The following is a 144,179-nucleotide window of genomic DNA, read 5'->3' on the forward strand; positions in this document are numbered from 1 at the left end:
TGCTTTTCCAAAAGTCTTGAAGCAGTTTCCACATATGCTGAGCACTTGTTGGCTGCTTTTCCTTCCAACTCATCCCAAACCATCTCAATTGGGTTGAGGTCAGGAGATTGTGGAGGCCAGGTCACGTGATGTAGCTCTCCATCACTCTCCTTCTCAGTTAAATAGCACTTACACAGCCTGGAGGTGAGTTGGGTCATTGTCCTGCTGAAAAACAAATGAAAGTCCCAGTAAGCATAAACCAGATAGGATGGCGTATTGCTGAAGAATGCTGTGGTAGCCATGTTGGTTAATTGTTCTTTGAATTCTAAATAAATCCCCGACAGTGTCACCAGCGTAGCACCCCCCACATCATCACATCATCACACCACCTCCATGCTTCACGGTGGGAACCACACATGCAGAGATCATCCGTTCACCTACTCTGCATCTCACAAAGACATGGCGGTTGGAACCAAAAATGTCCAATTTGGACTCGTCAGACCAAAGGACAGATTTCCACCGGTCTAATGTTCATTGCTGGTGTTTCTTGGCTCAAGCAAGTCTCTTCTTCTTATTGGTGTCCTTTAGTAGTGGTGTCTTTGCAGCAATTTGACCATGAAGGCCTGATTCACACAGTCTCCTCTGAACAGTTGATGTTGAGATGTGTATGTTACTTGAACCCTGAAGCATTTATTTGGGCTGCAATTTCTGAGGCTGGTAACTCTAATGAACCTATCCAAATCAAATCAAATCAAATTTTATTTGTCACATACACATGGTTAGCAGATGTTAATGCAAGTGTAGCGAAATGCTTGTGCTTCTAGTTCCGACAATGCAGTAATAACCAACGAGTAATCTAGCTAACAATTCCAAACTACTAGCTTATACACACAAGTGTAAAGGGATAAAGAATATGTAGTTCCCTCTGCATCAGTGGTAACTCTGGTTCTTCCTTTCCTGTGGCGGTCCTCGTGATAGCCAGTTTCATCAAAGCGCTTGATGGTTGTTGCGACTGCACTTGAAGAAACTTTCAAAGTTCTTGAAATGTTCCGGATTGACTGACCTTCATGTCTTAAAGTAATGGACTGTCATTCATGTTTGCTTATTTGAGCTGTTCTTGCCATAACATGGATTTAATCTTTTACCAAATAGGGCTATCTTCTGTGTACCACCGCTACATTGTCACAACACAACTGATGGACTCAAATGCATGAAGAAGGCAGAGTTCCTCTGTCCAGTGTCTGTGTACTTCTGCCCATCTTAATCTTTTATTTATATTGGCCAGTATGAGATATGGATTTTTCTATTGCAACTCTGCCTAGAAGGCCAGCATCCCAGAGACGCCTCTTCACTGTTGACGTTGAGACTGGTGTTTTGCGCATACTATTTAATGAAGCTGACAGTTGAGGACTGTCAGACACTCTAATGTACTTGTCCTCTTGCTCAGTTGTGCACCGGGGCCAACCACTCCTCTTTCTATTCTGCTTATAGCTGTTCTGTGAAGGAAGTAGTACACAGCGTCGTACAAGATCTTCAGTTTCTTGGCAATTTCTCGCATGCAATAGCCTTCATTTCTCAGAACAAGAATAGACTGACAAGTTTCAGAAGAAAGTTCTTTGTTTCTGGCCATTTTGAGCCTGTAATCTAACACACAAATGTTGATGCTCTAGATACTCAACTAGTCTAAAGAATGCCAGTTTTATTGCTTCTTTAATCAGAACAACAGTTTTCAGCTGTGCTAACATAATTTCAAAAGGACTTTCTAATGATCAATTAGCCTTTTATAGTGATAAACTTGGATTAGCTAACGTTGCGCAACGTGCCATTGGAACACAGGAGTGATGGTTGCTGATAAAAAATGTGCCATTTCCAGCTACAATAGTCATATACAACATTATAAATGTCTACACTATATTTCTGATCAATTTGATGTTATTTTAATGGACATTTCTAAGTGACCCTAATCTTTTGAACGGTAGTGTATATTTACATAAAAATATATGTGGGGGATTGGAAATGATGCAGACAATTAGATTGTGGCTTCTATATATCTATCTGCAATATTAAAGCTGATCTACCCTCTAAAAAGACCAAGAAAATGTAATTTAGCAGACACTCTCTTATCCAGAGCGACATACAGTTAGTGCATTCATCTTAAGATCGCTAGGTGGGACAACCACGTACAGTGCATTAGGAAAGTATTCAGACCCCTTCCCCTTTTCCACATTTTGTTACGTTACAGCGTTATTCAAAAATGGATTGAATAAAAAAAATCCTCATCAATCTACACACAAAACAGGTTTATAAAAATGTATAAAAATAAAAAATAAAAATATTTGCGTAGGTATTCAGACCCTTTGCTATGAGACTCTAAATAGAGCTCAGGTGAATCCTGTTTCCATTGATCATCTTTGAGATGTTTCTACAACTTGATTGGAGTCCACTTGTGTTAAATTCAATTGATTGGACATGATTTGGAAAGGCACACACCTGTCTATACAAGGTCCCACAGTTTAAAGTGCATGTCAGAGAGAAAAAAAACAAGCCATGAGGTAGAAGGAATTGTCCGTAGAGCTCAGAGACAGGATTGTGTGGCGACACAGATCTAGTGAAGGGTACCAAAAAACTTCTGCAGCATTGAAGGTCACCAAGAACACAGTGGCCTTCATCATTCTTAAATGGAAGAAGTTTGGAACCACCAAGACTCTTCCCAGAATTGGCCACCCGGGCCAAACTGAGCAATCGGGGGAGAAGGGCCTTGGTCAGGGAGGTGACCAAAAACATGATGGTCACTCTCACAGAGCTCCAGAGTTCCTCTGTGGAGAAGGACAACCATCTCTGCAGCACTCCACCAATCAGGCCTTTGTGGTAGAGTGGCCAGACGGAAGGCACTCCTCAGTAAAAGGCACATGACAGCCCGCTTGGAATTTGCAGAAAGTCACCAATAGACTCTCTGACCATGAGGAACAAGATTCTCTGGTCTGATGAAACCAAGACTGAACTCTTTGGCCTGAATGCCAAGCATCAAGTCTGGAGGAAACCTGGCAACATCCCTACAGTGAAGCATGGTGGTGCCAGCATCATGATGTGGGAATGTTTTTCAGCGGCAGGGACTGGGAGACTAGTCAGGATCGAAGGAAAGATGAACAGAGCAAAGTACAGATGTCCTTGAAGACAACCTACTCCAGAGTGCTCAGGACCTCAGACTGGGGTGAAGGTTTACCTTCCATTAGGACAACGGCCCTAAGCACACAGCCAAGACAACACAGGAGTGGCTTCGGAACAAGTCTATAAATGTTCTTGAGTGGCCCAGCCAGAGCCCGGACTTGAACCCATCGGACATCTCTGGAGAGACCTAAAAATAGCTGTGCAGCGACGCTCCCTATCCAATTTGACAGAGCTTGAGAGGATCTGCAGAGAATAATAGGAGAAACTCCCCAAATGCAGGTGTGCCAAGTTTGTAGTGTCATACCAAAGAAGACTCAAGGCTGTAATCACTGCCAAAGGTGCTTCAACAAAGTACTGAGTAAAGGATCTGAATACTTTTTTAAATGTGATATTTCATTTTTGTTAAACCTGTTTTTGCTTTGTCATTATGATGTATCGTGTGTAGATTGATGGGGGTGATTTAATCCGTTTTAGAATAAGGCTGTAACGTAACAAAGTGTTACAAAGTCAAGGAAGGGGTCTGAATACTTTCTGAATGCACTGTATCACGGTCTTAGTAAGTACATTTTCCTCGAAGTAGCTATCAGTAAAGTCAGTGTTAGGGAAAAAAAGTAAAGTGCGAATGTTACAGTAGTTCAAGAAAGAAAGGGGTATTATTTTATTTTTTCAATAGAGTACCTCAAATAAATGTTTACATCATAACATCATATGTCCATTAAACAGTAGGTGGCATGAATTAACCTTGACTTCATCCAATGTCATCAGAAGTATGGCACAGGTCATTCTATTCTTTTAAGAATTAACTGGAACCCCTCTGGAGTCATTCCATGGTGCCTACAGTAACTGCATCACAGAAACAACATGAGGATGTGACTCAGATAATGGGACACTAAAACAGTACAGTTTCCACCAGAAAAAAAATATATGATTACAGTGCAGTGGAGAGGATAGGGAGGTTTCATTTCCATCTCAGTTTGGCAGTATCACAATGTCATGTTCTTCCTATAGCAGCACACATTGCCTGTCTCACGTAACGTACCCGTTATGGGTATTTAATGGTCCCTAGTCCACACCCTGGGCCTGTGTTTATCATTGTGTAATGACCGAATGACTTCACAGGCAGTTAATCTGAACAGATATAGTAACATTGGACAGCTATTCTGAACAGATACGGTAACATTGGACAGCTAATCTGAACAGATACGGTAACATTGGACAGCTAATTTGAACAGATATGGTAACGTTGAACAGCTAATCTGAACAGATACGGTAACGTTGAACAGCTAATCTGAACAGATACAGTAACATTGGACAGCTAATCTGAACAGATATAGTAACATTGGACAGCTATTCTGAACAGATACGGTAACATTGGACAGCTAATCTGAACAGATACGGTAACATTGGACAGCTAATTTGAACAGATATGGTAATGTTGAACAGCTAATTTGAACAGATACGGTAACGTTGGACAGCTAATCTGAACAGATACAGTAACATTGGACAGCTAATCTGAACAGATACGGTAACGTTGGACAGCTAATCTGAACAGATACGGTAACGTTGGACAGCTAATCTGAACAGATACGGTAACGTTGGACAGCTAATCTGAACAGATACGGTAACATTGGACAGCTAATCTGAACAGATACGGTAACATTGGACAGCTAATCTGAACAGATACGGTAACATTGGACAGCTAATCTGAACAGATACGGTAACGTTGGACAGCTAATCTGAACAGATACGGTAACGTTGGACAGCTAATCTGAACAGATACGGTAACATTGAACAGCTAATCTGAACAGATACGGTAACATTGGACAGCTAATCTGAACAGATACGGTAACATTGGACAGCTAATCTGAACAGATACGGTAACATTGGACAGCTAATCTGAACAGATACGGTAACATTGGACAGCTAATCTGAACAGATACGGTAACATTGGACAGCTAATCTGAACAGATATGGTAACATTGGACTGGAACTAAAGACATCCACATCCAGCAAGCTCCCCCCAGTGAATATTTGTAACCCACTGGCACACACTGGTTGAAGCAGCGTTTCCACATCATTTCAATTTCAACCAACGTGGAGAAAACAAAGAATTGACGTCTGTGCCCAATGTGAAGTTATTCTTGGCAAAAGCACCAATCAGAGGCAGGAAAAGCTCTGCGTTTGAATGAACATCCTCTCTGACCACTCCTATTACTTTGCTCTGTGTGCGGGGATCATTAACCTTGAATGTTGTCAACCCAGTTACTATTGGAGTTCCCTGGAGGATAGTAAAACGGACCAAGGTGTACAATCTGTAGCATTTACCAGATGTGTGTCTGTCTGTTCCACATCTAAATGGAAATGAGCAGTAGCCTACAGCAGAACCCGATATCAGTGGAATAACATAACTACTGAAAGTAGGCTAGTTTGTATAAGAATGTAAAATGACATAATTTATTTAAGTTTAAGTTCAATTTTATTTCACATATGAATAGGATACACATGGTGTACACAGTCCAATGACATTCTTACTTGCAGGTCCCCTCTCGATAATGCCACAACAATAAGAAATAATAAAAAGTTTAGTGTTCAAATAAAGCTCACGGAAAATAATAAAACATTAGCATAAATATAAGGCACTGAACAATTTGCAGTACATTATTTACACCAGGGTTGGTGTTTAATTCAATTTAGATGTCATTCAATTCAGGCAGTACACAAATGTTCTAATTATTTTCAATTAGGAAAGATATGAATTTGAATTGGAGTTTGGTTAATTTTCTGAATTGACAGGAATTTAAATGGAATTGACCCCTACCTTTATTTACATGTGTGTTAGGGGAAGGGGGATTCGGAGGTCAAAGTGTTTAAATTGTGCAGTATTTTTAAGTAATAATCTTATCATAGGTTTCTTCCTCATAGACCCATCAGTATTACTGCAAGGGACAAGGAACCATTTGATCATGTTAAGATATCATGATCCTAACCCCCCTGACAGACACACAAACACAGGTTGGAGAGATTGGAGGTGGTTAAAGAGGTTAATATTAAGTGTTTCACCTAAATCTATTTACTTCTCTTACATAAGTGGTCAGGGTGGACCCTACCACAGTACCAGTCTTAAGTTTGGACACCTACTTATTCAAGGGTTTTTCTTTATTTGTACTATTTTCTACATTGTAAAATAATAGTGAAGACATCAAAACTATGAAATAATACATGGAATCAAAAAAGTGTTAAACATATATTTTTTTATCCCTTATTCTCCCTAATTTCGTAGTATTTAATTGGTAGTTACAGTCCTGTCCCATCGCTGCAACTCCCGTACAGACTCGGGAGAGGCTAAGGTCGAGAGCCTTGCGTTCTCCGAAACACGACCCAGCCAAGCCGCACTGCTTCTTGACACAATGCCCGTTTAACCTGGAAGCCAGGTGTCAGAGAAAACGTTATACACCTGGCGACCGTGACAGCATGCATGCGCACGGACCACCACAGGAGTCGCTACAGCGCGATTGGACAAGAACATTCCGGCCGGCCAAACCCTTCCCTAATCCGGACAACGCTGGGCCAATTCTGCGCTGCCCCATGGGTCTCCCGGTCGCGGCCGGTTATGACAGAGCCTGGACTTGAACCAGGATCTATAGTGGCTCAGTTAGCACTGCGATTAATATATTTTATTTGATAGATTCTTCAAAGTAGCCACCCTTTGCCTTGATAACAGTTTTGCACACTCTTGGCATTCTCTCAACCAGCTTTACCTGGAATGTTTTTCCAACAGTTTTGAAGGAGTTCCCACATACGCTGAGCACTTGTTGGCTGCTTTTCCTTTCCTCTGCGGTCCAACTCATCCCAAACCATCTCAATTGGGTTGAGGTTGGGTAATTGTGGAGGCCAGGTCATCTGATGCAGCCCTCCATCACTCTCCTTCTTGGTCAAATGGCGCTTACACAGCTTGGAGGTGTGTTGGGTCATTGTCCTGTTGAAGGACAAATGATAGTCCCACTAAGCACAAACCAGATAGGATGGCGTATCGCTACATGCTGTGGTAGCCATGCTAGTTAAGTGTGCTTTGAATTCTAAATAAATCACCAATAGTATCACCAGCGTAGCACCCCCACAGCATCACACTTCATCGTCCATGCTTCATAGTGGGAACCACACATGTGGAGATCATCCACTCACCTACTCTGTGTCTCACAAAGACACGGTGGTTGGAACCAAAAATCTCAAATTTGGACTCATCAGACAAAGGACAGATTTCCACCTGTCTAATGTCCATTGCTCATGTTTCTTGGCCCAAGCAAGTCTAAACTTTTTGGTGTCCTTTAGTAGTGGTTTCTTTGCAGCAATTCGACCATGAAGGCCTGATTCACGAAGACTCCTCTGAACAGCTGATGTTGAGATATGTTACTTGAACTCTGTGAAGCATTTATTTGCCCTGCCATTTCTGAGGCTGGTAACTCTAATGAACTTATCCTCTGCAGCAAGGTAACTCTGGGTCTTCCTTTCCGGGGGCAGTCCTCATGTGTACTAGTTTCATCATAGCACTTTATGTTTTTGCGACTGCACAATTTTCCAGATTGACTGACCTTCATGTCTTAAAGTAATGATGGAATGTCGTTTCTCTTTGCATATTTGAGCTGTTCTTGCGATAATAAGAACTTGGTCTTTTACCAAATAGGGCTATCTTCTGTATACCACCCCTACCTTGTCACAACACAGGTGATTGGCTCAAACGCATTAAGTAGGAAATACATTTCATAAATGAAGTTAACAAGGCACACATGTTAATTGAAATGCATTCCAGGTGACTACCTCATGAAGCCGGTTGAGAGAATGCCAACAGTGTGCAAAGCTGTCATCAAGGCAAAGGGTGGCTACTTTGAAGAATCTGAAATATGAAGAATGAATAATCTCCATATGTGTTATTTCAGAGTTTTGATGTCTTCACTATTATTTTACATTGTAGAGGTATGTCCAAACTCTTGACTGGTACTGTGCATACCCCGGTTCTCAAAGTCACAGTCATAGCTTGTCATGTTCCTCAACACCAGAAAATGTGGCAATATTCAATCAGTTATATCAGACAGTGATCTGTAAACAAACAGGTTAAAAATGTATAAAACATGTATAATAAAGGGTCATTATAAATGTATTCTGCACTACATTGTTTGTGTGACGGTGAAAAGCCTTGATTATTCTATATTTGCTGAATCAATAAAACATTGATCACAAAAAAAGCAAGCTCCTGCTCCTCCTTTGTCTCGATCCTTGTGATTGCAGTAAATTTGCTCGCTGAGACCAACTCTTCCCTGGCATATCAAACATTACTGTGAAGGGAGTGGTGAGAAGAGAAACCTCACCTAGTATTATCACTACTCCCGATGATCTGTCTCCAAGAATCGTTGGTGTTTTCCAACGGGTAAAAGTCTTAACGATTCAATACTTTAACTTATATGAATGTTTCTAGTCTGCCATTGGAGATGTCCTGGTGCACCAAGATAATACATTCAGCATATATGCCTCTGATCTGTTTGATGGCAGTATCTTCCTGTCCCGTGCCATGTGAAGGGCCCAATAGCTTCTACTTCCATTGTGTGTTTAACCTCTGAGGTCATCACATTGTGTTGGTCTCCTGTTTTGATGTTTGCCCTCGACGGCACGAACAATGTTGTTTTTGTTGTCCCATCTATCGTTTGTGGCAGAGTTCCTCTCATCAGACTGTTTGGCTCTCATATAGAGGTCATCAACATTTGATTACTCTGGCTGGATGAACATGGGGGTTTGGTGATACTGTGGAGCTCTGACTGGGTCCTGTGCCCTATATCCCTTGTCCTGTGGCTTCACTTTTTCCTTAATGTAAAGTGCACATAAAAGATCCCAGAAATGTTCCATACACACAAAAAGCTTATTTCTCTAAAATGTTGTGCACAAATGAGATAATCCATCTACCTGACAGGTGTGGCATAACAAGAAGGTGATTAAACAGCATGGCCATTACACAGGTGCACCTTGTGCTAGGAACAATAAAAGGTCTCTCTAAAATGTGCAGTTTTGTCACACAACACAATGCCACAGATGTCTCAAGTTTTTAGGGAGCATGCTATTGGCATGCTGACTGCAGGAATGTCCTCCAGATCTGTTGCCAGGGAATTTAATGTTCATTTCTCTACCATAAGCTGCCTCAAACATCATTTTAGAGCATTTGGCAGTACAAGCCTCACAACAGCAAACTACGTGTAACCACGCCAGCCCAGGACCTCCACATTCAGCTTCTTTACCTGTTTTCGCTTTGTCCGTATGGGGTATTGTGTGTAGATTGATGAAAAACATTAATTTAAGCAATTTTAGAATAAAGCTGTAACATAACAATATGTGGAAAAAGTCAATGGGTCTGAATACTTTCCCAATGCACTGTATCTGTATGTTAAATTGGACATTCACTGGATTAAACAGGTTATTTCCACGTAACCTTGGAGAGTTGAAGTTTAACTATCTGGAAGGTTGAGGAGGAAAACAACACCCCCAATACCACACATAAACAGGCACCAACCCAATCTCCATATTCCCAGTGCTGAGTGAATTTGAGCCCTTATCTGTGACCGCAGCGAGTTATCATGTTCCCTCCCTTTCTACTTCTCATCGGTTACTGGTGTGGGGTCAGAACCCACTGTGGCAGATGGGCAGCAACTCTGCTGAGCATAGTAATTGTGTTGTTAATTTGGCAGTGGTGTTCATTTGGCCATGGTTATCATCATCTGGGACCATAGGGGCGAAAGAAGAGAACTCGTGTTCATTCAAAGCTAGGAGGAACTGCTTGATCAAGCAGTCATGACTTCTTCTTTTTTTGGACCACACTGACCACACAAGCAGAGTGAAAAGTTTATCAGCTCTTTTCCTCTGTGAGATGTCAATCTTCTGGTCCGCCGTTTCACACTTTTGCTGCTCAAACAGAAGCACCCCAACACCCAAAGTTCCGTTATAACAGTATCTCCTTTTCGCAGCTGACATTGCAGAAACCTATAAAATGTCCCTAGTCTGTTAAACACATCAGCATACTGGAAGCTTCATATACATGCCTCTCATGCTGAGAGCAAATATTAAGTCTACATCCAAGTATACAAATTACCTATGCAACAACAACTGGCAAGTCACACATCTCAGAGTCTTTACCTCAAAGAATACATAATCTACACATGTGCGCACAGCCACACACACCCAAACCCTTTACGGGCTACACTGACCAGTAGCCCAGTATGGCAATGCAATATACAGTATTTCTCCTAATATATTTGGTTTCAGTCAACATCCTCTTTGAAGAATGGGAACAGGCCTCAGGGCTCCAGACTTTTGACATGGCTGTGTTAGTTACAATTTTTATTGGTTGCACCGATGCGAGTCGCACATTCTACCTGGTTACCTCAATCAAAAATACCTATTTTTGGGTGGATAAAACCATGATTTGGACAAACAGTAAGGTGCATTATTCTTGTAATGAAAGTCTCTGCCATGCTGCTGTTCCTGTTTTGCTATGGCCAGCTGCTGTAATGAGCGAGCCTCTATAACACTCTTTAACCCTGAAAAATGCATTCTGATTGTGTAACATTTCAAAATGCAATTGTGCAGGGGGAGGGGGACACACACAGCTTCAGAAGCAACAGGCCTACTGTTGTTCATGCTAAAGAGAGAAGGTTCTCAGCTTTCTGTAGGCATAATGTTTATTTCTCCACTCACAATAATGAGCTCAAAGCACACTGTTTAACAATCAAGCCAGAAATACAGAGCGTGTGAAATGCGCATCAGCCATCTCAAGACATAAAATGTATTGTTACATAGCTAAATCAAAGTACATTTTATTTGTCAAATGCTCAGAATACAACGGTTGTAGTTTTTACCGTGAAATGCTTGCTTACGAAGTCTTCCCAACAATGCAGTTAAAAAATAATAATGAAAACAAATAGTAACACAAGGAATTATATACACAAGAATTAAGCTATATACAGGAAGTAACAGTACCAGATCAATGTTCAGGGGTGTCACGTTCGTCATAATGATTGGACCAAGATGCAGCGTGGTATGTTTCCATCCCTACTCCGGACCGCGGATTGTCGCCGGAGGTTCCGGACCGCCGACCGTCTCAGGAGGTTCCGGACCGCCGACCGTCTCAGGAGGTTCCGGACCTCCGACCGTCTCAGGAGGTTCCGGACCTCCGACCGTCTCAGGAGGTTCCGGACCGCCGACCGTCTCAGGAGGTTCCGGACCGCGGACCGTCTCAGGAGGTTCCGGACCGCGGACCGCCTCAGGAGGTTCCGGACCGCGGACCGTCTCAGGAGGTTCCGGACCGCGGACCGTCTCAGGAGGTTCCGGACCGCGGACCTTCGCCGGAAGCTCTGGACTGGGAACCGTCGCCTGAAGCTCTGGACTGGGAACCGTCGCCTGAAGCTCTGGACTGGGAACCGTCGCCTGAAGCTCTGGACTGGGAACCGTCGCCTGAAGCTCTGGACTGGGAACCGTCGCCTGAAGCTCTGGACTGGGAACCGTCGCCTGAAGCTCTGGACTGGGAACTGTCGCCAGAAGCTTGGTACGTGGGACCGGTACAGGTGGCACCGGGCTGATGACACGCACCTCAGGGCGAGTGCGGAGAGCAGGCACAGGAGGTACTGGACTGTGGAGGAGCACTGGAGGCCTGCTGCGTGGGACCGGTACAGGTGGCACCGGGCTGATGACATGCATCTCAGGGCGAGTGTGGGGAGGAGGCACAGGACGTACTGGACTGCGGAGGCGCACTGGAGACACTGTACGTATGGCCGGCGCATGATATACTGGGCCGTGGAGGTGCACTGGAGGTCTGGAGTGTAGAGCTGGCACAACGCGTCCTGGCTGGATGCTCACTTTCGCATGGCAAATGCAAGGAGCTGGCACAGAACGCACCGGGTTGTGGATGCGCACTGTAGAGACATTGCGTATCGCCGCAAAACATAGTGCCTGACTGGTCCCACACTCCTTGCGGCAACTGTCTTGCTCCAGACACCAAAACATCCACTCTACCTCATCACTCCCCTCAACTATCTCACAATACTCCTCGCTCAGTCTATCCCAATATTCCTCTTCGCTCTCAGATTCGCCCCTCGGCTTCGCCAACCAACCTGTGTGCCCCCCCAAAAACATTTTTTGGAGCTGCCTCTCAGGCTTCCGTCATGGTCGTGAACTTCATAGTCGCTGTTGATCCTCCTGCGTCTGCTTCCATGGAAGGCTTTCGTCTCCTGCCATTATCTCCTCCCAAGTCCAGAATGTCTTCTCCTCCTAGCCACACTGCTTGGTCCGTTTGTGGTGGGATCTTCTGTCACGTTCGTCATAATGATTGGACCAAGATGCAGCGTGGTAGGTTTCCATCCCTTTTATTTGGAAGAGAAACTTAAAGAACAAACACAATAAAGATAACAACCGAACCGTGATGCAACTATAATGCTCACTGGCAACTATACCTAGACAACATCCCACAAAGCACAATAGGAAAATGGCTACCTAAATATCATCCCCAATCAGAGACAATGATAAACAGCTGGCTCTAATTGGGAACGATATCAGGCCACCATAGAAATACAATCCCCCTAGATAACCCACCCTTAATCACTCCCCGACCTAACCAACTTAGAGAATAAACAGCTCTCTATGGTCAGGAAGTGACAAGGGGAATGAGGTTGAGGTAGATACACTAGATATGCAAAAGTATGTGGACACCCCTTCAAATACAAATTGGTGGATTCCGCTATTTCAGCCACACCCGTTGCTGACAGGAATCTCAAATATAAAATAAATGTAGATTTGTTTAACACTCTTTTGATTACTACATGATTCCATATGTGTTATTTCATAGTATTGATGTATTCACTGTTATTCTACAATATAGACCATTGTAAAAAAATAAAAACTATTGAATGAGTAGGTGTGGCCAAATTTTTTAATGGTATGCGTTTGAGCCAATCAGTTGTGTTGTGACAAGGCAGGGGTGGTAGACAGAAGATAGCCCTATTTGGTAAAATACCAAGTCCATATTATGGCAAGAACAGCTCAAATAAGCAAAGAGAAACAACAATCCATCATTAATTTAAAACATGGTCAGTCAATGCAGAAAATTTCAAGAACTTTCAAAGTTTCTTCAACAGCAGTTGCAAAAACCATCAAGCGCTACGATGAAACTGGCTCTCATGAGGACCGCTGTAATGAACACGAGGGGAGACAGAGCTGGTTTGAAGCGCAGGGCGCAGCAGGTATTTATTGCAAACGACCACAGGAGGAGGCACGTAGCTGGGTCCAGCAAAAGGTCATACACAGGGGTCCAAAAGGGCAACAGTACAGGCTAAAGTACAGGCAGGGACTAGGCAAAAGGCATCGTTAGTGAGGCAGGCAAAAACTATCATTCACAGGAACCCCAGCACTCGGAAAGACACGTGTCACAAAACAAACAATACAGCACAGTGATGGGGTGCAAAGCACTGAACTAAATAGTGTGTGATAATGACATACAGGTGTGTGAACAAGTGATTAGAATTCAGGTGATTGTTCTAAAAAATTTTTTTACAAATACAAATCAAAAGGTGTTTGTGGATAGTGAATTGCATTTGTGGATAGCGGTTTTCATATGTGGAAAGTGATTTTTCACATTTGTGGATTGGTGATTTACATTTGGCATGATATTGATCCCATACCGTAATACCAGCAAACTCATGTAGGAGAGTGCACTTTTTGAAAAACACAAAGGGACGGTGGTGTAGTGGAGGGAATGGGCAGATATAAACTGTGTACCCTCTTTTGTATCAGTGGGCAATGCGTATACTAACTTCTTAATCTCTAATGATGCGTATCAAAGTAGTGTAGTGAAAGTATACGATTGATCAATTATTTAGTACAATAGAGAAATCTTGCACAAAGTAGCCTACGCAATCGCAAAGCACGTGAAATATATTCACATGCGCACCGCACACAGTCTAATTTCAGCAGATTATTATCTGCAGGCAGCAACAGTGTGCAGCTCTCAATTGGTTTTGGCATGGAGCAGCTCACAGAAGAATGACATCGGTAGCCGGTAGGGTAGGAAAGATGTTTCAATTTATGATATATACCAGTAAATGCTAACGAAGGCAACAATGGGTATGCAAATCAGGTTTTGAAAAAGTTGGATAGGCCTGGGTGGACAGAGGGTGGACAGAGGTCCACCCACTGGGGAGCCAGGCCCTGACTGGAACGTCTGCTTAAGCGTTGTTGTGGATTTAGACCATCACATTTTTGTATTTTTTCTATTTAAAAAAAAGGGTGATTTTGAGAGTGAAAAACATTATTTTTCACAAAGGGTGCCGCCTTTGCTTCACTGGGCGAGCTGTTTGGGTACTCTTTGGCAAAATTAAAGTATACCCACTTCTACAGGCACTACTGCATAGGGCCGATGGAAAGACAGCAGTGATACTAAAGGATAAGCTGTCCATAAACTCAGACATAATAAACCAGTAGCTCCCAATCATAAGAATACAAAAACACAACCATTATGCATTTCCCAACCTAAATGTACAACTAAACTCAGAAGCGTCCTATCACTGTCAACTGCGTTTATAATCAGCAAACTTAACATGTGTAAATATTTGTATGAACATAACAAGATTCAACAACTGAGACATAAACTGAACAAGTTTCACAGACATGTGACTAACAGAAATGGAACAATGTGTCCCTTAACAAAGGTGGGGTCAAAATCAAAAGTAAAAGTCAGTATCTGGTGTGGCCACCAGCTGCATTAAGTACTGCAGTGCATCTCCTCCTCATGGACTGCACCAGATTTGCCTGTTCTTTCTGTTTCGATGTTACCCCACTCTTCCACCAAGGCACCTGCAAGTTCCCGGACATTTCTGGGGGGAATAGCCCTAACCCTCACTCTCTGATCCAACAGGTCTTCACTGGCCATGGCAGATCACTGACATTCCTGTCTTTCAGAAATCACGCACAGAACGAGCAGTATAGCTGGTGACATTGTCATGCTGGAGGGTCATGTCAGGATGAGCCTGCAGGAATGTTACCACATGAGGGAGGAGGATGTCTTTCCTGTAACGCACAGCGTTGAGATTGCCTGCAATGACAACAAGCTCAATCCGATGATGCTGTGACACACCGCCCTAGACCATGACGGACCCTCCACCTCCAAATCGATCCTGCTCCAGAGTACAGGCCTGTGTAACGCTCATTCCTTCGACGATAAACGCAAATCCGACAATCACCCCTGATGAGACAAAACCGCGACTCGTCAGTGAAGAGCACTTTTTGCCAGTCCTGTCTGGTCCAGCGACAGTGAGTTTGTGCCCATAGGCGACATTGTTGCCAGTGATGTCTGGTGTGGACCTGCCTAACAGGCCTACAAGCCCTCAGTCCAGCCTCTCTCAGCCTATTGCGGATAGTCTGAGCACTGATGGAAGAATTGTGCATTTCTGGTGTAACCCAGACAGTTGTTGCCATCCTGTACCTGTGCCGCATGTTCGGATGTTCCGATCCTGTGCAGGTGTTGTTACACATGCTCTGCCACTGCGAGGACGATCAGCTGTCTGCCCTGTCTCCCTGTAGCTCTGTCTTAGGCTTCTCACAGCACAGACATTGCATTTTATTGCCCTGGCCACATCTGCAGTCCTGTTCATCAGCACGTTCACGCAGATGAGCAGGGACCCTGGGCATTTTTCTTTTGGTGTTTTTCTGAGTCAGTAGAAAGGCCTCTTTAGTGGCCTAAGTTTTCATAACTGTGACCTTAATTGCCTAGTGTTTGTAAACTGTTAGTGTCTTAACGACCGTTCCACAGGTGCATGTTCATTAATTGTTTATGGTTCATTGAACAAGCATGGGAAACAGTGTTTAAACCCTTTACAATGAAGATCTGTGAAGTTATTTGTTTTTTTACGAATTGTCTTTGAAAGACAGGGTCCTGAAAAAGGGACGTTTCATTTTTTGCTGTGTTTATTACTTCCCATTGAAAAAAAAATCCACGTTTAGCAGTTTAAAGTGGAACTGACATTGTTTTTAACTACTTTGCAGATATGAAACAGACAAAAATATCATCAGTCAAAAGTATCAAGTTTATGCTTCAAAACCAACTTTATAAGAGGTTTTAAGAGTATCTCAGAGTAACAGCACATCCCACGTTAGCTTGGCCGACCATTGGACAGATTATTATCCCAGGTAGTACAGTGGATCTGGGCCGATTCCGGCTGAGAGTCAGGGCACTCGGCTGAGAGTCAGACTCGGCTGACGTCATTTGGCAGTATTACTTATGGCTAGGATGTGGGGATTGAGCTCGGGCCGATTCCGTTGTGAGTTACCTGGCCCAAATGTATTACTTGGGGCTCGGGGTGATTGGGCCTACTCTCTGGCAGATGATTACATGGGCTGCTCTATATAATTAACATTTCATTATTTATTTTTTCCATATTTTCTTATTGTTTCTATGATTTAAAAAAATACAATTAACATTTAAATTACATTTTTTAAGAATCATGTGTAGTATTTTAGTTTTTTCATACTTTAAAATCTCTGTGGGTGGAGCCTAAGCTAGCCGTTTCACATCCGTTACACAATGATATCTATTTTATTGGCTTGCTATATGAGCTGCTTTTCCTGAAAAATGTATAGCTATCTGATATGGCTAGCTAGTTGTTGTTCTAGTGTCCCTTAAATGTTACAGCCACAATATCATGATCATGTAGTCATGTATCGGCAGACCAGCGAGTAGGACAAAAGCTATCAATAATATCAAATAAATATTTTCAGGAAAAGCATGGAAAGAGCTAGCATGGAAAGAGCTACTACTAATTACCTGTAGTAATTATATTATTTTTAACCACCTCATGCACATCATCTGTTTCTGTGTTACATTCCATATTATGTTTTAATATATTTGTACTGTATTGCTATCTGTCTCAAGTTGTACAAATTATGTTTGAATTGTCAAGTGGACTGAATTCTCATTAAAATAATGTTGTGCCTCTGCTAGCCACACAACCACTGCCTCAGAGTGGTTGGGTAAGCTCCTTCCTGCATTTACATAACCATGGCTAACAGTGAACTTCAACATCTTCTGTTTTGATTTTGTTGTTGATTCTGCTCTTCACAAGTCCTCACTGCCAACCCTAGCTATGGAAACAATTTCCCCAGTTTAACATACGCTGTGTACACTAGTGTAACACTGATACATCTATACATCATGGCAACATGCTTGACTTTAAACATGCCTTAACTTTATGGAGGTGATTGTTCCTGTTGTTGTCCATTGTTCCTGTGAGATATTCAATGTCCTGCCTTCCCCCAACCCTTTCCTTTCGCTCTCTCTTAGGATCTTGTTTGCAGACTTCTTCCTGATTAACATGATCCTGTGGGTAGAGGGCTTCTTGGCAGCCATCCCCTTCAGGACGCTGGTGGCCATCTTGGATTTGTGGTTTGGCATCTCCATGCCTCTCACCTTCGTGGGTGCCTAGCCTAATTCGTCTTCAAGAAGCCTGTGAGTTTCATCTATCAATCACACTCTCTGTATGAATAACTCTTTCAGGCAGAGGCTCCTAAGAGGAGGAAGGGGAGTACCATCTTCCTCAGTGAAATTCATAAACATTAAAATTGTAAAACATTTCAAAAGTTATCCTTTTTAGATAAAACTATACTAAATATAATCAAGTCAATAATGTTGTCCACCCAATCAAAGGATCAGAGAATGAATCTAGTACTGAACGCATAAGCTACAGGTAGCTATCACTGCAGTGTATAAAATGTGCTGTAGTTGACTCAAAGAAAGAATTACAATAGTTGAACAGTTTTGAATAAATTAATTTCTTCCAAAATGAAGGAGAAGCAAGAGAAAGCGATTTAGTCCATTTTCTTTCACTTTGTTTCACTTACTTAGCAGAATTATGGCTTGGGGGTAGAAGCTGTTAATGAGCCTTTTGACACTCGACTTGGCGCTCCGGTAGCAGAGAGAACAATCTATGACTAGGGTGACTGGAGTCTTTGACAATTTTTTGGGGCCTTCCTCTAACACCACCTAGTATATAGGTCCTGGATGGCAGGAAGCTTGGCCCAATGATGTAGTGGGCCGTACACACTACCCTCTGTAGCACCTTGCGGTCAGATGCAGAGCAGTTGCCATACCAGGCACTGATGCAACCGGTCAGAATTCTCTCGATGGTGCAGTTGTCGTACTTTTTGAGGATCTGGGGACCCATAACAAATCATTTATGTCTCCTGAGGGGGAAAAGGCGTTGTCATGCCCTCTTCACAACTGTCATGGTGTGTTTGGACCATAATAGGTTTGTTGGTGATGTGGACACCAAGAAACTTAACTCTCGACCCGCTCCACAACAGCCCCATTGATGTGAATGGTGTGTTCGGCCACCCTTTTCCTGTAGGCTACGATCTGACCTCCTCCCTATAGACTGTTTCATCGCTGTCAGTTATCAGGCCTACCACTGTTGGTGTCGTCAGCAAACTTAATGATGGTGTTGGAGTCGTGCTTAGCCACAAAGTCGTGGGTGAACCGGGAGTACAGGAGGGGACGCACCCCTGAGGGGCCCCCGTGTTGAGGATCAGCGTAGCAGATGTGCTGTTGCCTACCCTCACCTCCTGGGGACTGCCCGTCAGGAAGTCCAGGATCCAGTTGCAGAGGGAGGTGTTTAGTCCCAGGGTCCTTAGCTTAGTGATGAGCTTTGAGGGCACTATGGTGTTGAAGGCTGAGCTATAGTCAATGAACAGCATTCTCACATAGGTGTTCCTTTTGTCTAGGTGGGAAAGAGCCGTGTGGAGTGCGATTGAGGTCTAAGGTTTGCGGGATGATGGTGTTGATGTGAGCCATGACCAGCCTTTCTAAGCACTTCATGGCTACCGACGTGAGTGCTACAGAGCGGTAGTCATTTATGCAGGTTATCTTTGCTTTCTTGGGCTCAGGAACTATGGTGGTCTGCTTGAAACATGTAGGTATTACAGACTCGGTCAGGGAGAGGTTGAAAATGTCAGTGAAGACACTTGCCAGTTGGTCCGCGCATGCTCTGAGTACACATCCTGGTAATCTGTCTGGTCCCGTGGCCTTGTGAATGTTGACTTGTTTAAAGGTCTTACTCACATCGGCTACAGAGAGAGTGATCACACAGTCGTCCGGAACCGCTGGTGCTCTCATGCATGCTTCAGTGTTGTTTGCCTCAAAGCGAGCTTAAAAGGCATTTAGCCCATCTGGTAGGCTCGCGTCACTGGGCAGCTCACAGCTGGGTTTCCCTTTGTAGTCCGTAATAGTTTGCAAGCCTTGCCACATTCTACGAGCGTCAGAGCTGGTGTTGTAGGGATCTTAGTCCTGAATTGACTGTTCGCCTTAAGGCACAGCGGAATTTTGAATATAAGCGTCCAGATTAGTGTCCCACTCCCTGAAAGCGGCAACTCTAGCTGTTAGCTTGATGCGGATGTTGCCTGTGATTAATGGCTTCTGGTTGGGATATGTATGTACGGTCACTGTGGGGACGACGTCGTCGATGCAGTTATTGATGAAGCTGGTGACTGAGATGATATACTCAATGCCATTAACTGAATCCCGGAACATATTCCAGTCTGTTCTAGCAAAGCAGTCCTGTAGCATAGCATCCGCGTCATCTGATCACTTTCGTATTGAGCGAATCATTGTTACTTCCTGCTTTCGTTTTTGCTTGAAAGCAGGAATCAGGATGATAGAATTATGGTCAGATTTAACAAATGGGGGGCGAGGGAGAGCTTTGTATGCCAGAGCCCCTCAGTCCAGAGGCGCCAGAGCCCCTCCGTCTGGCGCTGCCGGTGCCTCCCTTCGCTCCGGCTCTGCCGGAGCCTCCCGCCTGTTCGGCGCTGCCGGAGCCTCCCGCCTGTCCGGCGCTGCCGGAGCCTCCCACCTGTCCGGCGCTGCCGGAGCCTTCCGCCTGTCCGGCGCTGCCTGAAACATCCTTCACCTCGGCGCTGCCGGAATCTCCCGTCCATTCGGGACCCATTTCTAGGGTCCCCAGTCCGAGGTCGGCGGCGAGGGTCGCCGTGTTTAGGAGGCCACGGAGGCGGAGAAAGACTGTGGTGAAGTGGGGTCCACGTCCCGCGCCAGAGCCGCCACCGCGGACAGACGCCCACCCAGACCCTCCCCTATAGGTTAAGGTTTTGCGGCCGGAGTCCGCAGCTTTGGGTGGGGGGGGTACTGTCACGTTCTGACCTTTATTTCCTTTGTTTTGTCATTATTTAGTATGGTCAGGGCGTGAGTTGGGGTGGGCAGTCTATGTTTGTTTTTCTATGATTTTGGGGATTTCTATGTTTCGGGCCTAGTATGGTTCTCAATCAGAGGCAGGTGTCATTAGTTGTCTCTGATTGAGAATCATACTTAGGTAGCCTGGGTTTCACTGTTGGTTTGTGGGTGATTGTCTATGTCTAGTTGCATGTTAGCACTATGTTTCATTAGCAGTCACGTTCATTTGTTGTTTTGTTAGCTTGTTCAGTTTACGTCGTGTTTTTCGCCATTCAATAAAAGAATGCATTCATACCACGCTGTGCTTTGGTCCGCTTCATACGACGATCGTGACACATAACCTGAGCGGGAAACCAGGTTGCATACCAGAGATATCAAGAAAGCAAAGATTACTGACAAGTTTTTCCAACACTTTTGATAAACAGGGAAAAATTGAAATAGGCCTATAACAGTTAGAATCAGCTTGATCTCCCCCTTTAAATAAAGGATGAACAGTGGCTGCCTTCCAAGCAATGGGAACCTCCCCAGAGAGAAGAGACAGGTTACAAAGGTCAGAGATTTTAGGGGCAGCAACCTTAAAGAAGAAAGGGTCTAAACCATCTGACCCAGATGTTTTTTTGGGGTCAGGTTTAAGAATCTCCTTTAGCACCTCGGACTCAGTGACCGCCTGCAGGGAGAAACGGGGCAGAGGAAAAGAGGGAGGACCATCGGGGCTCGTCGCATTAGAAGGGGTGGGAGATGAGGAAATGTTGGACGGGCAAGGAGGCATGGCTGAGTCAAATAGAAATCCTGACAATGAAGTGGTGATTAAAAAGCTCAGCCATGTGCTCCTTGTCAGTAACAACCACATCATCAACTTTAAGGGACATGGCAGCTGTGAGGAGGGAGTGAAACACAGTGTGGGTGAACGGATGATCTTCACATGTGTATTTTCCACCATAAAGCATGGAGAAGGAGGTGTTATGGTGTGGGGGTGCTTTGCTGGTGACACTGCCTGTGAGTTATTTGGAATTCAATGCACACTTAACCAGCATGGATACCACAGCATTCTGCAGCAATACACCATTCCATCTGGTTTGGACTTAGTGGGACTATTATGTTTTTCAACAGGACAATGACCCAACACACCTCCAGGCTGCATCAGATAACCTGGCCTCCACAATCACCCGACCTCAACCACATTGAGATGGTTTGGGATGAGTTGGACCGCAGAGTGAAGGAAAAGCAGCCAACAAGTGCTCAGCATATGTGAGAACTCCTTCAAGACTGTTGGAAAAGCATTCCAGGTGGGGCTGCTTGAGAGAATGGCAAGAGTGCGCAAAGCTGTCAAGGCAAAGGGTGGCTGCATTGAAGAATCTCAAATATAACATATATTTTGATTTGTTTAACACTTTTTTGTTTACTACATGATTCCATATGTGTTATTTCATAGTTTTGATGTCTACACTATTATTCTACAATGTAGAAAAAAGTGAAAAAAAGAAACTCTTCAATGAGTAGGTGTTCTTAAAAAGTATACAGTATACAGCTTGCCGCCATTGGACTCTGAAGTAGTGGAAATGCGTTCTCTGGAGTGATGAATCACGCTTCACCATCTGTCAGTCCGACAGACAAATCTGGGTTTGGCAGATGCCAGGAAAATGCTACCTGCCAACAGTAAAGTTTGGTGGACGAGGAATAATGTACTGGGGTTGTTTTTCATGGTTCATGCTAAGCCCCTTAGCACCAGTGAAGGAAAATCTTAACACTACAGCATACAATAACATTCTAGATGATTTTGTTAGTTTGTTAAACCCTTATGTTATACTAGGGGAATTGTTTCCATAGCTAGAGCTGGCAGTGAGGAATCCACAACCTCTGCATAATCAAAACCATTGCTTTGAGAGAAGATGTTAAAGTTCATAGTTAGCCATTGTTATGGCAATGCAAACTGAAAAGTACCAGCGGCCTGGCTTTGGCCCCAAGAGAGATCCGACAGAGCCATGGCCCAGTGAGACACGGGTGCCGGCCCGCGTAGATGGAGACAGAAAAGTCTGAGCCTTTTAGGTAAAACACTGAGGAGACGGGGGCTGGGAGACACTGTGGCCCTGTCCAATGTCACTCCTGAACAGGGCCAGCCAGGAAGGAGCTGACCCAAACACTTTGAGGTAGTGGTTGTATGGGTAGCAGAGGCAGAGGTGTGCTTAGCAGTGCTTAGCAGATCTGAAAGAGAGGCACAACATTATTTGAATGATAATTCAGTCATGACAATTCAAACAGAATTTGTGCAACTTGAGACAGATAGCAATACAGTACAAATATACTAAAAGATAATGTAACACAGACGTGCATGAGTTGGTTTAAAATAATACTACAGGTAGCTAACTCTTTCCATGCTTTTCCTGAAAATGTTTATCTGATATTATAGCTAGCTAGTTGATGTTGTTCTAGCTAGCTCACCCAAAGCAAGCTTTTCTTCACCTCGCTGGTCTGCAGATGCATGACTACATGATCATGATGTTGTGGCTGTAAAGATATTACTGCACTGTTGGAGCTAGGAACACAAGCATTTCGCTACACCTGCTAAATATTGTGTATACGACCAATAACATTTTATTTGAATGTTTTTTTACATCTACAAAACCTTTGGCCGAGGTTAGTCGGTAAATTAGTGACAAAACTCTGAGTGCACAGATTTGACATCAGTAAATGTAGTTTTGATTCACAGAAGATTCACCAGTCACAAGTTTAGAAAATTAGTTGCATTCATTCTCAAATTTAGTTGCAAATCTTATTGAATTTCTTAACATATCAACGTGCATGTTTGAATGTTCATGTTATGTGCTTGCAAATGTTGCATTTATTCTCAAGTGCCATGTTTGATATTTTTTTCCAAATACAAAACGGATTATATAAGTGCAACTCATATTTTACACAAGGCACTATGTTACCTTCATAATTGACCCCAAACCCAACACATGCTTTCCCTGAAGTCTCGCGATGTTGCGCTTCTGGGTTTAGGAACTCTGTGGAACAACAATCAATAGTTTACAAAAGTGTATAGTGTCATCTTCTGGCCGCACGTAAAACTGAAGGCTATTATACCAATGAACATCCCGGAAATACGAGATCGATCATCCCTGAAATGCAATAGGCTGCATCCGTTATTACACTGGTTATAAAAAATAAAAGTTTAGATATCTAAAGTCCAGCAAAGCATTTGATTTGGCATAGGCCTAGTTGAACAGTAAGTTTTACTCTGATGTTCCTTGTAAACAAAATCAAAATACTGCTAGGGCAGAAGATTATCCGTAAATTGTATTCATGTTACAAATTATAAACATTACTTTCTGAACCATGCCTTAAGGCTTACAATGTTGACATCCTGATTGCGCCCGATTTGAACCGGATATACAACTTTTGTCGGGGTCACGTTTATTGTTGAAGAGGAAAGATGTCTGTACTGATTTTATTCAATTTCAACGATGCAAAATAAATATTTACAGTAAGAACTTGTCTTCAATACGGAGTATTTCAGACTATTCTATGCATGATTTAAATTGTTAAATGTATCACATCTTTGTAGAAACGCTTACAATACCTTTGCAAGCCAAGTCATATTTATTAGACACGTTAGTTGGCTAGCTTAATCACGTTAGCAGGTTAACGTGTAACGATAGTCCCAATAAAATACTAAGCTTTTATTTGTTCAATTGTTATAACTCTCACCCAGGCCTCAACCAGAAGTGCGTTGGTCAACAAAACCAGCAAACCTTTGATAAACGCATTCAACCAGATCACTGGAAAGTGAGTGAATGGCGTTACATAGCTAACGTTAGCTGTTAACATGAATTCTATAATCTCTAGGCTATGTCTCTGTCCACATCACCACAGACATTGTCTGCCTGCTTGTCTCATCACAGTGAGACAGAGAAGAAGACCACCCTTGACCAAGCTCTGAGGCAGGTCCTGGATGAGTAGATTGTGAGTTTAAAGAAATGTAGCACATATGTATGTATGTGTGTAATTTGTTTTAGATATGTAAAGTGTTGGTCCCATTTTTTTCATGAGCTGAAATAAAATTTCCCAGAAATGTTCAATACAATTTTTCTCAAATTTAGTGCACAATGCCTGTTAATGAGCATTTCTCCCTTGCCAAGATAATCCATCCAATTGACAGGTGTGGCTTATCAAGAAGCTGATTTAAACAGCATGACCATTACACAGGTGCACCTTGTGCTGGGGGCAATAAAAGGCCACTATAAAATTAGCAGTTTTGTCACACAACACAAAGCCACAGATGTCTCAAGTTTTGAGGGAACACGCAATTGTCATGCTGACTGCAGGAATGTCTAACAGAGCTGTTGCCAGAGAATGTAATGTTAATTTCGCCTCTAACGTAGTTTTAGAAAACTTGGCGGTACTTCCAACCGGCCTCACAACTGCAGACCACGTGTAACCATGCCAGCCCAGGACCTCCACATCCTTCACCTGTGGGATAGTGAAAGGAGTGGGGATGCTGAGGAGTACTTCTGTCTGTAATAAAGCCCTTTTGTGGGGAAAAACTCATTCTGATTGGATGGCTCCCCAGTGGGTGGGCCTGTGCCCAGACATGGCTATGCCTCTGCCCAGTCATGTGAAATCCTTGGATTAGGGCCTAATTAGTTTATTTCAATTGACTGATTTCCTTCTATGAACTGTGTAACTCAGTAAAATCTTTGAAATTATTGCATGTTGCATTTATATTTTTGTTTAGTATATTTATATGTATGTGTATATATATGTGTGTTTGTTTTGTTGTCACATACACCTGATAGGTGCAGTGAAATGTGTTGTTTTACAGGGTCAAACATAGTAGTACGGCGCCCCTGGGGCAAATTAGGGTTAAGTGCCTTGCTCAAGGGCTACCTGCCACCTAGTGGTTAGCGAGGTCGCTGGTTCGAAAACCTGAGCCGACAAGGTGAAAAATGTGTCGAAGTATACTGCTAGTACATGGTCTTGCTTATGCTCAATATGCTTCACCAAGAGTCGAGCAACATTCTCTCTTTCTCTCCTTTTCTTTTACAGGTGGAAAGCACTCGTCGATGACTTCCTGTCTCTCATCTATCTCAGCATTGATGGAGTCACTGAAGGTAAGTAGCAGGTTGAACGTCACGTCATAACATCGCTACATCTCCCTCTGTTTTACCTCCTTGGTATTTCATCGATATACACGCCAGACAGCAATTGATGTAGTAATTGTGTAGAAAAGTGTAGTAAATTCACTTGTCCATGTAGGTATCTGCTCCGCCAACACTGCTTTCCTACTGTTGGGAGATGTTCTGGACTGTCTTCCTCTGTACCAGTGTGATGTCTTCTCCTTTGTTGAAGAGAATGTCTCCACCTGGAAGTCTGTAAGTAGCTTAGTCTGTTTCTCTGTGTTCTTAGAGTAACGGTCAATGTTTACTTGATGACAGGTTTCTTAGTTTCTTATAGATCTTTCCTTTTAATTATTGAGGAAATGCCACCAACATAACTTTCTCCTCTCTCACTTCAGAACTCCTTTTACACTGCTGGGAAGAACTACTTGTTAAGGATGTGTAATGGTGAGGATAAAGGCACACATTAAGATCACTTCCTGGCAGATGTTTCCTGTAGGACCCGGGATTCGAACTGGCAACCCTCTGGTTGCTGGCTCGCCTCTCTAACGTCTAGGCTACTTGCCGGCCCTGTTTGTTATCTTTATTTGTGCAGATATTCCATCACTAAACCCCATCTTCTTACTTTGCAGATCTTTTGAGGAGGTTGTCCAAGTCTCAGAACACAGTCTTCTGTGGACGGATCCAGCTGTTCCTGGCTCGTCTCTTTCCCCTGTCTAAGAAATCAGGTGAGAGGGTTACATGGAGCTACAGGAACTGACGTCATTTATGTTTTATCATGGATGTGGACTTGTGGCCACTATTGTGTTCCTTTGTGTGTTTCAGGTCTGAACCTGCAGAGCCAGTTTAATCTCGACAACATCACAGTGTTCAACAAAAATGAGCAAGAGAGCACTCTTGGCCAGAAGGTAAGGCCTTGTTCTAAGGATTATAGATACTGTGTATTGTGTAAGCTGTTGAATGATGTGTGTGCTGTTGAATGTGCTTAACAATGAATTTACCACTCTCTCTCTACCTCTGTTCTGTGTTGTCTTCTACAGCCCACAGAGGAGGAGGATGGGATGGAAGTGGAGAAGGGGGAGATGGGGAACCTAGTGCACCTGCTCCATGGTAAGCAACATGAGTCCTTGTTCCATCTATCGCAATGCTTGGAATCATCAGTGGTTTTTCATCAACATACCTGTTGCACTGATCCCTATGCTGGCAAGTCTTGTAAGTTTGATTGCAGCTTGCTAAAACAAGTTGTCATCTATAAAATTGCTCCCTGTTTGTAGTTCTATCCCTATCGACTACAACCTACAGGAAGTTCTGGACTCTGCAGGACTACTTCAGAAACCCTGTTCAGTGTTATGAGAAGTTTTCCTGGATGACTTTCCTCAAAGTTACTTTTCTGCCCTCTTTCCCTCCCAAAATAGCTTTGTGACATGACCCATCTATGGACATCTACTAAAAGTATGACACTTTGCTTTAAAAAAATGTCTTGTTCAAAACTGTTACTATTCTGTATGTCCTGTGAAGTATCAAGACAGGTGCTGGCTGTGTTTGTTTCTGTGAGAAGACACTGAAAAGTTGTTTGAGTTAATAGAAATGTTCTGTATGTTGTCTGTAGTATTCAGACGAGACGCTGGCAGTGTTTAGAAGCTTCAAGCTGGACGACATGCAGGCTTCTAAAAAGATGCTGGAAGAGCTGAGGACGGCAGGAGGAGACCACGTTTACTTTGCCAAGTTCCTCACCAGTGAGAAGGTGACATCTCAACTTCCATCAATTAAGAATAGAACAGAATATAGATTGACTACATTGCAGTGACTGCACAGTCACTGTTCTACAAATCACCTTACGTCCCAAGTAACTACTCATTATGTGATTGAGATTAGGAAGTCTATACCTCACCTTTCTCAAATGGATCCCTTCAAATAGTCTCTGTCTTTGCCTCTCTAGTTGATGGACCTGCAGCTCAGTGACAGTAACTTCAGACGACACATCCTCCTGCAGTACCTTATCCTGTTCCAGTACCTCCAAGGGACAGGTCAAGTTCAATAGGGCTATCTTCTGTATACCACCCCTACCTTGTCACAATGACTGATTGGCTCAAACACATTAATTACATTTTTAACAAGGCACACCTGTTTAATTTAAATGGATTCCAGGTGACTACCTCATTAAGCTGGTTGAGAGAATACCAACAGTGTGCAAAGCTGTCATCAAGGCAAAGGGTGGCTATTTGAAGAATCTCAAATATATTTGGATTTGTTTAACACTTCTTTGGTTACTACATGATTCCATATGTGTTATTTCATAGTTTTGATGTCTTCGCTGTTATTCTACATTGTAGAAAATAATATAAAAAAAGAACAACCCTCAAATGGTACTGTATAGCCTTCTGTATTACAAGTCAAGGTTGACAGCATAAGGGTTATTGATGACATTGAAAAGTCCCCTCATATTTTGACAGCATGTCCTAAACACAGAGGAGAACTGGAAATCGTAGAAAAATTAGGGATGCCCAAGCTTTGTGAAGGAAAGGTATAGCAGCAGAATTCAACAACCTCATGTTTATGATCCTATACTTATGAAAATATTATTATCAAGACAAAGTCCAAATCGAAAATATATATAATTCATTAAAGTGAGGAATATACACTGCTCAAAAAAATAAAGGGAACACTAAAATAACACATCCTAGATCTGAATGAATGAAATATTCTTATTGAATACCTTTTTTTTACATAGTTGAATGTGCTGACAACAAAATCACACAAAAATGATCAATGGAAATCAAATTTATCAACCCATGGAGGTCTGGATTTGGAGTCACACTCAAAATTAAAGTGGAAAACCACACTACAGGCTGATCCAACGTCCTTAAAACAAGTCAAAATGAGGCTCAGTAGTGTGTGTGGCCTCCACGTGCCTGTATGACCTCCCTACAACGCCTGGGCGTGCTCCTGATGAGGTGGCGGATGGTCTCCTGAGGGATCTCCTCCCAGACCTGGACTAAAGCATCCGCCAACTCCTGGACAGTCTGTGGTGGATGGAGCGAGACATGATGTCCCAGATGTGCTCAATTGGATTCAGGTCTGGGGAACGGGCGGGCCAGTCCATAGCATCAATGCCTTCCTCTTGCAGGAACTGCTGACACACTCCAGCCACATGAGGTCTAGCATTGTCTTGCATTAGGAGGAACCCAGGGCCAACCACACCAGCATATGGTCTCACAAGGGGTCTGAGGATCTCATCTCGGTACCTAATGGCAGTCAGGCTACCTCTGGCGAGCACATGGAGGGCCCCCCCAAATAAATGCCACCCACACCATTACTGACCCACCGCCAAACCGGTCATGCTGGAGGATGTTGCAGGCAGCAGAACGTTCTCCACGGTGTCTCCAGACTGTCACATGTGCTCAGTGTGAACCTACTTTCATCTGTGAAGAGCACAGGGCGCCAGTGGCGAATTTGCCAATCTTGGTGTTCTCTGGCAAATGCCAAACGTCCTGCACGGTGTTGGGCTGTAAGCACAACCCCCACCTGTGGACGTTGGGCCCTCATACCACCCTCAGAGTCTGTTTCTGACCGTTTGAGCAGACGCATGCACATTTGTGGCCTGCTGGAGGTCATTTTGCAGGGCTCTGGCAGTGCTCCTCCTTGCACAAAGGCGGAGGTAGCGGTCCTGCTGCTGGGTTGTTGCTCTCCTACGGCCTCCTCCACGTCTCCTTATGTACTGGCCTGTCTCCTGGTAGCGCCTCCATGCTCTGGACACTACCCTGACACACAGCAAACAGCTCGCATTGATGTGCCATCCTGGATGAGCTGCACTACCTGAGCCACTTGTGTGGGTTGTAGACTCCGTCTCATGCTACCACTAGATTGAAAGCACCGCCAGCATTCAAAAGTGACCAAAACATCAGCCAGGAAGCATAGGAACTGAGAAGTGGTCTGTGGTCACCACCTGCAGAACCACTCCTTTATTGGGGGTGTCTTGCTAATTGCCTATAATTTCCACCTGTTGTCTATTCCATTTGCACAACAGCATGTGAAATTTATTGTCAATCAGTGTTGCTTCCTAAGTGGACAGTTTGATTTCACAGAAGTGTGATTGACTTGGAGTTACATTGTGTTGTTTAAGTGTTCCCTTTATTTTTTTTGAGCAGTGTACATTACCAGTCAATAGTTGACACACCTACTCATTCCAGGGTTCTTTTAGTTCTTTATTTTTTTAAACTGTTTTCTACATACAGAAGATCGTCCTATTTGATAAAAGACCAAGTCCATATTATGGCAAAAACAGCTAAAATAAGCAAAGATAAACGACAGTCCATCATTACTTTAAGACCTGAAGGTCAGTCAATCCGGAAGATTTAAAGAACTTTGAAAGTGTCTTAAAACGCAAAAACCACCCAGCACTATGATGAAACTGGCTCTCATGAGGACCACCACAGGAAAGGAAGACCCAGATTACCTCTGCTGCAGAGGATAAGTTCATTACAGTTACCAGCCTCAGAAATCTGCAAATAACTGCATCTCAAATTGCAGCCCAAATAAATGCTTCACAGAATTAAATTAACAGACACATCTCAACATCAACTGTTCAGAGGAAACTGTGTGAATCAGGCCTTCATGGTCGAATTGCTGCGAAGAAACCAGTACTTAAGGACTCCAGTAAGAAGAAGATACTTACTTGGGCCAATAAACACGAGCATTGGACATTAGACTGGTGGAAATATGTCCTTAGGTCTGATGAGTCCAAATGATTCGATTTTTGGTTCCAACCGCCATGACTTTGTGAGACGCAGAGTAGGTAAAGGGATGATCTCCGTACGTGTGGTTCCCACCGTGAAGCATGGAGGAGGTGTGGGGGTGCTTTGCTGGTGACACTGTCAGTGATTTATTTAGAATTCAAGGCACACTTAACCAGCATGGCTACCACAGCATTCTGCAGCGATACGGCATCCCATCTGGTTTGCACTTAGTGGGACTATCATTTTTTTCAGCAGATAATGACCCAAAACACACCTCCAGGCTGTGTAAGGGCTATTTGACCAAGAAGGATAGTGATGGAGTGCTGCATCAGATCACCCAACCTCAATCCAATTGAGATGGTTTTGGATGAGTTGGACTGCAGAGTGTATGAAAAGCAGCCAACAAGTGCTCAGTATGTGGGAACTCCTTCAAGACTGTTGGAAAAGCATTCCAGGTGACCACCTCATGAAGCTGGTTGAGAGAATGCCAAGATTGTGCAAAGCTGTCATCAAGGCAAAGAGTGGCTACTTTGAAGAATATAAAATATATTTTGACACTTGTTATTTACATGATTCCATATGTGTTATTTCATAGTTCTGATTTCTTTACTATTATTCTACAATTTAGAAAGAAATCCTTGAATTAGGTGTCCAAACTTTTAAATGGTACTGTATATACAGTGCCTTCAGAAGATATTCACACCCCTTGACCTTTTTCACGTTTTGTTGTGTTACAGCCTGAATTTTAAATGGACTAAGTTGAGGTTGTCACTGGCCTACACACAATACCCCATGATGTTTTTAGAAATGTTTACAAATTAATAAAAAATGAAAAGCTGAAATGTCTTGAGTCAATTAGTATTCAAGCCCTTTGTTATGGCAAGCCTAAATAAGTTCAGGAGTAAAAATGTGCTTTAACAAGTCACAAGTTTCATGGACTCATTGTGTGTGCGATAAGTGTTTAACATGATTTTTGAATGTCTACCTCATCTGTCCCCCACACATACAGATAATTGCAAGTTCCCTCAATCGAGGAGTGAATTTCAAACACGGATTCAACCACAAAGACCAGGGAGGTTTTCAAATGCCTCAAAGAACAGCACCCATTGGTAAAAAAAAGAAAATGCTCACATCGAATCTCCCTTTTGAGGTTGGTGAAGTTATTAATTACACTTTGGCTGGTGTATCAATACACCCAGTCACTACAAAGATACAGGTGTCCTTCCTAACATAGTTGCCAGACAGGAAGGACACCACTGGGATTTTTAAATGTTTTATTTAAACTTTAACTAGGAAAGTCAGTTAAGAACAAATTCTTATTTTACAATGATGGCCTACACCGGCCAACACGGATGACGCTGGCCCAATTGTGTGCTGCCTTATAGGACTCCCGATCACGGCCGGTTGTGATACAGCCCAGACTGGGGTCTGTTGTGATGTCTCTAGCACTGCGATGCTGTTCCACTCAGGAGCCACAACGGTGACTTTAAAACAGTTAAAAGTTTAATGGCTGTGATAGGAAAAAACTGAGGATGGATCAACAACATTAGTTATCCACAATACTAACCTAATTGACAATGTGCATCCTGTCTGCAACAAGGCACTAAAGTAATACTGCAAAAAATGTGTCAAAGCAATTCACTTTTTGTCCTAAATACAAAGTGTTATGTTTGGGGCAAATCATGGGGCACTCCATATTTTCAAGCATAGTGGTGGCTGCATCATGTTATGGGTTATGTTTAATCATTAAGGACTGGGTAGTTTTTCAGGATAAAATAAGAAATGGAATGGAGCTAAACACAGGAAAAATCCTCAAAAAAATCTGGTTCAGTCTGCTTTCCAGTCCTTTCCGCTCCTCCGCTCCCTCCACTGGCTTCCAGTTGAAGCTCGCATCCGCTACAAGACCATGGTGCTTGCCTACGGAGCTGTGAGGGGAACGGCACCTCAGTACCTCCAGGCTCTGATCAGGCCCTACACCCAAACAAGGGCACTGCGTTCATCCACCTCTGGCCTGCTCGCCTCCCTACCACTGAGGAAGTACAGTTCCTGCGCAGCCCAGTCAAAACTGTTCGCTGCTCTGGCCCCCCAATGGTGGAACAAACTCCCTCACGACGCCAGGACAGCGGAGTCAATCACCACCTTCCGGAGACACCTGAAACCCCACCTCTTCAAGGAATACCTAGGATAGGATAAAGTAATCCTTCTCACCCCCCTTAAAAGATTTAGATGCACTATTGTAAAGTGGCTGTTCCACTGGATGTCATAAGGTGAACGCACCAATTTGTAAGTCGCTCTGGATAAGAGCGTCTGCTAAATGACTTAAATGTAAATTCACCTTTCAGCAGGACAATAACCTAAAACACAAGGCCAAATCTACACAAGTTGCTTACCAAGGAGACAGTGAATGTTCATGAGTAGCTGAGAATTTTGAAAAAGATAATGGGCAAATGTTGCACAATCCAGGTGTGGAAAGCTCCTAGAGACTTACCCAAAAATACTAATTGCTGCCAAAGGTGCTTCTATGAACTATTGACTAAGGGGTGTGAATACTTATTTAAATAAGACATTTCATTATGGGGTCATGTGTGTGAGAAAAATTATATATATTTTGAATATAAGCTGTAACACAGCATGTGGAATAAGTCAAGTGGTATGAATGCTTTTTGAAGGTACTGTAAAAATCAAGACCAGTAGATGACGAACCCAAGAGACCCATGAGGAAGAGACAAGCTCCAGAAGACTTCCTAGGTAAAGGCCCTGACAGGAAGGTCTTCATGGGGAAGTAAATATCAATCCTAACATAATAATAATAATTTGGTGGGTGCTTATAATGTACAATAAGTTTATTCAACTTCTATAGCGCTTTTCATTACAGAAAGAATATCAAATCAAATGTTATTTGTCACATACACATGGTTAGCAGATGTTAATGCGAGTGTAGCGAAATGCTTGTGCTTCTAGTTCCGACAATGCAGTAATAACCAACAAGTAATCTAGCTAATGCAGTAATAACCAACAAGTAATCTAGCTAACAATTCCAAAACTACTACCTTATAGACACAAGTGTAAGGGGATAAAGAATATGTACATAAAGATATGAGTGAGTGATGGTACAGTGCGGCATAGGCAAGATACAGTAGATGGTATTGAGTGCAGTATATACATATGAGATGAGTATGTAAACAAAGTGGCATAGTTAAAGTGGCTAGTGATACATGTATTACATAAAGATGCAGTAGATGATATAGAGTACAGTATATACATATACATATGAGATGAATAATGTAGGGTATGTAAACATATTAGGTAGCATTGTTTAAAGTGGCTAGTGATATATTTTACATCATTTACCATCAATTCCCATTATTAAAGTGGCTGGAGTTGAGTCAGTGTGTTGGCAGCAGCCACTCAATGTTAGTGGTGGGTGTTTAACAGTCTGATGGCCTTGAGATAGAAGCTGTTCAGTCTCTCGGTCACAGCTTTGATGCACCTGTACTGACCTCACCTTCTGGATGAGAGCGGGGTGAACAGGCAGTGGCTCGGGTGGTTGTTGTCCTTGATGATCTTTATGGCCTTCCTGTGACATGAGGTGGTGTAGGTGTCCTGGAGGGCAGGTAGTTTGCCCCCGGTGATGCGTTGTGCAGACCTCACTACCCTCTGGAGAGCCTTACGGTTGTGGGCGGAGCAGTTGCCGTACCAGGCGGTGATACAGCCCGACAAGATGCTCTCGATTGTGCATCTGTAGAAGTTTGTGAGTGCTTTTGGTGACAAGCCAAATTTCTTCAGCCTCCTGAGGTTGAAGAGGCGCTGCTGCGCCTTCTTCGCGATGCTGTCTGTTTGGGTGGACCAATTCAGTTTGTCTGTGATGTGTATGCCGAGGAACTTAAAACTTACTACCCTCTCCACTACTGTTCCATCAATGTGGATAGGGGGATGTTCCCTCTGCTGTTTCCTGAAGTCCACAATCATCTCCTTAGTTTTGTTGACGTTGAGTGTGAGGTTATTTTCCTGACACCACACTCCGAGGGCCCTCACCTCCTCCCTGTAGGCCGTCTCATCGCTGTTGGTAATCAAGCCTACCACTGTTGTGTCGTCCGCAAACTTGATGATTGAGTTGGAGGCGTGCGTGGCCACGCAGTCGTGGGTGAACAGGGAGTATAGGAGAGGGCTCAGAACACACCCTTGTGGGGCCCCAGTGTTGAGGATCAGCGGGGTGGAAAATTTGTTGCCTACCCTCACCACCTGGGGGCGGCCCGTCAGGAAGTCCAGTACCCAGTTGCACAGGGCGGGGTCGAGACCCAGGGTCTCGAGCTTGATGACGAGCTTGGAGGGCACTATGGTGTTAAATGCCGAGCTGTAGTCGATGAACAGCTTTCTCACATAGGTATTCCTCTTGTCCAGATGGGTTAGGGCAGTGTGGTTGAGATTGCATCGTCTGTGGACCTATTTGGGCGGTAAGCAAATTGGAGTGGGTCTAGGGTGTCAGGTAGGGTGGAGGTGATATGGTCCTTGAATAGTCTCTCAAAGCACTTCATGATGACGGAAGTGAGTGCTACGGGGCGGTAGTCGTTTAGCTTAGTTACCTTAGCTTTCTTGGGAACAGGAATAATGGTGGCCCTCTTGAAGCATGTGGGAACAACAGACTGGGATAGGGATTGATTGAATATGTCCGTAAACACACCAACCAGCTGGTCTGCGCATGCTCTGAGGGCGCGGCTGGGGATGCAGTCTGGGCCTGCAGCCTTGTTTTCCTCACGTCGGCTGCAGTGAAGGAGAGTCTGCATGTTTTAGTTGCGGGCCGTGTCAGTGGCACTGTATTGTCCTCAAAGCGGGCAAAAAAGTTATTTAGTCTGCCTGGGAGCAATACATCCTGGTCCGTGACTGGGCTGGTTTTCTTTTTGTAATCCGTGATTCACTGTAGACCCTGCCACATGCCTCTTGTGTCTGAGCCGTTGAATTGAGATTCTACTTTGTCTCTATACTGACGCTTAGCTTGTTTGATTGCCTTGCGGAGGGAATAGTTACACTGTTTGTATTCGGTCATGTTTCCGGTCACCTTGCCCTGATTAAAATCAAAGATTCAAGTCTGTAGGGAAAGGCGGGCGGGGGGGGTTACCTAGTCAGTTGTACAGCTGAATGCATTCAACTGAAATGTCTTACGCATTTAACCCAACCCCTCTGAATCAGAGAGGTGCGGGGGACTGCCTGAATTGATATCCACGTCATCGGTGCCTGGCGGAACAGTTGATTAACTGATTTGCTCAGGGTCAAAATGACAGATTTTTACCTTGTCAGCCCCTGTATTATACGCATGTGTGAATTGGACATTTTGTCCATATCCGAACTCTGTATGGCAATGATAACTGGGACAGAATAGTAATGTGTTCCCCAAAACCGTAGTTGATTTAGGAAAGTTGAGGTATGCCAGTTGAATTATTTACCATGTCTAGCCCTCACATTGTAGCCTAATGAAAATGGGGAGACATAGCATGTTGCCAATACAGCTTCCCTTTTATTTGGCTTTGTCAAAACTCGTGTTTGTTTTCTTGCAGTGATGAACTCACGAGACTGTGTAATCTGAATCATAACAATATGGCAGCTTGCCAGTCAGTTAGCAGGTGAGTGGTTTTACAGCAGTGGTGCAGCTGGTCAAAGGTCAAAGTTACATAGCCCACTTATCTACCTATATGTTTTTGGTGTATAACATTTAAAGGAGAATTTAGCTTTTTACAACCAAATGTTAAAAAAAATATGTAAATGACATATTATAGAAGGGTCCAGACACTTTCTTTCTTCAGAAAAGACATGAACAAATGCTCCAAAAACCACAGCAGCCTACTTGAACACTAACTTAAAGCGGGTACAGCCTCAGTGTTGACAGTAAACGCATGCTGGAGGTTGGACCGAATTTTCCCAACATTGAAGTTTGTGCTCAGCAGACCAGAAATTTGCTCGGTGCCAAAAAAAAAAAGTGGCTAAACATTGGTATGGACCCTTCTATAACTCCTGATGGACGATGAGTACAAGTACGTGTATACACACGTTAGGAACACCTGCTCTTTCCATGACTGACCAGGTGAAAGCTATGATCCCATACTGATGCCACCTGCTAAATCCATTTCAATCAGTGTAGATGAAAGGGAGGAGACATGTTAAAGAAGAATTCTTATTAAGCCTTATTTGTGTATGTGAGTCTTTCAGAGGGTAAATGTGCAAGACAAAAGATTTTAAGTGCCTTTGAACAGCATCCCACTGTAGTAGATGCCAGGCACACCAGTTGGAGTGTGTCAATAACTGCAACGCAGCTGGGTTTTTCATGCTCAACAGTTTCCTGTGTGTATGAAGAATGGTCCACCACCCAAAGGACATCCAGCCAACTTGACACAACTCTGGGAAGCATTGGAGTCAACATAGGCCAGCATCCCTGTGGAACGCTTTTGATACTTGTAGAGTTCATGCCTCAATGAATTGAGGCGATTTGAGGGGGTGCAACTCAATGTTAGGAAGGTGTTCCTAATGTTTTGTACACTGTAACTGTTGATTGTCTGTCCTAAGACCTGTCCAATGGTGTCAAGAAAGATCCTGCCGTGTGAAGTGTTCTGGTTCAATATTATCCACTCACCTCCACGCCCCGTCCTGTAGGGTGGTGCGTAACTCAAACTGGCTGGCGAGCCATGCGTCTTGTCTAGGAGTCCCCACTTCTTCCAGCCCAGCAGCCTGGCTGACTACCTGGAGAGCATGGTCATCAAACTGGCCAAGGAGCTGCCTGTGAGTTGTCTGGTCTGGCGGAACTATGGGTGCTTGGATACTGAAAATGTTAATGAATTACAAGGCTCCCTTTGGGAGCATCTCAATTTCATACTCCTCACAGCCCATGAGGTCAGAGGACACAAGGAGTATGTAATTGAGATGTTCCCCATGACCTACCCTCTGATGGATTGGAACCCCTTTGCCCTGTCATCACAGAAGGACCTCCCGTTTGAGGAGATTAAGACAGGAGAATACAATGGCGACACCGTTCTCAAAGAGAGCAATGACAGTGAGTTCTAGCACAATTAAAATGTATAGCTTCTAGATATGTAGTTGTAAAATCAAAGCTCTAGTTGGACTGCAGATTTTCCATATTGACCTGATCACATCCCTTTTGTGTGCCCCAAGGTTCCCAATGGAAGACCCTGGCTGGACAGCTGGAGATAAAAGCAGCGAAGATCCAGGAGATTGAGACAGCAAGGACGCGGCCAAGCTGCTGCTGGTGGCCTGGCAGGACCTTGAGGGGAGCCTGGTTCCAGTGCTCAATGCTGCTGGCTTCCCCAAGATCGCAGACATCCTCAACGAGACATAGATCAAGGCCTTCCTTTCGCTGGTATTTATGCTTCGACATGTACTGTAATTTCATCCTCCATAGAATAGTTAAACGCTCAACTTTGACCAGAGCTTTATTCATTTAGCGCTAACCACTTACGGGACAATGAATAGATATAGTATGGGCATTTAGATGGATAAAGGCGAGTCATTTAATCAGAACATGGTTTGGTATAAGTTTATTTTCACCATTTATGAAAAGCCATCAGGATAATGACCGCATGTATGAGAGAGAAGCGTTATAGTCACACTGTATTAGGTATTGAACCGCTCGTATGATGACAAATCACAATGACGAAAGCAATGTGCAAGACAGTTCCGTTTCCAAAAGAGATGCAAGGGGTGTAAGAATTGATTATGGTTTGAATAGTGGGCACTGTAGGTGATAGGGGTGGTCTCCAATACATTTGAATTAAAGGTACAGGGTAAATTGAAAGACACCTGAACCAGATAGGATAACTTGGCCAAAGACTGTACAGCTGATTAGTTATGACTACAGAGAAGTACTGACATGAGCACCTTGTTCAAGGATTTAAAAAATATACAATGTGTATAAAACAATGAAACTGCAGAACTAGAAACTCAACCGCTCAATGATCCAGTCCAGAGATTGCCTGGCTCAATAAACCATTTAAAACCTTCCTCCACTCATGTTGATATAGGATGGCTTTACAAACATCTGTCAAAGTTACTTTATAAAGACACCCAGAATTTATTGCACATCTATGCAGGGTAGACAGTGCTTGGAAATGGCATTTGTTTGTTAGATTAGTTTTTTTGCATTAGGTTGATTACTGTTTCTCCTCTTCAAGTATTTCCAGTCGTCGGGGTCCGTACAGTAGGACGTAGGCTATATGCCAGTCTCCTCCACCGGACAGCCTCAGTATATCCTCTGGAGACACCACACTCACCTTGTCATCATCAAACTTCACCCACTCGTCTGTAATGGCAAAACATGGATGTATTGAAAAGTCATTCATTCAAATCAATGAATATAGTAGTTTGTTTACAAGGTAAATAATAAATCAGGCCGACTTCCACAACTAAGTGCATACTTCCACCGTTTTGGTCCCACAGCTATCACGTTTCAGCAGAGCGAAGGGCACTTGTGCTCATCTGGCCGCTACTTGGCAACGTCATACAGCTGAACCTTAGTTTAAAGGGATAGTTCACCAAAGTAAAGTGATCTAAAATATCTTTGTCCGTATCCCACACCCTCAGTTGTGGTGAACTACCCATTTAAGCAGCAGGTTGATGTATCTATTCATCGCACTGTGGAGACTTTTCTTAATGCTATGGAGGTTACCTTCTTTCCTCTTGACCCAGCCGACATAGTGTCCGGAGGAGCTGGATCGGCCCTGGTGTGTCAGCACTGCCTGCAAGTCGTAGTAACCGCTGTTGTTGGAGCCCAGGTCTGCAAGGAAGACACATGCTTAGAAACATTAACAACCTATCCCTCACACGACTGACTGATTCTTAGTTTGTAAAGGTATGCCACAAAACAATATGTAAAGTAACCAACCGTCATCGAATGAAAAGGGCTCATATTTCACTTCCTTCGGTTTGTCTCCCACTTTCTTCTCCACCTGCTTGATTCACAAAGAGAAAATGTAAGCTACGCGTACTACACGCATGTTGTTTGAGACGTTCGTTCACACCGAGTTGCTTTGTTTGGTCAAAGGACAAAACGGAAATATATTTCTTGGAGGTTTGGGTTTATTTTCTAGAGTATAAATTTGCAGTAGAGACGGTACACAAATAAATATATATTTTTACCTTCTGTGACTGTTTCTCCAGCTTCTTGTCCTCAATCTCCTTGAACTTTGACCTGACTGCCACCATCTTCTCTTGCAGCTCAGAGGTACACAGCTCATACACATCCAGCATCAGTGGGAACTTGACATCCTGGAAAATTAATTCAATAGGGGAAAAAAGCATCAGGACAATATTCTTTCACCCAGTATTCTGATGATAATCCATCAATTAGGAGGACATTCCTAAAACATCAGAAGACCTACCTTTAGGACTTTGGCATTGACAGATTCCTTCTCTTTGTAGAAAAAGCGAACCATCTGAATGGTCAGGTAGGCAGGGAGGCGGCTGACTTTAGACTAGACGAAGGGAGATCAAGTGAACATCACCTTAACCAACCAACTAAAACGACAAAACACATTTCACAAGCTCTCCCTAGTGTATAAAAATCTTACGGCCCAAACTACAAACTTACAGATTTTATGTACAGGGCATTTCTTTGCAAAGACGGGGACAGCTTGGTGATTTCTTCCTGCAGTCTCTGGAGAAAGAAACAGCGGGACATGACGGGATTAGATCAGTGTTGCCATGGTGACAGACCACCTTCGAGACATCACAGCCTTTGTGTGCACATGTGTGTTTCTGTGCATTTGTATGTATGCGTCCATGTATTCCTGTGCGTGTTGCTGTGGTACTACTCACCAGCCTGAGCCCGGTGGCCAGGTATTTGACCTCCTGGTTGATGAAACAGCTGAGTTGAAGCTGGCTCTCTTTACCTTTAGCTGGCTCCTCATCTTCAGACTCTGTACATTTCATACTGAGAACCGAGGTTAAAGAGACTCTACTACTTTTGTATACTTTAGCCAGTAGGTCTAAAAGTAGCTTATGAAAAGTGGTCAACGGAAATTGCGTACTACATCACATATGTGCAGATACGTGCACCACACTGCAAAGAGCTTAAGCGCATTGGATAGAACTCAAATTGCCAGGGGCTGGCCCATGTGGGAAAAATGGCACCGCAGTTTCCAAAAAACGGTTGCTTTCAAACTAGGAATTGAGACTAATTGCGCATCGACACATCCAGCCCAAAGTGGGAGGTAAAAAAATTCAAACTTGAGCATATCTTTAAGAAAGAAACAGGAGACTCATTAATGAAGCCCAGGTGTCCTTCCTAACATAGTTTCAGACAGGAAGGACACCACTCTATTTAACTAGGCAAGTCAGTTTTCACCTTGTCAGCTCAGGGATTCGATCTTGCAACCTTTCAGTTACTAGTCCAACGCACTAACCACTCTGCTACCTGCCTCCCCATTCTTGGGAGGAGAGAGCAAAAGGTTTGTTGAAATAATATACAAATGTGGAAGCCAGGGATTTTTCTGCCATTCAAATCCTTAGGCGGGCCGGGCCGCTAAACATTTTTTTTCCGGGTCGCCTTAATCCAAACAGTGTAAAATAAAATGACGTGCGCAGGATTGGGGGAAAAGTATTTCAGTGTAACCAGATATAAAGTATGTAGAAAAAAAAATACACACACATATATATATGAGGCCCATTATTGTTTATAATATAATATTTGAGAAATAACAAATCACAAAAATGAAAGCTAGACAGTTGGGAGAATTGATTAGCCATGGCAAAACGCATAGAATTGCAGGAAATTTGCTTTAAAACTGCGAAAATGTATCTCGGCTCCATGAAGAAATTTGTAGAATTGCAGGAAATTGGCTTAGAAATGGAAAAATGTCTCTACAACTGCCAAGATGGGGGCCTAGAAAATGTTGCCGTGCCACCTGCCACATCCAATAAACCCTGAAAGCCATATTCCTTTCCCTAATAGATCATACGCTCATCTCAAATTCAATTGGTCAGGCGTTCCGACTAAGGATACGTGGTTTCATACTCCACTCCAAAATACTGGTCAATGAAGTTCTTCTTGGCAGCGACAGCAGCAGCTCCACTCTCAGTGTCAGTCTATGACAGACAGAAAAAGGGAAAGTTAGGACAGACATCCACATCTACCTTGACGGCTTACGTATTTGTTTATACACACACCTCCATGGGAGCGTCTGGGTCTTGTGGTTCCAACTTCTGCTGAAGAACCCGCATCATCTGCAGCCAGCACTCGTTGGCATCCTAGAGAGGGAGAGACATTCATTAATGAAGCCCATTTCCACTCTTCAGACCACATTCTGTATGCACAATTATTCAAATGTCATCTTGGGCTACTTGAAACAGCAATCAATGTGGTTCAGTCTAGATGTGTGTTACTGAGTAGTACCAAGCAGTATTAGCAAAGCAGCATCTTCTGGTGATGAGTGAGTGACTGGTGCAAGCCAGGGGCCCTGGTCTCACCTGCTGAAGGTACTGTCCCTGGTCTCCCTTCTCAGCGAACTGGGGGAAAGCCATGTGCAGGAACTGCAGCAGGATGATTGGGGGTATGCTGGAGGAAGTTTCGTCCATGGTCTCGTAGAGATCACGGAGGGCTGAGGAAGGGAATACAAACGGTTATTTAACAGTTATAACATGGACATTTAGCTGACCCTTTACCCAAAGCCACCTACAGTTTATAGTACACCACACAATGCGGGTATTGGCAGCACTGTGCTCTGACCATAGAATTAGGAATGAAATACTTAGTAATGGAATAGGATCTCTATGGCTACGACTCACTGAGTCATACCATTACCACGTCTACACTGGCAGATACAAAAATATAAATAAAACAGATACAAATGCCAGGCACTGACCTGCTGTGATGTACTGGGATGATGCGTTGGCCCCTGAGGACCCCAGAGCACCTGCGTACCTGTAGGGGGAGACAGAGGGCTCATAAATAAGATCAAAGCCATAAAACACATCTAAGAACAAAAACAGTCTATTGTCTAACCTTATAGACACACCCTGGTCACCTGCTCATGGCAAGGTAGCAATCAAAACGAAAAAAAATCATGTTGAAGGCCTGAAAGCGGCGTCTTCTAAGACTAACAATACATGTGATATAATTGTCAGCTGTATATAGATATCAAATTAATAAGAATCATATTGCATCATCACTATAGATTAGATCACTGACAAGTTGCTTGCATCATCACAGAGTGGCATTAATGCAAAAATCATGAGCCCACCTTCTGAGGGCTCCTTTGAGCTCTGGTACGGAGCGAAGACACTGCACTGTAGCGTTCATATAGCAGGTGTTTCCCAGGTTGGTCAGTCCACAAGGCATCTCCATCTACACAGACAACAAGCAAAATGGGGTTAGTTTCTCTGACTGCCTGTGCTGGCAAACCCAGACAGCATCCATTCCCTTTAAACAAACAGACATCCAACGAGTAAACATTAACTCACAGCTGAGGCCAGCTGGTCCTCAGTCATGTCCTCTACAAACATGGGCCTGACTGCAGGCTCCTCGGGCAGGGCCTCCGCTGAGCCCATCATCAACAGAGTCATCCCCTAGGACAGAGGGTGGAGGAGGAATGACGGAGAGAGAGTGGAGAGAGGAGGAAGAGTATCGCATGTCACATTGTGTACCATAGGATATCTGGTGATGGTAATCAAAGAAGAAAATAGATTACCCTGCAGTATTAGGTTTGATAATCTTAACACTACCCCAAAACAGGTCCACTAAATTACAATGAAATGTGCCAATATATCAGTCTACTTTCCACAATATTGACAGAAGTAACATGACAACTCTTAGGCTATACTTACATTCTTTAATTTGATGTTTCCCCAGTCATCATCCTGAAAAAATATATACAAATGATTAGGTATCTTTGGAAATAAGTTATTGATCATCCGTGGTCCAAGTGATGACATTCATTGATTAACTAAAATGAGACAACTTTACCTTAAGTGTGCCTCCCTTGACCATAACCTTCTGTCTCTCTGGTTGTACCCCGGTCAAGGCAAAGAGCTGAGCCTTGAAGACCATGGGAGGTTCTTCTGTGTTCAGCTCTATTGCATCAAACTTCTCTTTTCCCCATTTCACATTCACTGAGGGAAAAAAACAAACACAGGTATTTGTTATTGCTAATCAGCAGGGAGTGGAAGGCATCTCTGATGCATCGTGTCTTGTCATGAATGACACAGCACAATCATATTTTACAGTGATAACCTGTGCTGCAGAGGATGGCTTTAAATAAGAATCGAATGTTTTGGTTATTAAGTCTTGATCACCTGTTAGCTAGAAGCAAGTGAAAAACTGCAGCTACTACTGTGCTGACTAGGAAGATTGCATAAAAGATGGTAAAATGACTTAAGTAACATGCTACCTAAATTCGATAGCTAACTAACGTTAGCTACCTAGCTAGCAAGTTAGTTAGCAAAATAATCACAAAACTAATTTAGCGGAAACAAATTGGCTAGCGTTAGACTAGCTCCTTAGCTAGTTTATTTGGGTCAGATGTAACGTTGCAGTACAATTTTCATACAGTAACGTTAGGCTCTTTGCGTACAGTGTAAGACAGTTCATTTTATGGCTAGCTTAACAGTTAGCAGGCTAGCTAGCTAAATATTGACGTGACTGCATGAAGTTAACTGGTGCCGTTAGCACAACATAAAGCTAAGTAGTTAGCTAGTTAGACACATTACTTAACTAGTTGTCAACAACACCAACACGTATCTAGATTACTTAACTAGATAGTTTGTCATATTTTCTTAAATCAGAAAGAACACTCGAATCTGTTATTTTTGTCGGGCAGCTCGCTAGTTGGTGACTCCACTGATTTACTTTACGGCCTATGATGACTAGCTAACACTAGCTAGTTAGCTTGCTAGATAGCGGTCCAATTGTGATCATTGAAACACGTGTATAAATAGTTCAGAAAAGGGTCATCAATGTAAGTGGTTACTTTACAGCATTAGCTTACCTGTAAATACGGTCATCTTTTAGGCTGTTTTGTTTGCTATTCTCAAACTCCAGTCACCGGGGCGCGAATTCGCTGTCGGGTGTAGTTGGCTACGATATGATTCTGTCCAGCTAGCTAGTAGCTACACCGAACTTCATTCAAACAGTTTGCACAATGACGCTGCAACTGCACGGCAGTGTACGCTGAAAATGCATCGATGCGCTCTGCCTTTAGCTATCCAGCCTGGACAGCCCAACATGTGAGGGAGAAGGGTGTAATTGCAGATGCATTTAGGGGCGTTTACTGACATTGGCGTTTCTTGATGTCAAGTTATACCCATTGATGCTCGCCATTTGTCCGTGGCAGTTTCTTTCCTATCTGGGACAACTGTAGCATTGCCCAACCTGCCACGTTAATTCATCCTAATCTGCTATGTAAACAAATCTGTGTAAAAAAAAAAAAAACACCAGTTTTAACGCCAGGGTAGCCTAGTGGTTAGAGCATTGGACTAGTAACCGAAAGGTTGCAAAGTTCAAATCCCCGAGCTGACAAGGTACAAAATCTGTCGTTCTGCCCTTGAACAGGCAGTTAACCCACTGTTCCTAGGCCGTCATTGAAAATAAGAATTTGTTCTTAACTGACTTGCCTAGTTAAAAAGGTCAAATTAAAAATAAAATAAAATTGACCAATGGCAGGCACCAATGGGCGTTCTCTGATATCAAGGAACGCCCACATCAAGAAACACAATATTAAGTAATAAATAATAGGAAAAGCCATTTAGCAGACACTTGCATCCATTCACGAGAACACTCCCAAATATGTTATGATCAGAGTGGGCCCCTGATCACAGTAGAATTTCTTTAAAAAGTACCTTTACAAATGTATTTGTTGAACATTTTAATTATACATCTCAGTTCCCACTAACACATACAATTTAAACAAAACAAAAATAAAAAAATGTTTTACCAAATACTGCATCAGTCTCCAAAAAGGTTGACTGTCCTAATGACACTTATTAATCATGACCTGTTAAAAGTAGCCCAATTACTGTAAAAGGAGCAAATCACTAGCCTAAATCTTCCCACGTGTTAAAAGCAGCACATTAGTGGTTCTTCATAACATAACTTACCTTGTGTTTTCTGCCAAACAGTGATGCTCATCCCAGTAACACAGCTCTTCTCTGTTCCCAGCACTGTGATTGTTGGAGGGAAAAGTCTAAAACTGGATCATTGGGACATCCCAAATCTGACTTCACCCCATTGAAGTTGAAACTGGTAAGTGTTAAGGATAGGGACGTCCCAAGGAGCCCATATTGCACTAACCATTGAATAACTAGCTACAATCACAGCACTTGGATTGGTAAATTACTTTGTTAGCAGTAAGTCTATATGCAGTTGCTCAGAATAAAGAGTAGTATATCAAAATCAATCTCAGCCTACATGCATAACAAAAGTGAAGTGCGTAGATGATAAAGATATGTTTATTGACACCTATCCATCAGTGTGGCCTCCATTGCAATTAAACATGTGATTCATCCAAGACAAAATAGAGTAGATCATAGTTCCAGTGCTTTTCTCTTTTTACTGAACAAAGTTTTTAAAAAACATTTAGAATTATTGAGGTATTCATGATCCTTATTTTATTTCTAATATTGTACACTGAGTGGGGTTTGCTTGAAACAATACCATATTAATATAACATCTTTAACAAGGTACACCATCCAGAAACTTTTGTGAGATACATACTGGACTCTGGGAACTTTGTGTTGACACATTAAACTATTGCAATGAGTCTATAAAGAGGCATTCGATATACCCAAACCAGACGGAACGTTCTGATAAAACCAGTGTGGCAGATATTTAAAAAAGATTGATGTAAGAGTTAAGATTTGTCTTGTTTTTGGAGATAGACACAAACAGATATGGCAGTAAAATTGTTATCCAAACGTTAAGGCACTAGGTGGGCCAAATGCTACACCTGTTTAGTTTTCTACAAATAATTTACAATTCAAACAGTGCAGTTTTACATTTGTTAACTTAATGTTTTCCTTTTGAACCATTTATCTATGAGTCAATGTAAGGCAATACATAAAAAAAATACAAGAAAAAAAACAATATTACAGAAAACAATGTACCCAATGAACACAGAAAAAGAACTGAAGTTTTTAGGTCTCCTATATGCCATTACAATGGAATTTCCTTATGGCTTGGAGCAATAACAATAATTATAATAAAAAAAATAATGCATAGATTGAAATGATCTTGCATGCTCCTCACTCAATACTCAAAAACATCTAATACTCAGTTCCCAATACATACTCTGTCCCAACCGACCCCTGGTATAACTGATGTGCAGAGTAATAGGGGATAGAAGCATAAAGGCCACCAGTCAAAGGCATCAAAGTACATTGAAGGAAACAGAGTTACTGACAAGGGAAGAAAAAACAACCACATTTCCGTATCCCCGAGATGTACCCATTCACCGCATAGTTAAGCCAATCCCTGTACTACAATACCTCCATGTTGACATGCAAGAGCCCCAGAAAAACCTGCAGTCATTCATTCAACCGGAATCCCTTCCCATGACTGATATGGAATATGTACTACCCACTGCATACCATGAGCCCTTTTCTATTGCTCTCCATCTTCCATTCAGGTTCCAAGTCGCCCACGCCATCTTCTGGAAGAAACGAAGAGTTGCAAGTATGTGGTGCCTGGGTGAGGAAGTCTTAGTTGAGGCTCCGCGGTGAGGATAGGGGAGGAGGGGGTGAGGGAAATAGCAGGCCTTCTCAATGTCCCTGATGCCTTGTGTCAGATAATTGTCCCAATTTCCGTCCCTGGTCAGATTGATTTAATTTACTGTTACATAAAATAAGGATTCTCCTTTAACGTGAGGGATAATGGAGGGGATAAGAAAAATACAAAGTCCCAATAGAATCCAAATGTTCAGATGGTTAGCTGGAAGAAAGAAGAGAAAACAGGTGTCCAGTAAAAGAGTGGAAGACATTTGACACTTGGTTAGTACCCCCGATAGATATTAATATATTACACAGAAAAATGGATTTAAAGCCATAGTAACTGCAACTTCATTATGTCTTTGATGGCCTCTGGCATCATTCTTGCTAGAGAGAAATACAACAACCCATATATGGGGCACCTGCTTCAAGAAAGGTTGCATAGAGGGGTAAGAGTTAGTCAATGAAACCAACCAACAACACTTTAGTGTCAAATTAGATAGAAAGAGTTCCCCAAGTCAAACGAGAAAGAACCACAAAGGAGGACAATTCCACTGATGTTATATACACCATCAACGCAGTCAGTTAATAATAAATAAATAGTCAGGCCAAAACAGGAAGGAGATGGTCTAAAAAGTTAAGACTTCTGTAAATTTGGTGTGGAGGAGTTGTTGTCAACAAGTGCTGGATGTTGTGTCTGTTGCTTGGAGGCTGGAGGCTGTGGTAGCAGAATGAGACTGCGACCTGTTACAGTCACAAAGGGCAGTAGAAGACAAATAGCAAGTCACGTGACTGACCGGACTGGAAGACAAAACCGAAATAGACAGTCCAGCAGCAGGGATGTACAGAGGACTTCTGGACCTTCGCACACACTCTTAACTCCCCAGAATAGAAGCCCACAATTCCTTAATGTTCTGTACTGTTCAAAACAAGCATCAAGCAATAGAAAACAAGTGTTTCCGCTCAGGCCCTACCAGAGGATAGAAGAAAACTACAGAACAACTTTTAGGTAGAAAGGGCTGCTTCGTGGAACAATCAGAGGTGGTGTCCGAAATGGCACGCTTTGCCCTATATAGCGCACTATTGCTGACCAAAAGTAGTGCACTACATAGGGAGTAGGGTGCTCATGACTGAAGTAGTGCACTATATAAGGAATATGATGCTATTTCAGGCCCAGAGAGCGTACGTGTGTAAGGTTACCTTGGCTTGCCCGTTATGCTTTTGGGGTTCTTGCGAAAGGACTGGTTGGTTCCGGAGCGGGTGGACAGGGTGCGGGGCGACGCCCTCAGGAAGGAGGAGGGCGGTGTTTTGGGGATCTTCTTGCCCAGGTGGCCGATCCATTTCTTCTGCTCGTCTTGTGTCAAGGCCAGCAGGAGCATGTCCCGGGCAGAGGTCACATCGTAGTTCACTGTTGGAGGAGACAAAACCAGGTAGAAAATTGAAAACACAAACTCAAGATGTCTCGACATCCCTAAGGAGGTGGAAGTTAATATCCCCTTTAACCCAACACTTGCCAGTTAACAAAATCCAAAATCAAGTTATATTATTAAATTGTGTGTTCTTTCAAAATAACTTGATTGCTGACATGCAAAACATTTTGGGACTATATCAACAATGGACCAATGTAACAAATACCAAACAAATGTTTTTGGGTGGAACTTTCCTTTAATCGTTACCCAGAAATGATTTGATATATAAAAATGGCTGCATTGGGCCTTAAAGTACATTTTTCCCCCCTTACAACACAGAGTCAGGTCTTGTCAGTCTAACCTAACCTCTATCACCGTACCTTTGCAGGGGGCGATGACGTCCTCCTTCTTGTCGAGGTGGTCCCTGTGGCACTTGACGTGGCAGCGGCGGCACTCCAAGGCGTGTGGAGGCTTGAAGACATTCCACAGGGGCTTGGAGCAGGCTTCACAGTTAGAAGGGAAGTGGTAGAGCGTGGGGATGAACTCGTGACCTTTGTGGGGTAGACAGTTGGTCTTGTCCCCTTGCGAGACAGTCTCCATGTCTGCTTCCTTCCTGCACTCCCCCTCGTTGGCATACAGGATCTGAAGAGGGGAGACAAGAGAGAATCAGTCTCTATTAAACAATGTTTTTATAACGAGGCTATGTTCAGGGGGTATCCATACCAAGTCGATGTGGGGGGGAGGGGTAACGCAAATAGTCCGGGTAGCCATTTGATTAGCTACTCAGCAGTCTTATGGCTTGGGAGTAGAAACTTAAGAAGCCTTTTGTACCTAGACTTGGCACTCAGGTACCGCTTGCCGTGTGGTAGCAAAGAGAACAGTATGACTAGCATAGCTGGAGTCTGACAATTTTTTGGGCCTTCCTCTGACACTGCCCAGTATAGAGGTCCTGGATGGTCCTTGACCCTAGTGATGTACTGGGCTGTACGCACTACACTCTGTAGCGCCTTGCGGTCAGAGGCCGAGTCATACCAGGCAGCGATGCAACCAGTCAGGATGCTCTCGATGGTGCAGCTGTAGAACCTTTTGAAGATCCATGCTGTCTTTTCAGTCTCCTGAGGGGGAATAGGTGCCTTCTTCACGACTGTATTGCTGTGTTTGGAGCATGACAGTTTGTTGGTGATGTGGACACCAAGGAACTTGAAGCTCTCAACCTGCTCCACTACAGCCCCGTCAATGAGAATGGGGGTGTGCTCGGCCCTCCTTATCCTGTAGTCCACAATCATCTCCTTTGTCTCAATCACGTTGAGGGAGAGGTTGTTGTCCTGGAACCACACTGCCAGGTCTCTGACCTCCTCCCAATAGGCCTACCACCGCTGTGTCGTCGGTAAACTTAATGATGGTGTTAGAGATGTGCTTGGCCACGCAGTCATTGGTGAACAGGGAGTACAGGAAGACACTAAGCACGCACCCCTGATGAGCCCCCATGTTGAGGATCAGCATGGCAGAAGTGTCGTTGGGGGTTGCCCGTCAGGAAGTCCAGGATCCAGTTGCAGAGGGAGGTGTTTAAGTCCCAGGGTCCTTAGCGATGAGCTTTGAGGGCACTTTGATGTTAAACGCTGAGCTAAAGTCAATGAATAGCATTCTCACATAGGTGTTCCTTTTGTCCAGGTGGGAAAGGGCAGCGTGGAGAGCAATAGAGATTGCGTCATATGTGGATCTGTTGGGGGGATATGCAAATTGGAGTGGGTCTAGGGTTTCTGGGATAAAGGTGTTGATGTGAGCCATGACCAGCCTTTCAAAGCACTTCATGGCTACAGACGTGAGTCCTACGGGTCACTAGTCTTAGGCAGGTTACCTTGGTGTTCTTCGGCACAGGGACTATGGTGGTCTGTTTGAAACATGTAGGCATTACAGACTCGGGTCAGGGACAGGTTGAAAATGTCAGTGATGACACATGCCAGTTGGACAGCGCATGCTCGGAGTACACGTCCTGGTAATCAGTCTGGCCCTGTGGCCTTGTTAATGTTGACCTGTTTTAAAGGTCTTACTCACATTAGCTATGGAGCGCGTGATCACACAGCCGGAACAGCTGGTGCTCTCATGCATACTTCCGTGTTGCTTGCCTCAAAGCGCGCATGGAAGTAATTTAGCTCGTCTGGTAGGTTTGTGTCACTGGGCAACTCAGCGGCTGGGCTCACCTTTGTAGTCTAATAGTTTGCTAGCCCTGCCATATCCAACGAGTGTCTGAGCCGGTGTAGTAGGATTCAATCTTATTCCTGTATTGACACTTTGCCTGTTTGATGGTTCGGAAGGCATAGCAGGATTTCTTATAAGCATCCAGTTTAGAGTCCTGCTCCTTGAAAGTAATCCATGGCTTCTAGTTGGGGTACGTACGGTCACTGTGGGGATGACGTTGTCGATGCACTTATTGATGAAGCCGGTGACAGAGGTGGTTAACTCCTCAATGCCATCGGATGAATTCCAGTCTGGAGGATAGAATTATGGTCAGATTTGCCAAATGTAGGGCGAGGGAGAGCTTTGTATGCATCTCTGTGTGTTGAGTAAAGAAGGTCTAGAGTTATTATTTGTCACGTGATATGCTGGTAGAAATGAGGTAAAATGGATTAAAGTTTCACTGCACTAGGAGCGCCACCTCTGGATGAGCATTTTATTGTTTGCTTACAGCCTTATACAGCTCATTGAGCGCTGTCTTAGTGCCAGCATCAGTTTGTGGTGGTAAATAGACAGCTACGAAAAATATTGATAACTCTTAGTAAATAGTGTGGTCTACAGCTTATAATGAGATATCTCAGGCGATCAAAACTTGGAAACCTCCTTAATAATTGATTTTGCGCACCAGCTGTTATTGACAAATAGACACATACCTCCTCCATCCCTTGTCTTACCGGAGGTAGCAGTTCAGTCTTGCTGATGCATGGAAAACCTAGCCAACTGTATATTATCCATGTCGTGGTTCAGCCACGACTCGGTGAAACTTAAGTTATAGTTTTTAATGTCCCGTTGGTAAGATAGTCTCGAACGGAGCTCATCCAATTTATTCTCCAATGACTGCAAGTTGGCCAATAGGACGGATGGTAGAGGCGGGTTTCCCACTCGCCGACTAATTCTCACAAGGCACCCACACCTCCCCTGTATCGGCATCTCTTCTTGATGCAAATGACGGGGATTTGCTGTAAATCAGCAGTAAATCCTTTGCGTCTGAGCCATTAAAGAAAAGGATTGTATACTACATTGAAAAGTTTAAGCGCTCATTGAAAGTCTATCTGGGGGAAAAAGGCATCAGCTTAATAACTAACTGTGCATGTAGACTAGAGTCCACTCAAGACAGCTGTCAAAATCTAAAATGGGATTGTAATCATCCGTTTGAGAATGGGCAAGTAAGGCGACTGAAGAACTAAAAAGACTGAGCTGGTTAAGCTGATTGGTTTAGGTGAGAAGGCCTCTGGGTCATTCTAACAGGACCGCGTTGCCATGAACCATTAGTGCAGACGGCCGTCGTGCTATCCCACGTAAGACAATGGGTTAGAAAGTTGATTGGTCAGGTCAGAAGGTTCCTTCCTACCTGGAATATCCTTGGGATCTCCTCCGTCTCTGCTCGGTACACATCACCCTGGGTAACTGGACGCACGTGGAACAGTTTGCTGCACACAACAAGCAATGACTGATGATTGAGTACCAGAATACACCGTCTCAGATAAACTGTTATATTATCTATTTTATGATTAAGCAATAATTATCATAAAAAACTACTAAGACTGATATTTTGTCCCCAAAACACATTTCTAGTGTAAAGTGAATTACAATTAAATCCAAAATCATAAAACAAGCATACTTACTCGATATCTAGTACCATGGAGGGGTTGGACTGTTCTTTGTCCTGTTCATCGTTGTAGAACAGAATCTTCTTGCTGCTCACCACCACATACTGAGGAAAAATAGAATCAAGAAATAATGTAAGGAAGAATTGTGGTGGCCATAAGGAGTAGGCACTAGGCAGCACCATGAGCACAACCCGTACTGTGCCATTTAATATGAATAAATATATGTTGCGTGTCAGTTAATGTCAGTAAATTGATGAAAAGCTTCCAGGTGACTTACCTGCTTCTTCCAGCCATATCGTTTGATATTAGGTTTATTAGGAATGGACAGCCAACCTTCCAGTCTGGATTCTACATAGAGACACAAGATAGACACAAATGAAAACCAAGCCTGTGTAACACTGTCCCCAAAAAGTCATGCAGTGATCAAATTCAAACTTAACTGGGGGAAGAACAGAAAAGTCACGTGACAAGGCTGAGCCATACTACCTTAGAAGTTTCAAGTTCAACTTACTGAGTATCTCTCTGCTCAGGTTACACTTCAAAACAACTGTATTATGTGACAGGCAGGAGTTAAATATCCCATGCTGCTAATTCAAGCTCAGTAGTTTTAGAACCCATGCACAAGAGCCTTAAAGGGATATACAGAAAGTCTGAGTGTTTGGAAATCACTAAAGCATGTAACATCCATGTTATTTATCCAGCAAGTTCAATATCAAGGAGTACATTCTACTCCATGAGGAAGAGGTTAGATAGATGTGTTGTAAAATCATGTTCTATTCAGCCAATGGCTGACAGAACATGGACATCCTATCGATATAATTAGAATCACTAGCCAATTCAAATTGAAAGGTGCTGTCCAACACGGAGCTTCTGATGCCTCGGTCTCCCGTCAGAGGACAGAGCCTATAGCCTATTTCATTGAAGATACACTATATATACAAAAGTATGTGGACAACCTTTCAAATGAGTGGATTTGGTTATTTCAGCCACACCCATTGTGTATAAAGGTGTATAAAATCAGGTGTATAAAATCAAACACACTGCAATGCAATCTCCAGTAGAATGGCTTTACTGAAGAGCTCAGTGACTTTCAACGTGGCACCGTCATAGGATGCCACCTTTCCAACAAGTCAGTTCGTCAAACTTCTGCCCTGCTAGAGCTGCCCTAGTCAACTGTATGGTGCTGTTTTTGTTAAGTGGAAACGTCTAGGAGCAACAAGGGCTCAGCCGCGAAGGGGTAGGCCACACAAGCTCACAGAACGAGACCGCAGAGTGCTGAAGCACGTACTGCGTAAAAATCTGTCCTCAGTTGCAACACTCACTACTGAGTTCCAAACTGCCTCTGGAAGCACAAAAGTCAGCACAAGAACTGTTCGCCGGGAGCTTCATGAAATAGGTTTCCATGGTTGAGCAGCCGCACACAAGCCTAAGATCAATAGCTCGCCGCTATTGGACTCTTGAGCCGTGGAAATGCGTTCTTTTGAGTGATCTGGCAGTCCGACGGATGAATCTGGGTTTGGTGGATGCCACGAGAATACTACATGCCCGACTGCATACGTCCAACTGTAAAGTTTGGTGGATGAGAAATAATGGTCTAGGGCTGTTTTCATGGTTCGGGCTAGGCCCATTAGTTCCAGTGAAGGGAAATCTTAACACTACAGAATACAATGACATTCTAGACGATTCTGTGCTTCCAACTTTGTGGCAACAGTTTGGGGAAGGCCCTTTCCTGTTTCAGTATGACAATGCCCCCATGGACAAAGCAAGGTATGTACAGAAATGGTTTGTCGAAATCGGTGTAGAAGAACTTGACTGGCCTGCACAGAGCCCTGATCTCAACCCAATCGAACACCTTTGGGATGAATTGGAACGCCGACTGCGAGCCAGGCCTAATCACCCAACATTAGTGCCCAACCTCACTAATGCTCTTGTGGCTGAATGGAAGCAAGTCCCCTCAGCAATGTTCTAGTGGAAAGCCTTCCCAGAAGAGTGGAGGCTGTTGTAGCTGCAAAGCGGGGTGAACCCACTCAATATTAATGCCCATGATTTTGGTATGAAATGTTCGTCGAGCAGGTGTCCACATACTTTTGGTCATGTAGTGTATCTTTCCATTACGTTGAATTGGTAACACTAACATAAAGAGCATGCTTCGGCACAACAAGCTACAAAAGAGTGAATTGATCAAAAGCTTCACTTCAAGTGTGGGAGATTTCCTTGGTTCTGAAAAGGCATTGCTTCTGTTCTGAGGTGATCATGCCAACAAAACAAAACTTAAAAACGGTGAGTGTTTGTTTGAAGAACAAGGGACAGGAAATCAAAGGAAGGGTTTGGTTCATGGTCTCCAGACACATTTTGAAAGGTGCTCAGAGTGATGAGTTAAACCACAGTGTTGTCTAGTTTTAGTTGCCAACCTCTCATGTAGTCACTTTACTTTAGGAGTCATTCAGATTGTATGATAGCTTGTCCAGCTACAAAATAAATGTACAGCTGACAATGAAACTGATTACCTACAGAAGGGTAATTGATATGGTACAGTCAGCATTTGTACTGAAATATTGTTAGATGATTGTTCTATACTGTAATTGGTTTTTAACCCCTTCAAATGGCTTATGTGAATTATGATTCACAGTTAGTAAATGAAAATGCCCCCAGCCTGGCACACTTGGTTAAAAAAATTAAAAAATTTGTTAAAAGACCAGAAAATGGGGCTTTAACTGTTCCTTTTGTCACTCAGAATGGCCTTTCAAAACAGTGTTGTTGAGAACATACAAGAGGGCTTTCCTTTTCACCACAAAAAAAAATGCCCCAAAAAGTTAGAAAAAAAATACGAGGCAAAAGACAATGTAGCACGGGCCAGGCACAATGACGGTCCCCCAACTCCGAGTTACTCACAGAAAGAAAAGGATAGAAGATACAAAGGTAAGGAGGCGAGCAAGGAGAACCAAATGGACATGGGGAATAAGAGATGAGAGAGGACTTTAACCACAGACACTCAGGAATTCCATGTACAGTAAACATCGTTAGCAGGTCTACTAACTGACACTTGAAACAGGTGGGTTTGAGAAAGACGAAAATAAGCGTTCTTCTATACTTACTTTACTGCTTCAGAGCCATACTGTCAGAACTCAAACACTCAATTATATATTCATTAGATATTATATTGTACTGTAAATTGTATATTAAAGTTAAAAGATTAGTCCAAATGAGGACTAAAAGAGATCCTAATAAAATACAATTACTTGAAATGGCTGGGATTGAATGAATCGATTTTAAAATCATGCCCGGGTGATTGTTGGACAATTAAAGCTAGCCTGATGGACCAAACATCAAGTTCAGTGATCCAAAATCCTGCTCCTGGAGAGCCATCATACAGTAGATTTGTCCTAGCTTAGTACCATTACACCTTCATTAGCTGAGTCGTGTGTGTGTGGCTTGACAGAAGCAGGATTGAGCCTCTTTGGCCTAGCCGGTACATTGACACAGCCTCCTTTTGTTAGTTGATCCCGCGGTGACCTTACCAGCGATGTTGCTGTCCATCTCATCCGTCTGCAGGCTGATGACGCTGGAGTTGTCCATGCGCAGCTGCAGGTCGTTGAGCTTCTCCCTGAGCTGCTCAATGTCACTCTCCTTGCTGTCCAGCTGCATCTGCAGCTCGTTGCGGTACGTGCACTCCTCCGACAGTTGCTGTTGTAGAAGAGGAGAGGCAAGCAGAATACGCAGTCATGAATACGCAGTTCATTTAGGGAAGATCAGAAGCACTGCAGCTTCAAGGGGGGATGCGGTGCTGCCTTTCACTATAGAGTTAAACTCCGTTCTAAATTAGGAATGGATTTGACTAAATCTTCCTAATTGTCCTATTGTGGTCATTACTTGTCTGTCTTGCTTTTTCTTTTTTGATTTGAAAGAATACTATTAATTAAAAAGGTTCAAAGGATCGTCGTCAAATGATTGAGACCAATTTGACCCTACTGTCAAATTGACAGAAACTGACTGACTGTATAATGCATTATTACTGACCGCCTGCATCTCGCTGAGCTCCTTCTGGTATTTGATGGCCATGTGGTTGAACTTTTCCTTCTCCTGGTTGAGATCCACCTGCAGCTTGCGGTTCTCCTTCTCCTTCTTCCTCAGGTCGGTCGTGTTCCCCTTCTTCTTGGTGTCAAGCTTCATGTCCTTCCTGTTCATGATCTCTGCCAGTTTGTTCACCGCCTGGAGAGAGAGACAAGGTTGAGGGAGGGATCAAATGGGGGCAATCGGTTGAGGTTTATGTTTAACAAAATGGGGCAACACGTTGAGGGAAGGTTGTGGTTTATGTTTAACAAAATGGGGCAACACGTTGAGGGAAGGTTGTGGTTTAGGTTTAACAAAATGGGGCAACACGTTGAGGGAAGGTTGTGGTTTAGGTTTAACAAAATGGGGCAACACGTTGAGGGAAGGTTGTGATTTAGGTTTAACAAAATGGGGCAACACGTTGAGGGAAGGTTGTGGTTTAGGTTTAACAACATGGGGCAACACGTTGAAGGAAGGTTGTGGTTTATGTTTAACAAAATGGGGCAACACGTTGAGGGAAGGTTGTGGTTTAGGTTGAACAAAATGGGGCAACACGTTGAGGGAAGGTTGTGGTTTAGGTTGAACAAAATGGGGCAACACGTTGAGGGAAGGTTGTGGTTTAGGTTTAACAAAATGGGGCAACACGTTGAGGGAAGGTTGAGGTTTAGGTTTAACAAAATGGGGCAACACGTTGAGGGAAGGTTGTGGTTTAGGTTTAACAAAATTGGGCAAACAGGTAAGGTAAGGTTGAGGTTTAACAAGTAGGGCAATGGGTTGACGTGTAAAAACGTTGAATAGAAAAACTATGGGGTTGAGTTTGAGATGTAAATGAGGCCAAAGGAGCTCATAACTATTGGTGTAATGTTAGTCAAAGGGTGAAGTGTCTTTACCTGAGTCTTGAGCGTGCGCTCTGTGCTGAGAACCTTCTCATAGTTGGCCTTGATTGTGTTTGTAATCTCCTCTTTCTGGGAGTCATACTCTGCAGAGAAGGGGACAGACAGTGAGAGGACACCAGACAGTCTTACAGGGATCTAACTGACAGAGGGGACATAAGTGCCTATGAAGAAATTACCCATAGGCCTAGATTGTAACAGAATAAGCAGAGAATATACTAATTAGACCAAGTTATGAAAATGGTGTCTTGACATTACCTTCCTTCTGAGTGCGAAGCTTGTGGTCCAGCTCGGCCTTCTCCTTACTGAGGTTCTCCACGTCTTTGGTCAGGGTTTTGTTGGATTCCTCAAGCTGGGGAGGACAAGAAGAGAGACATTCAGAGGTTTAAGAATGTAGATTTACCACCTTCTCATTCAAGGGTTTTTCCTTATTTTGACTTTTTTCTACATTGCAGAATAATAGTGAAGACATCAAAACTATGAAATAACACATATGGAATCATGTAGTAACAAAAAAAGTGTTAAATCAAAATATATTTGAGATTCTTTAAATAGCCACCCGTTGCCTTGACGACAGCTTTGCACACTGTTGGCATTCTCTCGAATAGCTTCATGAGGTCACCTGGAATGCATTTCAATTAACAGGTGTGCCTTGGTAAAAGTTCATTTGTGGAACTTCTTTCCTTCTTAATGCGTTTGAGGCAATTAGTTGTGTTGTGACAAGGTATGGATGGTATACAGAAGATAGCCCTATTTGGTAAAAGTCCAAGTCCATATTATGGCAAGCAAAGCTCAAATAAGCAAAGAGAAATGACAATCCATCATTACTTTAAGACATGCGGGTCAGTCAATACAGAACATTTCAAGAACTTTGAAAGTTTCTTCAAGTGCAGTCACAAAAACCAAGCACTATGAAACTGGCTCTCATGAAGACCGCCACAGGAAAGGAAGACTCATGCATTACCTCTGCTGCAGAGGATAAGTTCATTAGAGTTTACCAGCCTCAGAAATTGCAGCCCAAATAAATGCTGCCCAGAGTTCAAGTAACATATCTCAAGATCAACTGTTCAGAGACTGCAGGACTGCTGCAAAGAAACCACTACTAAAGGACACCAATAAGAAGAGACTTGCTGGGCCAAGAAACACAAGCAATGGACATTAGACCGGTGGAAATATGTCCTTTGGTCTGATTTCTGCGTCTTTATGAGACACATTGCGGGTGAACGGATGATCTCCGCATGTGTATTCCCACCGTAAAGCATGGAGGTGGTGTGGGGTGGTGGTGCTTTGCTGGTGACACTGTCAGTGATTTATTTAGAATTCAAGGCACACTTAACCAGCATGGCTACCACAGCATTCTGCAGCGATACGCCATCCCATCTGGTTTGTGCTTAGTGTGACTATCATTTGTTTTTCAACAGGACAATGACCCAACACACCTCCAGGCTGTGTAAGGGCTATTTGACCAAGGAGAGTGATGGAGTGCTGCATCAGATGACCTGGCCTTCACAATCCCCAGACCTCAACCAAATTGAGATGGTTTGATGAGTCAGACCACAGAGTGAAGGGAAAGCAGCCAACAAGAGCTCGGCATTTATGGGAACTCCTTCAAGACTGTTGGAAATGCATTCCAGGTTAAGCTGGTTGAGAGTATGTCAAGCGTGTGCAAAGCTGTCATCAAGGCAAATAGGCAAGGGTGGCTATTTGAAAAATCTCAAATATAAAATATATTTTGATTTGTTTAATTTGTTTGGTTACTACATGATTCCATGTGTTATTTCATAGTTTTGATGTCTTCACTATTATTCTACAAAGTAGAAAATAGTAAAAATAAAAACTCTTGAATGAGTAGGTGTTCTAAAACTTTTGACCGGTAGTGTAGGTGTTCACAGCTGCCTGAGACACACACAAACAATGTAATTATTAAATAGAACAAAGTTGGAAGTATACTAAGCTGTTGTTTCCTCTGTGCCCACATTCCTGGAGAGATGTATTTTCCCTAACTTTGAAGAATTTTACAATGTAGGAGAGGTGTGTATTGAGTGAAGCGGTCCTGACCCGTGCAATGGTTGAATCCCTCTCGGAACCCTCCTGCTTGTGTCTGGCCATGGCCTTTTTGTTCTCCTGGCTCAGCTCAAAGTACTGCTCCTCCTGGAGCGCCCTGGCCAGCTGCTCAGACTCCGCCTTGGTCACTGTCAGATCCAGCTGGGCTGACAGGGAGTCCCTGGAAGAAGGACAGACAAACATGGTTTAAAAACGGATTCATAATCGATCTGTGTGTTGATTTGGGAAGTAGGCTGGTCGAGAAAAGCTGCACCCCATATTTTGACAACACTGATTGTTGCTATAATGACAAAGGCCTGGTATTACATTACACCTATATTTTAGTTACTTCGCAGATGCTCTTATCCTGAGCAACTTACAGGATCAATTGGGGTTAAGTGCCTTGTTCAAGGGTAGAGACATATTTTTCACCTGGTCGGCTCAGGAATTCCAACCAGCGACATTTTGGTTACTTGCCCAGTGTTCATAAGCGCTAGGCTACCCGGCCGCACTTTTCCATTTGTTACCTTTCGCTGTGCAGCTCATGCACCTTCTTGTGAGCTTCCTGGACCTGCCGGTTCCTCTCCTCGATCTCTTCCTTCAGTTCCTTCACCTGAGTTTTATAAAGAGTCTGGAGGTAGAGACAGGAGATATGGCATCAGTCAGTGAGCCACTGAGCAGGGTTATAGGGCAGTGAGGTAGATGGCCCCTACTCACTGAGAAATACTGTTCAGCCTCAAGCTGGTCCTGAAGTTCCCTCATCTGTCCCTCGTTGCCCCTGTATTGCCTGGAAGACGGACACACAAACCATATGGTTAACATATTGGATACAGTAGCGAAAGAAACATTTCAAAACCAAAACAAACAGTGCTGAAGGGGAAACGCAAACTCTGGTAAAATCCTTAAAAAGCCTTTAACCGTTTCAGACACAAAACTTTAGGGTATAGATTATTAACTTAATTACACTGTACAGTATGTCCCAGGGTTGTATGTAGCCCGGGCATACCACCACCCCTCCCTGCAGCGCTCCGTAGTCAGAAAGCTACAGGAAGCAGACGGATTAACAGTCCAGTCATTCTAATGGGAGGAGCTCGACTCTGGCTAATCCTTAACCCTGTGGTGTAAACATTGGCACAGGGGAGCTTTGCTACAGTCAATGTCTAAGCTGAAATAAGAGCCATTTTACTGGAATAACGACCAGTTGTAGGGCCATTTAACAGACTCCCAAAGCAATATTACCTAGCAGCAGCAAGGAATGTAAAACTACAGACTATTACAAACTTTCAGAATAGCGTTTAGCCAATGGAGTCAGAAGTGTGTCTGGAAGGTATTGCATTCATTTGGAAGGGAGGTACACACATTGAGACGATACTCAATGTAGCCTGTCAAGGATCAAGCTAGAAGTTACCCACAGATCTAGAAAAACCCCTATCCCAAAATTAACCATTAGGGTGGTGGGGGGATGAAAATATATCTGACCCTTGTATCAGTGACTAGGGGTAAACTGAACTATATACCCCCACACAGGGGATTAGGTCAAGTTAAAACTGTGGTGGGCTGTGACGACATGTGGCAACTTTGGAGGGTATTCTCACTTGGTGAGCTGTGCTAGCTGGAACTCGAGAGAGCGCTTGTTCTCTAGTGCCGTGTTGATCTCCTGCTTCAGCTGCTTCTCCGAGCCCTTCAGCCGGTCCGCCTCCTGGGAGCGGCTCTTGAGCTCGTTCTGGGCCAGCAGCCTCTTACTGGACTCCTGCTCCAGATGGATCCGCAGAGCCTGCACCTGCAGGGGAAAACCAGGGATGTTAGGACAAGAGAACCACAGTATGTCCTAACTACTCTGGGATTATACCAGATTTCTGCTCAGGAAATCCAGTTTTTTCTGGAGGGCCGAATCCTAACTTGAGATCTGCTCGTTGAAAACTTTATTTATTGTGAAAGCCTCATTAGTATCGACTCATGATTAACGTGATTTTTTTTGTAGAGGGGGATAGTTGTAGGATATCCAGAAAAGTGGCTAAACATTTTTAGGGCCAGTGCCCATGGACCTCCACCTCAGACAGGGTGAGTCAATGCTGGGGTGATGGTGTTGAGTGGTGCTGGTGCTCACCTCGTCCTCAAGCCTCTCCTTCTGCTTCATCAGCTGCTCCATCTTCTGCACAGACTGCTTGAGGTCAAACTCCAGCATGGAGCACTGCTTCTCTACCTCCACCACCCTGCTCTCCGCTCGCATCCGCGCCCCGCTCTCCTCAGACACCTTGTGCTGCACCGCTGAAGGGACAGAATGAGGGAAGGAGATATCACTCAGTTGCAACTATCCATCATTCAATGGAAGAACCTCACTGACAGATTTAATAGGACATTTGTGCTCAGTCATTTGAAATGACCCACCCACCACACAGAACAAAACATTTTAGTGCACCCCCCTCTTGGCAGTGGATCATTTGTTTTGTAGTGTTAAAGTACATTTCCTGCAATTCGACACATTATGCCATGAGGTGGTGAAACTTTGTTTTAAAGCTTATTTCCTGCAGTTCTACATATTTTGCCATGACGTATGCCATGTTCATATGAGTGAGAGTGACTAACAAAATTAAATGAGGGCCCCCTGGGCACAAGTACTGCATGCCCCAATGGTAATTTGGTGATTACTACTAGGTTTAGATCGCTGGCTAGACTACTTTACCTAGCAATATAAAATAATATTAGCTGATATGGGCTAATTGAGTGACTGACAAGTGGAAAACTACTGATGCACTACAAAATTTCTAAATTGCCCGATGTGTATTCTACTATTCTAACTCAACAATACGGGGTCGGGGCTCCCTAGCAACCGCGGGGCCCTATGCACAGCGTGTAGTCTGCGTATAGGCAAATGTCAGGAAGACAAGTAAATGTTGCTTCAAACAGTGCTAGTCAATCCCACCTTCCAAAAACTTGGAAGGTGGGATTGTGTCCAGCTGTTAATATGTAGGGAGGTAACGTCTGGACATGCCACATGGAGTGGAGTCCACTCCCTGAATTCCTCCCCATCCGTCCAGTGCCCCCTGGGTATGAGTGGTGCATGTGAGAAAGAGAGGGAAGAGATAGAGGGGGACACAGAAAGAGGGAGAGGCAGACAACGAGGGAGAGACAGACTGTAGTGGTGGGTAGGGCATGTTTTAACAAGGGCCCAGATATACCATGCATGGCAGCCGACTTGGCCTCCTCAATGGACTCGTATTTGTCAGTGAGCTGGGCCCGCGTCACCCTGTGTTCTGTGTGCTCCTGGTCCAGACGCTGCTGCAGTGTCTTTAGCTTGTAGTTCAGGTCGATCTCCAGGTTGTTCTTATCCTGTTGGTAGAAAGCGTAGAATTACATATAGAATCCCTAGAATGGAAATTGGCATCCTGGCCTCTCTATGGTAGAGGGGCTCTTAACTGGGTGTAAATGGGACTAAAATACCAGTTAGATATACATGTGGTTATCACAACAACGAACATCTATTTTGTCTTTGATACTTCCATTTGGACAACTACTCACAATAAGTGGACATGTTAGCCTGATAAAGCACGGTATGTGAGTGACGTGGAGAGACTTAGAGCGCCCAAACCTTCTCCAGGTTGTTGCTCCTCTCCTGGGCCTGCTTGCGTTCCGTCTCCACTTTGGACAGGCTGAGCTTCAAGTTCTTATTGTCCTGTTGAAGACCCGTCATTCGTGCTACAGACACACAGAGAGAGAGAGAGAGAGAAACAAAGAGTCACCTTCAAAACAGTGGTTTGTGCAACATGCTAAACCCATGTTGACAACACCATAATGCATAGCTTTCAGATTTGGAAAACTATATTTGTGGACTAATGAAACTGGACAATAAAGTATTATTTTTCTATTCCATATGGATGCCTGTAGACTTGGAATTCAGTCTGAATTAAGAGCAATATTATTTCAACACAATCCATCAGATATATTCATCCCCAAGACTCTTCAAAGCGCTCCTCTACAGATAAAACATGACTGTTGGACAGATAAGTCGGATGTGAGTTCTGTGGGCATGGGCAGTGCCTGGGCACGTCTAATGTGATGAACGAGAATGGTTAGAACTGGAGCTAAGATTCCCCAGCAGTCTCTTAAATAGTTAAGAGGGAGAGACAGATCACTTCAGATCATTTGAAGTTAGTTGAACATGCCAAGACTGAAAAACAGTTAAGAGTGAGTGAGGAATTACAGTAAAGCAAACTAAAATGGTGTGGGAAATCATGTTCATCCCTTCTCGTTCTAACACATGCCCAAGTGAATGCAGGGTTGTGGTCAGACCTTCTATTTACTCAAACACTGAGTCATGTCCAAGTCATATTTACTCATAGAACAATGAGTGCAGTCTTTGGGTGTGAGCCACTGAGTGTCCCAATTCTCCATACTTTTCCTTTTCTGGTGCACTTGTGCACCCCCCTACATATATATAAAATACCATGCTTACATGAGTGCTTAGCTGTACTTTTGTTGTTGTATGTATAGACTTCAGGAAGAGTAGCTGTCAGCTAATGGGGATCTGAATAAAGATTAAAGCGTGGAGAATTGAAATGTAGCCAGGAATGTGTTCTGGTACCTTGTAGCTCATGGATCTCCTCTGATCCCTGACTGTAGCTCCTCCTCTCAGAGTCCAGGGTGCTCTGCAGCTGCAGCAGCTCTTTCTCCAGCTGGGCCTTCCCCCCGTCGGCCGAGCGGCTCTTCTCCTGCAGCTCGCTGGTCAGCCCCTCCAGCTGGCTCATGGACTTGGCCATCTCCGTGTGGCTCTTTCTCAGCCGAGCCGCCGTGTCTGACTCCACCCTCAGCAGGTCATTGGCCTCCTCCAGCTGTCAATCAAGAAAACAACCATTGGGAGAGCACAGAATCAATATTACCTCCTGACACAGACGATCTGCTCAGTTGCTGCATAATGTTTGATTCTGAAACGGTTGTTGAGGTTTTTAACCAATATGTGGGTGGATGTCTAATGTTACTATAGAATCATATCCATCCATGCACTTCCAGGAATAGTTCATAGGCAAAGACTTCCATCTATACCAGTCTGACATGAGGCACTGATTCCTCGGTCCTTCACTTCCTCATATGGAAATAAATTAGCCTTCAATTTGCTGATAAACATCAATGCATGTAAAGTAAAAGCCATAGGGTGATGACACAGGATCAGATATTGTTCATCTTTGTCATGGCTAAGGTTCAAATTTAGGATGGAGTAATCTGTTCCTAGATCTGTGGTGATAACCTGGCCTTCCCTCTCCTTGAACTGTCTCAACCATCCAAATACATTCCTCAAAACAAAACCCCTTCCCTGCACGGTTCATACCCTTGACTCACATTCTGACCCTCAAACAAGATCTCAAAGCTAGAATAACACCCTAAGCTGTGTGGATGGCAATTGAAGAGAGCAGTGTGTGTGTGTGTGTGTGTGTGTGTGTGTGTGTGTGTGTGTATACACACACACACACACACGTTTTCCTACCTTATCAGGACCACAATGTCCTGACAAGTCGTCAGAGTATCCTGACAAGGTAGGAAAACAAGAAAACATTTTAAAACACTATTTTAGGCTTAAGGGTTAGGTTTAAGGTTTAAGTTTAGTATTAATGTTTAGGGTAAGGGATTAGATTTAGAATAAAGGATTAGGTTTAGGGTTAGTATAATAGGATTCTGAATGGGAAAATATTTTCTCTCCAAAAATAAAGCTGTAAGAGAGATAACGTACCTGCTTCTGCAGTTGTAGGATCTTGTCATTTGAGGCCTGAGAGTTTTGGCTGATTTTCCTCATGACCTCAAGCTGCTCTTTGAGAGTGGACACTGAGAAGAAACAGTACGGATGAGAGTTAAATGAAAGATCAAGTCATCTTTATTGCACATCTCCCTTTCAAAACATGACACTAAACAAACTGTATCCAGAAACATGTTTTTTGTGCATGGGAGTTGCTCATGTGTTGCATTTAAAGTGCGGTTTACGTGCATGTTGTTATGCGATCTGCTAGTTTAAGGGAGTTAATGCGTGTAAATCCACTTAGTTCACAGCGATCCTCTGGTCACAGTTAATGGGAGGGTCTCAGAGGGTGAGTGTCTGGGTTAAGACTGCTAGTTTGCACTGCAGGGGGAGTCAGACTGGCAGACAACTAGACTAGCAGGTCAAGCTGCTCTAGTATCGGTCAGTGTGAGCACTAATAATCCAGTTGGGAAAACACCTGTTAGGGCTAGGTTCAATAACATCTGAGCCTGTTTTCATAAAGCATTTCAGAGTAGGAACACAGACATAGGATCAACTTTCCCTTCTAGATCATAGTAACACAACATGGACAGGGATGACCTGATCCTAGATCAGTAATCCTACTCCGAGTGAGATGCTTTATGAATACCCTGTACAAATCCCGTCACTGAGTGTACAAAACATTAGGAACACCCGCTCTTTTCATGACAGACTGACTAGTTGGATCCAGGTGAGCCCTTATTGAGGTCACCTGTTAAATCCACTTAAAATCAGTGTAGATGGGAGGAGACAAGTTAAAGAAGGATTTTTAAGTCTCGAGACAGACATGGATTGTGTATGGGTGCCTTTCTGAGGGTGAATGGGCAAGTGTTTATAATCAGTGTTAAACACATGTATAATCTAGAAGAAAAAGAAACGCACACCTATTTAGGCGAGGTGCTAGCTAGCGAAGTAGAAACTTGTATTTTCAAGCACACTCTAGGAGCTCAGATGCAAAAATCAATCAGATTTCGACAGAAATATGGCTGAGATGCAAAAAAAGTTCAAGGAGAGGGGCTACAAAAATGATCAGATTAATATTGCCATTGAGAAAATTCAAAACAAAACGAGACCTGACCTTTTTCAAGGTCAATCTCGCAAAGACGCATTCTTGTGTTCTAACTACCCGCTATTTAAAGCGTTCTGAACAAATTAAGGGAATTTTTCACAAACATTGGCACATTCTAAAGTCCGATGATAGTCTCGGTAATGTGTTGTCGTATTCTCGTGGGGCAGAAATCTCAGAGACCAATTGGTACACTGATTTACCACCCCAAGATATTCCTGAACAACATCTATTTGCGCTCCTACTGGATGGAAATTACAAATGTAACGGCTGTGCTCAATGCAATGGCACTTATAAATGTAGATCCTTCAAACACCCACAAACAGGGAAATCGATCCCAATCAAAGGTGTTATTACGTGCTCCACTAAGGCAGTTATTTATCTTATAACTTGTCCTTGTGGGTAAAACAAAGCGCAAATTAAAAGTAGTATCTCAGAGCATCGTAGCACCATTAGGTGTAAAAACCTTACTTACCCAGTTGCGGCCCACTTCTTGGAGGCAGGCCACTCGATTTCGTCTTTGCGTTATATTCACATCGAACATGTCACCCTCCCTAGGAGAGGGGGTGACCTTGATAATTTGTTCAAACGAGAGGCTGCCTGGATCTTTAACTTAAAGACCCTTGTTCCCTTCGGTCTCAATGTAGACTTTGATCTGAAGTCATTCTTGTGATTATTGTGACTTTGCCATTGTAATTGTTTGTAAGCTTGTGTAGTCTAAAAGGAATTTGTGATTGATTGTATGCTATCCATTTGTTGTTTGTATGCTGTTCTTTGTATGCCATTTTAATATTTGATAATTAACCAATGATATTAGGCCACTCTTGGCCATGATTACAGACACCTGTGTCTTTTGACACTAAATAAACAAGTCATCCCACAGTGTTTGTGATTATACCCTGATGAAGACAGCTTGGCTGTCGAAACATTGGTAATTACATTTTTGCATCTGAGCTCCTAGTGTGCGGCTCTCTTTTATTTTCAAATAAACACGTGTATAGACCGGTTTGGACTAAAACAGTGGGAGATTGGAGAATGAATTAAAGGATAAAAATAAAAATAACTATCCTTACCCTCGTTCTCCATGTTGCGTCTCTTTTCGGCCTCCTGGTCGACCTTTCTTTGGTACTCTGTGGCTCGGTGCTGGATCATCATCTTGTCTTTCTCCAGGAGGGACATACTGGCCTCCACACCCTTCCTCACGTTGGCCTGGGAGGAGAGTTAGAACTCAATGTATAGAGCAATTAGGCCCTATATCATGTCTTGTTTGCTGCACTTTTGTAGACTACTGTAGATCGTGATTATGCACTTGCCCTGGTATACGTTTCAGAATACTAGATATTCACTCACCTCCTCGTCCAGCTCTTTCATGATCTTGTCGAGTTTTGTATTTGTCGTCCTAAAGGACAACAATGATTAGCACTTTTTGCTTTGCTTGATCTTTCAAAAATGGGAAAACGGATGCATTGTTCATTAAAATACACTTGTTTGTATTCAAAACCAGAATGAATATTTTTGCTTGAAATCTGACTTGTTAGTTAAATTAAGTTGTTTGACAGGTGATCGATTACTACCTGCACTTTTGCTCCATCTCATCCTTTAGCTGCATCTCACTATGTAGCTGCTCCTCCAGCTGGTAGATCCTCTTCTGCAGGTTCTCCAGCTGAACACAGACAACGTGTAAGACAACACTACAGACAGACTGTAGAATACATTACGCTTAGCGACTCCAGATACAGAGTGTTGTTTTCATCTCTAGAAGTAGTTACTCACGTGGCTCTTGTCCTCCTTGGTGGAGCTGCTGCGTTTGTCAACACTCTTGGTGCTGGTGCTCCGGGAGAACCTGGGGGATAGACCACAACAACATGATCAACATTTTGTGTTACAAAGGGGGGAAAAGGATTTTGACATTTTCTTGTCAACGATCTACACAAAATACTTTAATGTCACAGTGGAAGAAATGTTTAACATTTGTAAAGAAAATATGGAAAAATAAAATGAATATATCTTGATTCAATGTATGTTAGAATCAACTTTCCCAGAGATAACTGCTGTGAGTCTTTCTGGGTAAGTCTAGGAGCTTCGCAAACCTGGATTGTACAATATATGCACATTCTTAGAAAATATTCTACAAGCTCTCAAGTTGGCAGTTGATAATTGCTAGATAACCATTTTCAAGTCTTGCTATAGTTTCAAGACGATTTAAGTCAAAACTGTAACTAGGCCACTCAGGAACAATAAATGTCGTCTTGGTAGACTTGGCCTTGTGTTTTAGGTTATTGTCCTGCTGAAAGGTGAATGTTTCCCAGTGTGTTGGAAAGCAGAATGAACCAGGTTTTCCAGCAGGATTTTGCCTGTGCTTAGCTCGATTCAGTTGATTATTTATCCTAATAAACTCCCTAGTCCTTGCCGATGACAAGCATACCCATAACATTATGCGCCACCATGCTTGAAAATATGAAGAGTAGTACTCAGTGATGTGTTGGATTTGCCCCAAACATAACTTTGTCCTAAATACAAACTTTTACAAAACCTTTTTTTCTTTGCCACATTTTTTGCAGTTTTACTTTTAGTGCCTTATCGTAAACAGGAGGCATGTTTTGGAATATTTTTATTCTGTACAGGCTTCCTTCTTCTCACTGTCATTTAGTATTGTGGAGTAACTACAACACTGTTGATCCATCCTCAGTTCTCTCCTATCACAGCCATTAAACTCATGGTGAAATCTCAGAACGGTTTCCTTCCTCTCCGGCAACTGAGTTAGGAGGACCCCTATCTTTGTAGTGACTGGGTGTATTGATACACCATCCAAAGTCTGATATAAACTTTATCATGCTCAACGGGAGATTCAATGTCTGCTTTAGGTGCCCTTCTTTGCAAGGCATTGGAAAACCTCCCTGGTCTTTGTGGTTGAATCTGTGTTTGTAATTCACTGCTCGACTGAGGGACCTTATAGATAATTGTATGTGTGGAATATAGAGTTGAGGTAGTCATTCAAAACTCATGTTACACACTATTATTACACACAGAGTAAGTCATGAACTTATTTAGGCTTGCCATAACAAAAGGGGTTGAAAACTTGACTCAAGACATTTCAGCTTTTCATTTTTAATACATTTGTAAAAATGTCTAAAAACATAATTCCTCTGCCATCATGGGTTATTGTTGGTAGGCCAGTGACACAAAATGTCAATTTAATCCCTTTTAAATTCAGGCTGTAAGAACAAAATGTGGGAAAGGTCAAGGGGTGTGAATACTTTCTGAAGGCACTGTAGTGACAACACTAGGACTACACTTCCCTGACCCACTGATGACCTGACCAAACCGTGAACACATCCCACTGGCTCAAACAGGTTGTGGTTGTTATCTAGGTCAGATTACTCTCCAGTGTGAGACATTCATATGTTCATGTCTAACAAGCTCTGGGTGTAATTAGCTATATTGCTAAAAAAGTTGCATTAGATTTATGAGGCTGTATAAAACAACTGACAGTTCTGATGGCTCTAGCAGGTTAAGCTAGAAAGTGTCAACTTGCAGTTCACAGAATAACAGATGATTGCGCCAGCTGGTGCACCCAGACTATTTTGACTGTGGTAAGTCAGGCCTGACTATAGTATGTTGACCATGGTTAGGGCCTTGAGTTTCTCCTGAGCTGACCAGGAAGGTGATGACTGACAGTGTTGACTGTAATTGGTATTTGACTGATGAGTGTTCTCGTGAAGCCTGACAGTGTTGACTGTAGTTGGTGACGCCAGGCTAAGCGGACAGTGCCAAAACATACTCTGGACACCGTTTCCCGACACAGATTAAGCCTAGTCCTGGACTAAAATGCAGTTCATGGAAATTCTCCAGGAAACATGATTCAAGCGCCTTACTGGTGACTGCTGTAGTAGTTGAAGCCTGGCTATGCTAACATACTTACTGGTGACTGCTATAGTAGGTGAACCCCACAAAGGGCAGCTGGTTGCCCACGAAGGCCTTCGGTATGGGGAAGGTCTCCTCGTCTCCCCGGTCCTCCTCAATTTCGTCAAAGTTACTGGTGTCGATGTCACTGCTCAGCTCAGGCACTACCGGGGCCGCCGCTGGAAATACAGATAGACAGGAGGTGGAGGAGAGAACAGAATCATGACTCACTGAAAGTGGGGAGCTATTCTCATAGTTTTGATGATTTTGGTGCAGAGGCACATTGAGTTGAGAACTTGAGATCATGTTTTGGGGGAAACGCCAGTCAAACTTTGAGGCGTGTACTGCACTTTGTGACTTGCAAAGTGCAAAATAGTACACCAGTACAAGGTGATGGGAGATAAAAGTGTAAGCAACACAGTCTCAGGGGAGTTGGGATATGCAAGAAACACACTTCCATTACACACTTGTGTGTAACAAAACAAATAAACACCCCCCAAATTATTATTACTCTACATCAGTCCCATATCAAATCAAAATTGTATTCATCACATGTGCCGAATACAACTGGTGTAGACTTTACAGTGAAAGGCTTGACTACCAACTTTCCCAACAATGCAAAGTTAAAAAATAAAACAAGTAAAATGGTAACTAACAAGAGGAAAACAATTAAATACACAATGGAGCTACAGTGGGGCAAAAACGTATTTAGTCAGCCACCAATTGTGCAAGTTCTCCCACTTAAAAAGATGAGGCCTGTAATTTTCATCATAGGTACACTTCAACTATGAAAAACAAAATGAGAAAAAAAATCCAGAAAATCACATTGTAGGATTTTTAATGAATTTATTTGCAAATTATGGTGGAAAATAAGTATTTGGTCAATAACAAAAGTTTCTCAATACTTTGTTATATACCCTTAGTTGGCAATGACAGAGGTCAAACGTTTTCTGTAAGTCTTCACAAGGTTTTCACACACTGTTGCTGGTATTTTGGCCCATTCCTCCATGCAGATCTCCTCTAGAGCAGTGATGTTTTGGGGCTGTTGCTGTGCAACACGGACTTTCAACTCCCTCCAATGATTTTCTATGGGGTTGAGATCTGGAGACTGGCTAGGCCACTCCAGGACCTTGAAATGCTTCTTACGAAGCCACTCCTTCATTTCCCGGGCGGTGTGTTCGGGATCATTGTCATGCTGAAAGACCCAGCCTCGTTTCATCTTCAATGCCCTTGCTGATGGAAGGAGGTTTTCACTCAAAATCTCACGATACATGGCCCCATTCATTCTTTCCTTTACACGGATCAGTCGTCCTGGTCCCTTTGCAGAAAAACAGCCCCAAAGCATAATGTTTCCACCCCCATGCTTCACAGTAGGTATGGCGTTCTTTGGATGCAACTTAGCATTCTTTGTCCTCCAAACACGACGAGTTGAGTTTTTACCAAAAAGTTATATTTTGGTTTCATCTGACCATATGACATTCTCCCAATCTTCTTCTGGATCATCCAAATGCTCTCTAGCAAACTTCAGACGGGCCTGGACATGTACTGGCTTAAGCAGGGGGACACGTCTGGCACTGCAGGATTTGAGTCCCTGGCGGCGTAGTGTGTTACTGATGGTAGGCTTTGTTACTTTGGTCCCCGCTCTCTGCAGGTCATTCACTAGGTCCCCCCGTGTGGTTCTGGGATTTTTGCCGTTCTTGTGATTATTTTGACCCCACGGGGTGAGATCTTGCGTGGAGCCCCAGATCGAGGGAGATTATCAGTAGTCTTGTATGTCTTCCATTTCCTAATAATGGCTCCCACAGTTGATTTCTTCAAACCAAGCTGCTTACCTATTGCAGATTCAGTCTTCCCAGCCTGGTGCAGGTCTACAATTTTGTTTCTGGTGTCCTTTGACAGCTCTTTGGTCTTGGCCATAGTGGAGTTTGGAATGTGACTGTTTGAGGTTGTGGACAGGTGTCTTTTATACTGATAACAAGTTCAAACAGGTGCCATTAATACAACGAGTGGAGGACAGAGGAGCCTCTTAAAGAAGAAGTTACAGTTCTGTGAGAGCCAGAAATCTTGCTTGTTTGTAGGTGACCAAATACGTATTTTCCACCATAATTTGCAAATAAATTCATTCAAAATCCTACAATGTGATTTTCTGGATTTTTTTCCCTCATTTTGTCTGTCATAGTAGAAGTGTACCTATGATGAAAATTACAGGCCTCTCATCTTTTTAAGTGGAAGAACTTGCACAATTGGTGGCTGACTAAATACTTTTTTGCCCCACTGTATATACAGGGAGTACCAGGTCAATGTGTCAAGCTATATACAGGGAGTACCAGATCAATGTGTCAAGTTATATACAGGGAGTACCAGTGAATGAAGTGTGAGTCAGTGAAGTGAAGTGTAGTGTGAGTGAGTCAGTGAAGTGAAGTGTAGTGTGAGTGAGTCAGTGAAGTGTAGTGTGAGTGAGTGTACGTGTAGTGTGAGTGAGTCAGTGAAGTGTAGTGAGTGAGTGTACGTGTAGTGTGAGTGAGTGTACGTGTAGTGTGAGTGAGTGTACGTGTAGTGTGAGTGAGTGTACGTGTAGTGTGAGTGAGTGAGTGTACGTGTAGTGTGAGTGAGTGTACGTGTAGTGTGAGTGAGTGTACGTGTAGTGTGAGTGAGTGTACGTGTAGTGTGAGTGAGTGTACGTGTAGTGTGAGTGAGTGTACGTGTAGTGTACGTGAGTGTGAGTGAGTGTACGTGTAGTGTGAGTGAGTGTACGTGTAGTGTGAGTGAGTGTACGTGTAGTGTGAGTGAGTGTACGTGTAGTGTGAGTGAATGTACGTGTAGTGTGAGTGAGCGAGCGAGCGAACGTGTAGAGTGAGCGAGCGAGCGAACGTGTAGAGTGAGCGAGCGAGCGAACGTGTAGTGTGAGTGAGCGAGCGAACGTGTAGTGTGAGTGAGCGAGAGAACGTGTAGTGTGAGTGAGCGAGCGAACGTGTAGTGTGAGTGAGCGAGAGAACGTGTAGTGTGAGTGAGCGAGAGAACGTGTAGTGTGAGTGAGTGAACGTGTAGTGTGAGTGAGTGAACGTGTAGTGTGAGTGAATATGTGTAGTGTCAGTGAGTGAGGTGTAGTGTGAGTGAGTGGAGTGAGTGTAAGTGTAGTGTGAGTGAGTGTAAGTGTAGTGTGAGTGAGTAGTGTGAGTGAGTGTGAGTGAGTAGTGTGAGTGAGTGTAAGTGTAGTGTGGGTGAGTGTAAGTGTAGTGTGGGTGAGTGTAAGTGTAGTGTGGGTGAGTGTAAGTGTAGTGTGTGTATAATGTCTAGTGAGTATGTGTAGGGTCAGTGCAAGATGGTCAGTGCAGATAGTTTGGGTACCATTAATTTACTATTTAGCAGTCTGGGGGTTAAAGCGGTCTTGGAGCCGATGCTTTGTTACAGTGATTGGGTTGGGTTGGGTGGCTGGAGTCTTAGGCAATTTTTCAGGCCTTCCTCTGACAATGCCTGATATAGAGGTCCTGGATGGCAGGGAGCTCGGCCTAGGTGAGGTACTAGGCTGTCCGCACCCCCCTTTGTAGCACTTTGAGGTCAAGGGCGGTACAATTGCCATACCAAGCGGTGATCCAGCCAATCAAGATGCTCTCGATGGTGCAGTTGTGTAACTTTTTGAGGATCTGACGGCCCATGCCAAATCTTCTCAGCCTCCTGAAGGGGAAAGGCGCTGCCTTGCCGTCTTCAAGACTGTTCAGGTGTGTGTGGACCATGTGGACCAACAGCCTCTCCCTCAATGTGAGCAAGACAAAGGCGTTTTAACAGCTTCTACCCCAAGCCATAAGACTGTTGAACAATTAATCAAGTGGCTACCGGACTATTTATATTGACCCCTCCATTTGTTTTGTACGCTGCTGCTACTCTCTGTTTCTTATCTATGCATAGTCACTTCACCCCTACCTACATGCACAAATGACCTCTAACCTGTACCCCCCCACATAGACACTGTACCGGTACCCCCTGTTTATAGCCCCCTCCTTCTCCTCTAGACCTGGCACCACACTAACTCATCTCTGCTTATGGCAATGTTCTGCTGTCAAATATGTCAGTCTTTCTCTCCCCTCTTAAACTGTCTCTTGTCAATCTAGACAACTTAGAGATAAAAATGTATCAACTATAAACACAAAGCATTCAGTCCGACATTTGATACAGTGAGTTGACACTGTAGATATTCAGGTGCTTTTTATGCCTCAGAAACGGCATCCTATTCCCTATGAAGTGTAGGGAATAGGGTTCCCATTAGTCTCCCAGCTAATCATCTAGGGGAGTATCTAAAGGAGCAGCAAGGACAGCCAGTGCTGGTGGCATGGCATGCCAGAGCAGGGCTAGGGGCGGTGTGGCCAGGCCAAAGTGATGACTGCAGCCCTTCAGAGTATTTAATATAAACCCAGTAAAGAGCTGCAATAGCCAGTGGATTTACATTTAGCCCCCCGCCTCTACTCGCTCCGCTGCAGCCGGAGACCACATCAACACTCACGCCAAGGTGCTGTTCAGTAGGGTACACCGCAGCAAAAAGCTTTGCAACTACTGGACATGACCCAGTACACTACTTTCCTCCTGTTCTCACCCTCAAAAATAAACCATCCAGGTTCAAATTGGTTTCAAACTGATAACACCACTAAAAGCGGAATCGTTGCTATCACTCAGTGTGTGGCCATGGGTTACTGAATGGATCTTATTCTGGAATTTCCGAGACTGTCCGCAGTAGGTCAATGGGAAAACATGTATTAACACTAAAAGCAGTTTGCCAACAGAGCAGTGCGGGGGGGTTACAAACACATAGGAATCATGAAAGCGCTGCTGGTTGACCTGAACACAACTCACTCTCTCGGATGTTCTCCCATGTCCACTGGTCGTTCTTGAAGAAAGGATGCCTCTTGATCTCATCCACCCCGTTACGGCCCAGTCGCACCTCCCTAGGAACAGGGAATCAGAACAAGGTACCGTTTAGTCATTCTGCAATCCACTGATAATGTCCATTGTTATACAGAGTCTATGGCTTTGAAACGAACTCTGAACACAGGAAGTGAAAGCTTTAGACGTGATTGATAGCTTTTCAGAAGAACACAGCTTGATGTCTGACTGATTACTAAGTCTAATCAAGTCAATGAGTTCATGACACTAGTCCCTTTCCATCTTCTTGTCAACTAGGGAAATCATTGGTAAAACATGAATGATTTCTCTAAACAAAACAGTATAAAAATCAGGGCTTTCTGCACCACCAGTTTTTATTTCAAAACAGCGCATAAAAATAAAGTCATCATCATCCTCACCTGTCAGTCAGGAAGGCACAAATGAGGTTCTTGGCATCCTTGGAGATGTCGCTGTCTTCAGGGAAGGTCAGTGCGTTCTTGTGGTTCATGATCTTACTGTACGTCCCCACCAACGAGTCAGCGTAGAACGGTGTGTCACCTACAGACACACAAAACCACAGGCAGTGAGGTTAGCTAGTAAACCCAGCCAAGACTACATATTTTCAATGGTTCTCAATTGGGGTTTGCTTAGCCTAAATGTAAACCCTTAACCATTACCCTAGTCTTGAACAAAGTTTGATACCTATACCTAGCCTCTTCCTTTAGGTTGAGGCAATGTAGGGCTGGGCGATATATTAAGGTATACTGGTATGGATTTTTACAATACCGTCTATAAAAAGGTATTCGATAGTGTTAAATAAATGAAAAGTTCTACAAATGGGACAACTGTCAGTTTTGTCCTAGTTCGGTTGAGTATAAAACAATCAGAATGGAGGAAGCCCATTAGAATCATTTGTTGCCATCCTAACTGCTAAAAATATTTTCAAAACTTTTTTTTGTCTTTATTTTATTTTTATTTAACCACGCAAGTCAACTAAAAACAAATTATTATTTACAATGACGGCCTACCAAGAGGCAAAAGGCCTCCTGTGGGGACGGGATCACAAAAAAAAAAGTAAACACGATTCGCTACAAGTGGCCAATGTGTGAAACAAGATACTGTATATGCAGTAAAGGAGCAACAAGATAGTATCCTTTCCAACTTCATCTTTGCATAGTATGGATTCATGGCATGATGATTACACAATATGACAAAACAAGGGGAAGAAGTTATGTACTACCAGAGTCAAATAAGAGAGGGAATATAGAAGACTATCCTCAATGGTATTTTTGCTGCCTGTAAATGAATGGGAATACTCTGCTTCAGAACTACAATAGGGGTTCAAATTGTACGACCAGTTTATTTCTGATCGTAACAGCGTGAGAAAAGGTCTCTTATTGCACTCACCGACAAGCATCTCATATAGGAAAACTCCCACGGACCACCAGTCACACTCCCGGCCATAATATCCATCTCCTCCCTGGGATTTTAGTACCTCTGGCGAAATGTAGTCTGGCGTTCCCACTGCTGTGTCGCATCGGACCATACCGTCCTGAAAGAGCATTAATCTTAAACTACTATATTTATAAACACTGCTGTGTCGCATTGTTCAAAGCGTATACACTCTAAAATACATAAGCATTCATAGTTCAAGAAAACAAACAAATTGTAGGCCTAAGTGCTGATACAGTGCCTTCAGAAAGTATTCATACCCCTTGACTTATTCCACATTGTTGTAATTACTGCCAGAATTCAAAATTTATTAAATTGATTTCTCTCACCCATCTAAACACAATACCCCATAATAAGAAAGTGAAAAAAATTTTTTTCTTTTTTACAGAAATCTCATTTATTCACAACTCTTTGTCAATACTATGTAGGAAGTACATTTGGGGCCGATTAAAGCTTCAAGTCATCTTGGGTATCTCTCTACATCAGCTTTGCACATCTGGATGGAGATATTCTTCCTTGCAGATTTTCTCAAGCTCAGTTAAGTTCAATAGGGTGCGGCAGGAACAGCAATCTTCAAGTCTTTCCATAGATTTTCAAATTAAATTTAAGTCTGGGCTTTAGCCAGACTCAAGACTCATATTCCTGTTCTTAAGCCAGTACAGAGTTGCACTGGCTGTATGCTCGGTGTCATTGTCCTGTTGGAAAAAAAATCTACAACCCAGTCTAAGGTCAATTGCACCCTAAAGCAGGTTCTCAAGGATTTGCCTGTATTTGGCACCATTCATTGTTCCCTCTATCCTAACCAGTGGCTGCCACCACCATGCTCCACGGTAGGGATGGTGTTAGACTGGTGATGAGGTATGCCTGGTTTTCACCAGACAAAGCGGTTTCCATTCAAGCCAAAGAGTACATTTTTTTGCATCATCAGACCACAGAATATTTTGCCTTATGATCTCAGTGTCTTTTACGTGCCTTTTTCTCAGGAGCAGCTTCCGCCTGGCCACTCTCCCATAAAGCCCAGATTGGTGAAGTGCTGCAGAGACTTTTGTCCTTCTGGCAGGTTCTCCCATCTCAGCCAAGGAACTCTTTAGTTCTGTCAGAGTGGTCAATGGGTTCTTGGTCACCACCCTGACCAAGGTCATTCTTGCCTGGTTGCTCAGTTTGGTTGGATGGCCAGCTCTAGCCAGTCTCCATATTTTTTTCAATTTCCCCAATGATGGAGACCATTGTGCTCTTAGAAACTTTCAACACTCTAGAAATAGTTTTATAACCTTCCCCAGATATAAGAATTGTGATGAGGCAATCTGAGATCTACGGACAGTTCATTGGACGTCATGGTATGTTCGCTGCTCTGGCCCCCCAATGGTGGAACAAACTCCCTCACGACGCCAGGACAGCGGAGTCAATCACCACCTTCCGGAGACACCTGAAACCCCACCTCTTTCAGGAATACCTAGGATAGGATAAAGTAATCCTTCTCACCCCCCTTAAAAGATTTAGATGCACTATTGTAAAGTGGCTGTTCCACTGGATGTCTTAAGGTGAACGCACCAATTTGTAAGTCGCTCTGGATAAGAGCGTCTGCTAAATGACTTAAATGTAAATGTAATGGTATTGTTTTTGCTTTGACATGCACTGTCAACTGGGACCTTAGACAGGTGTGTTTCTATCTAAATCATGTCCAACCAATTGAATAGGCAACAGGTGGACAATTTGTAGTGATCAACAATGATCAAAGGAAATGTGATACAGTTGATCTCAATTTGGAGTGTCATACAAAGGTCTGTGAATACTTATGTAAATTAGATAGACGCATTTCATTTTCATGAACATGTTTTCACTGTCATTATGGGTCATTGTGTGTAGATGGGTGAAGAAAAAAATCATTTTTAATTCAGGATGTTACAACAAAAATGTGGAATAAGTCCAGGGGTATGAATACATTCTGAAGGCACTGTGTGTAAGATGAAGAATGCTAAGTAAATGTGTTAAAAGTTGGAAATATTGATAAACCATCACCAAGATGAATTAAATAGAGCATTTGGAAGCAGCAAACAGTTTAAACTCTTAAACAACAGTCTACTCTACAAGGTGATGGTGTCAACTAACTTCTCATTATCAGTCACGGTGCGTTGGAAGGCTAGTGCGATAGCTACCTTGTTCATTTTCATACAGGTCCCAAAGTCTGCCAACTTCAAGTGGCCTGCTTTGTCTAGCAACATGTTATCAGGCTTCACGTCCCTGAAAGACAGAAAAAGACACTTAAGGGAGAATCAACAAGAGGCTATGCGTTCTCTGGGTTATAATGAATGACGTGAGAGAGGTCTTCCACGACACGCTAGCGGAGTGGAACTGACCTTCAATGGAGTTGCAATTAGTTTCCAGAGAACGCATAAAGCCCTAAGTTGATTGTCCCTTTAATACCATGGCGATAATTTAACACATTTGCCACTACAAATGTGTCCAACATCCACTGAAGTAGCTAGCAAGTTGACAAGAGTGACCGTAGTTGCCTTGGTAACCAAACAAACAGATGTGCTAGTTTAACAAACCAAGGCATAAGTCCTAGCTTGCCATTATAAAATAGAATTCAACAACGGCAATAATGTTTTCAATTCGATTTAGCTTTCAACAGCAGCTCAAACACAGAACATGTAAGAATTAACTATAGCCATTGAATTCTACCGTGCAAATATAATGTGCGTTATAATGAAATAACGCATGCCCTAGAATGCCCTTCAAGCCAATCAGATGGAGCGCATTCAACGATGCCATTGTATAAAGTCATTTGTAAAATGGGTGGTTCGAGCCCTGAATGCTGATTGGCTGACAGCCATGGTATATCAGACCGTATACCACGGGTATGTTACAAAGCATTTATTTTTACTGCTCTAATTACATTGGTAACCAGCTTACAATAGCAATAAGGCACCTCTGGGCTTTGTGGTACATGGCCAATATACCACGGCTAAGGGCTGTTGGCACTCCGCAACCCTTCAGGCCTTATTGCTTAAATAACAAACCAGCAGTTCTTGAACCTAAAACCTGATTATACAAGCAAAGCATTCTCAAACCAACTACAGTACATTAAACAGGTGATTTAAGTTCCTGTCAAGGAGGCTTTAGACGGGTGGAGAAAACTGCCACTACAGAAAAGAGGAAGTAGAGACACTAGAGCCACCTTTACAATAGAAGAGAAGGAGTCCAGTACCAATAACGGCAACAGTAGTACCTGTGTATGAATCCCATGGCGTGGATCCCGTCCAGAGCCAGCACCACCTCGGCGGTGTAAAAGCGGGCCCACTTCTCGGGGACGTCATAGTTGCTCATCAAGTTGACCAGGTCTCCGCCGGGCATGTACTCCATCACCATGTAGAGGTAACGGTCGTCCTGGAACGCATAAAACAGCTGTGGGGGGGTTAGTGACCAAACATCATTAGGAGGAATGAAGAGGAAAGCAAAAGAAGAATAAATTGCATTACAATTGCCTGAATCTCAATCACTGTGCTTCCTTACAGATTATTCCTAGTAGGCAAAGTTGAGAACGAAACTAAGGTGTCGCTATAAACAACTATGCGTTCCATACCTGCACCACCAGGGCGCTGTTGGCAAAGGCCATGATGTCCCTCTCCTCCCAGAAGAAAGCAGAGTCCGACCTCTTTATCATTTCAAACTTGCTAAGCAGCTTCATGGCATACACCTTCATCGTGGCTTTGTGTCTTACCTGGGAGAGAGGAGAGAGTCTAGTTAGGGCGAATGGCTTGCGTCAAGCCAAACCTATAGCCATATAATGATAATGTTATACTTCTATATCTGTCTGCACTAGATGTATGAAGGGAAAGCAGACAGACAAAAGTTGATGTGATTCACGCAGGACAAATTAGCATAACCATAATGGCAATCCTCACCAACTGCACTTCTCCAAACGCCCCCCTCCCGATAACCTTGACCACCTCATAGTCCTCTGCTTTCATCCGCAGGTCCCGGATCTTACTGATGGTGTCCTTATCTAAAGAAGAGAAGTGGAGAGATGACATTAAAAGCAAACTTGTTAGAAAAGGGTGGATTAGTAAATTACTGAAGGGTCTTTGTCCACCGCATTAGGCAGAGAACACAAAAATAACACAAAAATAAAACAGCAGATGAAAATCTGTAATAATAACATCACTAGATATCTGAAGTACAGGTACCATTGAACTTGGATGTTACATAGACACCAGTTAACCTTGACCAGTGATCCATGCCTCAGGACTACCTGGCCTGATGACTCCTTGTTGTCCCCAGTCCATCTGACAGTGCTGCTGCTCCAGTTTCAACTGTTTTGCCTGCAGCTATGAAACCCTGGCCTGTTTACTGGACGTGCTACCTGTCCCAGACCTGCTGTTTTCAACTCTCTAGAGACAGCAGGAGCGGTAGAGATACTCTGAATGATCGGCTATGAAAAGCCAACTGACATTTACTCCTGAAGTCCTGATTTGTTGCACAACCACTGTGATTATTATTATTTGACCCTGCTGGTCATCTATGAACATTTGAACATCTTGGCCATGTTCTGTTATAATCTCCACCCTGCACAGCCAGAAGAGGACTGGCCACCCCTCGTAGCCTGGTTCCTCTCTAGGTTTCTTCCTAGGTTCTGAGTCTTTCTAGGGAGTTTTTCCTAGCCACCGTGCTTCTACATCTGCATTGCTTGCTGTTTGGGGTTTTAGGCTGGGTTTCTGTACAGCACTTTGTGACATCAGCTGATGTAAGAAGGGCTTTATAAATACATTTGATTGATAGATTGATCCTTGACATGCTGTCTACATTTGGGTTGCATACAGTTGAGAGATATTCATACCATCCCAGGTTGTGTTTTTTTCTGGCAGACAAAGCAGTGAAAGAAACCTCTGTCTTTGAGCTGATGGGATTTCTCCACTGACTGCTTTACAGAGTTGTTACATCAGATAGGCTCTCAGTACTGTAACAACTCTGGCTTCCCTGCCCTAGGGAAGATCATATTCAGCCAAATTTGGTCATAGCTGAACAGGAGGGGTAGTTTTTGTATTTGCATGGTTCACAACTGGCACAAGAATGCATGGGAAAAAAGGGGAGCTGAGTACAGTGCATCAGAGTTCAATTGATCTAAAGAAATAAAGCCAAGGACTAGAACTATTCAAATGAGACCATTTTGAATGCAGAGTTGTTTCCCGCAGTTACGGTTTCAGGGTTTCATAACTAAAAGTACATGATCGAGAAGTGATTAAAAAAAATTGAGATAAAAAATATTTTTTTTACAAGCATTTTAAAGATGATTTTATTCCCACATTCTTGGACTAAAATATGGAGGGAGAAAATCAAATAACTTGTTTGTACGGTCCGCGGAGATGTTGGCTAATGTGATTGAGTGTAGCCTAGGCATATTGGCTACTGGTCTCATACAGAATATGATTAGTCTACATGTCATGGGTTAGTAGTCTAAGGAGGAGAGCACTAGCAGTACAAAGAGCACAGACCCCCTGAAGGGATGACATTGGCAATCAGCCCTTTCACAAAACAGCTAGCCCATTGCCATAATGTCCTTCAAGGCCTCTCCAACACTCAAAGTACCCAGCAAGACTAACTGAACAAATAGCCTGTGATAGATGTAGCCCCAAGGCTTTACAGTAGCTCGTATTGACCGTTTATTTCCAATATGGGGAACAGTTTGTGAAGAATTGTCCTCATCTATAGTAGATGCTTTACTACCATTGTAGTCACATACAATATATAACCATATTCATAAACTAATGACATGCCAAAGTTGCAGACAGTCCTTGTGCTAAAATGCCACAACCTCTAAGTTCCAGTCATACAGACATGGTGGTCCCCCAGTCTGGGGGGGACACCATGAGGGTCACCAGCCACTCATTAAAGACCTTTTGTTGAGGACACCGAGTAGACTGAGCTGCAGACAATAGTGCCATGGAATGTATAGAGGCGAGGCGGTGACCCCAAAACAGCCTCCACTCTCTCCAGTCTGCCTGCGGGTGGGTGTGCGTGTGTTCTACAAATATGATGTAAGTGACAGAGATTCTGCACAAAGGGAGGACATATGAGGGAGAGGAACCTTGTATAGGCTAGCTACTTACATCTATTCAAGAAGTTGTCGATGCTTTTGTTTTTTCTCAGGGCTGGAAAGTCAAGGTCGTACACCAACGCGTCCAAGCCATCCTAGAGAGAACGAAGAGAAGCATTAATAGAAAGCATAGATTTCAAAAACTAAGACCACAACTGGGGCAAATACTCTAACCAGCTCACTACTAGCACTTTGTAGCTAGCCTACAGTAGAACTAATATATGGTGCAAAGCATGTTACCTGGAGGTTATAGGCTATAACCCAGCTAAAGGCCAAACCGTCACAATAAGCAACCTTGCAAGCAGTAGCCTCAAACTGGCTTAGGCAACAGTGGCCAAGGTTCAGCTAATCACAAACAAAATATCCTAATTCTGTGCTACTTGTAGCTTAAACGGTTATAATGTAATTAAACCGATTAATAGCAGATCTGATGACAGGTTTAAAAGGGTTGCGTTTTATAACTTTATCTGTGTTTAGGGAGATTTGGACTCTATAAAAACACCAAGTCACATTCAATTATAGGGCTAGTGTTACACTACACACAATCACAGCAATGGTGTGACGTCAAACATCTGACTATCTGGTCTTCAACAAAACGATGGACAGAGCCTATTCAGTCATTTGGAACAGCTCATTACCATACTGCAAGATCTCAAAAAAGACCTCAGGATGATGTACATTAGAAACAAATTATCTATGGCCAGCTTAGCCACAGGCATTGGGCGTCACACAGGAATTGAGACTTTATTCAACACCCAGCAGCAACTCCTCAAAACAGCAACTGAAGTACCATAAAGCCCTTCATCTGTGGGTCGTGATGATTTCCTGAACTTCTTGGGTCAGGGAGCTCTTCAATGCAAACGTGTCTGGTTGACAGAATTCCTAACTGACACTCAACTTGGCAGGGCATAGACATTTAGCACCTTAACTCAAATGGACCTAGTATGTGGGAAAGTATGTAAACGTTGCAGTGACAGAGTTCTCTCTACAGCTCATCATGACATAAGGTCATCCATATGATTATATTACTCCAACATGATGATTAACCCCCAATCACCGCCCAGCTGTGAACATAAGGGTCCTCCTTAGAGCCTGGGTCCGGCACTGTTTGGGAAGAAGTGGCCGGCAGACCAGCGGGATTTAACCTAATCTTCCTTAATCCAGGATGTCTCACACACAGAGGGCAGTGGCACATCACAAAGATCACCGTTGTAGCCAGGGCCTATAACAGGACAAGTATGGTTCAGTTGTATCCAGGGCCTATAACAGGACAAGTATGGTTCAGTTGTATCCAGGGCCTATAACAGGACAAGTATGGTTCAGTTGTATCCAGGGCCTATAACAGGACATGTATGGTTCAGTTGTAGCCAGGGCCTATAACAGGACAAGTATGGTTCAGTTGTAGCCAGGGCCTATAACAGGACATGTATGGTTCAGTTGTAGCCAGGGCCTATAACAGGACATGTATGGTTCAGTTGTAGCCAGGGCCTATAACAGTACATGTATGGTTCAGTTGTAGCCAGGGCCTATAACAGGACATGTATGGTTCAGTTGGAGCCAGGGCCTGGCCTATAACAGTACATGTATGGTTCAGTTGTAGCCAGAGCCTATAACAGGACATGTATGGTTCAGTTCTAGCCAGGGTCAGGCCTTGGCTTCCCCACGAGTGAGAAGGAACCTTACCCTTCATTATTCTGATCGAGTTGGGCCTAGATGTAATGTCTTATGTTCTATGACTCCTGAGCACAAGACTTTCACCTTTGTCTACCTAGCTGACTTAAACAAGCAATCTGTGCAAAAACAAAAAACAGATGACACTTCAAGACAAAGGCCCGACCCTCCTCCTGCATCCTAATGGGTAAAAACAATACAAAAAAGACATGGTGAATCAGCTGCAGCTCAGACAAGCAGATGAACCCTCTTAAGTAACTCCTCTGATGGCTGCTGATGGTGTAACAGTGTTTGTGGTGGTCATGGCCTCTTTAGAGTAGCAGGCATGAAGACTGAAATAACACCTCAGGGAAAGAGATGGAGGAAAGAAAACTAGATATTCAAAGGGGGGCGAGAGTGTAGAGTAAGAAAAATGGGAGAGTTGGCTAGATCAGCCCACCCGTTAGTCATGGCTGAACTGAGGATAGGCATAGATTTCACAGCAGCTCTTCTAAATGGTGGGCTGAGTGTTTCATACAGAGGGGAAAATGGGGCCTTGTATGTGACCATGGTGCAGAGCAGATGAGAAAGCCTATCCCCCTCCTCCTCCCTCCCTGCCGCAGAGAACTCTGGACAGCCGCAGTTCGCATTCCTTAACAGGACTCTACACGTCAGAGTGCTATTTTTAAGTATGTGGCCAAACAAGTTCAACGAAATGCTGAACAAAAATTGTAATTGTACAAAAGTCACTAAGTGAGGCAGGCCCCTTCTTTTCAATGCCAACTGTACTGGTTCAGTTTCTTTACCCTTGGCATGATAGTGTGACAACTCCACCCGTACTGGTTCAGTTTCATTATCCTTTTCACACCATCAAACCAACTCCAACCATACTGGTTCAGTTTCATTACCCTTTTCACACCATCAAACCAACTCCAACCGTACTGGTTCAGTTTCATTACCCTTTTCATGCCATCAAGCCAACTCCAACCATACTGGTTCAGTTTCATTACACTTTCACACCATCAAGCCAACTCCAACCATACTGGTTCAGTTTCCTTACCCTTTTCATGTCATCAGTACTGTTACAGATGTTTATTTTTTCCCAGCTTGATTCTAGACACTATGGTGGATGTGTAACTAAGCCAACACGGTAGAGAACTTGGCTCAGCTCAGTAGTGTGAAAAGGGTATAACAGAGAACCAGAGGTGTGTGGACCCAGCTGCCCTGAGAAGAAACACGCTCAGGACTCCCAGTCTATCTGCTTTCCAAGCACAGGAGGGGAATGGTGCAGCAACTAGTGATAACAAAAAGGCCACTAAAATATGCAGTTGTCACACAACCGATTATGATTTATCAATGCAGATACCAATTATTGGAGGACCAAAAATAGCAGATACCGATTAATCAGTCGATTTTGTATTTATTTATTTGTAATAATGACAATTACAACATTACTGAATGAACACTTATCATAACTTATTATAATACATAAATAAAATCAATTTAGCCTCAAATAAATAATGAAACATGTTCAATTTGGTTTAAATAATGCAAAAACAAAGTGTTGGAGAAGAAAGTAAAAGTGCAATATGTGCCATGTAAGAAAGCTAACGTTTAAGTTCCAAGAAGTTTTAGGTTGTAGTTATAGGAATTATGGGACTATTTCATTAACCTTCGACTATTGGATGTTCTTATAGGCACTTTAGTATTGCCAGTGTAACAGTATAGCTTCCATCCCTCTCCTGGGCTCAAACCAGGAACACAACGACAACAGCTACCCTCGAAGCAGCGTTACCCCTTGCAGAGCAAGGGGAACAACCACTCCAAGTCTCAGAGCGAGTGACATTTGAAGCGCACGCACCCCTCTAACTAGCTAGCCATTTCACATCGGTTACACCAGCCTAATCTCGGGAGTTGATAGGCTTAAAGTCATAAACAGCTGCTGGCAAACGCACAAAAGTGCTGTTTGAATGAATGCTTACGAGCCTGCTGCTGCCTACCATCGCTCAGTCAGACTGCTCTATCAAATCATTGACTTAGTTATAACATGATAACACACAGAAATACGATCCTTAGGTCATTAATATGGTCGATTCTGGAAACTCACCTCGAAAACAAGACGTTTATTCTTTCAGTGAAATACGGAATCGTTCCCTATTTTATCTAACAGGTGGCATCCATAAGCACTAGCGTCTCCTGTGGCGGGCCGGGCGCAGTGCACGCTAGCCAGGTGCACGGTGTTTCCTCCGACGCATTGGTGCGGCTGGCTTCCGGGTTGGATGCGCGCTGTGTTAAGAAGCAGTGCAGCTTGGTTGGGTTGTGTTTCGGAGGACACATTGCTTTCAACCTTAGTCTCTCCCGAGCCCGTACGGGAGTTGTAGGGATGAGACGAGATAGTTACTAACAATTGGATACCACGAAATTGGGGAGAAAAGGGGGTCAAATTTAAAAAATATATATATTTCTTTATTGATTTCATGAACCGTGTTTAAGATAAATATGTTAACATGGGCACTTCTGGGATGCTTATTTGTTTTCGTTGCTTTACTGGGAAGCTTAGCAGAAGTAAATGTGCTCATGTTATTTAGTACAGGGTGAGCTGCACACAGTGGACTTTCTACTAGGACACACCGCCTCAGTGCTAACAGTATACCCCCAGTTCATAGGCACATGATTACTGTTTCCAATGGTTGTAGTACCAGCAGAGGCATTCAGGGCAGTTAGAGGGACATACATGAGGTTACTTACATTGTGTCTACCGACTCCCCTGGTATAATGTACATTTGCTGAAGCATTATGACAACTCAGCGTCACAATGGTAGGGATTAAATGAGCTGGGCTTGGGTCATTGATAAATCATTGTCTGAACGCAGCCTTATGATGCTGTGTAAGGATCCAGGAACGCAAATGATTGGGGTGGATCCCATCCTCCTTATTAAACGTATTTAGTTTCCAAAAGGTATCGAAAAAGTTGAAAGTTACACCCACTGTGTTGCAATAATCACGTAGCCCGTTGTGAAGAGAAAGAATCCTACTAAAGCGTCCAGGGATGGCAGAGGGCCAGATATTATGGGTATTTGATTAGTGTCTAGCAGAGAGTCACTGAGCTCTTTAAAATCCAGTTTCAACTGTTCAGAGCTGACCTTCATAATGTCATTAAAACCCACATGGACTATGATAGAATCAATGTCCTGACGTAGTACATTTTGGAGAAGCTTAGTAATGTAATTTACTCAAACTCCGGGATAGGATATTTGTTTTTGCACGAGGAACGGTCACATTTTTTATCATGGAGCTGCCCAAAATCACAGCTGGCGAGAAGGACACGGAAATCCACCCACTCCCATGCTTCACGGGATTCAGAGAACCCTTTATGGAGGGGCGAGAGGCAGGATAACTTTAGCTACCTCTGTCCCTAAGCAATATGAACGTTTAGTCCCAAATGTTGGCCATTGTAATAATGCCAAACTTACACAAGTGGGAATAAATCGCCCTCCTTCTGCCTCAACATATGCTCTTAGCCGATTGTCTGACCTTCTGTTTAACTATGTTAAATCTGAATTATATATTTTGGGTAATCTTAATCTGGATTTGTTGATGCCAGCTTCTGATAGCTGAAAGATATCTGATTGAGCTGAATCTAGCACCGCTGACAACTGAACCAGCCCGCCCCAAACAAAAACACTCAGAAAACTCCCTTTTGACAAACTCCCCTCATAAGTATACAGCCAAAGGATTTTTGCTAGTGATTTCAGTGACCATTGTCCCGTTGTCTGCATAAGAGATACAAAGCTACCTGAATCTCACCCTCGCATATAACAAAGAGAAATGATAGGAATTTAATTGAACAACAATTCATGTCTAATCTGTGATTGTATGCATGGGGGTGGGGGTTGTCATATCTCTGACTCAGATCAGGCTAGGGCGATATATAAACTAAAAGAAACGCCCTCGCACTGTCAACAGCGTTCATTTTCAGCAAACTTAAGATGTGTTCATATTTGTATGAACATAACAAGATTCAACAACTGAGACAAACTGAACAAGTTCCACAGACATGTGACTAACAGAAATTGAATAATGTGTCCCTGAACAAAGGGGTGTTAAAATCAAAAGTAAGTCAGTATCTGGTGTGGCCACCAGCTGCATTAAGTACTGCAGTGCATCTCCTCCTCATGGACTGCACCAGATTTGCCAGTTCTGGCTGTGAGATTTTACCCACTCTTTCACCAAGGCTCTTGCAAGTTCCCAGACATTTCTGGGGGGGGGAATGGACATAGCCCTCACCCTCCAATCCAACAGGTCCCAGACGTGCTCAATGGGATTGAGATCCGGGCGATTCACTGGCCATGGCAGAACACTGACATTCCGGTCACACACAGAACGAGCAGTATGGCTGGTGGCATTGTCATGCTGGAGGGTCATGAGAGGATGAGCCTGCGGGAAGGGTTCCACATGAGGGAGGAGGAGGTCTTCCCTGCAACGCACAGCATTGAGATTGCCTGCAATGACAACAAGCTAAGTCCGATGATGCTGTGACACACCGCTCCAGACCATGACGGACCCTCCACCTCCAAATTGATCCCGCTCCAGAGTACAGGCCTCGGTGTAACGCTCATTGCTACGACGATAAACGCAAATCCGACCATCACCCCTGGTGAGACAAAACCGCGACTCGTCAGTGAAGAGCACTTTTTGCCAGTCCTGTCTGCTCCAGTGACGGTAGGTTTGTGCCCATTGCCGGTTATATCTGGTGAGGACCTGCCTTACAACAGGCCTACAAGCCCTCAGTCCAGCCTCTCTCAGCCTATTGCGAACAGTCTGAGCACTGATTGAGGAATTGTGCATTCCTGGTGTAACTCGGGCAGTTGTTGCCATCCTGTACCCATCCTGTGCAGGTGTTTTTACACGTGGTCTGCCACTACAAAATGCAGTGAATTGTCCCCAGTGATAAAACACAGTGCTGAGTGATAGTCGGAATCTAAAGGTTTTAAAACAGAGGCTGCTGCATGCATGTAGATTATATCACCATAATCAAGTACTGGGAGAAGCATTGCTTGAACAATCTTCCTTCTACTTTCCAAAGCGAGGTAGGATTCATTTCTAGAAAAGAAACCAATCTGAAATTCTCAGCTTTTTTTCAATTTTAAGAGTACTTATCTTCAATTCAAATACCTAAGTACTTGTAATGGTTTACTTGCTCAATTTAGGCTCCATTCAATGTGCAAATAGGCAGGTCCTCATGGTCAATATTATGAGACCTAGAGGACTACATAAACTTGCCTTTCTTAGCATTTAGCACTAGTTTAAGATCAGTAAGCGATTTTTGATTTGAGTCAAAACCATGCTGAATGTCATGAATGGCCTGCTGTACTGAGGAGGAACAAGAATAAATAACTAATCATCCGCTTAGAGATGAATGTTACAGGTTTATCATACTCATTGTGTCCTGTCTGTCAATGTTCCCTCTAATATTTTTTGGCACTGAGCAAATTTCAGGTCTGCTGAGCGCAAACTTGAACATCGTGAAATGTCGGCGCAACTTCCGGTGTGTGTTTACTGGGAACACTGAGGCTGTACCTGCTTTAAATTGACTGTTACTAACACAAACCAAGTAGGCTACTGTGGCTATTTGATCATTATGCAGACATACCAGAGTGGCATACCATAAAAACAATGGAGGAAATGCTTCACATAACATTTTAACATGAACATAGCAGGTCTATCATTCAGTCTACAGGAACAGCCAATGTGTGGTGTTAAATGTAGGCCTACATTCCACGAGACTTTGGAAATCAAATTGTATGTCAAAATAAAGTACATTCATCTCAAGAAGACAGAACACGTCTCCTTCCTGAGCGGTATGACGGCTGCATGGTCCCATGGTGTTTATACTTGCGTACTATTGTTTGTACAGATGAAAGCGGTACCTTCAGGCATTTGGAAATTGCTCCCAAGGATGAACCAGACTTGTGGAGGTCTACCATTTTTTTTCTGATGTCTGGCTGATTTCTTTTGATTTTCCCATGATGTCAAGCAAAGAGGCACTGAGTTTGAAGGTAGGCCTTGAAATACATCCACAGGTACACCTCCAATTGACTGAAATTATGTCAATTAGCCTATCAGAAGCTTCTAAAGCCATGAAATAATTTTCTGGAATTTTCCACGCTGTTTAAAGGCACAGCCAACTTAGTGTTTGTAAAGTTCTGAGCCACTGGAATTGAGATATAGTGAATTATAAGTAAAATAATCTGTCTGTAAACGATTGTTGGAAAAATTACTTGTGTCATGCACTAAGTATATGTCCTAACCGACTTGCCAAAACTATAGTTTGTTAACAAGAAAATTGTGGAGTGGTTGAAAAACAAGTTATAATGACTCCAACCTAAGTGTTTGTATACTTCCAACTCCAACTGTATGTATGTATGTATGTATGTATGTATGTATGTATGTATGTATGTATGTATGCATGTATGTACACCGCTCAAAAAAATAAAGAGAACACTTAAACAACACAATGTAACTCCAAGTCAATCATACTTCTGTGAAATCAAACTGTCCACTTAGGAAGCAACACTGTTTGACAATAAATTTCACATGCTGTTGTGCAAATGGACTAGACAACATGTGGAAATTACAGGCATTTAGCAAGACACCCCAAATAAAGGAGTGGTTCTGCAGGTGGTGACCAAAGACCACTTCTCAGTTCCTATGCTTCCAGGCTGATGTTTTGGTCACTTTTGAATGCTGGCGGTGCTTTCAATCTAGTGGTAGCATGAGACGGAGTCTACAACCCACACAAGTGGCTCAGGTAGTGCAGCTCATCCAGGATGGCACATCAATGCGAGCTGTGGCAAGAAGGTTTGCTGTGTCTGTCAGCGTAGTGTCCAGAGCATGGAGGCGCTACCAGGAGACAGGCCAGTACATCAGGAGACGTGGAGGAGGCCGTAGGGAGGGCAACAACCCAGCAGCAGGACCGCTACCTCCGCCTTTGTGCAAGGAGGAGCACTGCCAGAGCCCTGCAAAATGACCTCCAGCAGGCCACAAATGTGCATGCGTCTGCTCAAACGGTCAGAAACAGACTCCATGAGGGTGGTACGAGGGCCCGACGTCCACAGGTGGGGGTTGTGCTTAGAGCCCTACACCGTGCAGGACATTTGGCATTTGCCAGAGAACACCAAGATTGGCAAATTCGCCACTGGCGCCCTGTGCTCTTCACAGATGAAAGCAGGATGACACTGAGCACATGTGACAGACGTGACTGTCTGGAGACGCCGTGGAGAACGTTCTGCTGCCTGCAACATCCTCCAGCATGACCGGTTTGGCGGTGGGTCAGTCATGGTGTGGGGTGGCATTTCTTTGGGGGGGCCGCACAGCCCTCCATGTGCTTGCCAGAGGTAGCCTGACTGCCATTAGGTACCGAGATGAGATCCTCAGACCCCTTGTGAGACCATATGCTGGTGCGGTTGGCCCTGGGTTCCTCCTAATGCAAGACCTCATGTGGCTGGAGTGTGTCAGCAGTTCCTGCAAGAGGAAGGCATTGATGCTATGGACTGGCCCGCCCATTCCCCAGACCTGAATCCAATTGAGCACATCTGGGACATCATGTCTCGCTCCATCCACCAACGCCACGTTGCACCACAGACTGTCCAGGGGCTGGCGGATGCTTTAGTCCTGGTCTGGGAGGAGATCCCTCAGGAGACCATCCGCCACCTCATCAGGAGCATGCCCAGGTGTTGTAGGGAGGTCATACAGGCACATGGAGGCCACACACACTACTGAGCCTCATTTTGACTTGTTTTAAGGACATTACATCAAAGTTGGATCAGCCTGTAGTGTGGTTTTCCACTTTAATTTTGAGTGTGACTCCAAATCCAGACCTCCATGGGTTGATAAATTTGATTTCCATTGCTAATTTTTGTGTGATTTTGTTGTCAGGACACATTCAACTATGTAAAGAAAAAAGTATTTAATAAGAATATTTCATTCAGATCTAGGATGTGTTATTTTAGTGTTCCCTTTATTTTTTTGAGCAGTGCATGCATGTCATGGCTCCCAAGTCGCACAGCGATCTAAGCCACTGCATCTCAGTGCAAGAGGCATTACTACAGTCCCTGGTTCGAATACAGGCTGTATCACATCCAACCGTGATTGGGAGTGCCATAGGGCGGGGCACAATTGGCCCAACGTCATCCAGGTTTGGCCGGGGTAGGCCGTGAAAATACTCTTTCAAACAAACGGTCACATTGTACAGAACCATTACGGCCATTAGATGGGCTACATTTTGGCCTTTATAAATATTATTTTGGCCTTTATTCATATTACAAATCGCCCACTGTCGTTTATTTGAAAACAAAATCTCCAAAATATCGTTATATATAGCCTTCCCGCTGTGGACATCAATTTCAGCACTGTTACACGCTGCTCTGCGATAAGCATGGAGAAATGAAAATGTTCAATTATATTCCATGATATTCCTAAGATATATGTGTTGACTGAGTATAAGCAAGTGATGTCTGCTAAATAATCAAGTTATAATAATTATTGCTGGAGAAACCAAAAAAAAAAAAAAAAAAATTATTTACAAATTAGTGAGAATGTCTCCCCATGTTCAAGAATTGCCTTTTTCTTGCTCACTCTAGGTTAAATGAAAATGAAATCTCCAAAATAGTTTATTTTTAAACAAAGCGACTTATTATTTTAAAATTACATAAAAGCCGCTTAGATATTCTCAGTTCTCACAATTCCTAACGGAAAATGCCCCATAGATATTAATTTAGAATATTTTTAGATATACTGTAGGCCTACCATAGGTGAAATGAGTCTCACTAGTTTTGAGTAATGTGCTGTTAAAAGTGGTGTGTCTTATTTAAAGAGCATATTGAAGTTAGAAGCAAAAGGATTTGAAGCAAAAGTCTACAAACTATTTTAGCACCGTTCCGCGCTGCTCTGAGACAAGCATGGGGGGGACTGGTCTTGAAAAATCAGTGAGTTTTATTTTCACAGAATCTCCGTTTGGGTATTGGTTAGACTAGAATTAGAAAATTAGGGTGCAGAAATGTTACACATTTTGTGTAACCTTTTTTTAACTAGGCAAGTCAGTTAAGAACAAATTCTTATTTACAAGGACAGCCTATTCCTTCCACCCCATCAGGGAATTGAACCCCGGTCTCCCGCATTCCCTACCCACACGACATAGGGATACTTTAGCTAAATAGCTCAGTACTGTGCTGCCGACCTTCATGTACAGCACCATATTTTCCGTTCCATCCTAACGGAAACCCAGAGGGTTTTTCGATGTTCTTGGGCAAAAAAAACACTATAATATAAATTAAGTTAATTAAGCAAGTACCAGTGAAAAGTTGACACACCTAGTCATTCCAGGATTTCTCTTCATTTTTTACTATTTTCTACATTGTAGAATAAAAGTGAAGACATCACAACTATGAAATAACACATATGGAATCAGTTAAGAACAAATCATTATTTACAAGGACAGCCTACTCCTTCCTCCCCATCCAAGAATTGAACCCTGGTCTCCCGCATTCTCTAGTAGAGACATGCCCTGCTCTCCCTTATGTGAGGAATTACACACTTTCCCATGTTTACTACAGTTTGTATTGTAGGCTATGTTTACGTGTCAGACTGCACAGTAGCCTACTAAACAAATGCAAGTGGCTTATATCTATGCTTATTATCCAAATGTAAAAACAAATACTGTACAGTACTGCATTTCTTCATGTGTTCGTTAATAAAATAATGATAAAAATACTCTTTAAAATGCAGATGTTGATTTAGTTATGGATCGATCCATTACTAATTACAATGGGAATAAGTATCACTGATTGACAGAAATATTGGAACAAAAGCTGTAAAATGAAGGCATTTTTTTTTTTAATCCTCTTATGCTGTAGCCTACTCCCGACCATCACGTTGTAAACGCCATATTTCCCATTCTATCGGAAACACTGAGGGTTTAGTTTCTCTGAAAATAAATAACATAATACTAATCAAATGAATTAAGATAAATATCATAAAATCAATCCCATATCCCACGTTATTACAAAAAAATGTTTTAAATTCTCAGGTAATGCCAATATGGAAGAAAATCAAATGCTTCTCAAAGATGCCCTCCGGTGGTCAAACTAGCACTAACTTGCATTAACAGAAAAAAAATTACAACTTTTAAAGGAGGAACCACAAAACGACTGTACGCACTACCCTCTGTGGCGCCTGTCGGTTGGAGACCGAGCCGTTGCCATACCAGGCAGTGATGCAACCAGTCAGGATGCTCTCGATGGTGCAGCTGTAGTACTTTGAGGATCCATGCTCTTTCAATCTCCTGAGGAGGAATAGGTTTCGTCGTGTATTTGGTGTATTTGGAACATGATAGTTTGTTTGATGTGGACACCAAGGAACTTGGATGCTCTCGACCGACTCCACAACAGCCCCGTTGATGTTAATGGGGGCCTGTTCGGGCCGCCTTTTCCTATAGTCCACGATCAGCTCCTTTGGCTTGCTCACATTGAGGGAGAAATTGTTGTCCTGGCACCACACTGCCAGTTCTCCGACCTTCTCCCTATAGGCTGTCTAATCATTGTCAGTGATCAGGCCTACCACTGTTGTGTCGTCAGCAACCTTAATGATGGTGTTGGAGTCGTGTTTGGCCACGCAGTTGTAGGTGAACAGGGAGTACAGAAGGGGACTAAGAACACACCCCTGAGGGGCCCCACTGTTGAGGATCAGTGTGGCAGATTTGTTGTTGCCAACCCTTACCACCTGGCAGTGGCCCGTCAAGAAGTCCAGGATCCAGTTGCAGAGGGAGGTGTTAAGTCCCAGAGTCCTTAGCTTAGTGGACACTATGGTGTTGAACGCTGAGCTGTAGTCAATGAACAGCATTCTCACAAAGGTATTCCTTTTGTCCAGGTGGGAAAGGGCAGTGTGGAGTGCAATTGAGATTGCGTCATCTGTTGGGGCGGTATGCGAATTGGAGTGGGTCCAGGGTATCCGGGAGGATGCGGTTGTCAGTCATGACCACCCATTCAAAGCACTTCATGGCTACCAACCTTAGTGCTACGAATCTGTAAATCATTTAGGCAGGTTACCTTCGCTTTCTTGGGCACATGGACTATGGTGGTCTGCTTGAAACGTGGGATTACAGACTAGTTCAGGAAGAGGTTGAAAATGTCGGTCAAGATACTTCCCAGTTGGTCCGAGCATACACCGAGTACACATCCTGGTAATCCGTCCGCGGTCTTGTGGATGTTGACCTGTTTAAAAGGTCTTGCTCACATTGTCTACGGAGAGCGTGATCACACAGTCATCTGGAACAGCTGGTGCTCTCATGCATGTTTCGGTGTTGCTTGCCTCGATGAGAGCATAAAAAGGCATTTAGCCATGCCACATCCGACGAGCGTCAGAGCTGTGTAGTTGTATTCAATCGTAGTCCTGTATTGATGCGTTACCTGTTTGATGGTTTGATGGTTCGTCTGAGGGCATAGCATCAACTGTTTGGAGCAGCAGGTAGCCTAGTGGTTAGAGCATTGGGCCAGTAACCAAAAGGTTGCTTGATCGAATCCCCGAGCTGACAACATAAAAATCTGTTGTTCTGCCCCTGAATATATATATATATATTTTTTTTAAATCGGCCAAATCGGTGTCCAAAAATATCGATTTCCGATTGTTATGAAAACTTGAAATCGTCCATTCCGATTAATCGGTCGACCTCTAGTATCAAATGCCTTCGTCAGTAAACAAGGCAGCACAATGATTTTTATGGTCTAAACAATATAGCACATCATCGAAGACAAGCGTAGCTGCTGAAACAGTGCTACGTCCAGGTCGAAAACCAGATTGGTGCTCATTAAGAATATAATGAGAAGCGCTATGCTGAGAGTTGGCCAGGGACTCTAAAACTTTGCCATGGCTAGATGGCTTGAAAATTGGACAGTAGTTAACCAAGCCACAAGGGTCTCCTCCTTTGTGTAGGGGGGGGGGCTCGTGACGATTTCCAGATCTTAGGGATAACCTCAGGAACAAGTGTCAAGTTAAAAATATAGGTTAATGATTCTGCAATAAGTGACCATCTTAAAACAAACAATTCTGTATGTCAGCTCAGTAGAGTTGAGCAAAGAAGCAAAACAATGTAGGATCAAGGGCTCGGTGACATGGCCAAAAAATAAAATAATCAAGATGATTTTTTATGTATGGGAGATTCACTATCTCTTCGTAAAGAATATATTATAACAAAATAAGCTTTGTTGCACAATTAAAGGTCAATACACTGCATTTCAAACACTCGTTAATAATCAAATTATACCTAGGCTAAATATAAGCCCTCAACCATAAGACCCACTAATCATTTTATTATTTTATCAAAATAGTTTAACCTTTTTTTTGTGCAATAATCACTGATCTAGCTCTGCCATTTCCTGGTTGCTAAAATTTGCGTAATATCTTTGTTTGTGAAAAAACAAGTATAGAAAATTATTGTACAATCTAAACTAGAGGTCGACCGATTAATAGGAATAGCCAATTAATTAGGACCAATTTCAAGTTTTCAATAAAATCGGCCCGATTAATCGGTAGCAACTTTTTTTTTGGTCCTCCAATAAATCGGTTATTTGCGTTGAAAAATCATAATCGGTTGACCTCTAATCTAAACTGCTGTGAAATTTTCCTTAACCAAAAATATTGTATTCTCACCTGTTTGAAGCTGGTGTACAAACCTCAAAGTAAGACGCAAAAATGCATCTTAAAAACGGAAAGCATAGAAATAGCGCACATAGAACCCATCCACTTTCTTAGACTTGCCTTCAATGAGAATGACAGATCTAAAACTCCCATTTCTGTGATTTTAGTCAGGTCATCCCAAAAAGTTACATATTGCAGCTTTTAAAGTCTAGCCAACTTGGATCTATTTGCATTCTAACAAGGTTGAACTGTTATGAATGCACACTCCTGTCAATCTCCAACTGTTTTAACACAGCCTGTTCACTTTGTTAAGATGTCGAAATGAGTAGCCTACCTGGATAAGAAGCTTATTTCTCAAAATGAGAACGTGTTGCCAATTCCTTATATACACATTGCCTTCAAAAAGTATTCATACCCCTTGACTTATTCCACATTTTGTTGATACAGCCTGAATTCAAAATGGACTAAATGTTTGTTCTCACCTATCTACACAATACCCTTCAATGACAGTAAAAACATGTTTATAGAAAAATGTGCTAATTTATTGAGAACGAAATACAGATATCTAATTAACGTAAGTATTCACAACCCTGAGCCAATACATGTTAGAACCACCCTTGGCAGGGATTACAGCTGTGAGTCTTTCTGGGTTAATCTCTAAGAGCTTTGCACACCTGGATAGAACAATATTAGCACTTTATTCTTAAATCTTTCTTCAAGCTCTCAAGTTGGTTGTTGATCATTGCTAGACAACCATTTTCAAGTCTTGCAATAGAGTTAAGCTGCTTTCAGGCAAAACTGTAACTAGGCCAATGGCATCTTGGTAAGCAACTCGTGTATATTTGTGTTTTAGGTTATTGTCCTGCTGAAAGGTGAATGTCTCCCAGTGTCTGCTGGAAAACAGATGAAACAAGGTATTCTTCTAGGATTTTGCCTGTGCTTAGCTCTGTTACGTTTCTTCTTATTCTATAAAAAAAATGAAAATCCCTTGTCCCTGCAGATGAAAAGCATACCCATAACATGATGCAGCCACCACCATTCCTTTAAATATGAAGAGTAGCACTCATTGACGTATTATGTTGAATTTGCCACAAACATAACACTTTGTATTGAGGACAAAGTTCATTACTTTGCCACATTTGTTGCAGTTTTACTTTAGTGCCTTGTTGCAAACAGGATGCATGTTTGGGAAATGTTTATTCTGTACATGCTTCCTCCTTTTCACCCTGTCATTTAGGTTAGTATTGTGGAGTAACTCCATCCTCACTTTTCTCCCATCACAGCAATTCAACTCTGACGGTTGGCTTCATGGTGAAATCCCTGAGGGGTTTCCTTCCTCTCTGGCAACTGAGATAGGAGGACCCCTGTATATCTGTAGTGACTGCGTGTATTGATACACCATCCAGAGTGAAATGAATAACTTCACCATTCTGAGGGATATTCAATGTAGGCTTTTTTTTATTTTCATCTACCAATAGGTAACCTTTGCAAGGCATTGGAAAACCTCCCTGGTTTTTGTGGTTGAATCTGTGTTTGACATTCACTGCTCGACTGAGTGACCTTACAGATAATATGTGTTGGGGTACAGAGATAAGGTAGTCATTCAAAAGTCATGTTAAACACTACTATCCATACAACTTATTATGCGACTTGTTAAGGAAATGTTTACTCCTGAACTTATTTAGGCTTGCCATAACAATGGGGTTGAATTATTATTGATCCAAAACGTTGCAGCTTAAATTTAAGAATTTGTTTTAAAAAAAAGTAAAAAAATGTTACCTTCACTTAACTTTTGTGTAGGTCAGTGACAAAAATGTAAATTTCATATTTTGACCACTACACAACAAAATGTGGAAAAAATCTACAGGTGTGAATACTTTCTGAAGACACTGCACAAGTTAATGTGTATTATTATGCTCATTGCACATGAAGAAAACAGACTAGACCCGCTAGCACCAGTCTTTGGCTAAAATTATGATAGTGGTACTGCAATGCCGTGTGTGGCAGAAAGTGAGCATTAATTTCCCACACGTTCATTAACTCCCATCTTAGTAGGGTCTGCTCAGTTGTACATTTTTAGGAGTTGTGACATAAAAAGGGTATCATTACAATGGTTAATTTCTCCTCTATTACAGTAAAAACCTGAAATGCAAAATGGCAAGATAAAACTGCTCGTTGACAAATAGGAAGATGATCTTTCGTCTTTGTTGTGAGTGGCAGGGGGAGGGGCTTGGTGTCGGTGTGAGAGTGGGAATGTGCACAGCACAGAAGGAGTGACGGACAAGAAAATTGCGTGCTGAAACAGAAATGAGACTAAACAAATGAATTCTAAACTCAGTATAAAAAAGAAACGTCCCTTTTTCAGGACCCTGTCTTTCAAAGATAATTCGTAAAAATCCAAATAACTTTGCAGATCTTAATTTTAAAGGGTTTAAACACTGTTTCCCATGCTTGTTCAATGAACCATAAACAATTAATGAACGTGCACCTGTGGAACGGTCGTCAAGACACTAACAGCTTACAGACAGTAGGCAATTAAGGTCACAGTTATGAAAACTTTGGACACTAAAGAGGCCTTTCTACGGACTCTGGAAAACACCAAAAGAAAGATGCCCAGGTTCCCTGCTCATCTGCGTGACCATGCCTTAGGCATGCTGCAAGGAGGCATGAGGACTGCAGATGTGGCAGGGCAATAAATTGTAATGTCTGTACTGTGAGACGCCTAAGACAGCGCTACAGGGAGACAGGACAGACAGCTGATTGTCCTCACAGTGGAAGACCACGTGTAACACCTGCACAGGATCGGTACATCCAAACATCATACCTGCGGGACAGGTACAGGATGGCAACAACTGCACGAGTTACACCAGGAATGTACAATCCCTCCATCATTGCACAGACTGTCCACAATAGGCTGAGAGGCGCTGGACTGAGAGCTTGTAGGCCTGTTGTAAGGCAGGTCCTCACCAGACATCACCGGCAACAACGTCGCCTATGGGCATAAACCCACCGTCGCTGGACCAGACAGGACTGGCAAAAAATGTACTTCACTGACGAGTCGCGGTTTTGTCTCACCAGGGGTGATGGTCGGATTCGTGTTTATCGAGGCCTGTACTCTGGTACGGATTCGATTTGGAGGTGGAGGGTCCGTCACAGCATCATTGGATTGAGCTTGTTGTCAATGCAGGCAATCTCAACGCTGTGCGTTACAGGGAAGACATCCTCCTCCCTCATGTGGTACCCTTCCTGCAGGCTCATCCTGACATGACCCTCCAGCATGACAATTCCACCAGCCATACTGCTCGTTCTGTGTGTGATTTCCTGCAAGGCGGGAATGTCAGCCTTCTGCTATGGCCAGCGAAGAGCCCGGATCTCAATCCCATTGAGCACATCTGGGACCTGTTGGATCGGAGGGTGAGGGCTAGGGCCATTCTCCCCAGAAATGTCTGGGAACTTGCAGGTGCCTTGGTGGAAGAGTGGGTTAACATTTCACAGCAAGAACTGGCAAATCTGGTGCAGTCCATGAGGAGGAGATGCACTGCAGTACTTAATGCAGCTGGTGGCCACACCAGATACTGACTTTACTTTTGATTTTGACACCCCTTTGTTCAGGGACACATTATTCCATTTCTGTTAGTCACATGTCTGCAACTTGTTCAGTTTATGTCTCAGTTGTTGAATCTTGTTAAGTTTGCTGAAAATAAACGCAGTTGACAGTGAGAGGATGTTTATTTTTTTGCTGATAGACATTTTCAGAACCGCTCTCTGGACTGGCTGGTTCCGGAGGTCCCGCTGGTCTCCACTGACCTGGGGAAAATTTATTTTAGTTTTTATGCCCCCAGCTCATGGAATAGCCTTTAGGCCACCTTGAAATTAGACTCACTGGTCTCCCATTGGACAGTTAAGATGGAGTTTAAGGGAGGTGATATGTGAGAGTTGTTTTGATTAATCTTGTATTGAGATCTTACATTATGAGTATTAAATTGTGTATGTTCACATGGCTCGCTTGTAAATGAGATCCTGATGTCAATGGTGAACCCACAATGTATAAAAAAAAATAGGTCAGTAAAATATTAAGCATCCAAGATAAATCAACCCTACCAGATAGTGCTGTGGCGGTCAAGAAATGTCCTCATATATAGGCCTATGCATAAGCTTGAATGTGCGTATGGGTGTTACACATGTAATGTCTTAAATGCATTGAATAAATCTCCTTAGAAAGCGGTCCATTACATTGTGTTTGGCTTTGAAACAATGATCATGTTTTACCACTCAGTTTCAACAAGTGAATTTCTTCAAAATTGAGCACCACGGTAAGGTCTGAAAATGTAGCCTAATGGTGAGTTTGAAAGCAAGATACTGATTTGATAAGAGATTGATGTTTTGATTGCATTTGTGTTGAAGTAAGAGTGGTTAGAGGGGTAATAGAGCACTGAGTACCAGGCCATTAGCGACCTGATGGTAGTACCCAATTTGCGAAAGACTAACTCATGTCCAGAGTGCATAAGAAGAGACTACCGTGACTCAACGGTCATGTGGATTTTGACTGCGGTCATGACTCATGACTTCCGATGTGGCTGTAATACAGTCACCACAACAACCATAGTCTCTGATACAATCTAGTGGAGAGAAACTGTTGAATCCAATCAGGCATGAGGACATGACAAAACTAAATTTTATTCATAACAGGCCTGCCAACTGATACGCATGGCATTGTTGCTTGATACATTCAGCCAAGTAAAAACAGAAATCCTGTACTAGGCTAGGGTTAATTAATTAATAGACTATGCCTATATGACTCGTAGAAAGTAGGCCTAGCTCAATAGCCAGAGCCATCTGTAGCCTATAGCCTTAATATAGCTCTAATGACTAGCCAAGCCTATCCCCCTCATTTTCAAACTTTGCTATGGACACAGCCAAACCTCCACTTTACTCCCCTACTGCAGTGCACAGTGGTAAATTTGCAGCGGTAAATTCTTTAAATGTCAGTTTACAGACCCTAAAAGTAAAAATATATATATATTTAAAAAATTGTAATGATAGGCTATGTAGTCTATAGTTTAACTATAAAACATTTGTGAGCATACATTCTAGGGGAAAGCTTATTCATCGTTCTATAGTCCTAAACCTGTCAATCAACTGATGAACGCATCCTTGCCTACTGCACGCTGCCTATTAATAAAAGGTGTGTTTGTCATACTGACAACTGCAAATAGGCTACATATTAACTCTTAAATGTGAATTCAACAACGCTGTTTAGCCTGCGCATCTTTTACAGTTTGTCAACATTGCCTTGTTACTCAAGTGGTTTGCAAGTGATTTCCATTTTTCAAATAGTTGTCAATTCCGTCGCGTCTTTTTCATTGTTCTCATCTCCGTCTGTCCTGTGCAACTACTTGCAATGAATCAGTGCAACAATGTTATCATAACCAGCTAAAAGTGATCACACCAACAGTTCATTTGACCTATGCATCCTCTAGGTTATCTCTGGGGTGAGGTCAGGAGTCCTGGCAAGGTAAGGCCTTGAGAAATCCAGGGCTCTATATATATGTATATAAATATATAAATCAGCATCGGCTTTTTTTGTCCTCCAATAAATCGGTATTGAAAACTCTTAATCGGTTGACCTCTAGTTTCTATGGTGACCAGAGAGCTGAGATAAGGCGGAGCTTTACCTAGCAAAGAATTATAGATGACCTGGAGCCAGTGGGTTTGGTGACGAGTATGTAGCGAGGACCAGCCAACGAGAGCATACAGGTCACAGTGGTATGTAGTATATGGGCCTTTAGTGACCAAATGGATGGCACTGTGATAGACTACATCCGATTTGCTGAGTACAGTGTTGGAGGCTAATTTGTAAATGATATGGCCAAAGTGAAGGATCGGTAGGATAGTCAGTTTTACGAGGGTATGTTTGGCAGCATGAGTGAAGGAGGCTTCATTGCGAAATAGGAAGACGATTCTAGATTTAATTTTGGATTGGAGATGCTTAATGTGAGTCTGGAAGGAGAGTTACAGTCCAGCCAGACACCTAGGTATTTATAGTTGTCCACAAGTCAGAACCGTCCAGAGTAGTGATGGTAGTCGGGCAGACGGGTGCGGGCAGCAATCGGTTGAAGAGCATGGATTTAGTTAAACTATCACTTAAGAGCAGTTGGAGGCCACGGAAGGAGTGTTCTTTGGCGTTGAAGCTCATTTGGAGGCTTGTTAACACAGTGTCCAAAGGGCCAGAAGTATACAGAATGGTGTTGTCTGCGTAGAGGTGGATCAGATAATCAACAGCAGCAACAGCGACATCATTGATATATACAGAGAAAATAGTCGGCCCAAGAATTGAACCCTTGTGGCACCCCCATAGAGACTGCCAGAGGTCTGGACAACAGGCACTCCGATTTGACACTGAATTCATTCAGAGAAGTAGTTGGTGAACCAGGCGAGGCAGTCCTTTGAGAAACCAAGGCTGTTGAGTAGGCCGATAAGAACACAGTGATTGACAGAGTCAAAAGCCTTGGCCAGGTCGATGAAGACGGTTGCACAGTACTGTCTTTCATCAATGGCGGTTATAACATCGTTTAGGACCTTGAGCGTGGCTGAGGTGCACCCATGACCAGCTCGGAAACCAGATTGCATTGCGGAGAAGGTACGGTGGGATTCGAAATGGTCAGAAATCGGTTTGTTCACTTGGCTTTTGAAGACTTTAGAAAGGCAGGGCAGGCCTCCCGGGTGGCAGTGGTTAAGGGCGCTGTACTGCAGCGCCAGCTGTGCCATCAGAGCCCCTGGGTTCGCGCCCAGGCTCTGTCGTAACCGTCCGCGACCGGGAGGTCCGTGGGGCGACGCACAATTGGCCTAGCGTCGTCCGGGTTGGGGAGGGATTGGTCGGTAGGGATGTCCTTGTCTCATCGCGCACCAGCGACTCCTGTGGCGGGCCGGGCGCAGTGCGTGCGAACCAAGGTTGCCAGGTGCACAGTGTTTCCTCCGACACATTGGTGCGGCTGGATTCCGGGTTGGATGCGCGCTGTGTTAAGAAGCAGTGCGGCTTGGTTGGGTTGTGTATCGGAGGACACATGACTTTCAACCTTCGTCTCTCCCGAGCCCGTACGGGAGTTGTAGCGATGAGACAAGATAGTAGCTACTACAACAATTTGATACCACGAAATTGGGGAGAAAAAGGGGGTAAAAATAAATAAAAAATAAAATAAAAAAAGCCAGGGCAGGATGGATATAGGTCTGTAACAGACAATGAATGAAAATGCCAGGGAGGAGTTATTGTGACAGGGTAAGAACAACAGTTGTGTTTCCTAGGGGACACTAATCTTTAGATACATGTTTCTTCTTAGCTACTTCATGCATCTAACATATTCTTGCTATGCGTATTCAACTTTAAATTTAGAAGATACTGTTGCACAAACATGCTGATTTAGGTTTATACAGTCACTGGCATTATGAGGCTGTATACTGTCATGCGCTTGCTCTTACTCAGTACATTTATTAGCTAGCGATTAGCATTAGCAGCTAACAAGATTTAGAAACAACTTGCTAAGACAGAGTAGCTGTTTTCAGATGTAAGGAACACAAGCTAATAGTGTAATTATAGAATGCTAGATTTATATTAAAAAGCAAAGTGACAACTGCATCATTGTCATCAACATTGTCCATGCAGACTGAACGCAAGTGTCTCGTGGTCGAAGAACAACGAATGTGCTCCCTGAGTGACAGGAGACGGGATAGGTCTGTGTGGAAAGCGGCGTGGAGAGAGTGTGGCGAGATTGGAGAGAGATGACTCAAGTTGCGAACTATAAAAATGGATGGTACACACTGCGTATCACATTTAACAAACCAAACATTCAAATACCGTTATAGAAAGTAAAAACCCAAATCGGTTTGTGGATCAATACCGGTATATCGCAAAGAACGGTATACCGCCCAGCCCGTCCCATTTTCTTTCTTTTTTTTACTATTTAAGGAACTCAGTCAGGCTTTAAACTTACTCTTGAAAGTTGCAATATATATATATTATTTTATCCTCACTCAAATATCACACGAACACATTAAACATGGCAACATGAATAAAATTGCAAGAAAATATGCTTTAAAACTGCAATATGTTCTTTGCACCCCATGACAAAATGTGTAGAATTGCAGGAAATAAGCCTTAAATGTGCAAAATTCTGAACAGTGCTTGAGCCCATAGAAATAGTCATGGCGCGTGCGAAGAAGGTGCATGGGATGTTCCTCAATGCTGGAAGGGGGACCCTGAATGGAGATGAGAGGCCAGCATTGCAGCCTTCTAACTCACTGCCTTTTTACAGCTTTCTGCTGATGCAGGAGAGTGAGAGTGACAAGTATCCATCCATAGGATTATTAAATAAAATGACAAATAGCACTCTATTAATGAAAAATACACTTATAATTGCACGACTACACCCCCCAAAAAACGGCATTAAAAAAAAACTGACATAACATGACATTTATATTAAACTGAAGGGTAGAAAAATCCAGTGGAGGACAACCTCTTTCCAGACATTTCAGATGGAGTTTAAGTTTCCATGGCGACTCAACCACATCTTCCTTCTCTAAAATGCCAACAATGGGCACTGTGGGCAAGGCCAGGCGGAGAAGCCTTACTTCTCATTTCCATTTCCCAAATAAGAGCAATACAGATGGTCAGTTCACAATGCACAATCTGATTAGGAAGTAAGTAAAGCCATCCAACTGCACCACAGAACAGTGCCAATGGCCGGCTCTCTCAGTCTGCAACTCATACTAAAGCAATACTAGACCCATTTACAAAAATGTCTAACTGCCATGCTTTTTGCATACTTCATTTTTTTCTGCAATGCATTGTCGATGGCTGAAAAATCCAACTAATGGGCATGGCTAGGACAATTCCCTGCATACAGTGCCATGGGGATGTAGGCCAGAACTTTGGAAAATTCTGCCTGACAATCAACAAGACCCATCAGAGAGCCGAGTCAGACTGTCCTCAATGCCAGAAAAAAAAAAAGAGTGAGTAACAGTTCATAATATCTACAGACAGGAAATCCAACTTACCTAGAAAGACCGCATTTCTAACAAGATTCGTGGATAAATGGCAATGACAGTGAACCCAGGCATGGCGAACCGGGGCATTCCATTTCCTTATGAGGCCCCAGTGAGTCGTACTGGCTGTCAAAAAGGCTTTCACGTCAAAATATAATTGAGTCATTCCAACAGAGAGAGGTGCACCACTCACATGTCTCTTAGTACTGACTGAGCCCTGGATTCTCAAGGCAAATTAAACTCAGCCATGGCTGCCTGCCTTACCTTGCCAGGACTCCTGACCTCACCCCAGAGATAACCTAGCAAGCATAAACCAACTTATTAAACATTGACATGCAGCTCAATTCAGACAAGCTCTGCTGACTGACTGGCTCTACTGAGCACAGCCAGGGCAGGCAGGGGGAGATTCATTGGTTAGTGGGATTAAAAGTAAAATAATGATGGTAAAGAGGAAAAGATTAAATGGATAGAAAAAAGAAAAAAACACAGGAGGCAGTGACGTTAAAGGAAATGAATCACGGAAGGAGGTTGGGTTGCCCATTTATTAAAGTGCCTGGGACTGGATCATTTTAGTCTGCATTCCTGCACATGATCAGTCAGTTCAGGGGGAATGTTATGTGTTGCAATGAATAGCTGGGCATATTGTTGTTCTAATAGGCAGGCGAATAGCTAAGGCGTGCAGTTTAGAGTTTACAACTGACAGTCACAGCACTGGCCTGGACCATTCTGACAAAGCTGTGCACAGATGCAATGCGGACTCAACTTTTACCACCAATACGTCCATATTTCTCCTCAACGGCATGCCGTTCATCTTTGGGGGCTAAGATAGCTGTGGTGTTAACGTCCATCTATTAAGCAAGTAGCCAGATTCACAAGGAACTTTAGCACCTGAATTATCAGTGCAGGGAGGGGGCACTGATCATAAACACCTATAGCCTCAACTTTCTTGATTTCCATTGCACGACCACCGCCAGTAAACATACCTAAAACTCATGAGACATTTTTTGACCAAAATGTGTGATCCACCCATACAAAGTAAATTTCATACACTCAGTCTTAGCTCAAGGAAGAGGCCAAAAATACATCTAGGCTAGGGAGCCAAATGTGCCAAGTGTCAAATAAACAACAAAGACTGAGCTATGCCAGGAAGTCTTTCCATCTCAAAACAAAGGTCCATATCAGGCAAGTTCAAACAGATTAATCCAGCCATCCCATCCAGACTTGGATTTAACAAAAATGTGATCAAAACCAAGGAGACCAACTAGCAATTATGAATGAAATAGGCTTCTATTCAAGGATTTCCTGGACAAAGGGAATTTTTCTAAACTAAGTCTGTGTGAGCAATCAAAAGCCCTATGGAAAAACAAACATAGACAATAGCAGCCCCCTTTAATGTCAGTGAGCTTTCCCTTCACAATGCCAAGAATTCTGGTTGTGCAGAGGCTCTCAGGAGCAGGAGCCTGCCTGGAGCTGAGCGATGCAGGGCGGGCAGTGTTACAGATATGGCCCTCTCTCTCTCTCCAAGAGAAATTACTTCGGGAGAAGATAAGAATGACTGGAACACAGCATCTGAGTGATAGGCCACCCCTGAGTGGAGGATGCAGGCCAAATGTCACAGCAAAACACAGCCTACAACAGGCAAAAGAACAACTGCATAACTTATTTTGGCCAAGGCAGTGGCAAACTAGCCTGGTTGCTAGTCTTGCTGAGCACTTCGCAACATTTGGCATGGCAGTTCCATAAGGAGTTGGCAAGAGAGCAGATAGACTGGCACCCCAGACCCCACCCAGGCTAATGGAAAACCAATGCAATCCCAAGTCAAATCTGATTAGAGATACAACAACCATAGCAGCCTAAGTAAAACACTTCCATTGTGCATTTTGATAGAACCGATTATCCAGAGCATAGCAGCCAAACATGTTGGAAACTGCTTTATGAGTTAAATGTCCCGATACAAAGAAAGGCTCTTTCGGAAACACGAGTCTACATTCAACATCATTTTGGTTTATGGGTATTTAGAGAACACACCCATCTAGCTACCTCAGAGCAGAGGCTGGGCAAGCAGCTCTGACTCTTTCCAGGCGCAGGCCGCACATACATAATGGCTTTGGGACACACAGGGGACACCAGGCCAGTCAAAGACAAGAGGTTATTTGATTAGCATGGAATTTTATTAAGCTGTGGGTGGAGTAGCATGGTGGTGGAGAGGGGGCTGAAGCAAAGGCTTCCATTCATTGATCAGGAGATTGCAACTAGGAGGAAAAGAGGAACAACACCCTTGTGTGTAGCTGCCCTTGGCCTGCGCTGCGGTACAGTCCACACAGCTTTTTGCCATTAAAAGTCAGAGGAGAGCCGGAGCATGTGCATTAGGTGAGTTGAATTGCCTTGCCTTGCCTTTCTCTGTGGCAGACAGGCAGGGAGGTCAGGGAGACTAAACTGATCTTGTTTAAGAGTCAGAGTTTGTTACATATAAAAATAACAGTGAACTAAAGGTAGGTGGGGGTGGGTAGGGCTACAGGAAAACCTTCCTCCCAGTGAGTGGATGATTTGAATGCTCCCTTTATCATCAGTGAATGAAGCACCATTTTCAGTGTAAGGGAAATTCAATCATGCTTTGTCTCAGTCACTGTCATCTCTCCCACAATTAATACCCTAAGACAGAGGCCCATATTGGCATGAGATGCTGTATGAATAGGCTACATAAATAGCAAACCTCCGTCATTTAAAAATTTGCATCATTGATACAGTAGAGCCTGTGAAGGTATTTCTCTGAGGTTTAGCACGTGGCAGTCTGATACGAGTCAGTGATGAGTCGAGTGTGAGAGACAGGAAATCGTCAGGGTTGGCAGACTAGAGCAGGTTAACTGATGCAGCTGGGATGGCAGGTTAGAACAGGCCTGATGCATACTGTAGCTTACACTTCAGAGGATATATAACAAAATATATACTTTTCGTGTATACTCTACAAAGAGTGTCCTCTAGTAATGCCCATTATACAACAAAGGAGGCCATCAAGCAGGCAGCACCGAACCCTGTATCATTTGCTCCACTGTCGGCCCTTTAAATCTTCAAATGGAAAATTAATTAATGAACAAATATATCCGTGACTTGTGTCACTGCAGGTTACACTTAGGTTTACGACTTCACCTTGAGACATTAATTTCCTTTTCTGGTTCTATGCACTATGATTGACTGACTATCTTCATGGAAACAACTAAATTATACAGTGTAACGTTGCCTTTCTGTCTTACTATGTAGTCTGCAAAATAGGGTCAAACAGGACAATATAGCAACTTCAACAGTGTTGATGGTTTGAAAATAGGCAATTGTAATTATAACAAGAATGAGAAATTAAACTTTGTTGATTAATAATTATTTAGTCATGTTCTAGCTAGCATAGATGCCCTAGCTAACTAGAGTAACGCTATATGACTTATCATCGCTGTTTTGGATGCCACTTGTTCAGCTTGCTAGCCAGTTAAACGTTAGTTAACTACCCACTAGTTAAGTAGTTAGCTAATCTTCAAGATGTCGACTGGCTACCAAATATAGCCTACATACAGCTAGTTATTCGTATAACGTTAGCTAGTTGCCGTTAATAACAAATCAGGTAGTTAGCAAGTTGATTAGTTAGGTTAAATAGTACGTTAATTTAAACAAACCACAAACTTAGCTAGCATGCGTATGTTAGTTAGCTAGCATTAGCCAACAAGCCAAGTTCATTGTCAGGCTAGCTAACAGTAACTTACCAAAAGGCAATCCGTGTTTATTTCCGACTTCGGGTCCTTCAACATGGCATCGATTTTCTCAAAACGAGCCTCCAAACTTTCTCCAGCAGACATTGTTGCAGTTAAGTAGAGTTCCACGCCGGTGTTACAATTAAAATGAATTAATCTAACTATAGGGCTAGTTAGCTAGCCCAATGTTCTTCCCTTCGCGTGAACTCAGTCACGCTAGCTACAATTCCGTAGAACCCGCAGTTTGAATCAAAGAAACGTGTTTCTTCTCGTTTTTTCACAGACGATGACACATTTGATATTCAAAAGCCACATTTTAAGAGAAAAAGGTTTCACCAGCTCAGATTACGAAGACAACTTCAACTATTCAAAATAAGATAACTGCATCGACGACAGATTAGTCGGCGACCACAGGATGCAGCAGCGGAGTTGTGCAGGACTTTAAAATATAACTATACATCCAAAATCAATTTATAGAAATTAAACATTGTTTTTTAAATCCGGCGATATAAATCCGGCGTTGCAAACTAGCCACATTACTCCAGGCCTGTCCATCAGTGCCAGACCCTTGCAAAAAAAAAAGTAAAATGAGTCTGACAGCTGCAAAGTAGAAGTGGCGAGAAGAAGAAAAAAAACTTTGCTTCCAAATTTCGATCAGTTTAAACCACGGTCTTGTTAAAACATTTCATTTTACTGTCCTTTCGTAGTAAATATCACATGGTCATCGGCCATTGATGTTGACCAATACAGACGAAAATCGTGCTGGTTCTACATAGATACATCGGCTTTTGATGTGTGTTTTTTTTTTTTTAATAGACTATGCCCGATTTTCTCCCACTGCCTGACCAACATGTCCGCCTTCCTGTTCAAACACCCGAGAAGCAACTTTGAAATGTCAAGCACTGCGCATGAGCCACATTTGAAGCGCGTTCAAGGAGTTCACAGGCTGTGTTGTTGAGCACGCAATCGTGATGATGACAAAGGTCGCGTTCCACTGCTTTCTGGGGATTTTCATATAACACGATAATTCGGATAGCCACTCAGGCTTCGCCCTTACTGGGCGTGAGCAAGCTAGCAAGTAGGCTATGTAGTGCTTCGTATCAACGGCCAATCCAGTAGGGTCTGGAAGGTAATGGTGAGCTCCCTCGCCCATACCTGAATCACCCAACTGTCCCCCTGTCCACTTCACTTCCCTCCATTGCACTCAAAATGAATAGGGCTCTGTAATGTCATCGCCCCCATCACGTTATGTGGAAACGCAATTACCGTACATTTTAACCAAAGATCTTTAATAACTAAACCAAGATCGACCATAACCCGTCGTTTCAAATGAGTCATAGTGGGCGGAGCATGCAAGGAGGTGGGCAGAGCCAAGCACAAGCTAGCGAGATCCTATTGGCACGTTCTAGCATTATTTGCATATTTATGTTATGGAAAGCCTACTCTGTGAAGTGCATGTGTGCAATAACTCAATTTGCATTTGCACTGCTTCAAAGACAATGTATTTTTTCAAAATACAGTTTTCTGATGAGAAAATTAGCAGAATGTTGGCCAAAATTTATATCCTTCCATCTACTCCCACTGCCGGCCACGGCTTCCTACTCACTACCATATTAGTAGTGAATGGAAACGCCAAGCTGATGCTTCACATTTACACATCCGGTGAAATATCTGTCTCATTGTTCTATTGGTGTTGCTTGCATCAACAGCCAATCCAGTAGGAACTGGAAGCGATAGTGACCCTCGAATGGCAAGCGCTCCGCGATGTCGCAGAGTATTTGCATAAAGTTAAACTTTCTACAACTTTGGTCCCGCGCCGTTCACGTCCCCGCGCCCATGGTCAAATTGCCCAACGGTCTTCCGCACACTTCGCTGTTTCTCAATTGGAAATTAATTGGAAATGAATGGCTTTCCGTAGTTTCATCGTCTTAAGTTCAGAGGCAGTGTTAGACATTGTCATATCTTACAACGCCTGGATAAGTACTTTACCTATCAGCTAACCATATCATATTTTATAGCAATCTGACAGTCAATGACACAGTCGATGACAGGTACGCAACCATTGGTTGATGAATGCAGCGTCACAGTGGAACGCAGCAATTATGTTGCAGTGCCCAGCTCATGAGCTTGTTCGATATCCCAGTCTTTTCAATAGAAATTTCAATTTAACATAAGGAGGCCGGGCCAAAACCCATTCAAAAGTAGGCAACTACATCTTGAAAACACACATTCCAATCTTATCTTAACATTAGAATTATTCCACAATATCTAATATAATGTGTGCCCACCCTGTTCTGTTTCTCCATAAACACAACAAATAGTATATGAACTACCATGCTCGGTTCTGCCAAAATAGAGCCACTGGGCCTGTTCATGATCTTTTTATTTTGTTTCTTTTGTTACTTTTACCCCTTTTTCTGCCCAATTGGTAGTTACAGTCTTGTCTCCTCGCAGCAACTCCCGTCATCAGGAGAGGCGAAGGTCGAGAGCCGTGAGTCCTCCGAAACACAACCCAACCAAGCTGCACTGCTTCAATGCCCACTTCATCCAGAACCTAGCAGCACCAATGTGTCGGAGGACACACTGTGCACCTGGTGACCATGTCAGCGTGCACTGCACCCAGTCTGCCACAGGAGTCGCTAGTGTACGATGGGACAAGGACATCCCTACCAGCCCAACCCTTCTCTAACCCAGACAATGCTGGGCCAATTGTGCACCGCCCCATGGGTCTCCCGGTCGGAGCCGGCTGCAACAGAGCAGGAGGCCAGGCCTGTTCATGATCTGAGGAGGGGGAAAGATGGAGTTTATATACTGAACAACATATAAACATGTAAAGTGTTGGTCGCATGTTTCATGAGCTGAAATAAAAGATCCCAGAAATTGTCCATACACACAAAAAGCTTATGTCTCAGGTGTGGCATATCAAGAAGCTGATTAAACGGCATGACCATTACACAGGTGCACCCTGTGCTGGGGACAATAAAAGGACACTTTAAAATGTGAAGTTTTGTCAAACAACACAATGCCACAGATGTCTCAAGTTTTGAGGGAGTGTGCAATTGGCATGCTGACTGCAGGAACGTCTACCAGAGCTGTTGCCAGAGAATTGAAAGTAAATTTCTCCACCATAAGCCGCCTCCAATGTAATTTTAGAGAATTTGGCAGTACGTCCAACCGGCCTCACAACCGCAGACCACGTGTATCCACCCCAGCCCAGGACCTCCACATCCGGCTTCTTCACCTGCGGAATTGTCTGAGACCAGCCACACAGACAGCTGATGAAACTGTGGGTTTGCACAACAGAATAATTTCTGCACAAACTGTCAGAAACCATGTCAGGGAAGCTCATCTGTGTGCTCGTCGTCCTCACCAGGATCTTGACCTGACTATGGTTTGGCGTCGTAGCCGACTTCAGTGGGCAAATGCTCACCTTAGATGGCCACTGGCACAAAGTGTGCTCTTCACAGATTAATCCTGGTTTCAACTGTATCGGGCAGATGGTGTTGGGTGGGTGAGCGGTTTACTGATGTTAATGTTGTGAACAGAGTTCCCCATGGTGGCGGTGGGGTTATGTTATGGGCAGGCATAAACTATGGACAATGAACACAATTGCAGTTTATCGATGGCAATTTGAATGCACAGAGATACCGTGACGAGATCCTGAGGCCCATTGTCGTGCAACGCATTCGCCACCATCACCTCATGTTTCAGCAATGTAATGCACAGTCCCATATCGCAAGGATGTGTACACAATTTGAAGAGAAGTGGGACAACATTCCACAGGCCAGAATCAACAGCCTGATCAACTCTATATGCCTGTGCTGCATGATGAAAATGGTGGTCACACCAAATACTGACTGGTTTTCTGATCCACGCCCCTATACTTTTTAAAAGGTATCTGTGACCAACAGATGCAAAGCTGCAATCCCAGTCATGTGAAATCCATAGATTAGGGCCGAGTTAATTCATTTAAATTGACAGATTTCGTTAAATGAACTGTAACTCAGTAAAATCTTTGAAATTGTTGCATTTATATTTTTGTTCATTCTAAAACAGCTTGTTGCATTGTGGTAAAAAGCATATCATCCATAGAAGGGTTTTGGAACCTCTAACCCTGGCATTTTGACTGTTAAACTCATGGGTACAATAGCAATGGTTGCCAGTCCTGATTTGAATGGGAACTACCATCTATGGATTATAATTATATGGTTGGTTACAGCTGTCAATTTTCCTTTTGCTCATTTTTAACACAATCATGACAAAAGGTAGGCATACCGTTTGGAAAGGAAATGCCTACAGCCGAAAAGAGAAGACTAATCTGTTTGAATAAGCTAACAATTGTTTTCTCAACAACTTTTGAGCAATTCTGAGCGAACATCACTGATTTTCAAAGTAGGCTAGCTTATCTTGACGTAGGCTATTGGCAAGAGCTCATTTGCCATCACTGAGTAGCTTAGGCTTCATCTTCAACATTAGGTGAGTCAGTGTCACTGGAAAGTTTATTTTGTAGCCTGCTGTAGCCTATACTATACAGTATATACAGTGCATTTGGAAAATATTCAGACCTCTTCCATTTTTCCACATTTTGTTTGTTTCATCCTCATTTTAAAATGGATCAAATAAAATAATATTGTGTGTAGATCCTCATCAATCGAAACGCAATACCCCATAATGATAACGCGAAAAAATATTTTTAGAAATGTTTGAACATTTACATAAGTATTCAGACCCTTTGCTATGAGACTCGAAATTGAGCTCAGGTGCATCCTGTTTCCTTTGATCATCCTTGAGATGTTTCTACAACTTGATTGCAGTCCACTTGTGGTAAATTCAAGTGATTGGACATGATTTGGAAAAACCAAGCCATGAGGTTGAAGGAATTGCCTGTAGAGCTCCAAGACAGAATTGTGACGAGGCACATATCTGGGGAAGGGTACAAAAACATTTCTGCAGCATTGAAGGTCCCCAAGAACACAGTGGCCTCCATCATTCTTCAATTGAAGAAGTTTGGAATCACCAAAACTCTTCCTAGAGATGGCCGCTCAGCTAAACTGAGCATTGGAAGAGAAGGGCCTTGGGCAGGGAGGTGACTCGGTATTGGTATTCCCTTTATATAGCCATGTTATTTCTCTCGTTATTGTTATTTACTGTGTATTTATTTATTGTGTCACATTTAATTTCATTTTGTATCTTTATCTTTAACTCTGTGTTATTGGAAAAGAACCTGTAAGCAATGTGATATTACATTTTTTTCGGCACGCAAATTTCAGGTCTGCTGAGCCAAACTTGACCATTATGAATATGATGTGCAACTTCCAGCGTGTGTTTACTGTGAACACTGAGGCTGTACCTGCTTTAAGTTACAGTTTTAACATTGGCCATGTCAGCTACTGTGGCTATTTGATCATAATGTACGCTTTCCAGAGTGGCATACCATCACTAACAATAGAGAAAATGCATCTTATAATATTTTAACATGGAAATAGGTGTTCTATCATTCAGCCTACAGTAGCAGCCAATGTGTGTTGTTCAGTGAGACTTTTGAAAAAAACATGCAGGGCTTGACATTGAAAATGCTGTTGTGTTGTTTGATGCAACAAACCACTTCACAAAATAAAATGCATTATTATTCTCAAACCAGTATTTTATAGAGAATCAGACAAATTATGCTACCCTATTGGCTATTTAGCTTATTCAAGCCTGTCTCAATATACAACACTGCCCCTTTAACACAAAATAAAAGGCTATTTTCCAAGATGTACACGTTTTGTGCTCTTGTAGGAAGCAATCATTCCCATTTTGCACACTACAAAGATATATATAACTGGGCTAATAACTCACTAACTAGCTGAGCATATGAACAAAATGTGCACACATGGCTACATGCAGCTCTCGCTTTGATCTTAAAACAAGCGCATCTACTCATGACTGCTTATGCTGTAAACCCAATCCAGTTCAAAGTAAATGGCACAAATCCATATATGGCAATGGTCTATTCACATATAGGCCTGAGCTCTGATAGTTTATGCCCCACTGGTCTAGAGTATGGGCTGGGTAGTGCGTGTCAATGCAATAGAATCCTACTCTGATGCGTTCTACCTACTACAACAGTCTTTGCATAGTTCATTTTGTTTCGGTATGTTGCATTGATAGTGGCTCATTTTGCTTTGATTCGATCACAATTGCCACAGTAAAGGGACACGTTGATAGTGTTAACAGAGTAGAACGGTGGTCACCAACCTTTTGAGTCAAGATCACTTTCTGAGTCTAAATGCAAGCCAAGATCTACCACTCAGATTTTTTTTACATGAATTAAAAAAACATAAGCCTACGCAACATTAACCAATTTTTAAAAAGTTCTGTAGTAATGAGGTTTGTGCAGTAAGCTATAGGCCCAATACATTATCACTGCATATTTAACCAGCAGCATACCACCCTGCATACCACTGCTGACTTGCTTCTGAAGCTAAGCAGGGTTGGCCCTGGTCAGTTCCTGGATGGGAGACCAGATTCTGCTGGAAGTGATTTTGGAGGGCCAGTAAGAGGCATTCTTTCCTCTGGTCAAAAAAAAAAAAATGACACTGCCCTGTGTAGGGTGCTGTCTTTCGGATGGGACGTTAAATGGGTGTCCTGACTCTCTGAGGTCATTAAAGATCCCATGGCATTTATCGTAGGGGTGTTAACCCCGGTGTCCTGGCTAAATTCCCAATCTGGCCCTCAAACAGTCATGGTCACCTAATAATCCCCAGTTTACAATTGGCTCATTAATCCCCTGTAACTCTTCCCCAGGTTGTTGCTGCAAATGAGAACGTGTTCTCAGTCAATTTACCTGGTAAAATAACAGATAAATAAATTAGCCTTGTTCAGGGTTGGGGAGTAACAGATTACATGTAATCCATTACATGTAAAAAAAAAAAAACAGTAACTGTAATCCTTTCCATTACCAGCAACAATATTGTAATCAGATTACAGATACTTTTGAAAAACTAGATGATTACCTCGAGGATTAATTCAGAAAGGATGTCTGCGAAAAAAATATTTGACACTTCTCTGTTTTCGCAATGACATTCAAATCACCATTGAAAAAAGGCGCAAATTTAAGTTTGTTCCACCTGAGCAAGACTGACCACAAGTCAGAGACCACTATGATGACACACCAAATGTGTTTGATGGATCGCGGGAAAAGATCAGGAATAAGCTTTTCTAGGCTACAGTCCAAGCTATGTATTCCAATGGTGCCATTGCTGTCGGCATCCAAAGATTATCCAATTTGAATAAATGCTTGGAGTTAAGGATGGCAGTGGTGGTGTAGTCTACGGCGTTACGGATATCACTTCTCATTGCGCATTGATGTGAATCTGCTCTCTCATTTAGCTATTTGCGCCTTACAGATTGTGGTTGTTGTGGATGGCTGTTCACAAATCTACATGTGAATTTGAACCCAATAATGGTTGAATTCAAGAAATGTAAGATGCCTATCAATCATTGTTTTTGAAACCAGTTGACAGCCAGTGAAAAATACGCTTTTGCAACAGCTTGCATAGTGCTGATCCAAACCTATGGAATAAAAGTGGGGCTTTTATCTAATTCATACTGATCATTTTTTAAATCCAAAGGCCTAATGGACACATGCTCAAATTTGCACACTTTTGATAGACTTAAAGGGGCAATCTGAAGTTGCTACATACATTTTTGGCCTTGTAAAAAAAATATATATATATGACAATGGTATATATATCTCCATTGATTCTTGAAGAATATAACTTAGAAATGCCTCATTAGCTTAGTTCAACTGTCACACTGCATGAGAACCCAAAATATACAGATGTTTTTCTCCCATGTTTGTAAACATTGTAAATGTAAACAAATACTGTATAGCCTCATAACATGGTTAAAACAATAATTCTGATATCACCATTCTCAGATTAATGGACAGAGCTATGGATGCAAGGATGCAAGGACTGACCACCCATGATATCAACATTATTGTTACATTATTGTTACATTTCTCCACACTAACAAAAAGGTAAACAATAGGCCTATAGCAAATGCAGCATATGGCATTCATTTTCACACGTAAATAGCATTTTTCAGTTGTGCTCAAAGCATTCCATTCCATGATTGCAGCATTTACTTTTCAACTCGAATCAATGAGCTCAATTAGTCCTCCATGACAATAAAATCATAAACAACGAAGTAAGGCTGGCTAATTAGTTCTTCGTTTTAGGAACATGCTCAGGTAAAGCAGTTTGGCCAATCTATGCTTCCATATTTCCAAGTCCTATTCTTGAAGATCAAGGGGTATAACATTTATTGGAATGACTGGAATTCTGATAGACTTTGGTTTTTAATGTAGTAGATATGTAGTAGAAAGCGATGGGTTAGAAGAAGCCTACATAACCAACCCATAAAGTAAAATGTAACATTCATATATGGCCAGCTATGTAAACTTTAACATTGATTTATCCTGGAATGTTGTTCAATTGGTAATATACATTTTTGTTTCCTTCTAATGCCTCTTAAGGGGAAAGTAATCTAAAAGTAACGGAATGTAATCAGAATACATGACTAAATTTGGATAATCCAAAAGTTACATTACTGATTACAATTTTGGACCGGTAACTGTAACAGATTACATTTAGAAAGTAACCTACCCAACCCTGGCCTTGTTTGAATTGCCCTGCCAATGCATTGTTGTTCAGGCCATTTTTGATGATGGTGCCTGCCCGTTGCGATTTTAGCTTGTACATCTTGGTGCCAGCAAAGCCACAACACAACACTAAACAATACGTTAATTGCGCTATAACGGTGACAAACCGTGCTTACAAACTGTTTGGGCCTAAATCAAATCAAATTTTATTTGTCACATACACATGTTTAGCAGATGTTATTGCGGGTGTAGCGAAATGCTTTTGTTTCAAGCTCCAACAGTGCAGGAATATCTAACAATTCACAACAATAGACACAATACACACAACCTAAAAGTAAAATCATGGAATTAAGGAATATATAAATATTAGGATGAGAAATGTCGGAGTGGCATAGACTAAATACAGTAGAATAGAATGCAGTATATACATATGAAATGAGTAAAGCAAAAATATGTAAACATTATTCAAATGACTAGTGTTCCATTATTAAAGTGGCCAGTGATTTCAAGTCTATGTATATGGGGCAGCAGCCTCCAAGGTGCAGGGTTACGTAACTGGGTGGATGGAAGCCGTCTAGTGATGGCTATTTAACAGTCTGACGGCCTGGAAATAGAAGCTATTTTTCAGTCTTGTAAGGAAGTGCTATTTCTTATGCAGATGACCAGCCTACTGCTATTACATTGCTATAACTGAGACAACGTATTTTCACAGTAAAACATGTTAGGTCCCATACAGGATAGCTCCCACACCCACACACACACACATTACACACACTAACTGCCGAGGACACACAGATAAGACATACACCCACACATTTGGGAGGAGGACACACAGCCTTGAGACAGAAACCAGCGCACACACAAAATCTCCTTCCTAGCCGAACATTGTGTGACTGAGAACGAGACGACGAGACCCGGAGGAACGACGGACGGCTCAACAGGACCAATCCAAGAAGACAACACCTCAACTGTGGCCAATCAAAAGCCAGGGACTTTCAGACTCAACCCACTTTTCTGTACTGTACTTAACATGCTTGCAATCTGTTATCGGGGCTTCTTTCTGCTGGTTCCTTGGTAGCCAAATGAATGAGCCCGTATACGTTGTACCAGATATCTTTACTCTGAATAAACTGTCGCTTGTCATATAATTGACCACCTTGTCCGAATCGATCCTTGACCGACTCGCCCTATCTACATATCCCATCATCAACAGTCTCTCGGTCCCAACTTTGATGCACTTGTACTGACCTTGCCTTCTGGATGATAGCGGGGTGAACAGGCCGTGGCTCGGGTGGTTGTTGTCCTTAATTATCTTTTTGGCCTTCCTGTGACATCAGGTGCTATAGGTGTCCGGGAAGGCAGGTAGTTTGCCCCGGATGATGCCTTGGGCAGACCGCACCACCCTCTGGAGAGCCCTGCGGTTGCCGTACCATGCGGTGATACATCCCGAAAGGATGCTCTCAATTGTGCATCTGTAGAAGTTTGTGAGGGTTTTAGGCGCCAAGACAAATTTCTTCAGCCTCGTGACATTGAAGAGGCGCTGTGGAGCCTTCTTCACAACACTGTCTGTGTGGGTCGATCATTTCAGATCATGCGGTCCCGTCGATGTGGATAGGGGGGCGCTCCCTCTGCTGTTTCCTTAAGTCCACGATCGAATTCGCCAAAGCTCTAGAGCATATCAGTAAGTATTTGTTTGTTGTAGTTACGTGTATTTTTTTTTTTTTTTTTACATAATTTTTTTTTTAACTCTTCATTGAAACGAAAAATTGGTTGGTTATATTTAACTTTTTATTTATTTACAAGCTATAGCCTAGACGTGTTGTGTTTTCAGGCACACACTGCAGTTTATAGACTAAATAGTATGGCTGTATGGGCCTACTGGAATGATTATTTGTGGAAATATAAATTAAAACTCCTTTGAAGTGTTACAGAGATTCACCTAGAAAGGCAAATCATCAGTGACCAGCTTTAGGGTTACTGGCCTAACGATCTTAACGCTAGGTCATCTACCACCCTGCATTTGAGTAGGCCTAGGCAACCGAGCATTTTTCCCGACAGAGGGAGATGTTCTCAAACTTTTAGTCAAACCCCATGGGAGGAGCTGATTAACAACTTGTATCACAATGACCGTTGGAACAATTGTGTTAAACCTGTTTGAAACTGTGAAAACGCATCTAGATCTACATGCAACTACGAAATGAAAAACATGTGCGTGCGTGCATTAAACATGTAGCCAAAAGATAGGCCTTTTATATGGTTCTAGTTTCGATGGTGTGGGCCTATCATTTCTATACTTTGTATTCTAATAAGCTTTTATTTTGTATGCTTTACAGTAAATATAGTTTGTGTGTCCTACTTATGTAGGTCTATGCGATGATGCAATTTATAGCCTAAGTGTTAAACATTAAATAAATCAAACTTAACCAACATTTAATTGTGTAGAATGTAAATCGAATTCAAATGAAAAACGATGAAGAGGAAGACTTAGAGATAAACTATAGTCTACTATTTTGTTTGTTGAAAACAATACACTTTTGGCGTGGAATATATATATATATAAATGTATGTATGTCTTTAAAAATCAGTAATTATGAGGAACCACGATCTCGTTCTGAAAATGAGAAACCATTTTTTTCACTGAACTGGACTGCTTCTCTTGCGCGCATTTGAGGCATAGCCTACAATGACTGAGCGTCAGTTTTGCACGTTCTGAACTCTTTGTTTGTATTATATCCACTGTTCATTACAATAACTACAAGCAATTTCCCAATTAAAGCCAAACGCTACATGCAGTAATTCCTTGACGTCACTTGGAGGGCTCCCTGTCGTCTACTGTGGCTCAGATGACCAACAGGAGCTGCCAGCGCGGTGTGGAGAGAGAGAGATTCAGAGAGAGAGAGAGCAAGATAAACGATCGATTCTGTGCGTGCATGATGGACATTTAAACATCCACTCATCTGAAATTGCAAATTGGTAAGTCTTTTTTCAATGACTGATGTAGGCCTATAAAATGTATGTATTTTACAGCTGGCTATACATGGAATTTGATATTTTCTTCTTTCCATCGAACATCTCATGTTGCCGGTGATGGGTCAAGTTGAAACAGAGAGACTGTCTATATTTCATCCAACTCTATATTGCATTAGATTGAAATAACAAATATGTTCTGTCTAATATATATTTGCTCAGATAGAATATACCATGATGACACATTGTATTTTTACTCTGTCTTTTACTCTAAGAACCTTTGTAGAAATATTGGCTAATAAGCTGCCTTTTCTTTATCTGATTGTAAGTTTGGATGGGCAATGAGAGGAGACATCAGATGGGAGTAACCAGGAGATGTGGTGTCAGTGAGTTTATACTGTAATTACTGCCTTTACAAATCTGTCTGTCCATCCTAATCTACTGTACTGTCCCCCATGTTTCATGTCCTAGAGGATAACTCATTTCCTCCTGTCTCCACAATACCTCTCATTTATCCCTCCCTCCTCCTCCTCCTCCCAATTTATGGCTGGACAAATACCTTTATTTTTGACCAAATGTCCTAAAAGGACCAGCATTTGAAAATGAAATAGAAAGTACCTAATCACAAATTTGGACTGCTAGCTAATATTGGGTTGTTGCCAGTCATCAAACTGCTCTGTATTTTACATGTGACTACAGCCTTGGACTATTTAATAGACAATACTGAGTCAGGTATGGTTGTGAAGTCTCATCAGTCATATATGTTCTCAGCAACCAACATCACTTTTTCATATTCCCATGCATTGCATCTCAATAAATTATTACCCTAATAAGGCTAACTAATATCCTCACTATGTTGTTGTGATTGTGATAAAGCAAGGTCACATGATCAGTTGCCTTTGCGTTTCATCTGGGCCTGTAGTTCCTTGTAGCATACTAGTTTTGATGACATTCACTTGGCGTCATCGGCCGATGTGTATGATGATGAACTCTGGGTGGCTTAGGACTGAGCACGTGCGGCCATGTCAGTGAGGGCAAGGGGCTTTCTGGCAGAGTCAGGGGCCCCGATCAAAGCTCTGAGCTGACAATTTGGCCCTCGGGGGGCTGGCCCTGGCCTGGCTTCCTCACAGGCTGACATTGTTCCCAGGGATAAATGTAAAGTTAATCTGAGGGAGATAAGAATAGCCTCCTCAGTGGCAGACAGGTTTCTCTCTCTTTTCTCTTTTCTCTCACTCTCTTTCCCTTTTAACTCTTTGTGTTTGTGGACCTCTTTTTTCTTTCCTAAATGGTGCAGCTTCATTATGAAATCACCAGCATTGAAGGCAATCCCAATTTGAGGAACATGGAAGTAGCTTGAAGGCAGCCTAAATTTGGCATTGATGAAATATTCAAGAAACTTGCAAGAGTTCCGTGTCATGAGTGCCCTATCTCAAATAAGGATTCAGCTCTTATGTTATTTTCATTTATTTAACTAGGCAAGTCAGTTAACAACAAATTCTTATTTACAATGACGGCCTACCCCGGCCAAACTCTCCCCTAACCCGGGCGAGGCTGGGCCAATTGTGCGCCGCCCTAAGGGACTCCCGATCACGGCCAGTTGTGCCTCTAGCACTCGGGAGCAATCCTTTAGTTTATAAGAACAGAGAAACACAATAACGTGCTGTATTGATTCAGCTATGATTTTAATACTTTGAGTGAGTCGTCACAATAAGATTAGACTCTTCTCCTTCACAATCCATGGTCTGTCTTTCAGGATCTTTTGTTTTTCAGCTACCAAAACCTGCAGGGAGGGACAAAGTGAATGAATGCCACCTGACATTTAGTTGAATGCCACCTGACATTTCTTGAGATCACTCAATGCTTATTTTAGGCAGGTGTTACCAGGGTAACAGCTTGATAAGCAACTTTTGAGTCTCCCTGGTTTCATCTCTAGCCTACTGTTAATGTCTTGAGATGAAGGTCATAAAGGGCTTATCTGATGATGAATATGGTAGTAAGGGAGACAAAATCCAGTTAGCTGCCAGGGAGAAATCCTCGTCTTTGTCTTAACACCTCCCGACTTAGAACTGATGACTCGGAAAATAGATGGTCTCCAAAACAAACACCATCATTGATCAAATTGCCACGACATGACATTTTGAATAAATGTTTTGCAAATGGTACTGTTTAATTCCACAGTGCCATGGACTTTTTCCTACTATTCTCAAAAATATGCTTATACCTCCAAATTAGTGAGTGGTTTCTGTATGGATTTTTAGGTTGCACTTTATTTTCGTAATTACACTGTAATATACATGTTAGCTTCTTGGGGATTCCTTAAAACAAGCACTAGAGATCAAGAGTTAGATACTTCACATAGATGTCACTACCATCATTCTGATTTATATTTGCCTTCGATCTCCAAGGCATCAACCAAGAGACAACAATATTAAATGAAATGTTAAAGTTGAGAGGTCTTGAGCATACTTGCACAAGTAAGGTCAGTGGACCTGGAGTTAGGTCAGACCGGTGTCTAGTTAACCACAATGTTCAATAACCTTTGAGCCCTGCTACAAGCCATCTGAGAACTAATCACCACTGGAGTTGTTAGTAGATATCCTCTTTCAGCTGTTGCTCTTCTGGCCCAGCCATCTTCCTGCATGGGTGCTTGTAAACTTTTAACCTGTCCTTTTTATTGGGGTTCAAGAATGCCAGGAACCCATCTTCATTGTCAACCCTGTGTAAAAAAGATAGAAAGAAAAACATTGACACTAACCACGTTTCCATCCACAGTTTTTCTGCAAGGAAAGTCATGCCGTATATTTAAAAAAGAAAAGAAAAAGAAGCACAGCTGTGATGGAAACAGGACGTTTCGGTACAATTTTATAAATGCCGACAGATATTTATTTCGTTCGACATGGTGGGATATTTTTGTGTCTGTAAAATGTATTATGTGAGAAATGGCGGTGGAAACGCCTTTATGTGCAAATATTGATATAATAACCATCATTTCGAAGTAAACTTGAAGTCACGCGATGATATTGCGTGTGGTCCTCCCGCCTACGATTCCGGAAACCATGCAGTTTATTTGGCTACAGATTAATTTTGTGGTGAAAGTGCACAGTGATCTTGATGCTCCTTTCCAATAAATATCGAGGGTCTTATTCTGGTGACATGATGATCGATGCTTAACTACAAAAAATATATATTATTGCTATCCATAATCCATAATAATGTCATCATGTAGACTAGCCTGCAAACTGTTGGCTAGAGCGCATGTGCCAAAACCAGAGTAGGCGCATTTGCTATTTAACGCAACAGATGTGGCAAAACTATTAGTAGAGTTGAAAATACAATGGAAACACATTTAACTTTTAGATGTTTATTCAGTACATGGAAACTTAACCGAAACAGTTTATTTTGTGTGCACTACCTCATCACTCACTGATTTGTTTTTTATCTTCAACAATTCAGTTTGGTGGAAACTCACAACTGGTGAGAAAAATAGCATATTTTCCTTACGCGGATTTTAGAATATTCACATGAAAATCTGATCTGTCGCCAATTGAATGAAAACCTAGCTACTGATAGTCTTTATAATAACCAGATGTGCTGAAAATCAGAATAAGTACATTTGTTTGTTTCTCTCTGTGAAGTCTTACCTTCATTTGGTTTATTGCTGTAAATTACAGCTGTAGCTTTCATGCTTACAGTTGGCCAAGAGGCATGATAATTTTCTGTCATTTAAATTATTTTATTATTTATTAATAATTAGGCTAAGAAATAACAGTGCTCTCTATGGGGTCCTAGAATTGACATATTTTGTATATAAAAATTAAAAAACATTGACTTGCTACAGTATTCTTCTTAGGTAGACTCAGCGAAATGACGTTGCCACGAGCGGTACCACAGATATTGAGATGAGCAATAGGCAAGACTTCGCTCTCACACACAGTATCTGCTCACGTGCACGGGTTCGCTTCACGCTAGCTAGGGCACCAAAACAGCTGAGAAGTTGAGCCTCGCGCTTCAATGCTATTAGTTGTTGTGGAAATTGACCCACTATCATTAAAGCCAATCTAACAAATGCCCTGGCCCCTCCTCCCTCTGAATGAAGATGTCAAAGGTCGCAGACCCTTTCCATTTCTGGGCGTTGATCCCTCAGCTGGAGGTGGGGTTTCTTTCCTCCCTAAAGCAAAGCCTGCCCAGATCAGCTCTTATATCTTAGTTTTTTGTACCAGGAAATTATTCACAACATGTTATGTTGACAGCAATTCTTATATTTAGAAACTGGACAGTGTAAACATAATGTAAATGTCAAAGCACAAAAAGTAACAGTATAACCTAAAAAAGAAGGGTTCATAGCCTGTTTCTCCTCCTTGACATTTTCCCTAATCCACTTTTAATCTAATGACTGACAAGTGGGCCTTCATGAGTGTGAGTAAAAAAATAAAATTAAACTTTGTATTGAACTTCACTTTCTATTGAACTTCACAGTTGAACATATGGTGTTTCTCACCAAAGACACATGCTGGCCTGTTTCTTGAAAATCCATGATTGCTTAAGGGCTGCAACTATCTTTGTCATAAAGAGACTGAGACCATAGTAAACATACATTGCAACTGTTCTTATCAACTATTCTTTGCAATGAGTCAGATCCCTCCTGCTCGTAATGTCTCTGGCCATGAAGATGTGCTGGGTCTGGGTTCAAGCCCACTTCACACCCTAGTGCCAAGTCATCTGTAACTCAGTTGCTAGAGCATGGTGCTTGCAATGTTCGATTGTGGGTTGTTGTGGGTTTGATTCCCATGAGGGACTAGTAATCTTTCTTTTTTTTTACAGACGTACCCCATTTGACTGTGTACGTGGATCGGGGTGATTGATGGCAGTGATGGATGTCACTTCCTGTTGTCCTACTGGTTATCTCAGGGCCTGAGGTGGAGGACAGCACCTTATCCCTGGTCACTGAAATCCCTAGCTCACACCCTGTTCCTCCCCTTCCTTGTCCCCTTCAGCCGCTTTCAGAGGACCCCTCCCCCTTCCTAGTTCAAAGTTTAGATTCTCCTCCAGTAGAAATTAATGGAACTTATCTGGACATGCCGCCGGAGTAATTTGTCAGGAAGCCTGTCGCCAAGAATAACGCAAGAGGTTTCCGTCAGCCTTACAGTGTGTGTGCCAAGGTGAAGGATGACTAGGAATCCTGTTATTTTGTTTGGTAGTAGGTTTTTTGAAGTTGTCCTTTTCCACAGAAAAGATACATCTAGGCAGGCTATGTACATCCATCCATGCTTGTTATACTGTGTATTAATGAACTATGTTGGACTGACCTGGTGGGTGATGTGAGGTCATGAACTACCAGAATCAGGTTGTGTTCTATTAGAAATCACACAATGTTGAATGCAGGGTAATGAATGAAGGATGAGTCATTGCCAGTGAATCTCCTGAATCACTCTGTGCTGCTTAGAAACACAGCGTCTGAACTCTACTTTAAATAGTCTACTGTATGCTATATCCTGTCTGTGTAGAGATGCCAATCCCACAGCCAGAAAAATGTAATGATGCTTCCAGTTTTCTTATTATAAAGCACAGTCCCACTGGGTACACATTGGTTGAATCATTGTTGTTTCCACGTCATTTCACCATGCCTCCCCACACAAACAATGTGTACTGAAGCCTAAGGTCATGACAGCGTCAGGCCTGCCAAAGCAAGGTGGTGTGTGTGTGGGACAGGAGAGGAGAGGATTGGAGAGGAAAGGAGAGGAGGGGAGAGAGAGCCACAGTGACCAGTCACAGTGACCAGTCACCAGTCCAAGGCCACAGTGACCAGTCACCAAAACCCAATCAGTCAGCCGCTCTTTATCTCTTTCAGCCCTCTCAATTCAGTTTCAATTCAAGGGGCTTTATTGGCATGGGAAACATATGTTTACATTGCCAAAGAAAGTAAAATAGACAAGAAACAAAAGGGCAATTAACAATCAGAAATTAACAGTAAACAATACACTCAGAAGTTTAAATAGAATATAGACATTTCAAATGGCATTATTGGCAATGTTGTAAAAATGTGTAAATAGTTGAGGTATGAAAGAGAAAATAAATGAACAGATAGGTTGTATTTACAATGGTGTTTGTATCTCTAAATTTTTCCAATTTGCTTTATTGGCATGACGTAACAATGTACATATTGCCAAAGCTTACCTTGGATATTTACAACATAAATGGACATGTGCAGGTTGGTTGGTCTGTCATACACTGTCCCTCATCTTATGGCAGGCAGCAATGCCAACCCACAGCTCTCTGTGTCCTCCCCCAACAGGACAGGTAGCCTATTCTCATCATAGAGGTATTTGAAACCTTGAATAAGGGCTTCAAATTTGGGGAAATGACACTCTCTAATTGTTTTATATTTTTGACATTTTGTCAGGAAATGCAGCTCTGTCTCAGGTTCTGCTGTTGTGCAGTGGTCCCACAGCCTTTCCTCTACAGGGAGCAAGGTTTTCCTGTGTCTACCCTTCTCAATGGCAAGGCTGTGCTCACTGAGCCTGTACTTTGTCAAGTTTTTTCTAAGGTTTTGATCAGTAATCATGGTCAAATAGTTAGCCATGGTGCACTGGCGATATAGGGCCAGATAGCACTGCATTTTGCTTTGTGCTTGTGTTTCCCAATAAGTAATGTAGCTTTGTTTTGACTGTGTTGTAATTTGGTTTATTCTGATTGATTGGATGTTGTGGTCCTGAGGCTCCAGGACCAGCTGGATGAGGGGACTCTTTGCTTTTCTCAGCTCTTGGCATTGCAGGGCTTGATAATGATATGAGAGGGGGTCACTGTATTTTAGATGTTTCCAAAATTGAATTGCTATGTTTTTGTGTTTTATTATTAGTTGATATTGGCCTAATCTTATAGAACTCTACATGCTGACTGGTTGCATCACTGCCTGGTATGGCAACTGTTCGGCCTCTGACCGCAAGGCACTACAGAGGGCAGTGCGAACGACCCAGTACATCACTGGGGCCAAGCTTCCTGCCATCCAGGACCTCTATACCAGGCAGTGTCAGAGGAAGGCCATAAAAATTGTCAAAGACTCCAGCCACCCTAGTCATAGACTGTTCTCTCTGCTACAGCAAGGCAAGCAATACCGGAGTGCCAAGTCTAGGTCCAAGAGGCTTCTAAACTGCTTCTACCCCCAAGCCATAAGACTCCTGAACATCTAGTCAAATGGCTACCCAGACTATTTGCAGTGCCCCCCCCCCCCCCACCCTCACTCCTATTTACACCATTGCTACTCTCTGTTGTCATCTATGCATAGTCACTTAAATAACTCTACCTACATGTACATACTACCTCAAATAACCGGTGCCCCCTCACATTAACTCTGTATTGGTACCCCCCTGTATATAGTCGCGCTATTGTTATTTCACTGCTGCTCTTTAATTACTTGTTACTTTTATCTCTTATTCTTATCTGTATTTTTTGAAACTGCACTGTTGGTTAGGGGCTCGTAAGTAAGCATTTCACTGTAAGGTCTACACCTGTTGTATTCGGCGCATGTGACTGATCCAATTTGATTTGACGCAGGGTTTCAATGAGGTGTTTGTCCCATTTGGTGAAATCTTGTTTTGCAAGTGGACCCCACACCTCGCTGCCATGAACTGCAATTGGTTCAATGACACATTCAATTAGTTTTAGCCAATTGTTTATAGGTATTTCAATTTGAATTTGTGTTTTAATGGCATAGAATACCCTGCGTGCTTTCTCTCTCAGTTCATTCACTGCATCATTAATGTGTCCAGCTGAGCTTATTTTTAAACTTAAGTAATTGTAGTGTGTGCAGTACTCTATATATTTTGTACCAATTGAGAACTTTGGTCTAATTCCCCGAGATCTGGATCTTCTCTGGAAAATCATTATTTTAGTCTACTGCCAGGGCCCAGGTCTGGCAGTACTGCTCTAGCAGGTCCAGGCTCTGCTTTGGGTGACAGCAGGCATAGGTCATCTGCGAAGAGCAGGCATTTAATCTCTGATTTGTGGAGACTAACACCAGGGGCTGAGGATTCTTCTAGAATAATGGACAATTCGTTGATGTAATTATTTAAGAGAGCAGGGCTCAGATTGCAACCCTGACGAAGGCCCCGCCCCTGGCTAAATAATTATGTTATTTTCTTGCCAATTTTGATGCTGCACATATTGCCAGTTTAATTATGTCATATGTTTCACACCCTACACCACTTTCAATAACGTTGTAGAACAGTCCTGTATGCCAAATAGAATCAAATGCTTTTTGAAAGTTGATAAAGCAAGCGTACATTTTGGTATTATTTTGGTGGACATATTTATCTATCAGGGTGTGTAGGGTGTAAGTATGATCGGTTGTGAGATGTTTTGGTATAAATCCAATTTGGCTTTTACTCAAGACATTGTGCTTATTAAGGAAGTTTAGAACTCTTACATTTATAATACTATGGAAAACCTTCCCCAGGTTACTGTTCACACAAATGCCTCTAATTGTTAGGGTCAAATTTGTCTCTGTTCTTGAAGATTGGAGTTATGAGTCCTTGATGTCAGGAAAATAACCTACACTCAGGATCAAATTAAACAGTTTTAATATTTGTTTCAAATATTTTTATTAAACACACACAATAATGGTGTATAGGTATACATGACAGGTATACAATTCTTATCTAAACATAAAAGAGCATACAGGAACAACAAGACCCAGAGTTCTGGGTGCAGAACAAATAATACAAAACACGACATACAAAACAAGGACACGTAGAAAGAAAGAGGGAAGATGTCCCCCCTACCCCCCCATCCCCTATTCCCCCCCCCCTCCCAACTGCTCGGGTGGTAGGGCCAGCACACGCTGCCCAAAGGTCGATTAAAATATTACAATTGAGAGTGCGTTAATAAGTACAAATTCACAGCGCCGACTCGTCCAAGTAGGAGAGGAAAGGCTGCCAGATTTTATCAAAAGTTGATACTTTATTGTTCAGAATATATCTAATTCTTTCTAAGTGTACAGTGTTTGCCAATTCACTGAGCCATAATTTGGTAGAGGGCGCTTCCCTCCTTTTCCAAAACAACAAGATTAGTTTTTTGCAGAGATGAGACCATACGAGATTAGTTGTTTTTGGGGGTTGGTTAATCCGTTTAGGGACTCAGATACTCCCAGGATTATCAGAAGCGGGTCTGGATCTATTGAAGTCTCCAAAACTTCAGAGAGGATCCTAAAATTCCACACCAATAACCATGCAAGCTAGAGCATAGGGCAAAGCAGTGGAGTAGTGTACCCTGCGTAGCCTGACATTTATCACATGTAGGGGATGTGTCAGGAAATATCCTATGCAGTTTAGTTTTGGAATAGTGTAATCTGTGTAATACCTTGAATTGTATGAGACGATGTCTGGAATTAATGGAGCATGTGTGGATATACTCCAAGCTCTCTTCCCAGTCTGCCACTGAGATGTCAGTCCCTAGTTCTTCCTCCCATTTTGCCTTGATGGCATCAGTAGAAGGTGTGCTAACAGATTGAAAAGCATCATATAGACGCGATATCAGTTTATCTGAGGTGGGGCATATTTTTATGCATCCGTCAAACATGGAAGGTTTAGCATTCCCAAATGTTGGGAGGTGTTTTCTAACGTAGTCTCTAATTTGTAGGTATCTGAAAAAATTACTTCTGGGAAGATTATAAGTTTCCCTCAGCAGCTCAAAGGAAGCAAAGGTCCCTTCTATGTATAAATCCCCTATGGTACTTATCCCCAACTCTCCCCATCGCTCAAAAGGTGTTGTCAAGGTTAGAAGGGGCAAAGGAGGGATTCCTGGCGACAGGGAGCATGAATGACATTGGTCTGAGCTCAAAGTGGACTTTAATTTGCTTCCAGATTCGGACTGTGCTATGTATTATAGGATTGTTACAATAAAGTGACATCTCCAGATTGACAGGCGACAAAATCACAGCGCCAATAGAGAAGGGGTGACACTCCTCACGCTCCATACTAAGCCAGCTGGGTGCCGGGAGTACGTCATCCAACAGAAACGTAACAATGCGGAGGTTAGCGGCCCAGTAATAAAATATAAAATTTGGGAGAGACAATCCTCCTTCCATCTTGGATTTACAGAGGTGTTTTTTACCTATCCTGTGTGTTTTATAATCCCAGATGAAAGGATTGATAATTGAGTCCAGTTGTTTATGAAAGGATTTAGGTATGAATACTGGGATGTTCTGATATAGGTAGAGCAGTTGTGGGAGGAAGACCATTTTAATGGCATTAATTCTTCCGAGCAGAGAAATTGGGAGAGTTCTCCAAAATAGTATGTTTGCTTTGAGTTTTTGTATCAGAGAGGGAAATTCTCTTTAAATAGTAAGGAGTATTGTTTGGTAACTACAATTCCTAGGTAGGTAAATTTTTCTGAAGATAACTTAAATGGGAGATGTTCTAGCCAGGAGGTATTTTGCGACCGTATGGGCATTAATTCACTCTTGTTCCAATTTATTCTGTATCCCGAGAAGGTACCAAACAAATTGATCACATCAAGAATAGCTGGGATACTAGCCTGGGGTTCTGTTACATAGAGGAGGATGTCATCTGCGTATAGGGAGATCTTATTTAGAGTATCTTTAGTATTATAGCCGTGTATTGCTGCATGAGATCTAATCGTCTGAGCGAGCGGTTCGATAATTAGGGCGAAGAGCATAGGCGACAGCGCACAACCCTGCCTTGTCCCCTGTTGAGGTTAAATCGGGCGACAATGATTGGTTAGTGAGTATTCTGGCACAGGGGTTCCTATATAAAAGCTGGATCCAATTTATGAACCTATCTCAATATTAAATTTCTGTAGGACCTTGAATAGATAGGGCCACTCAACTTGGTCAAAGGCCTTTTCGGCGTCAAGAGATATGACGGCAAGGTCCACGTTGGGTAACCTCTGAGAATACATAATATTGAAGAGGCGCCTGAGATTGAAGAATGAGTTTCTGTTAGGGATAAAGCCGTTCTGATCCGAATGGACCAATTTGCCAATTAAAGTGCTAAGCCTGTTAGCCAGAGTTTTTGCTAAAATCTTTTGGTCTGTATTAAGGAGAGATATTGGTCTGTATGACCCTACCTCTTCTGGATCTTTACCCTTCTTATGTATAACTGTAATGAACGCTTCGTCCAAAGTAGAAGGGAGAGCTCCATCCTCATTGGCCTGAATCAACATTTTGTGCAGATAGGGGGAGAGCATGTTGCTGAATGTTTTATAGAATTCACCAGGGTATCCATCTGGGCCCGGGGTCTTGCCACTCTTTAGAGATTTAATTGTTTCTCGGATTTCATCAAGAGATATTTCCTTATTCAGGAAGTTAGAATCTTCCTGGTTCAGGGCAGGAAGATTACAGTCCTCCAAAAATGTTTGCATAATTAAGGGGTTAGGATACGCTTTAGATGTATATAGAGTCTCGTAAAACTGCCGGAATCTGTCATTGATGTCTTTGGGGGAAGAGAGTAATTCCCCAGATGCAGATTTAACCCTGTGAATCATTCGGTCACTCACATTTTTTCGAAGTTGTCTGGCGAGTAATTTGTGTGGTTTGTCACCAAACTCAAAATATTTTTGCTTGGCATAGAGAAAAGATTTAGCAATTTTAGCTGAGAGAATCTGATTATATTCTAATTTTAAAGAGGTATTTTTTTTATGTTTCTCCATAGATGGGTGGCTAGCATTCTCCCTATCCATTAAGTGAATATGTCCCTCTAGTTCTTCCAGTTTTCCTCTGTTTTGCCTACTCCTGGCAGCCTGAAAGGAGATGATACAGCCTCTCAGATAAGCCTTCAGTGTTTCCCACAATAATGCTGGGGAGGTCTCTGTGTTGTCGTTGGTATCAAAGAAAAATTTAATTTGGTCTTTAAGATATTCACAGCATGTTGGTTCTGTGAGGAGCTGAGGATTCAACCTCCAGACCCTCTCGTTTGGTACAATGTCACCCAATCTCAGGGAGAAGGTGAGTGGACTGTGGTCCGAGATTATAATATCATGATACCTCACATTACAGGTATAGGGGAGTAGTCTAGCATCCAACAAAAAGTAGTCAATTCGAGTGTAAACCTTGTGAACATGAGAGTAAAAGGAGTATTCCCTACCCGTAGGGTTAGCGATCACCATATATCAAATAAGTTTGAATTTTTTATGTAGGTATTCAAGAATTCGCTTGAATAGGAGGTAGGGGTTCGCCGGGTAGAGGATCTATCCAAATATTGGTCTAGCACACAGTTAAGGTCCCCTCCAATGACCAGGTTAGTATGGGAGATATCTGGAATCAGGGCAAGGACTCTTTTGAAAAAAGAGGGGTTGTCAATGTTTGGCCCATAGATATTTAGTAGTGTTACTGAGGTAGAGTGGATTTCTCCTATTACGATCACATACCGACCCTCTTTATCCGCAATAGTGGTTTTATGTAGAAATGGAATTCCTTTCCGTACCAGAATCGCTGTGCCTCTCGTTTTGGCAGAGAAGTTAGAGTGATACACTTGCCCCACCCACCTACACTTAAGTCTGCTATGAGAGTTATTCTTCAGATGGGTTTCTTGCAAAAATATAATATCAGACGAGAGTGCTTTCAAGTGGGCTAGGACCTTGCCCCTCTTAATTGGTTCGTTTAAACCCTTGACATTCCAGGAAGTGAATGTAAGCCCCGCCCTCCTCTTGTTTGTAGTTCCTATGGTGGCCTGCATACCATGTAACTTGATAAAAAGGTAAGAAAGCGCACCAAACCATCACGATCAGCATATGTAGCACCTACACCCGAGCAGTATCCAACCCACCCCTCCCCCCCTGCAAGCACCTTTACTTCCCACCCTGTTCCCTAATTTCCCCAACACTTACCCCCCCCATCAACCCACATTTAACAGGCATGTACAAACAGGAGAGAAAAAAAAGGAAAAATAAAAATAATAAACACATTGTCTGGCCGATGCCAAAAAAGCACGGCGCGACCTCGAACAAGAGGTAAAACAAAAATAAAATCCCAACTATACGTTCACCTCTCACTATCCTAGAACTTCTACTAACATATGAACTGAGGAGGCTCCCGCGAGTTAAGTGTTCAGTTAGCATCTAATAAACCTAAACCGAATAAGTTGCAACTTAAACATATTGCGCATTTAAGCGTCATCCTGGGTCAATCCCAGAGATAAGAAAGAGATATAGCCTCAAGATAATATCGCTAAGCACCGCCGGTCAAAAAATAAACCATCCGCAACCGACCTAGTCAGCCGTACCTTTACATACTGTGGGTCAGGAGATCGGAACAAGGATTTGTTCAATTAAATGTTCCCCCCATAAAAAAATATGTTTAATAAGTAAAAATATATACCTTATATATATATACATACATACATACACATACATACATACACATACATATATATATATATATACATACACATACATACATACACATACATATATATACATATACACACATACATACATACACACATATACACACATATATATACATACATACACATACCTATATATACATATATATACATACACACACACACACATCCATACATATACACGTATGTATACATACCCACACAAAAAAATCATATATAAAAAAAATATATATTTAAAGAATATGTATATACATCCATATGCACACATACACATACAAACATTCATACCCCAGAAGAACACTGATTTACACAGATCTACACTGATTTAAAATATACACATACATAATACTAAAATGCTAAGAGAAAATAGTAATAAAGTACAAATAGTAATTATATTTACACACACCTACACATACATAAGCACTACAGAGGGCTGGTGGGACTCTAGTCGGGAGAGAGGCCCATGGCCAGACAAAGGCAGAACGGCACAAAACATCAACTTGCTAACCAGGCGTCTGCCCCCTCCCAACCACCACCCCCAGTCCCCCGCAAGCAATAAATAAATGGTATGGTAGTAAGAGTGATGTAAGGATTGTAAAATAAATAACGAAACAAAACAAAAGTGGGGGAATATAAGTATATCCGTCCGAAGGTGTCAGTGATCAAACCTGGAAGTAAAAAATATGCATCGCTGAGCACAGCCGGGATGAAAGTGAATTTAACGTTACATGAGAGCTCTGACCGCCATCCATTGGTCTGCTCAGCGTCTTACATGCTCGGTAGCCCTTGTTGAGCCCGTTTAATACGTTTTCACCCAATATGGTATAGTATGGATTCGAGTCCATGAGCAGACCCTAACACGCACTAACAAGGCACTCTAACCTGTACGGGGGGATTGGTGTATATCCCCGGATAAACTTCTCTGCGTCCAAAACCGAGGAGAGCCAAATCTTCTCACCGGAAGGCGGGGTAATTCTTAGTCTTGCAGGGAAGAGTAAGGCTGGGCGAAGATGGAGTTTGTAGAGTTTGGTCATGACATCTCTGTAGTCGGCGCGATGCTTTGCCACATCGGGCGCATAATCCTCATAGACACGGAATGGATGCCCTTTATGTGACAGGTTGCCCCTCATTCTACTCTTCTGTAGCCTGTCAACTATGTGTCTGTCTATCCCTGTTCTCTCCTCTCTGCACAGACCATACAAACGCTCCACACCGCGTGGCCGCGGCCACTCTAATCTGGTGGTCCCAGCGCGCATGACCCACGTGGAGTTCCAGGTCTCCGGTAGCCTCTGGAACTGCCGATCTGCGGCCAACAAGGCAGAGTTCATCTCAGCCTATGCCTCCCTCCAGTCCCTCGACTTCTTGGCACTGACGGAAACATGGATCACCACAGATAACACTGCTACTCCTACTGCTCTCTCTTCGTCCGCCCACGTGTTCTCGCACACCCCGAGAGCTTCTGGTCAGCGGGGTGGTGGCACCGGGATCCTCATCTCTCCCAAGTGGTCATTCTCTCTTTCTCCCCTTACCCATCTGTCTATCGCCTCCTTTGAATTCCATGCTGTCACAGTTACCAGCCCTTTCAAGCTTAACATCCTTATCATTTATCGCCCTCCAGGTTCCCTCGGAGAGTTCATCAATGAGCTTGATGCCTTGATAAGCTCCTTTCCTGAGGACGGCTCACCTCTCACAGTTCTGGGCGACTTTAACCTCCCCACGTCTACCTTTGACTCATTCCTCTCTGCCTCCTTCTTTCCACTCCTCTCCTCTTTTGACCTCACCCTCTCACCTTCCCCCTCTACTCACAAGGCAGGCAATACGCTCGACCTCATCTTTACTAGATGCTGTTCTTCCACTAACCTCACTGCAACTCCCCTCCAAGTCTCCGACCACTACCTTGTATCCTTTTCCCTCTTGCTCTCATCCAACACTTCCCACACTGCCCCTACTCGGATGGTATCGCGCCGTCCCAATCTTCGCTCTCTCTCCCCGCTACTCTCTCCTCTTCCATCCTATCATCTCTTCCCTCTGCTCAAACCTTCTCCAACCTATCTCCTGATTCTGCCTCCTCAACCCTCCTCTCCTCCCTTTCTGCATCCCTTGATTCTCTATGTCCCCTATCCTCCAGGCCGGCTCGGTCCTCCCCTCCTGCTCCGTGGCTCGACGACTCATTGCGAGCTCACAGAACAGGGCTCCGGGCAGCCGAGCGGAAATGGAGGAAAATCGCCTCCCTGCGGACCTGGCATCCTTTCACTCCCTCCTCTCTACATTTTCCTCTTCTGTCTCTGCTGCTAAAGCCACTTTCTACCACTCTAAATTCCAAGCATCTGCCTCTAACCCTAGGAAGCTCTTTGCCACCTTCTCCTCCCTCCTGAATCCTCCTCCCCCTCCCCCTCCTCCCTCTCTGCAGATGACTTCGTCAACCATTTTGAAAAGAAGGTCGACGACATCCGATCCTCGTTTGCTAAGTCAAACGACACCGCTGGTTCTGCTCACACTGCCCTACCCTGTGCTCTGACCTCTTTCTCCCTCTCTCTCCAGATGAAATCTCGCGTCTTGTGACGGCCGGCCGCCCAACAACCTGCCCGCTTGACCCTATTCCCTCCTCTCTTCTCCAGACCATTTCCGGAGACCTTCTCCCTTACCTCACCTCGCTCATCAACTCATCCCTGACCGCTGGCTACGTCCCTTCTGTCTTCCAGAGAGCGAGAGTTGCACCCCTTCTGAAAAAACCTACACTCGATCCCTCCGATGTCAACAACTACAGACCAGTATCCCTTCTTTCTTTTCTCTCCAAAACTCTTGAACGTGCCGTCCTTGGCCAGCTCTCCCGCTATCTCTCTCAGAATGACCTTCTTGATCCAAATCAGTCAGGTTTCAAGACTAGTCATTCAACTGAGACTGCTCTTCTCTGTATCACGGAGGCCCTCCGCACTGCTAAAGCTAACTCTCTCTCCTCTGCTCTCATCCTTCTAGACCTATCGGCTGCCTTCGATACTGTGAACCATCAGATCCTCCTCTCCACCCTCTCCGAGTTGGGCATCTCCGGCGCGGCCCACGCTTGGATTGCGTCCTACCTGACAGGTCGCTCCTACCAGGTGGCGTGGCGAGAATCTGTCTCCTCACCACGCGCTCTCACCACTGGCGTCCCCCAGGGCTCTGTTCTAGGCCCTCTCCTATTCTCGCTATACACCAAGTCACTTGGCTCTGTCATAACCTCACATGGTCTCTCCTATCATTGCTATGCAGACGACACACAATTAATCTTCTCCTTTCCCCTTCTGATGACCAGGTGACGAAACGCATCTCTGCATGTCTGGCAGACATATCAGTGTGGATGACGGATCACCACCTCAAGCTGAACCTCGGCAAGACGGAGCTGCTCTTCCTCCCGGGGAAGGACTGCCCATTCCATGATCTCGCCATCACGGTTGACAACTCCATTGTGTCCTCCTCCCAGAGCGCTAAGAACCTTGGCGTGATCCTGGACAACACCCTGTCGTTCTCAACTAACATCAAGGCGGTGGCCCGTTCTTGTAGGTTCATGCTCTACAACATCCGCAGAGTACGACCCTGCCTCACACAGGAAGCAGCGCAGGTCCTAATCCAGGCACTTGTCATCTCCCGTCTGGATTACTGCAACTCGCTGTTGGCTGGGCTCCCTGCCTGTGCCATTAAACCCTACAACTCATCCAGAACGCCGCAGCCCGTCTGGTGTTCAACCTTCCCAAGTTCTCTCACGTCACCCCGCTCCTCCGCTCTCTCCACTGGCTTCCAGTTGAAGCTCGCATCCGCTACAAGACCATGGTGCTTGCCTACGGAGCTGTGAGGGGAACGGCACCTCAGTACCTCCAGGCTCTGATCAGGCCCTACACCCAAACAAGGGCACTGCGTTCATCCACCTCTGGCCTGCTCGCCTCCCTACCACTGAGGAAGTACAGTTCCCGCGCAGCCCAGTCAAAACTGTTCGCTGCTCTGGCCCCCCAATGGTGGAACAAACTCCCTCACGACGCCAGGACAGCGGAGTCAATCACCACCTTCCGGAGACACCTGAAACCCCACCTCTTTCAGGAATACCTAGGATAGGATAAAGTAATCCTTCTCACCCCCCTTAAAAGATTTAGATGCACTATTGTAAAGTGGCTGTTCCACTGGATGTCTTAAGGTGAACGCACCAATTTGTAAGTCGCTCTGGATAAGAGCGTCTGCTAAATGACTTAAATGTAAATGTAATTCGAGCTTCACGCAGGATAAGATCCTTGGTCTTGAAACTGTGACAACAGATTATTACTGGGCGAGGACGTTGGCCCGGTCCAGGCACTGGGACAAGGGAGCGATGTGCGCGGTCCAGCTGGGGATCCGAATCCAAAACATCCGATCCCATTGCATCCTTCAATAGCTTGGCGAAGAAGTCAGTAGGGCGAGAGCCCGCCTCTATCCCCTCTGCCAGACCAACAACGCAAAGGTTATTACGTCTGGATCGGCCCTCCAGGTCCACCACTTTCACAGAAAGCCTCTGCACAGTATCCTGCAATGACGAGCATAGCTTCTCTAACTCGTCGATCCTACCAGCGTTGAATTCAGAAGCTTTCTCAAGGTCCACAATACTCTGGCCATGCGAAGCGACCGTTCGAATGACGCTCTCGATTTTGATGTCCAGCTCAGCAATAGTGGCCTTAAGATCCTCAGCTATAGCAACACGTAGCTCCCCCAAAGCACGGGTAAGTTCTGTAAGTGTTCTGTAAGTGTCACGTTGTTGCATCTGCCTCCCGCCATGTCTGTCTCGTTGTTTAGTGGGGAGTAGGCCTCCGCTGTGGATTTATTGTCCTTTGGTCGCTTATTACTCGGCATTTTCATATAAAAAGTTACAATCTTTTATTAGAAAGAAACGTTTGTTGTAAAAAGTGCCATAAAGTAGGTTAAATTAGATTATTTCGCAAAAAAGTTGCAGGAGCCTCTCACGCACAGCCGTTCACTCCAACATGCTAGCTCCGCCCCCTCAAACAGTTTTAATATAGCTAATTGACATTTTGCACTAGTGAGTTTGAGCATCTCATTTAGGATTCCATCAGGTCCGCATGCTTTTTTACATTTGAGGGCCTGAAGTTTCTTATAGAGTTCCTGGTCAGTAATTGGGGAGTCCAATGGATTTTGATTGTCCTTTATAGCTTTTTCTAATCCATTCAACTTCTCATGAATTTGGCATTGTTCTGCATTTGTGTAAATTTGAACGGTGTTGCTGTAACGGGATTCTTCCGTCGAAGGAGAGACAGACCAAAATGCAGCGTGGTTACTTGTATACATCTTTAATAAAGATGAAAACACAAACGGTATACACAAACAATAAACATGAAAAAACCTAAACAGCCTATCTGGTGCAAACAAACACAGAGACCGGAACAATCACCCACAAAACCCAACACCAAACAGGTTACCTAAATATGGTTCCCAATCAGAGACAATGACTAACACCTGCCTCTGATTGAGAACCATATCAGGCCAAACATAGAAATAGACAAACTAGACATGTAACATAGAATGCCCACTCAGATCACACCCTGACCAAACAAAACATAGAAACATACAAAGCAAACTATGGTCAGGGTGTGACAGTTGTAGAGTGTTTTAAAATGGGTTGTCCATATGTCAACATTTTGTATCACTCATTTCTCTTGTTTAGATTTGTTTAGTTTTTTCCAATTTTGACAGAAGTTGTTTGTGTTTATGGACTCCTCAGTTAGTGTCAACTGCTTGCTGTTGTACTGTGCTTTTTTGTTTTAGAGTGTATGTTTATAGAGTTTTAAAGTCTCACAGTAATGAAGGCATAATTCACCATTATTTGGGTCTCTGTGCTTTTGGTTTGATAGTGTTTTAAAAAAAAATCCTTATAATTTTACAATATGTGTCAAACCAGTTGTCATCTGTGGTCTTTTTGTTTTTTTGTTTTATCAATTTCAGTTGTGCTTCTTTTGCAGTTTTCCTGAATATATATATATATATTTTTTACTTACTGCTGGATTGCTGGGTTGCTGCTGGATTTACTTACTGCCTTCTTTACTGTGAGTGAATGTTTTATCCAGAAAGTTATCTAACAGTGTTTGGATATTTTGATTCCAGGTTGCTTTCTGGTATTTTTCTGTGCTGTTTTGGGCCCATCTCTATGAATTTCTGATGTTGTACAGCTTACTGGGTTGTGAATGTGTGGTTGTTTCCATGTCTGTTTTTTTGAGGAACAACGTAATTTGGCTGTGATCAGACAGTGGTGTTAGTGGCTTGACGGTGAATGAGCTGAGAGAGAAAGGGTCAATGTCTGGATTCATGGAGTGAGAGAGAGAGAGAGAGAGATGCCATACTGTTTACAGGCCAGACTGTTTCCTATTACTCACTTCTTGTGGCCAAGAAGTGAGTAATAGGAAACAGTGTGGCCTGTAAACAGAATGGCATCTCTCTCTCTCACTCCATCTCTCTGGTTTATCTATCTGTCAATTCAAATGGGCTTTATTGGCATTGGAAACACATTGCCAAAGCAAGTGAATTAAACAATAAACAAAACTGATTAGAAACAAACATCATCAACAAAATGTACGGTAAACACTGCACTCATAAAGGTTTCAACTATAAGGATGTTTCAAATGTTCTATTATCAGCTATGTGTAGTGTTTTTTAACAATGTGCATATAGTTGTAGTAAGAACAGTAGGGGAAATCTCTTTTTCTCCCTCCATCTCTCTCTCTCATTCTCTCTCAACTCTCTCTCTCAGATCTCTTTCACTCCTCCCTTCTCTCTCTCAGGGAGAGTAAATATTTACCTGAGAAGAGCAGGGGCATGGGCTGATTCTCTGTCTCTCTGTCTCTGTCTCTCTCTGTATCTCCGTCTCTCTCCCATCCTTCTAGCCTGAGATACTGTAAGTCATGTTACTCAGAAAGTTTATGGATCATGACTTCAGTTGGTCTCTCTCTCTCTCTCTCTCTCTCTCTCTCTTTCTCTCTTGCTCAGTGTTTTGATGCATTGGAACTAGAACCTAGACATTCAGAATATCCATTTCCGGATTTAAAAGTTCAACAATCCATTCTCAGATTGTCCTGGTCAGTTGTCTTGGACAGACAGAGCAGATTAAATTACAATATAAACCACATTGTGGTTATTAACAGTGGAGTACAGTACATTTTGAGTCTTGCATTGTGTTTTAATAGAAAAAATGTATTTAACAAAATCCTGCAGGTTTTGAAATGTTGTTTCAATCAGTGCTTTTGTATCAACTGTTGTATCATACACATGTCTTGTGTGTGGCTAAATGTAACATTTTAGAATCTTAGAAAAGGAACAAAGATGGAAATAAGTAACATTATCAAACAAGAACATCTTAACTTCCCACAGTAACTAATTAACCCACATATGTATCCTCTCAACCCACATCAAGACCCGAAGAGACAGTCTCAGCTCCTCTCAGCCCTGACTGGCACATCTGTCAGGAAAATATCCCCTTCTCCCGCAGGATCAATACCGATTAAGAAGTGTGCACTATGCCTAAATAGGTTTACTGTCACTGTTCTCATCAGTGAGGTTTGTGTCATGGCCTAACAAAGGCCCCCCCGGCCACCATTGTTCCATTAAGACAAAAAGAAGAAGAGAGGAGAAGCCCTGCTGCCACTGTGACCACTGTGGGTCCTGGCTGTGCTGTGGTCAGCTATGGGGAATGGGATTTAAAGTGTAAACCCTGTCAACAGGTTGCCTGACGACTCATCCTGAATTTAATTGAGTGATGACTAAGGTATCGTATTAGGACTTTTCTAATCTGACTTTTCTATGTGGCCGTGTATGGAAACTGTATTTTTCGGCCAGGCGGCAGTTACACTGCAGAACTGAAACAAAACTGTAGGAGCAGCCATTACTGTGCTTCGAGACCGGAACCCTTGTACCTTGATCTCAACTCACCAGTGAATTACCCATGTTTTCATTCGCAATTTTCTGATGTCACATGTAATGATTTCCATGATATTGATGAAAATGAAGCCTGGGATGTTCTTTTATTTTATTTAACCTTTATTAACCTTTTAAGTCAGTTAAGAACAAATTCTTATTTTCAATGACGACCTACCAAAAGGCAAAAGACCTCCTGCGGATACAGGGGCTGGGATTAAAATAAATAAATATCATATATATATATATATAGGACAAAACACACATCACGACAAAAAGAGACAATACAACACCACATAAAGAGAGACCTAAGACCACAACATTGCAAGGCAGCAACACATTCTAATGTTGTAAGGTAGGCCTACTGTACTTTTATTTTCCTATGACAGGGTTAAAGTTTTGTATTGGGCACAGGGGAGGATTGTGCATTATTTCCCAGGTTTACGTTTGGTGTTTTGGAAGTTTTCCTATATATTTTATTCCATCCTGCTTGCATTCGCCTCCCCTAGCTCATTCATAGACGCTAACTACCTTTAGCGCCTATTGGCAATAGTATCTTCTGGTCGGGGGAGTTTTGTTACAAGCCCCGACGCTCTTTCTGAACGTTAAAATGCATCTTTTGCGGTACGGTTTTGGAAACATAAGGAAAGTACTAGATCTTTCATATCATCAAAAAATGTTGTTTTTTAAAATAAAAATGACGTTAAATTACTACACTAAGTTTGAGGAATTTCATGAATTTCTTACTGGCCTGATGTTACGAACAACACATTTGTTGTTCACAAACTAATTAAAAGACAAACTAATTAAAAGGCAGACTAACTAAATGGAGCACAGAGATATATACACACAAGAAACCATTCCCTCAGCCACCAAATGCGGAAAAGTTGGGAGACTGGGGTTAGGGTTCCCACATGGTCATATTTCTATGTTACAGCACTTGTTTACGGAAAACAGACGAAAGACAGAGGCGTACCTCTGCTACACTGAACAAAAATATAAGCACAACATGTGAAGAGCACACTTCTCCAACGTGCCAGTGGCCATCAAAGTTGAGCATTTGCCCACTGAAGTCGCTTATGACTCCAAACTGCAGTCAGGTCAAGACCCTGGTGAGGACAACGAGCATGCAGATGAGCTTCCCTGAGACGGTTTCTGACACTTTGTGCAGAAATTCTTCAGTTCAGTTCTGCAAACCCACAGTTGCATGGTCTCAGTCGATCCCGCAGGAGAAGAAGCCGGATGTGGGGGTCCTGGGCTGGCGGGGTTCACATGGTCTGCGGATGTGAGGCCAGTTAGACATACTGCCAAATTATCTAAAATGACGTTGGAGGCGGCTTATGGTAGAGAAATGAACATGAAATTCTCTGGCAACAGCTCTGGTGGACATTCCGGACGTCAGTATGCCAATTGCACACTCTTTCAAATCTTGAGACATCTGTGGCATTATGTTGTGTGACAAAACTGCACATTTTAGAGTGGCCTTTTATTTCCCCCAGCACAAGGTGCACCTGTGTTATCATCATGCTGTTTAATCAGCTTCTTGAAATGTCATACCTGTCAGGTGGATAGACTATCTTGGCAAAGGGGAAATGCACATTAACAGGGATGTAAACAAATTTGTGCACAACATTATAGAGAAATAAGCTTTTTGTGTGAATGTAACATTTCTGGGATCTTTTATTTCAGCTCATGAAACATGGGACCAACACTTTTTTTTGTTCATTATAATTAGCAATCTGTTTCTCCAAAGAACTGGAACATGGACGCCACAAACATGTTGGGCTAGTGTCTCCCCTATTGAACCTTTGGTTCA

At 42.9% G+C, this 144,179-nt stretch overlaps 3 protein-coding genes and 1 long non-coding RNA gene across 24 annotated transcripts; 2 read left to right on the forward strand and 2 right to left on the reverse strand.

Moving 5' to 3' along the window:
- Window positions 1-23,333: 23,333 nt before the first annotated feature.
- Window positions 23,334-39,399, forward strand: LOC115114582 (THO complex subunit 1-like). 19 transcript variants are annotated; one of them, XM_065013521.1, is made up of 15 exons: window positions 23,336-23,888; window positions 25,451-25,515; window positions 25,661-25,776; window positions 25,920-25,968; window positions 26,154-26,249; window positions 26,347-26,429; window positions 26,562-26,631; window positions 26,937-26,973; window positions 27,131-27,265; window positions 27,461-31,407; window positions 32,927-33,005; window positions 35,810-37,025; window positions 37,224-37,296; window positions 37,416-37,620; window positions 38,946-39,399. In XM_065013521.1, exons 1-8 carry the CDS (start codon window positions 23,869-23,871, stop codon window positions 26,942-26,944), a joined length of 507 nt encoding a protein of 168 aa, XP_064869593.1. In that variant the 5' UTR covers window positions 23,336-23,868; the 3' UTR covers window positions 26,945-26,973; window positions 27,131-27,265; window positions 27,461-31,407; window positions 32,927-33,005; window positions 35,810-37,025; window positions 37,224-37,296; window positions 37,416-37,620; window positions 38,946-39,399. The 19 variants fall into 19 exon arrangements, with proteins under 19 accessions (XP_064869583.1, XP_064869584.1, XP_064869585.1 ...); XM_065013517.1 differs by adding exons at window positions 24,117-24,190; window positions 24,307-24,367 and having other exon boundaries at window positions 23,337-23,888; window positions 26,562-27,265; XM_065013511.1 differs by having other exon boundaries at window positions 23,334-23,888; window positions 26,562-27,265; window positions 32,927-33,039; window positions 35,810-35,875; window positions 36,813-37,025.
- Window positions 37,782-44,466, reverse strand: LOC115114581 (ubiquitin carboxyl-terminal hydrolase 14-like). Its single transcript, XM_029642953.1, has 16 exons — window positions 44,240-44,466; window positions 43,219-43,364; window positions 43,080-43,112; window positions 42,717-42,821; window positions 42,497-42,600; window positions 42,119-42,177; window positions 41,724-41,854; window positions 41,424-41,504; window positions 41,260-41,342; window positions 40,074-40,188; window positions 39,847-39,912; window positions 39,638-39,730; window positions 39,396-39,524; window positions 39,142-39,208; window positions 38,926-39,033; window positions 37,782-38,559 (listed from the first exon to the last, which is right to left on the reverse strand). The coding sequence occupies exons 1-16, from the start codon at window positions 44,253-44,255 to the stop codon at window positions 38,411-38,413; spliced, it is 1,485 nt and encodes a 494-aa protein (XP_029498813.1). The 5' UTR covers window positions 44,256-44,466; the 3' UTR covers window positions 37,782-38,410.
- A 1,214-nt stretch (window positions 44,467-45,680) lies between these two features.
- LOC115114580 (rho-associated protein kinase 1-like) lies at window positions 45,681-110,396 on the reverse strand. Of its 2 annotated transcripts, none has more exons than XM_065013503.1 (33): window positions 109,481-110,396; window positions 82,363-82,444; window positions 80,161-80,261; window positions 79,839-79,976; window positions 79,485-79,660; window positions 78,409-78,493; window positions 76,208-76,352; window positions 75,220-75,358; window positions 74,771-74,862; window positions 69,945-70,104; window positions 67,796-67,865; window positions 67,597-67,685; window positions 67,373-67,421; window positions 67,096-67,231; window positions 64,915-65,006; window positions 63,775-64,021; window positions 62,782-62,888; window positions 62,372-62,522; window positions 61,300-61,460; window positions 60,788-60,972; window positions 59,910-59,979; window positions 59,720-59,823; window positions 59,208-59,373; window positions 57,408-57,501; window positions 57,147-57,235; window positions 56,224-56,415; window positions 55,725-55,890; window positions 52,484-52,554; window positions 52,222-52,310; window positions 51,948-52,026; window positions 48,742-49,003; window positions 48,153-48,360; window positions 45,681-47,696 (listed from the first exon to the last, which is right to left on the reverse strand). In XM_065013503.1, the coding sequence occupies exons 1-33, from the start codon at window positions 109,571-109,573 to the stop codon at window positions 47,627-47,629; spliced, it is 4,158 nt and encodes a 1,385-aa protein (XP_064869575.1). In that variant the 5' UTR covers window positions 109,574-110,396; the 3' UTR covers window positions 45,681-47,626. The 2 variants fall into 2 exon arrangements, with proteins under 2 accessions (XP_064869575.1, XP_029498812.2); XM_029642952.2 differs by having other exon boundaries at window positions 45,681-47,175; window positions 109,481-110,387.
- A 6,871-nt stretch (window positions 110,397-117,267) lies between these two features.
- On the forward strand, window positions 117,268-126,678 carry LOC115113981 (uncharacterized). 2 transcript variants are annotated; one of them, XR_003861173.2, is made up of 4 exons: window positions 117,268-119,799; window positions 120,895-121,091; window positions 121,415-121,471; window positions 125,907-126,678. It is a non-coding gene; the product is annotated as an uncharacterized LOC115113981 (long non-coding RNA). The 2 variants fall into 2 exon arrangements; XR_003861174.2 differs by lacking the exon at window positions 121,415-121,471.
- The last annotated feature ends 17,501 nt before the right edge of the window (window positions 126,679-144,179 follow it).

Source organism: Oncorhynchus nerka, linkage group LG9b (genome assembly GCF_034236695.1).
Source record: "Oncorhynchus nerka isolate Pitt River linkage group LG9b, Oner_Uvic_2.0, whole genome shotgun sequence".
Taxonomy (NCBI): Eukaryota; Metazoa; Chordata; class Actinopteri; order Salmoniformes; family Salmonidae; genus Oncorhynchus; species Oncorhynchus nerka.

What these genes read in the sequence shown, in the direction of transcription:
- LOC115114581 (XM_029642953.1), bottom strand. An exon ending in TGGCCACCGGGCTCAGGCTG is followed by an intron (nt 39,913 to 40,073) that starts GTGAGTAGTACC and finishes TTCTTTCTCCAG; the next exon opens with AGACTGCAGGAAGAAATCAC. An exon ending in TGGAGAAACAGTCACAGAAG is followed by an intron (nt 39,209 to 39,395) that starts GTAAAAATATAT and finishes TTGTGAATCAAG; the next exon opens with CAGGTGGAGAAGAAAGTGGG.
- LOC115114582 (XM_065013506.1), top strand. Translation starts at nt 23,869, where the DNA reads ATGCAAAATAAATATTTACA. An exon ending in CATTGATGGAGTCACTGAAG is followed by an intron (nt 25,516 to 25,660) that starts GTAAGTAGCAGG and finishes TTGTCCATGTAG; the next exon opens with GTATCTGCTCCGCCAACACT. An exon ending in CTTGTTAAGGATGTGTAATG is followed by an intron (nt 25,969 to 26,153) that starts GTGAGGATAAAG and finishes CTTACTTTGCAG; the next exon opens with ATCTTTTGAGGAGGTTGTCC.
- LOC115114580 (XM_065013503.1), bottom strand. Translation starts at nt 109,573, where the DNA reads ATGTCTGCTGGAGAAAGTTTGGAGGCTCGTTTTGAGAAAATCGATGCC. An exon ending in CCAAGGAGGACAAGAGCCAC is followed by an intron (nt 67,686 to 67,795) that starts GTGAGTAACTAC and finishes GTCTGTGTTCAG; the next exon opens with CTGGAGAACCTGCAGAAGAG. An exon ending in GCTTCGCACTCAGAAGGAAG is followed by an intron (nt 57,236 to 57,407) that starts GTAATGTCAAGA and finishes CCTTCTCTGCAG; the next exon opens with AGTATGACTCCCAGAAAGAG.